This window comes from Macaca fascicularis, chromosome 14 (assembly GCF_037993035.2).
Source record: "Macaca fascicularis isolate 582-1 chromosome 14, T2T-MFA8v1.1".
In the NCBI taxonomy this organism is placed as follows: Eukaryota; Metazoa; Chordata; class Mammalia; order Primates; family Cercopithecidae; genus Macaca; species Macaca fascicularis.
The window spans coordinates 123281475-123398337 of NC_088388.1; the positions used below are offsets into that span (position 1 = coordinate 123281475).

Sequence of the window (116863 nt, forward strand, 5' to 3'; positions counted from 1 at the left end):
GAGGCCAGACGTGGTGGCTCACACCTGTAATCCCAGCACTTCGGGAGGCCAAGGCGGGCAGATCACAAGGTCAAGAGGTAGAGGCCATCCTGGCCAACATGGTGAAACCCCATCTCTACTAAAAATACAAAAATTAGCTGGGCGTGGTGGCGGGCACCTGTAGTCCCAGCTACTCGGGAGGCCAAGGCAGGAGAATTGCTTGAACCCGAGAGGCAAATGTTGCAGTGAGCCGAGATCACACCACTGTACTGCAGCCTGGTGACACAGCGAGACTCCGTCTCAAAAAAATAAATAAAACAAATATAGCTACTCGGATTGGCAATTATTTATGCCTGTGAGGCTATCAGAAGAGGTTGTACATGCAGAATACAATACTTCAGAGTGTGAAATTATTTTCATGAATGAAATATGCTTCAAAGTAAGCAGCCTCTGCTGTGTAGAGCCAAAAAATTAAAGCCTGCTGGGGAGTGATGTTATTGTAACAAAAATTTCAGGAGTCACCACACACTTTGACAAAGGACTATCAACACTGCAAGACCATCAGATTACCACAGAAAGTGTATGAACTACAACCCTAAGGGGGTCAGATATAATGGGGAAGGTATGAGAATCTGCCACTATTCTACCCCTGAAGACACACTCCTATCTCAGAAGGCTTCTGACCAAAAAGTATAGGATCTTATACAAAAATTAACTAAGATGGATTAAAGACTTAAATGTAAAACCCCAAACCATAAAAAACCTAGAAGAAAACCTAGGCAATATCATTCAGGACATAGGCCTGGGCAAAGACTTCATGACAAAAAGTGTAGCATCTTACACCACTGAAACTATATTACTAAGAAGTATGGTCCAGTTTAATAAACCAAATAACCCAATTTTGGAAGTTATCAGAAAAACTTGTTTATTAATTCCTCGAAATGATAGAAAATATGCTCACCTGGGCCCTTAACAAGCAGTCGGTAGGAAAGTATGATTACTGCAGTGCTGTTGTTCCAGTAATGAGTTTAGAGCCACTTGCTTTTAGATTGCTTGGGTAACATAGTCAATGCTATAATGTGCTACCCAGATATGCCCCCTTCTCCCCACTCTTTCAGGACTTAAAGCTGCCTGTATTCTAAGAACTGCCCTCAGCATTAAATTTGTGCCTTCCCTAGGGGCAGCCCCCATCTAATGCCTAGTCAGTGTTCTGGTACCAGGGCTGATCCCTTACCTCAAATTTAGACAGTTTTGCAGAGCCATCCCAGCTCTCACCCAAGGGATTGGCTAAACCTTTATTGCAACCTTATCGCAGTTCAACCTCATCTATCCTGTCCTGCTTCTCTTCCTTACAGGTATTGTTCCCGAATGCACTCTCTAGTAAACCACCTATGCAAAACTATGCCTAAAAAACCTGACCTATGACTGATTAAGTTGCGAATCTCTGGCATACTTGCACATTTTTAAACCCTTTGCTTCCTCTAATGTGACCTGTATAAAAATTCAATGATAGGCATACATGCTTGTCAGGGGCTAATCTATAACAGAAAAAAACATACATTTCTTCTCTAAATGAATTACAATTACCAAAGCCCCAACTAGTAATGCTATGGATTCAGTTGCGTTCCTCTCAAAATTCCTATGTTGAAGTCCTATAACCCCTAATATGATGGTATTTAGAGACAGACTTTGGGAGATAATTACGATTAAATGAGGTTAATGAGGGTGGAGTCCCTTATAAGGGTAGGCCCTTATAAGAAGAGACACCAGACAGCTTGCCTCCGACCCAGCCTCCACTCACACAGGCACCAAGGAAAGGCCATGTGAGCACACAACGAGAAGGTGGCCGACTGCAAACCAGGAAGAGAGCCCTCGCCAGAACTCAACCATGCTGGCACCCTGATCTCAGACTTCCAGTCCCAAGAACTGTGAAAAAATGAATTTCTGTTATTAAGTTACCCAGCTTATGCTATTTGTTATGGCATCCTAAAAAGACCAAGATAAGTAACAACTGAACACCTAATATGCACAAAACTTAATACCATGTCAGTGCCTGCCATCTTTTCTGAACCACTGACATAGCTCTTCCTTTCTAATGTTGCTATAACGTACATACCTGAGTGACGAAGGGAAGAGAAAATTGGAATGGATGAGCTGATGGTGAGGGCTCTGGAGTAATTATTGGATATTAAAATGGGAGAAGGGTAGCAATGATCAGCTGCCATGTTGAGCCTCATATCAGAATTTTCTAGGGGTGACCATTTCCTGATTATTTAGCATCACTTCCACTTTTCCACCTTCTCCCTTTCTACTAGTAACTAACTTTTCTTTTTGTTTCTAGAACATGCATTAACCCAGAACAAAGGTTGACCCAAACCTGGAGATAAATCTAGATTAGTTTAAGCCAATCAGCACCTTCCATCACTCAGCAGCCTGTCATTATTTCTGAACCCATAATTTAGGACCATTTAATTAGGATAGTATTTCACAACCAGGGGTGATTTCACCCCCCAGGAGAAACTTGGCAATATCTGGAGACATTTTTGGTCATCACAACTCCATGTGGAAAAGGGGAGTGCTGCTGGCATCTAATGGGTAGATGTCAGGGATGCCGCCTAAGATCCTGTAATGCTCAGGACAGATCCTGCCACAACACGTTATTATCTGGTCCAAATGCCTGGAGTACCAAGGTTTGAGACCAGCCTGGATAACATGGTGAAGGCCCAACTCTGCCAAAAATATAAAAAATTAGCCGGGCATGGTGCCACATGCCTGTGGTTCCAGGCTACTCGGGAGGCTGATTTGGGAGGATTGCCTGAGCCTGGGAGGTGGAGGTTGCAGTGAGCGGAGATTGCGCCACTGCACACCAGCCTGGGTGACAGAGTGAGACCATGTCTCAGAAATAAATAAATAAATAAAACTGTAGAGGATGAAAAAAGTACATAAATCATGGTCCTTTCCTCAAGGAAAAATAGACATTCACCAAGGAGATAAAACATATATCCACAGAAAAGTTATACCACAAAAAGCACAAACCATAAAAGAAACATCTGATAAATATGATCATATTAAAATTAAAAACTTTCATATATCAAAAAACACCATAAGCAAAGTGAATAACACAGCACAGAATGCGAGGAGATATTTGCAATTCAAAATGCATAAAATTAACAAATGATTAGTATCCAGAATATAAACTCCTACTCAGTGTAAAAGCTTTGCATGAGAACGGTAAACACTAAATGCATGATAGTGATTATCGTAGGGGAGGAACAGTAAGAGAACAGGATTGAAGAAGAAGGCCTGAAGGACGACAAGTATATATATGTTTTATTTTTTTAAAAGAAATGAGACAATGCTAAGATTTAATGAAGCTGGATGATGGGAATATGAATATCTCTTAAATTATCTTCTATTCTTGTCTATATGTTTCAAATATATTTCACCAAAAAAAATTTTTTTAAGAATTCCTACAAATCGGCAAGAAAAAAATCTCAAAAATTAAGCAAAAAACATGAGCAGCCGGGAGAAGTGTCTCATGTCTGTAATGCCAGCTCTTTTAGGAGGCTGAGGCAGAAAGATTACAAGGTCAAACGTTCAAGACCAGCCTGCGCAACATAGCAAGGCCTCATCTCTACTAAAAATAAAAACTTTTTTAAAAAATTAGCCTGACATGGTGGCACAGGCCTGTAGTCCCAGTTACTTGAGAGGCTGAGGTTGGGAGTATTACTCGAGCCCAGGAGGTCGAGGCTTCAGTAAGCCATGAGCACCACTATGCTCTAGCCTGGGCAACAGAACCACATCCTGTCTTAAAAAAAAAAAAAAAAAAAAAACATAAGCAGAAGAGAAACTCAAGTTCAATAAACATATGGCAAAATGATGCTCAGCCTCCTCCACAAAGGAAATGCAAATTAAGCAATAGTGAGATATAATTTCTCATTCATAGATTGGCAAAATTAAAACGTCTGACAATACTAAGTGGATGATGTGGAATGACTGGAACTCACTTATACTGCTCTTACAAATGTAAATGGGCACAATAGCTAATAAACACAATGATAAGCACACTTAGAGTTTAAGAGGGTCAATATATAATACCCCTTCTTCCCAACCCAAATTCTGAACCAATTGAGGGAAACTAAGGAGGAAAACAGGGATGAAAAGGAAGTGTTCAGGCCAGGCACAGTGGCTCACACCTGTATTTCCAGCACTTTGGGAGGCTGAGGTGGGAGGATGGCTTGAGGCTAGAAGTTTGAGACCAGCCTGGGCATCATAGCAAGACCCCATCTCTATAGGGAAAAAAAGCAAGGTAGTATTTAGAAACAGAATATTCAGATTGGACTATGACTTAATTTGATCAGTAGTTAATATATAGCCCAGAACAGATCATGAGACTCTCCCACATATGAATACCATTGCTGCCTGGACTTTGTGTCTCCTCATATTGGGAAGAAAGTGAAAATACCTTTGTTTGTAGGAAGGTAGAAACAATTTTGTGGCTGTATGGAAATTTAAGTGAGTTTAGTCGTGTGCATATGAATCCGAGTAGCAATAGGGGTAGACCATACCAATTACTAAGCTGTAGGTGCTCAGCTTCCAGTCCCACTTCTAGTTGGCTTTGTGATGCTGAAGTCGGGCTCTTCAAACCACATTTGTCCCCTGCCAGGTGGAATTTTTTAGGCTTGGACAGTAGGAGTCCTTAGAGGAGCCTTCAAGGCTGGAAGTGGAGAGTGGCACAATCTTCCAATGCCTGTCGGTATCACGTTGCTTCTTCCTCACTCCTGAGCAGCAATTCAGTCCAGGAACAGTGGAATCCAGTGTCCTAACACTTGCATTCGGCCTCATCATGCTCCCCCAGAAATACCAGCCCCAGCCTATCAGGTTCTTCCTCAGAGAACTGAGTTTCAGCTCCCTGAAGCTATCTCTCCAAGTTTCTGAGTTTTAGTAATTCCGGGCTTCGGGCCTAGGGGTGGTAGCTGCTTCTTGAAGTTTCTGTCTCCATAATAGCTATGTCTTCTCTCTGAGCTTTCTCAGTCACTATGTTAACAATTCTTTATACCTGACTAACCATTATTTACATTAAATTCTATCTGTTAAAATAAGTGTAGTGGTTTCTGTCTCCTGATTAGACCATGACTGATTTGGATGGAAATAAAAATGTCTGATTTATTTACTTAGAAAGATGGATTGGAGACTTCTAGATTAACACGAACGACTGAAAATATACAGCTAATTCTGCATCCTCCAAAAACTCCATTACAACAACAGCAAATGATTTTAACTAACACATGGGTAGGGCAACAAGAAATAAGACAACATCGACACGTTTTGAAAGCCGGAAACCAAATTCATTCAGCAGAACTATGAGAGCCAAATCCCAAACCCACCATGAGGAAGGCTGAGAATCAACACAATTAGCATCACAAAATTCACAAACAGCACAGGATTAGCAAGTACCAGGTACTGCCAGAACTAGAAGTAGAAGTCGGATCCCAGCACTTTGGGAGGCCAAGGCCGGTGGATTACTTGAGGTCAAGAGTTCCAGGCCAGCCTGGCCAACATGGAGAAACCCTGTCTCTGCTACAAATACAAAAAAAAATTAACCAGGTGTGGTGTTGGGCACGTGTAATCCCAGCTACTCAGGAGGTTGAGGCAGGAGAAGTGTACTTGAGCCTAGGAGGTAGAGGTTGCAGTGAGCCAAGATCATGCCACTGCATTCCATTCTGGGCAACAGAGAGAGACACTGTCTGATAAAAAAGTGGAAGTCGAGAGGGCTAAATTTCAAAAACCATGGGTAAAAGCTGTTTGAGAAGTATTTGATCCTTAGATGCCACTGGAAGCCTGCCCCTCTCTCATACTGGCAGAAATCTGCAGGTGTAGAGTCCAAAGGAAATAGAATGGTCTCTAGACTGGAGGGTACCAGGCCCCTTTGAGGACGGAAATACCATGCCGGAAGAAGAGGATTCAGCGGTCACGGGCGTTCTGGATCATTAAGTACAGAGACTTCCGATCGTCTTTCCCAAACACTCCCCAGAGCACTGGTGGAAAGATCCTAACCTTCTAGATGTGAGATTGGAAGGTCCTTCTCTGAAAACATCTGGCCTAAAGATGACTGACATTAGGAGTTCTCAACAAATGTCCAATCAAATCACTTTGAACTCCAACTTGAGACCACCCAAACCACATGATCAAGACCATGATCCAATCAGCTTTCTGGTTCCTCACTCCTGAATCACTCTGGCTTGGCCAAGGATGGTGAGATATTTGGGAAAACAAATTTAAAAAAAAAAAAATTAAATTAACTTTGTAAGACAGACTATGCAGGGAGAAGAAAATTTCAAAAAAAACATTATTGACATCATCAGAGAGGAAAGGGAGATATTACATTCAATTTTTAAAAAGAAATATTCAGAAAATGAATAAAAAGAGCTTCTAGAAATGTAAAGCTTGTTAGCAGAATTTTAAAACTCTATAAATAGAGTTTGGCAGTTCTTCAAAAAGTTAGACATGGAGTTACCATATGACCCAGCTATTCCACTTCTAGGTATATCCCAAGAGAATTGAAAACATGTATACACCAAAACTAGTGAACACATGTTCATGGTTGCATTATTCATAGTAGCCAAAAAGGAGAAACAACTCGAACATTCATCAACTGATAGATAAACAAAATGCAGTATATCTATACAATGAAATATTATTCAACTATAAAAAACAATGACATAGATATTGTTACATGCTAGAACATTGATGAACCTCAAAATATTATGCTAAGTGAAAGAAGCCAAACACAAAAGGACACATATTTTATGATTCTATTAGTATAAAATGTCCAGAATAGGTAAATATGGAGACAGAAAATAGATTAGTGATTTTCAGTGCTGAGGGTAGAGGGGAGTTGGGACTAACTGCTGATAGGTACAGGGTGATGGAAATATTTTGGGGATGATGTAATTTGTGCAATTATGCAGGTACTAATTATATTAAAAACACAATGTAGTAATTATAATAAAAACCACTGAAGCATACACTTTAAAATGGTGAGTTTTATGTTATGTGAAGCATATTTCAATTCTAAAATTTTTTAAAGTAAAACTCAGCCAGGCACAGTGGCTCATGCCTGTAATCCCAACATTTTAGGAGGCCAAGCCGGGCAGATCAACTTGAGGTCAGGAGTTCGAGACCAGCCTGGTGACTGTGGTGAAATCCTATCTGTACCAAAAGATACAAAAATTAGCTAGGTGCAGTGGCATGTGCCTGTACTCCCAGCTACTTGGGTGGCTAAGGCAGAAGAATGGCTTGAACCCAGGAGGCAGAGGTTGCAGTGAGTCGAGATTGCACCACTGCTCTCCAGGCTGGGCGATAGAGCTAGACTCTATCTCAAGGAAAAAAAAAAAAAAGAAAGAATTATATTAAAAATAATACTCAATAGAAAGATTGAAGAAAAAAAGTCAAGGAAATCTCCCAGAATAAGAGTAAAAATACAAAGAGAAAGAAGAGAAGAGAAAAAAAATAGAAATTTGGAAAGAGAGAGCAGTGAAACAAAATAGGGTAACATGGATGAAATAATTCAAGAAATATTTCCAGAACAAAAGGTATAGTCTCCAGATTGAAAGAAACTAATAATTGTCTAGAACAATGAATAAAAGCAAATCCACTGCAAGGCACATGGTAAAAATTTGTGAAAATTTGACTGGGGCAAAAACAAGGTTCTACCAGTTTCCAGATAAAGATAGACAGAGAGAGACAAAACAGTTCACACATGAAGAGTGAGAACTCCAAAGAATTTCAAACCTCTCAGTGGAGTCCACTGGAAATTCATTCAAACCCTTTTTTAAAAAAATAAAACTATTGAGATATAATTCACATATCACACAATTCACCCATTTAAAGTCTACAATCTGGCCAGGCACAGTGGCTCATGCCTATAATCCCAGCACTTTGGGAGGCCAAGGTGGGAGGATCACTCGAGGTCAGGGGTTCAAGACCACCCTGGCCAACGTGGTGAAACCCGTCTCTGCTAAAAATACAAAAATTAGCTAGACATGGTGCTTGGTGCTGGAATCGCTTGAACCCAGGAGGTGGAGGTTGCAGTGAGCCGAAATCGCGCCATTGACCTCCAGCCTAGGTGACAAGCGAAACTCTGTCTCAAAAAATAAATAAAATAAAATGTACAATCCAATGGTTTTTAGTATGTTCGCAGTTTTGCAACCATCACCAAAATCAATTTTAGAACATTTTTTAACCCCCCAAAAAGCTCCATAATTATTAGTAGTCTTTCACTGTTTCTCTCTGCCCCCATCCTCTCCCTTCAACCCCTCAGGCCCTGGCAATCACTTGTGTACTTTCTCTCTCTGTATATTTGCCTATTCTGCACATTTTTTAATTGACAGATAAAATTGTATGCATTTGTCATGTACCATATGATGTTCTGAAGTATATATCCATTGTGGAACAGTTAAATCGAATGCATTGCCTCACATGGTTATCATTTTTGTGATAAGAACACTTAGATTTGCTCTCTTTGCATTTTTTTTCTTTTGATTTTATTTTGTATTTGAGATGGAGTCTTGCTCTGTCACCCTGGCTGGAGTACAGTGGTGTGATCTTGGCTCACTGCAACCTCTGCCTCCCAGGCTTAAGTGATCTTCCCACCTCAGCCTCCCAAGTAGCTGGGATTACAGGTGCACACCACCATGCCTGGCTAATATCTTTTGTATTTTTAGTAGTAGTGGGGTTTTGCCGTGTTGCCCAGGCTGGTCTTGAACTCCTGGACTTAAGTGATCCACTCGCCTCAGCCTCCCAGAGTGCTGGGATTACAGTCATGAGCCACTGCGCCTGGCCACATTTTTCAAGCATACAATATATCATCATTAACTATAGTCATTGTGCTATACAACAGATCTCTCGAACCTATTTATCCTAACTGTAATTATGCAGTTATACATCTCTTAATGACAGGGATACATACTGAGAACTCTGCGTTTAGACAATGTTATCATTGTGCAAACATCATAGAGTGTACTTACACAAACCTTAGATGATACAGGCCACTACACACCTAAGCTATATGGTATAGTCTATCGCTCCTGTTACAAACCTGTACAGCATGTTATTGAACTGAATACTGTAGGCAATTGTGACACAGTGGCTAGTATTTGTGTATCTAAACATACCTAAACATAGAAAAGGTACAGTAAAAATACAATATAAAAGACTGCAAATGATATACCCATATAGGGCACTCACCATGAATGGAGCTTGCAGGACTGGAAGTTGCTCTGGGTGAGTCAGTGAGTGACTGGTGAGTGAATGTGAAGGCCTAGGACATTACCATATACTGTTGTAGACTTTATCAACACTGTAAACACTGTACACTTAGGCTACACTAAATTTGTAAAAAATAATAATAATAAGTGTGCTACAAGGTTAGAATGGCTACAACATCACTAGATTACAGAAATTTCTTCAACTAACTCCATCATAATCTTATGGGACCACCATTGTATATGCCATCTGTCATTGACTGAAATGTCATTATGTGACATTATGTGACACATTATGTGACATATCCTTTGACCAACACCTCCCTATCCCCCATCAACTACTCAAGCCTTTGGTAATCACCATTCTACTTTCTACTTCTATGAGATTGACTGTTTTAGATTCCACATATGAGTGAAATCATTCAGTGTTCATCTTTCTGTACCTGGCTTATTTCACTTAACATAATGTCCTCCAGGTTCATCCATGTCCATATGAATGACAAGATTCCACCTTTTTTATGGCCCAGTAGTATTCCATTGTGTATATGTACCACATTTTCTCTTTTTCTTTTTTTTTCTTTTTTTTTTTTGAGACGGATTCTCACTCTGTCACCCAGGCTGGAGTGTAGTGGCACAATCTCAGCTCAGTGCAAGCTCTGCCTCCTTGGTTCATTCCATTCTTCTGCCTCAGCCTCCCGAGTAGCTGGGACTACAGGCGCCCGCCACCATGCCCAGCTAATTTTTTTGTATTTTTAGTAGAGAGAGGGTTTCACCGTGTTAGCCAGGATGGTATCGATCTCCTGACCTCGTGATCCGCCCGTCTCGGCTTCTCAAAGTGCTGGAATTACAGGTGTGAGCCACCGCGCCCGGCCCCATATTTTCTTTATCCATTCATCTGTTGATGGACACTTAGATTGATTCCATATCTTGGTTATTGTGAGTAATGCTGCAATAAACATGGGAGTGCAGATAGCTCTTCAACATACTGGTTTTATTTCCTTTAGAGACATACACAGTAGTGGGATTGTCTTCAGACTTCTCAAGGAAATTATTTCAAACTAGAATTCTATGTCACCAAACTGTCCTACAAGTATGAGGGTAAAACAAAGATATTTTCGGACATGCAATGGCTTAGATATTTTCTATTTTCCCTTCCAGACCTATTCTTCATTGTGTTTATGCACTAGGAGGATTTTTAAAATTACCTGCATAAATGAGCTGCCTGGCCTTCTAGATTGGACAATGGCAGGCACCAGGAGATCAGAGGGTAGGAGGAGAACGAGGTGATGCTATTCATTCCCCTTGCCTTCCTCCCTAGTTCTCATGGATTACCTGCATTCCTCAACCAAAAGCCACAGCTCTTATCATATGATCCTCTCCTCCAGCTACTCTCCAGGTTCTAGTAACTGCTTCCTCCCCTTGATCCTTCGGCCCGCCATCAACATCTCTGAGGTTCTATTCCATCTCTTATTGTTTTTTAATTACTCCAGAGCATCAGTTACCTATTACAACATTAATGTTACATAACCACTACCCCAAAGTCCAGTGTCTTTTAAAAGAAAGACTATTTTTTTTCTCATACGTCTACAGGTCAGCTAGAGCGGGGCTCAGTTAGGCTGGGCTCAGTTGAGCATCTTTACATCATGCTTTGCTAGCTAGAGCAGCTATGCTTCCCACTGTAGATCTATGGGGTGATTGGAGCAACTCTGTTCCCCATGTATCTCATCTTCATTAGACCAGCAAACATGTTTCTTGTGGTGGTGGCAGAGGCACACAAGAACAAACAAAAAAATGTGATGCCTATGAAGGCCTAAGCTTGGAACTGGCATGCTGTCATTCCCACTCACATGTCATTGGCTAAAACAAATCACATGGCCAAGCCCAATGACACAAGGCAGAGAAGCATGGTCCACCCATCAAGAGTGCATGAAAGGATACAGATACAGATAGGAATGAAGAATTGAAGTCAGTTTTTTTAATCTGCCACCCTGCCTTCATCTTTATAAATATTACCTTTATTAAATCCATGCCAATTACCCCCATTTTAGTGTACCTCGGCACCTAGAGCTTAGCCACATTTGAGTGTGGCTTAGTGGTTGCCGCATGTTGCCTTCTGGGCTCCAGAGAAATATAAGAATACGTGCCACGAAGGGCCCAAGAAAACAGACCCCCACAGTAGGATTCTGATATTCTGTTGCTTTTATACTTAAGAAGCACAAAACTAACCTCCTCACCAGGAGAACAGTGGATACTGGTAATCCATGGCATTCAGTGGCATAACAGTGACTAGACTTACCATTGTCGGTGGCAGGGAATAAATTCAAGGAGGATGGCAATAGAAATAAAGTGACTATGGTACTTAGTCACCATGGTGACAATAGTGATTATGAAGACTGTGGAGTCAACTGACTGTCTCTGATGGCTCTAAAGAGTAAACAGGGGGAAAAAAACATATTAAAAGCCTTGGATACCCAACTGAAAACATGATGGGAAATCAGAAAGTCTCTACAGTAGCTCTAATGGAGTCCTTCTCCTGTAGTCAATGGACTGACATGGAAGAAGACCACATCTAGAAAATGATGTTAATAGTTGCAGAGATGAAAAACCAATTAAATACTCAAATCCTCCAGTTTCAATTTCTTACAATAAGCAAAGGATACTAATGGGAGAGAGATGGGACCCTGAGAGATGCAATATAGACATTTGTGCAGACATGGATGAGACTAAGAATCTGAATGCTAAAATCCCTCTGAAGTTCTCTGAGGAGGTTTATACCTTGCAACCCCAATTCCATTGAATAAAATTCTTTCAATGACTATTCCTCAGGCAGTTCCCTTACAAAAAAAAAAAAAAAAAAAATTGACTTCCCTCAAGACCCACCTCCACTGCCCTTCATTGCTTCCAGATCCACAAGGAAAGTAAAACGCCGGCACAGTGCAGATTGCAAAGTATAGAAGCTAGGCCTCAAGGAGATAGACTTTAGGCCAAAAGAGTTGTAGAACTTCATTAATTTTTATCAGCAGGAGTCTGGAGAACATTTAAGTGGATTGTAAGGTTGTGAGGCCAAGAAGATTGTAACTTAAGACTTGATTAAGCGGAATTTATTGAAATGGGTGCACAATTAGGAATCAGTATTTAATGTCATGGTTTGAGCACTTGGGAAGTGGCATTAATAGTCGGCTGGATTGGTCAATCTCAACAGCAAGCCACAGTCAGTAAAGTTGAAATGCCAGAACTTCCTTGGCATCCTATAGACAGAGGAAGAAGTCTAAATGTGAACAGGCATGAGAAAGCTAAAATGGATCTATTATATGCAGCCTGATTAACCCCTCCCTAGCCATATCCCCCCAGGAGGACTCAGAGGACACTCCCTTCTTTAAGGCAGTAACAAAGGAATTAAACTGACTAATCCTAAAACCTGAAATCCTACCTTGTTTCACTAATCAGAATGTGCTTATGGAAGCCAGGTCAAAGAAGGAGTTTTGGTCTAAGTCCAGTGGGATCATGGATTCATTTTGTGGCTCCCAGCCTCAGGAGGTATATTTAAAATAGATACATTTAGTAATTAAAAGACCCTCACATCTGAGCGGCAGTGAGATCGCGCCAGTGCACCCCAGCCTGGGTGACAGAGTGAGACTCTGTCTCAAAAAAAAAAAAACCCAAAAGACTGCCAAGACCCTCATATCTATTTCCTAGCTCACAGAGTGAGGTATTCTATGGCCATAAGGGAGCAGCCAGTAGCAAGTAGAAGACTCTAGAATTGCCCTACCCAACCTACTCCCCCGTGCCAAACTAGTAACCCAAAGTAAACCCACCACCCCAGAGGAACTGGAACTGCAGAGTTAGTACCACCCAGTAAAGGCTTGACAGAGGCAGAGGTGGGATTCTAACCACATCTCCACTTAACTTCCTTCCTGGCTCTAAGAAAAGCCAGATGGTTTCGGAGAATGACTTTGGATTATTACACACTTAATTAGCAGTGCCACAATGCAGCCCTTGGAAGCCGGTAAGCAGATATTAATCTAACAAATTCCTCCCCCCAACCCATTCCTACCACCAAAGGAAATCAGAAGCAATCTCTTACCTCAGGCTATGGCAGTGCTCCTGCACTTTGTCATCATATAGCCTGGAGAATCTTGATTGTCTTAATATTTTGTAGAACATCACACTAGTCCATTACGTTGGTAACATGATAGAATGTTCAAAGGCTTGCCACTTCAGTGAAGTTCATAAGGGTCTACAGGTCTAGTTCATATCAAGATATACTTTTTAAAGTAAAAAACAGCCGGGGACAATGGCTCATGCCTGTAATCCCAGCACTTTGGGAGGCCAAGGTGGGCAGATCACTTGAGGTCAGGAGTTTGAGACCAGCCTGGCCAACACGGCGAAATCCTGTCTTTACTAAAAATGCAAAAATTAGCCAGGCATGGTGGTCAGCGCCTGTAATTCCAGGCACTCGGGAGGCTGAGGCAAGAGAATCGCTTGAACCTGGGAGGCAGAGGTTGAGTGAGTCGAGATCACGCCACTGCACTCCAGCCTGGGAGACAGAGCGAGACTCTGTCTCAAAAAAATAGTAATAATAAATAAATAAATAAATAAATATAAAAATAAAAAACAACAGGTTGCATCTACCTACCAAAAAAAGAGGCATAGTGCTTGGCAAGCCTCTTTGGATTCTAGAATCAACATACACCACCTACGAATGTATTCCTTCTACCCATTTATCGGGAAACTCATGATGAGGTAATAAGACTGTCTGTTTTGAGTGGGATCCAAAACAAAAAAAGACTTTGCAACAGGTCCAGGCAAGCTATCCTTTCACTTTGAGTCACACAGGATAACACTGACCAAGTGGAAAGTGAATGTGGCAGGTAGTGCATTCTCTAGAAGGATTATCTTGCACAGCAATGTTCAAGGAAAGCTTCTTTGGAATAGTAAAGCTGTTCGGTCATATGCTGGAAAGGAAGAGTGAGTCGGGTCCAGTCAGGCAAAACAGCTAATCACCTGGCATATTTCCATGTAGCCTTGTTTCAAAAATCCCAGGCTCAGGAAGTATTCCTAAATGAGAGAGTTCATATTAAACTCAGAGTTTCCCACCAGGATTAGAACCCACTTCTACTCAAGTTCTCCTCCGTGGGACCATCAGGAAGGAATGGAAACCACACCACTTATGCCATTGCCTGCATTCTCTCCGAGAGGGAAATCGTATCAGAAGTGAGCGTCTGCCAGTCACAGTCCTGTGATGACTGAGTAGCCTGGGCGAAGAGCATAGTAAATATTTGGCAAAGTTAGCAGCCTTCAGAGCGGGAATGGAGAAGGGAGTGAGTGACTTAGAGGGCAACGTGCAGGCCCCTGCAGCCGGAGCAGGATTTTTGCTCCTGTTCCTGAGTGAAAGGGAACAGGCTGCTATACCCCTGGCCGGAGGGGCCTTCCAGCACCTCCCTGGGGAGCGGCTGCGCTTGAGGCTACGGGAACCAAGGATGGGCACGGCGGGGGCGGGAGTGGCCGCAGCAGTGAGTCCGCGGTCAGGTTGCGGTGAGGGAGGGTGGGAGCGGCGCCCACACGTGTGCGGTGCCCTTTGTGTGGGGAGCTACTCTGGGACCGAGATGAAGCAGGGGGAGTCTTAGGCATCTTAATGAGTTGTTGCTCCCTAACCACACGCTTGTCAGCGGCGGTTTTATTGTTGTGGCTTAGCGCCTGGCAGCGCCGCCTCCCCGCGCTGGGCTCCCGGATGGCGGCTGCGGTTCCCAGTAACTCTCCCGCCTGCCCCTGCGCACCGCGCGTCCCAGCGCCTCGTCCCGGGCAGGCCTCCCGTTTCGTCTCCCCTTCTCCTCCCTGTCTCAGGGAGCCTGAAGCCAGGGAGCGGGCAGGCGAGATGCTAAGGTACTCATTGTGTTAATGAAAACGGCAAACACACATCCTTTCCATCTGGCAGCACAAAAGGATAGGCTGCTGGGGATGCAATGACCCACTACAGGAGACAGTAAAATATTTGTCAGGTTTAGCAAGAAAATTAGTATCCCCAATGACTAGCATCTCGCTAATGAGATGCATACAAATTGCTTTTCCCGGTGGCAAGAAGAAGAACCTGTGGCATAAAACCCAAAGCCCAGGAATCTCTGCCACTGAGACTGCCATCGTCCATGCTTGGAGACTCAGGGAGGTGAAGCCAGCGGGGATGTTCCGATTGTCAGTGCCGTGCACCCCATTACACACTGGGGTTGTGTGTGGGGGAGTGTCCATCTGGACTCTGTGCCCCCAGCACTCTTGAGAGTCTGGATGATCCCAGACCCACGTGACAAGACGGCCAACGGCTCCAGGCACCGTGGCGCACCGGTCGCTTTCCCCAGTCCATCTGCACAGCCTCCCAGGTCTCCTGTAGCAAGTGGTATTAGCCCACTTATGGTCAGATATTTCCGCAATTTCCTACATTATTTCCCCTCATGAAATTTGTATATAGCAAAAGCTGAGTTTGCTTTAGGCAGAGCATATGCTTCCTATTTATTGGAATAAGTTTTCCAGTTCCTTAGCATTCTGTTCACTGATATTCCGTATGTTAAAAATATCTCTGCTTTTTCCCCTGATACTCAGTAGTAGGCAGCCACAGTTTTCCTCTATAGTTTTTCTGGGTAGAAACCAGAACATGCTCTCCACAGCCTGGGGGAGTATTCTATACCTTTGCAGAGGATGACCTGATTTCCCACCCATAAAGAGAAATACGATTTTCTTACTCTCCACCAGTTTCACGGATAATGCTATCAGGCAGCCTGATTCCAGGGAGGACCCTTATTTTAGAAAGAAAAAAGCTTAGACCTAACACTTTGTCTCTCACTAAGGGAGTCTGGAATTCTGATTCCTCTTGCAGGTCTATAATGTGCTCTATGTAGGAAGCAAAAAGAAGAGGATCTGAATCCTTTGGTGAGTCTGGGACTCCAGGAGATTGCAAATAAGCTCTGCAGGAGCACTCTTCCCAGGAGGAGGGGTCTGTGGCCCCCTGGGGACCTCGCATGCTGAGCCCACAGCTCTGATGCCTCGAGATTTCCCAGAGGTCCACTTGGAGGCCATCGTCCCTGCTGAGCCCCCCAGAGACACAGGGAGCTTCGATCTCAGCAATGGGACATTGATTTTTACAACTCCAGCAACAAGAGAACAGTGAGTAAGCCAACACTACCCACATTTGAGAAACAGAATTTCGAGTTAAAATGGCAGAATCAATATTCAAATTCATAGCTCTCTGTGTGTGTGTGTGTGTGCACTTGTGTGTGTGTGTGTGTGTGTGTGTGTGTGTGTGTGTGTGTGTGTCAGAGAAAGAGAGAGAGAAGGAGGAAGGAGAGAGACAGGGGAAAGGAGATTTTATGACTAAGACGGAAGAACAAACAATTCCTTGGAGGGAGGAGATCTCAGTTGAATATGCCCCTCGTCTGTGCTGCCGGAAGGGTGGAATAGAGGATCGCGTGGCCAAGGCCAAGGGTGATGATGATACACTTTACTGACTCCATCAACCAGAGGTCTCCTGGGAAGAACTCACCCCCAACCCCACATCCTCAAAACCCATGTATAGGGATTTGTGCAGTCTGTTGTCTGACCCAGGGAGTTGTCCAGGGGCTGGGCTGCAATGGGTCATGGCTTGGTAGAGTCACTAGCATAGCAGGTACCACCCTGGGCCCCCAGATCTGTCTTCCTAGGCCTGACCTCAAAGAGGTTCTATAAGTAGATTGAACTTATGTTTCAAATATTATGAACCTCATTATGTTTCAAATATTCTTCTGTAAGCTGATTGTCTATAATTTAGAGTGCTTTTCTCATATATACAACATTCAACAAATGTTTGTGGATTGTCTACTCTATCAGGTGCTGGGAATATAATGGCGAAAAACAGACGTCACATTCCCAGATCCACCCATAAAAACTTATTTAATCAATAATAAAGGAAAACTATTCTTTGTGTGTGGGAGCATTGCATTCTGAGCTCCATCTTGGAATACCTGGAAAATAGCATTCCCTGCCTTGGCAATAGAAATTGAAACTCCCACCTGGTCCCTGAGCAACTGCAACCACAAGTAAGAAGTATAGAAACCAATATTTGTTGAGTGCGTACTGTATGTCTGGCTGTGCTAGCATTTTACACGCATCTATGAGATAGACATAATTGCTCTTGTTTTATAGCTAAAGAGTCCAATACTCAGAAGCTAAGCAAGTTCCCCAAGGTCACACAGTTACTAAACTAGAATTTGAGTCAAGGCTGCAGATATCAAAGCCCATGTTCTTTCTTCTAATCATCAACTGCCTTATTTGGGGCTTTGGCCAGAAAGGATGAGGCAGTATGGGAAGGCACTGAGGTCACTCAGAGTACTCTGGCCATGGGGCGCCATGCAGCCATAGGGAAGTGAAGCATGCAGATGTATGTATAGATCATTCACAGGCCCATGGTTCTGAGTGCACCTGTTTCCCTGACGTGGCTTCTTGCTGTTATTCACCTTGCTAGCTACCCTGGAATCCTTAGGAGTGACCAGGCATTCAAGTCACCGAGACTCAGCTGGAACTCAGAACCCTCTTCTTCCACTGTGTTTTCTAGGGGGAGATACTGTAGGAATCTTGCAGGAGGAATCGAGTGTGAGTAATAAAAGAGCTGCTTATGTAATAGGAAACCACACTGTCTAGGGCACACGGACTTCTCTGGGATCCAGGGAGCCAGAATTCCAAGGTTCTCTTCCAAGTTCACCCACACTTGGGGCTGTCTTTTGAGCAAGTCACCTCACCTTCTCCAGTTTCGCTGTGCAGCCTTGACACAGTGATGTTCTTTTTCACCCTTTTCCATGATGAGACCCCCAAAAAATGACTGTGCATAGCGACCACTGGAGCTGCATGGCACTCTGAGCAACATCCGTTGGTTTCTACCCCCAGCCAGTGCCCCTCTCACCTCCAGGTGCTCACTTTTCTACGGCATCCCTCTGGGGACATGACCCCCATTTATCTCTCAAATGTCTTCAGCCTTCTTTGATATGCTAAGACGATTTCTCCCTGCAACCCCCCAAGGGGCCCAGTGAGGTTATCATGGCTTCTAACTGTCTAGCTGTGAACAGAGGAGAGACCTTGGCAGCTTCTACTTAAAATAAAATGTCTCAGCCTGTATGCCTGTTTCCATTTCCACCCCTTCCACTAATGATGTCTGTGTTCTGAGAATGTCACTTACCTCTCTGGACCACAGTTTTTTCCTTTGTAACAAAAGGGGACTGAACCAGATGTCTCTAGGAATCTTGTAGTTTCCTGATTTTGAACCCCGTACATCCTTTCATTTCATCATCTTAAAAATGACAAGGCTCAACAGGTTTACTGAAATGGACACATGGAAATGTGTACACAAATCCAGGCCCTTCCCAACCATGCACCTAGTTAGACCCCTAGTGTCGGTTCTCTGAGACGCAGCATTCCAGCCACTGCAGTCAGGAGGTGTCTTCAACTAGGGCTCTGTTCTCTCCCCAACCCTTGCACCTTCTCCCTGGCACACAGTCCTCTGTCCCAGTCCACCCCAGTGAGGGTTTCCTCTGCACAGCAGGTGGCTGCCCACCAGCCAGTCCCTCTTGGAAGCTGGAAGGGCCAAGCTGTACGAGAAGACATTTTCCTTACCCCAGCCACCCGTATCCCAGCCTCAGGACAGTTTTGCTCTGCTCCACACGCCCTGCGTGGGTTGGCTCCTGTTGCTAGGAGAACCTGACCATTTGCATTTCCTGCTGTTTTTATTTTAGATTAGCAGCCGCACTGCTGCAGGAACACAGGGTATTTTAAGAAAGACAAAAAAGGGAAGGGTGAGGGGAGAGCCTAGCATGGGCCCTCCTTCCCACAGGCCCCCAAAACACTCAGACCAAGGTGACAACCATCCCAGACCCTGTCCCCACCCAGGCCTCTTGCCTCCTCTTCCCTGAATGGCCCCGTCGCCCAGTCCTGACACTTTCACAAACACCTTCAATCCGTACAGGAACAAATGGCCCAGTCTTCTTACACAAAAAGCAGACGAAGGTCAAGTCTTCAAATCGACCTAACACACACACAGCACCAGCTTCCCCATGTTTTAAAAAAACCCAACAAATAGAAATACTCCCAGATTCCCATGTGGATTATCCAACCCCAAAACACCTGATCTCCAGAGATGACTCCTGCTTTTTCCTTTGTCCTTGCCCTTTCTCTGCCCTAAAGATAGGGATGTGACTTTTCCTTCAAAGCCTTAGCACAAATCAGCATCGCCTTCCCAGAACCCCTCAGTTCTGTGAATCTCTCCCTCCCCTGTTCTAAAGATCCCTGCACCTTATCATGGTTACCATTTTATCAGATCCGTAATCTACAGGTCTATCTCCCCCACTAGACTGCGAACTCCTAGAAGCCAGTGTCTTCATCATTTTTTTTCATCATTTTTTTCATCATTTTTTTTTTAAACAAAGTCTCACTCTGTTGCCCAGGCTGGAGTGGAGTGGTGTGATCATAGCTTACTGCAGTCTCGACCTTCTGGGCTCAAGCGATCCTCCTGCCTCAGCCTCCCGAGTAGCTGAGACTACAGGCATGTGCCGTGATGCTCATTTAATTTTTAATTTTTTGTGTAGAGATGGAGTCTCGTTATGTTGCCCAGGCTGCTCTCGAACTCCAGGACTCAAGCGATCCTCCCACTTCAGTCTCCCAAAGTGCTGGGATTACAGGCATGAGCCACCATGCCTGACTGTCTTTGTCATTTTTAATGTTAATCCCCTTCTTATCTCCAGTGCATTTTGCTCACAGCAGATGTTCAATAACACTTTGTAAAGTTTGTTCATCCCCATCAAACACTTTGCAAGTCATATGCCATAGATGGTCCAAAACATTTTCTACCATGAAGGAACTCTTAGCGCTGTGGAGGACAGCAAGTCGATAGTTTTAAACGATGTGACAGGTGTGGTTGTGAAGATCACAGAACACGTACAGAGGATTACAGAATCACAAGAAGGTTCCTGGGGCAGGGGTGGGGGATAGAGAGAATGGTCAAGAAAAATCAGGAATAGCTTCATGGACCTGACTCTTAGAGAGGGATTAAGAGTCCACCAATGGGTAACCACTCCAATCAGATGGAACAGCTTGTGCAAAGGCTCAAAGATCTAAGAGAAATGGACTGAGGAAAATATGCCATCCAAGTCCCAAACAAGCGGAATCTCAGACTGGCCCAGCTCACCCCTCCCACACCCACACCCCAGAGCCTTCCTCACTTCATCTTTCCTTAAGAAGTGAGAATGTCTTCCCTCTCCTCAGCCACCTGTTCCAGGCTGTAGGGAGCAAAGTATTGCCAGGAAGAAGATAATTACCGGAGACCAAACAAAACTGTTCCCACGCATACGCTGCAAAGCCCCCCACAAGGCCATGGTCCTCAATGGAACAAGCATCTCCTTTTTAGCCTCCTTTCTAATAACCAAGCCCTGGTCGGAGAATAACCCTGCCAGCCTCACTCAGGAGGACCAGTTTCTGAGGACCAATTGTGAGCTTAGGAATCCGTACCAAGGTAGGCCTTTGCATGGTAGGCTTTTTCCTCCAGTCAGCTTTGTCTGGGCAGTGGGTACAGAGACCCTTGAGAGATGGTAGCATCTCCTCCCCCAAATCCGAGGTTCTTGACCTTTTGTGAGACAGACACTGCAGCAGAAATTCCTAGTTGTCTACCATTCTCTCCTTTTCTTTCCTACAAACACAAACACTGCTCTTACATGTAGATGCCCCATGTCAGCAAAACTGTCATATTTTCCCAGCCTCTCTTGCAGGTAGGTATGGACAGTAAGATGGAAATGGATTTCTAAGAAAGCTCTTTAAAAGAGGGACAGAAAACTGGAGTGGAACTTTTTGGTCTTTCCTGCCCACCAACTTTTTCCTGCTTCCTGCCTAGAATCTAGGTGTTCAGCTGAGACTCCAGCAGCCATCTCAAACCATAAGCTGACCTCAAAGATGGCACCACATGCTGAGGATGACACTGTGGATCACATACCAGCCCTGCTGGAAACTCTGTCTCCAAAAAAACTGGTGATGTGCACAGGAACAGTTTTGCAAACAGCACCCAGGTGTGATGAGCCCCAAAACCAATGCACAGACCCAAGATTAAGGACTCAGTCTTAGGGAAGTGGGGAGACCCAGCTTTACCTCAACTTCTTAGGTGACTATCGTTAAAGTGGGAAGAGCTTAGGATTGTGCCGTGATGGTGTCCTCTGTGACTGGATATGTCCTGTCTTCCCTCTGGAATCCCAGCACAAACACCTTTCTTGCCTTATCAGTCTTAATAGTTCTGACGCAGGGCTGCTGCCGCTGCCGCCCATCTCTCCCTGCTGCCTCTCCTCCCCTCTCCCCAGCTATTCCCCCTGCGCTGCCAATCCCACTCCAAAGTCACTTTCTACAGGGGAGGAAATTAGCATTTGTGTTGGGACAGAAAGTGACACTGCTCAGCTCTCACTGTCATTCTGCTCTTAATTAATATTTAACCTCAGAGAGATTGTGTAGCAGACGGAAGTGGCTGATGGGAGAACAAAGCCGTGGCTGGCTCTCCTTCTCAACACTGCCTCCCCTACTTGCAGCTCCTCCCCCTGCACCTTCAGGCCCTGAAGGACCCAGAGGCCCAGGGGGAATAGAGGGGAGTGGAAGGGGACACCCCTGGGGACCCTTGACTGTACTGTATGAATTTTCTCCTTCGGACCTCTTGACTAGAGAGCCCTTCTGCTGCAAAATGAGAGCAGCCAGTGCCCGGAACCTGATTCCCAGTGCCCAGAGCGAGACCTGGGCCTGGCCTGCCAGGAAGGATGAAGAGACAGGCGAGGGGGAAAGAAAAGCAATGCAAATGTGCCCCTCAACAGATTATATTTAATGCACTATTTTTAGTTGCCTTCAATCCCTCGGGGCTGTCAGGGCGGTTGCAGCCCCACTCCCCCGGGAGAGGAAATGACAGGCATTATTACCCAGCCCAGGAACACTGGTGCAGTGCGTGGTGGGTGGGGGAGGTGCTGCCTTGCCAGCTCCAAAATTTGGGAACTTAACTTCCAACGGGAAATCGAGGACACAGAGAAAGATGCAGCCTCAGGACCTCCTCCTCCCTTCCCAGCCAGTCAGCCAGATCACCCCACATGCACGTCCACTGGGCTCAGACCAGGCGTGTGGGAGTCTCCTCAGTCCCCAAGTTGTCTCAAAAACTAGGTTATACAACATCCTTCACTGCCAAGTTCTTCCTTCTCTCTAATCTTAGCCCTGCCTTCGGTCTAAGCCCATTTCCCCTTGCTCTGCAAGCAGAGGCAAAGGAGGACAGCTGGCCATCATCCCCCAGCAAGAGAGCCCTTCTTTGTCTTGGAAATGATTCAGTTTCCTCTCGGTCTTCTCTTCTCCAACCTGAGTCATTCCCGTCCCATGAACCTTTCCACACATCATGTTTTTTTAGTTCATCTTGTTGTCACTCCTCTAACCTTGCTCTGAATATATCCCCAGTTCCTCCTTGCAACCCCAAACAGACACTGGACTTTGGCCAGGAAGCTCCTGAGCATCAATTTGAGTGGAAGAACTTATTATGTATCATCTGAAAGAGGTTTTCTAATTATCTTGATTGTCTTGCCTCTCCATAAGACCAAACACTTTGTACAGACTGCGTCCTCTACGTTGCGAACTTCCCTCACCCTCACCCAGTCAAGTGCAAGGCTGATAAGAAGTGGCACATAACTTTCCATGGTGTTTAGGTTTAAATGAGATGAATATGTAAAATTTGTTGGCCAAGTACCTATAATTTACTTTGTCAATTATGCAATGGCATCTAAGTGGTAGTTTTTTTACTACTGTGGTGCATACCAGATCTTTGGAGAATGCTTGTTTTCTTAACCATAGCATTGTAAATTACATAAATCATAGCATTATATTATATTCATTCATTCATTAAATATTTATTGAGCTCCTACCATGTGTCAGCCACTATGCTAGATTCTGGGATGTCAAAATGAAAGGCCAGGCTGGGCGCGGTGGCTCATGCCTATAATCCCAGCACTTTGGGAGGCCGAGGCAGGTGGATCACCTGAGGTCAGGAGTTCAAGACCAATATAGCCTACATAGTGAAACCCTGTCTCTACTGACAATACAAAAAATTAGCCAGGCATGGTGGCAGGTGCCTGTAGTCCCAGCTACTTAGGAGGCTGAGGCAGGAAAATTGCTTGAACTGGGAGGCGGAGGTTGCGGTGAGCCGAGATCGCGCTGTTGCACTCCAGCCAGGGCAACAGAGCAAGACTCCATCTCAAAAAAAAAAAAAAGGAAGGCCAAATCCTGGTTCTACAGGCAGTCACAGCCTGATGAGGAAGGTAAGACAGAAATGACAAGGCAGTGTAATAACTGCCAATAAGGCACCCACTTAGCAAGAGGGCATATAGGGAAAGGGGGAGCTGATCACAGCTCTTTACTCTGCAATGATTGCGCCTTGCTAGGCGTCAACATGGCCATGTTTTTGACTGCCAGGGTCCCTTCATAGGGCTGGCTCAACCCTCCCCCAGTCTGTGTGGTCCTGGAGTGTTTGTCAGTAACATAAGCAAATGCCCAAGAGAGGTTGCTTAGAGCCCTTTCACAAAATTTTATATACAGATACATAGAGAGAGACGGTTCCTTTTTCTCTTGAGAGTTTGGGGATTATAATAACCTTCCTTTCTCCACCACCATAAAAGGCCAGTCTGAGGGTAAATCTAACACAGAGAGACCCTGAGGGAGGCACTGCTGAAAAATGGAAAGGGAGCCAGAAACCTGACGGCATTGTTCTAAGCCCCTGGTCTAGCCATGTCAGCCCAGTTCAGTGGCTTCATAACATCCCCAGTTTTGTTTGAGCCAGTTATTCCAAAAGAAAGCAGAACCCTGGGAGAGCCCTCAGTGCCAAAATGACCTTTCGCAGAGGGGAGCAGAGCGGGAGAATGTTGCTTAATATGCAAATTTAGTCTTCTGTCTTAATGACTTCATCACTCTAAGTAAGATACACAGATTGAGGAGAAATTCATCCAGGCAGGAGAGGTGGCCAAATAGTGGGGACAGCTTTGGAGTCAAACAGACTTGAATAGAAGCCCAGCTTTACTGCCTACCAGCTGTATGGCCTTGTTCAAGTTACTTAACCTTTCTTTTCCCCGTATATATATTTTTTTTACCTATAAAACATGGGGAATGGTATTTCTTCACCATTGGCATTTGCTTGGATTATTGTGGGCATGACACAACATAAAGTATTGAGATGCGTGTGCATTCTTTAGTCATCCAGTCCAAAACACCCTTTTCTTTTGTGGAACTGCTCTTCCCCCACTCTTACCAAATGGTTCTGCAGGGCCCTGCCAGTTACAGAATCCAGTTGGCCACACGGGTGCCACAGGCTGGGTCAATTATAATACTTCCCTCACCTAGCCACAAGGGTTGGTGCTAGGATAGGCATAAGGCTCAAATCTGGTTTATCAGTGATCTCCTCTGGGAATTTTACAATTATTATTAATGAGGTTGGAATTGAAGAATTCTATTTCTTCCTTGGTCCCAAGGCTATAATGGCTTAAGTTCAGAGCTGCCTGCAGCCACCGTTCCAGCATTATGGAAATGTCAGCATTATGCAGAAGGAAGCAGAAACAAGAAACACAAAGGGAGGAAGAGAGTCTTAATAAGATTTTACATTCCTGGAACTCCACCTCTGCCCTTTCAGTGAGTCAGTGCTTATGTTAATGTAAGTTGAGTTTCTATCCTTTTCCACCCAAAGAGTCTTGATCAATACAGTATGTAATGCACTTAGTATAAAGCAGATGGCACATAATAAATGCTCATAATAAAGATTTGGCACAGAAAGTGCTTCCCGGAAAATGGTTTAAGACCTTCTAAATTTGTAGAATCTTTGCTTTAGTTTAAGATAAATTATTTTTATTTTTCTATTTTTAGAGGCAGGGTCTCACTCTGTTGCCCAGGCTAGAGTGCAGTGGTGTGATCCTAGCTCACCGCAGCCTTGAACTTTTGGGCTTAAGCCATCCTCCTGCCGCAGCCTTCTGAGTAGCTGGGATTACAGGCGTGTGCCACCATGCCCAGCTAACTTTTTTGTTTTTTGTAAAGACAGGGTCTCACTGTGTTGCCCAGGCTGATCTGGAACTCCTGGGCTGAAGCGATTCTTCCACCTTGCCCTCCCAAAGTGCTGGGATTACAAGTGTGAGCCACAGTGCCCAGCCTAAGATAAATTTTTAAGCCCTTGTACACATGTATATATACATTGGTTGACAATAATAAAAATGTATAATAAAAAGAAGTGCCCTACCAGTGTCCCCGAGGTTTCTGCTTGTCAGTATATGCCATTTCCATCTAATAATTAAAAGTAAGTAATACTCATTTTAAGGGAGACAAGAACTTTCAGGGAGTCCTTGTCCTAAGGGTATCTAATTAATCTTTCAGAATATCCGAATAACTAGATTGGCAACTGTTACAGACTACCGAGTGCTGTCTGCAGGAATGGTGGAGGACGGGAGCCACCCACTGAAGGAGCTCCAGAGGCTGCACAAATGAGGGACTCTAGATGAACATTCACTCTGCCTTTAATTGATATTCTCCCAGTGCTAACCTTGGAGGGTTTTGTTTTTATTGAAAGACATGAGAAGTTTCCTCATTGGGTTGTCTGACGCGGTTGATTCTAATTCCCTTGACAATGTTCGTGGGTTAATGACTACTGTCTACCAGGCCAAACCAGTGGCCAGCTGGGTGGAATGAGGACCAGCCATTCACTGCCATTCATAAGGGAGTAAGGGCCTACCATCTATCACTTTTTTAAAACCAATATACGCCGGGTGCAATGGCTCAAGCCTGTAATCCCAGCACTTTGGGAGGCTGAGGCGGGCGGATCACGAGGTCAGGAGATCGAGACCATCCTGGCTATCACCGTGAAACTACATCTCTACTAAAAATACAAAAAAATTAGCTGGGTGTGGTGGTGGGCATCTGTAGTGCCAGCTACTCAGAAGGCCGAGGCAGGAGAATGGCGTGAACCCGGGAGGCAGAGCTTGCAGTAAGCCACCATCGTGCCACTGCACTCCCGCCTGGGTGACAGAGCGAAACTCCAACTAAAAAAAAAAAACCAATATACATCGGCCATTTGGCTAAGAGATAAAATGCCTAAACCCATCCAGTCCTCATCTATCTCTGGGTCCTCATCTTTGTCTTAAAGGAATTTCCTTAGTTACTAGTAATTCAAATTATAGCAAGCCCATACTCCAGACACGGGACAACTGGGAGAGGTTGACATGATAGAAATAATGAGACAGACCGGGGGACAAAGGCCTGAGTGTGACTACGGGAACAACAAACAGTCACTTGGAATCCTGCAATGGTTCTTTCAGCTAAGCAAAGCCAAGCTAGAAAAACCCATTAGGAAATCAAGGTTGCACAAGATTGCATAAATTTATGTCTGAATTATAAGGTATCCCAACTTAGACATTTCAGGGTCTGTTATCAAAGAATCCTTGGAAACAACTTCCACATGCTGTCCCTATCTTGTCAAAAAGATAGGTGCATTGATCTGATGCATTCGAACATCTCTTGTATTATTGTGGCATATTAGGGAGTCATTCACATAAATCTGTGTTTTGTTTCTTTGAGATAGTGTCGCTTTCTCTCCCAGGCTGGAGTGCAGCGGCACAGTCTCAGCTCGCTGCAAACTTTGCCTCCTGGGTTCAAGCGATTCTCCTGCCTCAGCCTCCTGAGTAGCTGGGATTACAAGCACCTGCCACCACAACTGGCTAATTTTTCTATTTTTAGTAGAGACAAGGGTTTCACCATGCTGGCCAGACTGGTCTTGAACTCCTGACCTCAAGTGATTTGCCTGCCTCAGCCTCCCAAGTGCTGGGATTACAGGGGTGAGCCACCGAGTCCAGCCTCATTCATATAAATGTTACAGAAAGACTGAATGTTAGTGGCTTAAGTCTATAGGATTATGAGGGGTTTTTTCCTCATGATTTTATCATATTGACATTTTGCTTCATGGTCATAAGACAGCTGATACAGCTCCAGACTTCAGCTCTGTATTGAGGGAATAAGAAACAGAGACTGGCAATACCATGTGCCCTCTCCTGTCTGGGAAGTAGGAGCTTTTTCAGATTTCTCAGCAAAAATCAGCTTGTATATCACTGGCTATATCCGTGTCTCGTGATTAGCCCTAAACAGGCTTAGACTATGGCCCATTGTCACGTCTGGATCCATAACCACCCCAACAAAACTGCAGTTGTGTTATCAAGCAAGAACAGGGAGTGCATGGATATTGACTAGGTAAGCAACAGTGTCTGCCATGATGGTTTCACTAAGGTCTGTACAATCCCACTTATTATCCAAAGTGCAGGACCTTGTTGTCATGATCTGATATGTGTTTAGCAAATAGTAAAGTAGCATAGCTCCACCATCCTGTGGAGTGGAGTGGAACAGAAAGTGTTTTCTCTTCTTCAGGCTGGGCGCAGTGGCTCACACCTGTAATCCCAGCACTTTAAGAGGCTGAGGCAGGTGGATCACTTGAGGTCAGGAGTTCAAGACCAGCCTGCAACATGGCGAAACGCCATCTCTACTAAAAATATAAAAATGAGCCAGAAGTGGTGGCAAGTGTCTATAGTCCCAGCTATTCAGGAGTCTGAGGCAGGAGAATCGCTTGAAGCTGGGAGGCAGAGGTTGCAGTGAGCTGAGATCTCGCCACTGTACTCCAGCCTGAGTGACAGAGTGAGACTTCCGATTAAAAGAAAAAAAAGAAAGTATTGTCTCTCCTTTAAGGATCAAGCTTTATATTCTTCCTCTTTTGAAGAACATCTACTAGATAGGATTGTGTGCAGTACAAACCTTTGACTCTTTCTGCTAGGTATATATGAACGCTGAACATCTATGGAAGAGTTATCCTAAGACCCCAGGGTCAAAAGGAAGTGTAGTTTTTACTTTCATTTCCTTCTCTCTAAACATGCCTTTTCTCTAAGCAGAGAGAACATTTCCACTAACAACCCAATCCAAAAACAGCTCACGTTCCAGCTCTCCCCTCAGTCACCCCACTCCAACACACAATCCCATGAAGACAAAGCAAAAATAACACAAATACAGCAACCCAAATAACTCAGTACCTATCTTATTAAACTTAAATGTCCCACCCAAACTACAGAATAACAAAAACTTGTAGTTAATAATCCTTTACCTTTCAGTGCTTCAGTCTGACCAAAAAGAAGAAAAAAAGTCAAAACAATCATCACTTTCCAGGATTAGAGCCAGGGCTTATCTGGGTAAAAAAACTCTCATTTTTACATAAAGAAAGACATTTGTTCATATGACCAATTCCTGTGTCATGATCCAAGTCCGGGGCATGTGAAGTATCATTCACTTTGGGAATACCCTTGAAGAAGCTTTGGCTTGCACATGGCCTGCCACCAAGGCCTTGCAAAGGCTGACTTCTAATATCTACTCATCTGTATCTTGGCCATAGTGGATGACAGTCCACTGGAACAATCCTGTCAATGTCTTCTTTCTTCTGAAGTCCAAAACTTCAGAACATGCCAACACTTACTATGAGAAGCTCATATGAAAACTCAGTGAAGATGATTATTGGTAACACCATCTTCACCCAGATGACTGACTTGGATTGGTTTAGAGAAGATGATAGGTGTTAGGCCCTTAATTCCTTATAAACAGCAGTGAAAATGTGGTCTTCGTCTACTCAACAGGCTGTTGCTTTGACCTGGTAGGCAGAAGTCATTAGCCTATGAGCTTATTTAAGCAATTGGAATCTGCTATGTCAGACCACCCAATGAAAGAAATGTCTCATCTTTTTAAATAAAAATAAAACCCTCCAAGAATAGCACTGGAAACAAATCTCCACATGCAACAGGACACTAAGGCCACAAAGGCTGAAAGTTGCTTCCTCTTGTGATGCCTCCATAAGGACTGCTGCCACCAAGCTGACTGTCCACCCTGGCCTCTCTGGCCCAAGGCCAAGTATATAACTCTTCTTTGAATGTCCCCTAGCACAGCTAAGACAAAGTAGAATTGCTTAACCAAGTTAAAGAAAGGAAATAATAAAATGGAACTAGACAGAGAGTGACATTAAACTAGACACATTGGAACAGACGTGGCTCCTTCCTGGCTTTCAGGCCCGGTCTTGTTCTGTCTCCCAAATGCTCCCCAAAAGAGGCCACCTCAGCATCAACTTTCTCTCTGTCTCCGCTCCTCAAAATGGAAGCCTCAACACCAAATCTCAGAGAGATGAAGAGCTGCCTCCCTATTTAAAGCCTCACTGTGAGTTCTTGCTGAAGACACACCTGGACCTCTAAGAGAATCACGGCCTGCTACAAAGAATGTCATGCCTGACCACAGCAATATACTTTTCTTTACTGCTTGCTTTCTCTGACATATATTCATTCATTCTCCTGCTTATTCATTCAATTATTCAAAAACTGTTTATTGAGTATCCACTATGTTCTGGATATTGTGCTAAGGCTACAGTGGTAAAGACAACATCTCTAATCTCTTTCCTTATTTTTTTTTTCTATGTTTTTGTATTTTTCTTTTCTTTTTTTTTTTTTTTTTGACAGAGTCTTTCTCTATCAGGCTGGAGTGCAGTGGCACAATCAGCCTTGACTTCCCAGGCTTAGGTGACCCTCCACCTCAGCCACCCAAGTAGCTGAGACTACAGGCATGCACCACCATGCCTGGCTAATTTTTGCATTTTTTTTAGAGATGGGGTTTCACCATGTTGCCCAGGTTGGTCTCAAACTCCTGGGCTCAATTGATCTGCCTGCCTCAGCCTCCCAAAGTGCTGGGATTACAGGCATGAGCCACCACGCCCAGCCTTCATTTTATATTTTTCAAGCTTTATTGAGGTATAATTGACAAATAAAAATTGTATATATTCAAAATGTACAGTGGGATGATTTAAAATATGTATACATTGTGAAATGATTACCACATGAAATTAGTTAACACATCCATCACTACACAGAGGTGCCATTTTTGGTGTACGTGTGTGTGTTGAGCACACTTAAGATCTACTCTCCTAGCAAATTTCGAGTAAACAATATAGTATTATTAACTGTAGCTGTCATATTGTACACTGGAGCCTCAGAATCTAATCTGTTTCCCTGCAGAGCTTATATAAGGCTAATTAACAGATGCTTTAAAAATAAGTATGGAAGTGTCCTTATTTTTCAGAGAGACGTGCTTAGATATATATCAATGAAATGATAATGGGGGAATCGGAAGGCATATGAATTAAAGAAGTTTGATGATAAGTTGAGAATTATTGAATGTGGATGATGCGTACAGGGGAGTTCATTACTTTATTTACTTTTGCCTACGTTTAAGCTTTTCTAACATAAAAAAAGTGTTTTAAGTGTTAATATGAAGCAATAAATACTAGATGTCAAATTAATGACATAGCCATAGCCAGTGGATCCAGATTAGAACCATCAGTCCAAGCTGTCAGACCAGAGAGCATCAGCATGGAAAAGTGTAAGCCTGGCATGCTGACCACATACACGCAGGCAAGAGACACTCATTCTGGATGATTTTATGAGGGTATCCCTGTCCTGGATAAGAGTGCCCCCTTCCTTCTACCTAGAGGTAGACAATGATGGGGAGAATGGCCTGACTCTCACTTGGTCCAGCAGGCATGCATTGCTGGTTAAACCAGGAACTTCTTGTATTTGACTATCCAGCAGAACCACAAAAGGAGCAAACGTCCTTAAATGGACTAGGAAATAAGGTAAAAACTACATGTCATGTAAGTCTTTTTGCAGAAATCAATTAAAACAGGCCTTTGTCTGGACCAACACTGAAATGCTTATTATTAGCTTTGTTCTAGAATTTGTTATTCAAATGGTTGGTGCCTTGTTATTAAAAAGTTGTGCTGGTCTAATGCTTGCAGGCAAGATGTGCAGGCCCAGCAGGGACACACATTGCTTAGCCATCAGGAGCTTTCACACATTAGGAGAGGTGGGGAAGCAAGCTGAGGAAAGGGAGGTGGAAAGATAAGAACAAGTAGGTATTTGGAGCAAAATAGGAATAAGGAGCTAACACATCCAGGGCTTTGAACTACATCTGAGGCCTAGAAAAAATAGGATGAAGGCAGAGGAGCCAGACACCTGGCACTTCTATAGAAGCAAGGGGCAGGTGTGCATTAGAGCTCTGAGGAAGAGCAGGGCTATGGTACTGTAGATGAATTCAGAGCACTGAGCTTTGGACATAAAACCCTGGGTGAGAGGAAAGAGACTGGGACTGCTGTCCTCAGGGCCCTTCTGGGCTGGGGTGGCATGCACTTACAGGGACACTAAGTGTGGTGCATGGCTCACATTTGCTCCTGCCTCAAATGCTCTTCTGCCCACTACTGGCCCTCTTCACTTATCTAAATCGTATTTTTGTGTAAGCCAAAAATAAAATTCTAAGGCTCCCCCATCCATCTGAACAAGCCCCTCCTTTCAACCAAGGGCATTCCAAAGTTAACCTGACTAGTTCAGGCCATGATGGGAAGGCAGTGGGTCTGACATGCTTCATTATACCCTCCTCTCTTTTGGAATTCAGGAAAAGCCGACCAGCATTAACATCAACACAGACCTTAAGTCTGATAAGAAACATTTACCATCTATTCTCTCTGCAGCCTGCTACCTGGAGGCTTTGTTTGCATGACAAAACTCTGCTTATCAATGTAAGCCAGACATTTCCTTTCTATTGATTCCAAGTCTTTAGGTAATAACTCTTTCAACTGATTGCCAATCAGAAAAATTTTAAATCTACCTATAACCCAGAAGCCACCACCCTCCACCATAGCTTCAAGTTGTCCCATCTTTCCAGATCAAACCAATGTACATCTTACAAGTATTGATTGATGTATTATGTTCCTAAAAAGTATAAAAGCAAGCTGTACCCCTTGTACAAGCTTGTAAAGCAAGCTTATACCCAACTACCTCGGGCACACGTCATCTGTACCTCTTGAGGATATGTCAACAGGTGCTTCCTTAACTTGGCAAAATGTGAACCCTCCAAATTGACTGATAACTGTCTCAGATACTTTTAGATTCACACTTGCTTCAAACCATCATCCAGGGAGCCTTCCTTGACCTTTCAAATTCTCAGTCATTTCTCCCACACCTCAACTCCCATAACAGGTACTGCCAGCTTAATTCCTTTGGTATCTATCATTCATTACTTTATTTTATACACACATATGCACACATATATGTACTTTTTCCATCAGATTACAACATCCAAGAGAAAAGAGATTACGTCTGATTTGCTTAGCATATGCTAGGAGCACTGTAGAGGAGAAGCACAGAATTGGAAGTCAGAGCTCCTGGGTTTTAGTCCTAGTTCTGCATTTCAACAGAGATCTAATGCTGGACAAATAGCAAGTCACTTAACCTCTCCCAGCCTCAGTTTCCTCCTCAGAAAAAGTTTAGAAATAACAGTACCTCCTAGACTAGGCATGGTGGCTCACTCCTGTAATCCCAGCACTTTGGGAGGCTGAGGCAGGCAGATCACTTGAGGCCAAGAGTTCGAGACCAACCTGGCAAACATGACAAAACCCCCTCTCTACCAAAAGTACAAAAAATTAGCCAGGTGTTGTGGTGGGCGCCTGTAATCCCAGCAACTCAGGAGGCTGAGGCAGGAGAATCCCTTGAACCTGGGAGGTGGAGGTTGCTTAAGATTGTGCCACTGCACTCCAACCTGGGTGACGGCGTGTGACTGTCTCAAAAAAAAAAAAAAAGAAGAAAGAGAAAGAAAAGAGAAAGAAAGAAAGAAAGAAAGAAAGAAAGAAAGAAAGAAAGAAAGAGAAAGAAAGAAAGAGAAAGGAAGGAAGGAAGGAAGGAAGGAAGGAAGGAAGGAAGGAAGGAAGGAAGGAAGGAAGACTAATACCTCCTCACACTGTTCTCAAGAACACCACTTTAAATAATAGATGTGGTAGCACTTTGTAAAGTGCTATTCAGATTTAGCCTAGAACTCACTCTGGAATAGTGGTTCTTTCCCCATCTTAGCAAATATATTATATCAAGCCTTCCATATTGCCTCCCTAGCAGCACCCTGAACATAGCAGAAGTTCAATAAATATTTACTCCTCTTGATAATGCCGGTAACAATCACGATGCTGACAATGACTGAACGAAATGACTACTGGTGAAAATGACTTAATGGTCACCTAATGTCCAGCAAACCTGATTTCTACCTTTGAATGGACCCCTTAAACCACGTATTTTCTCCCCCTCTCCTTTCTGACATGTGGGGTGAGGGTGGGAAGAGGCCTCCAGCTTGGCAGAGGCCCCTTTAAAAATGTACCCGGGCTCCTCCTCTGCCAACCAGGTTGCTAAAAATACTACAACAGCAAAAGCTGAAATATTTGCAGAGAAAACTGAATTTCCTGCTACCTCCACCCCCTCCACTCAAATGGGTAAAATCCTGACCTAAGAAGCCCCCAGATCAGCTCCACCAAAGGCACAGGCCTCTTACTTTCTAGCCCCCTTCTGATTATGAGTCCCTCCATGGGCTTGAGCCGGGATGTGATGTTCAGAAGGTGCCCACTCCGAGGAGGGGAAGCCACAAGTTATTGGCAAATAGATTGTCACATGCCTTGGCTTTTTCTCCCTGCTTACTAGGACCAACCCTCTCCAAATCCCCTTCCATCTGTCCCAAGAAGAATCTGTATTGGACCACAGGAGCTTCCCACTAATCCATCTTTTATCCTCTCTTTTGTCTATCCCTCACCTACCCCTCTCACCTCCGTGCTTCCTGCTGGTTCCATCCCACGGCACCCAACAACATGCCCCAGCTGCCTCTCTAACCTGACCCTTCCCCTCCAGAGCTCATCTCCTTTCCAGGCCAGCCGTTCTCCTTCAGTAGCTATGGGGGCTGCACACAGTAGATGAGCAGCTTTAAAATTCAAAAAATCAAGAACAACTACGAGTCTAAGCCCATCTGGCCAGTAAGTCATACTCCAAATGTTGACCAGTGGCACCCAGGCCCTAGGCCAGGCAGGTTACCATGGGGAGTATAACTTGGCATCATTCTGCCAAAGACCAGAGCCTGCAGAGGCAGACCCAGCCATCCCTTACTGCATCTGTCCTTTCTCCTAGCTCATCTATTTGAGTATCACAGGCTGAGTCCTACCAGTCTACCTTGCTGGCAAACCCCAGCCACCTAGAGGCTCAGAAGAGGGACTTTTCACTAGGGCTAGTGGATGCCCCGGCCCCACAGCGGTTAAGGGGCCCACGCTGAGCATGTCTTTGGATGTCAGTGGGTGACAGCCCGTGCAGGGTGTGTGTCTCTGGGTGTGTGGGCAGTGTGTGTGTCTGCATCTCTGGGTCTGTGTGTGTAATTTCTATGAGGCCATATGTGTTGCTGCTCCTGCCACTGGTATTTGAGTTTGTGAGTGTCTGTCTTCTCATCTCAGGCTCTGCCTTCCTCTCTGTCTTTTCTTCACCTCAGAGCCTTCCCATCCCCCAGGGCCAGCACTGTGGCCAGTTCTGCGTAGGCGCCCTGAGTGGGCTGTTGCTGAAATGGTTGCTTTGCGGATGGAACTGACAGTTGCCGTATCTGTCCTCCTATGGGCCCTCCAGTGTTCAGAGACACCCTCACCCCACACAAAGGTGTCCTTCAGGAAGAGGGAAGGGCTGTGTTGCCTGTGTGGGAGTTGGTGGGGGGGGGAGTGTTGTAAAGATACCCCCCCTTCAGTTCTGACCAGCAGGAAGAAGGGCCCAGAGGCAGTGCAGTCTGCAGAGGGATGTTGCCTAGCAACTTGGGAGACTTTACTGCAAACTCACCAAATCCCGAATTCCTCAGCTCTAATTTGGGAAGAGAAAAGCACAGAGTCTAGGCCTGGTATCCACTCTGTCCCCTAATTTCCCCCTTTCCTCTCCTCTCTGGATTCTGGAGTTGAAGTCCAGCAGGAATTGGCGCAACCTAAGGTCACAGATGTGCCCATCATTTAGGAAAGGGCCTGAGTTCCCAGGACATCTGGCCATTTGGTGGAGGTGGGGAGATGGAGGATATGCCAGAGACAGATTGGGGAACAGATTTTTCATTACAAAAGTGGGTGGGTCCCAAACATGCTGGGGGAGACACCCCTACACCCCAAGCCCTGGAATCCCGGCCAGCATCCAGCTCAGCCTGGGCCCGCAAGCTGGCTAAACTTATCCCCACCCTGAATGGACACAGGCATTTCCCTCCCACTCATTTTTCCCTTGGCAAGCAGAGCCTCGGGCCCAAACATCTAGGTGGGAAGGAAGCATGTCACTGCCATGTGGTTCCTGGTCATGGCCAGGGGCTGGGGATGTACAGTAGACCTGTCTCAGGATCTGCTGTCCCACCCGAAGCCACAGGGCATTTCCCACCTTTGCTCCCAGCAGCAGCCATCCTTTCCTCCTTCCCTTCTCTGGGACCTTAGCTGCGAAAGACTTTCTAGTTTTCTCAGAGAAGGCCTACCCTACCCACATAACAAGCCACACTGCCAGCTCTTCTACCCTGCCGAGTTGGGGGAGGCTGACGACCACAACAGTGGCAGGCTGTCCCTCCCAGATGCTCTTTCCATAGCTCCCCTTCCCAGCCTCTCACGAAGCCCACATCCTGCCTCATCTTGGACCCAAGAGCCAATTACTTCGAATTCTCTATACTTGGGTTTAGGGTATTTTTCTTCTTCCCAGGAGCAAGGGCGAGTGTGGCCAGCTTTTGTCTTATTCTGAGGCAGTAGCTTAAAAGGTTAGGCCGAGTCTGGTATGAAAGGGAGGAGGATACTTCTTCCAAGTCAGTGCCCATATATAAATGCATCAAAAATAGATGTTGTGCATATATGATTTTGTTTGTTTGCTGCAGCTCATATAGACAGATCAATAATAGATATGTCGTGCTGACAGCTTGAGTTGGGTGACCGTGTGCGTGCGTGAGCGCGCGGGCGCCCACAACAGGGTGTTCACATTTACCTGAAACTGAAGGGCTGCGTAGTTATTTTTGCAGGTTGTGTCTGCAGTGTCTGTATGTTGGAAGGCGGCCTGGGAAAATCATATGTGGACATGTGGGGCTTGTGAGCTTTTGCGTGGACGCATGCCCATGGCCAGGTTGTACCAACAGGTTTCTCCGTCTGTAGCAGGAGTGATGATGAGACCTTTTTACCGCACGTCTTAGGGAGCCTTTCTTTGCGGACTGAGGGGGAGTGAAGTTAGAGGGAGCCATATTTGGGACTCCTGCTAGGTTGTGGAAGTGTGGAGGGGTGGGTGAGGGGTGCGTGGTTTTCTATAAGCGGGAGGGGGTGCTGTGCCCAGATGTGGGTGTTTGTGCTAGGGGTGTCGGGGTCCTCCTTCTGCCTACTCCGGCGTACATCTGCCTGGCAGTCTGCCGCCTAGCAAGCCAGGGGATTGCGCCCGGGAGGATGGAGTGTGTAGGAGGCTTGGATACAAGCGTGTAGGCGGAGGGGCTGGGGCAGGAGCGGGAGCGCGGCGGAGACAGCCGCGAGAGGGCGTGGTCCTCCCTCCACTTCTCCCCGCCCACCCTGCCAGAGGCTGCTCCTGATTGGCTTCCCGGCCGCGGGGCTCAGGTTACATTCGCGAGCGGAGCCGAGCGCGGGAGACCGGACCCGAGAGCTGAGCTGCAGGTTCGGCGCGGGTCGGCTGGCTGCCGACTGCCCCAGAGCCCCCACCCGGCACCACACAGACCCCACCCCCGCCCTGCGCCAGCCTTGGTCCCCGCCGAGGACCCCCGACACCAGCATGGACTGCTGCACCGTAAGTTAGAGGGCCCGGGGGAGGGGCACTTGGCGGGGTCTGCTGCGAGAGACGCCTGAGAAAGCCCTGAAGGGCGAGTGAGGAATGGAAGTGGATGCAGAAGACCTAGGAGCAAAAAGAAAAGGGGTCCTTGCCGAGACGTGGGTGGTGGATGGTGGAAGGCGCCCGCCCGACTTGGAAGCCGTAGGAAAAATGCTCCTCAACTCGCGGGGGCGTCTGAGCGCCCATCCGCCAGGCAGCCTGGGCTGGACTGGGAGCTCGGCAGGGCTCTGCAACAGGGGAACTGCAGGTTAGGTGACAGGAGGAACTTCCTCCCCAGTGGGACGCTGGAAACCATCGCCTGGAGACACTGCGGCGACTCATTTGGCCCCCAATCCGTTCCCCATCCTCTGCCGCCGCCGTCGGTGGGCGGACAGGCTGATTCTCACGACCCTCCAACGATCGCCTAAGCTCCCTGTGCAGCGCGGGCTGGTCCATATTGGTTAGCTCGGTAGTGATGCTGGCTGCAAAGAGCCTAGTCAGGGTGGTTCTAGGGAGGGGTTGTCCCGGCCCCCAAGGCCTTCTCGCTCGGAAGGGGCTGGGTGAAGTGACCGCGAGAGAGCCCTGCTGGCGAGGGAAGGAAGTGTCTGCAATTTGTCAGCGCCCACGCGGAAACCGGGGTACTGCGAGTGCCCAGCGCCCGAGAGGGTTGCTGTTAAGGTGACTAGGTATGAAAGCGCCTGGCACAGGCCCTGGCTCCTGCCTCACTGGAAGAGTACAGTGGTCATACGTATATGAAATGTATTTGTTTGCGTATTTGTTTTTTGCCTCTGCACTCGGAGAAAGACTATTCCAAAGTCCTTGTATTTTCAGTCATCCAGTCAACCAGCTAATGATACACGAGGTTACTGACTTTGCCACCTTATGGCACAGTAAAGGAAAAAAAGTGAGCTTTGGAAGGAAAGGATAGCCCAGTACTATAATAGGTGAGACTTTCCCATGTCTGGGTACAAAGAGGCAGAGAAAACTTAGGGGCAAGTGGTGGTTGCTGCGATTTTAACTCCTATTAGTTTCAATAATAGTCGCCAGTTTGTGAATGCCTGCCCTGTAGTCAGCACTTTATATTTAATCATCGCAACAACCCTGTGAGGTAGGTATTATTTCACAGACATGCCGACTGAGGTTTAGAAAGTTAGATTTTTCCAAGGAAGCATGACTCCTAAGCGTGGAGGCAGGATTCAAACGTAGTCCTGTGTTCTTCGAAGAGCTGTGCTTTAACCTCGCCTCTAAATATTTACTGAGTATAAAAGTAATCTGCTCATAATAGAAAATGTAAAAACTAGAGAAAAGTATGAAAAAGAAACATGTCAGTCACTTACAGTCCCACCCCCTGAAGAACACCCCGATAACATATCTCCTTCCAGCCTTTTCCCTCTGCTTGTTATTCTACAGGAAGCAATTTTTTGGTTGTGAAGGGAGAAAGGGGCTCCTCATGGAGGTTCCTGGGCTCCACTGAGGAAGAGCCCCTCCTCCAGCAGTGTTGTCTAAAGTAGAGAAGATAAATGGATGGTGGGTTCTGGGAAATGAGCTGGGGGGAGGGGAGAGGTGAGGATGAGAGGGGAGTGTTGCTGGGAAAGGGGAAGTGGGAGACATGGTCATTGGAAAGAGGTGAGTAAACAAAGAATCCAGGAGGCCAGGGAAGGAACGGAATTGGTCTCCTCTGTGTCTGCAGTAGTAATTAGAGTAGGATGTGGGGGTCCCTTCCTGGAACTATTGCTCTTGAGTGCCCAGGGAACCATACTGAAGGATTAGTAGACATGGTTCGAGTCAGTATCCCTTAAACAAGGAAAGGCTACCCACCCAAAAGGTAAAGAAGAAGCAGATACACAATTATCTCCATGGCCGAGGGCCTGGGGCACCTCCTCCAGTGCACCCTGTGCAAAGGAGCCTTCCCAAGTCATGCCCTGTCCTAGAGATCTGCAGGGCTTAGGGCTGAGCAAGAGAGAGCACCAATATCAGACTGTGCAGGAGGACAGGAAGAAGAAAGGGTGATGGATGGAGGGTTGGGGAAGGGCAGGGCTGTGGGGGGGGCATTTTCTTCCCCTTTCTGTGGAGGGCGGGACTCAGTGCTGGGAGGGAGCTGCGATGTGTAGGAAGAACAGCATACCTCTTGGGGGCTAGAGGCAGGTCCCTCTTCCTCTTGGATTCTGGAGCTCTCCTCACTGACTGCATCACCTGGTGTTTGGGAAGAATCTAGTCCTGTCTTATTCTCATTTCTCCTTGGTACAGAGGCTCAAATAGAAATGAGGAAGAAGAAAACAGATCTGCCTATTTTTTTTTAAGAGACAGAGGAATGGTTTTTTATTCCTGTTGATTCAACTATTGCAGTTGCTGATTTACATAGCCATATATATATGACTTTCCCTGCATTCACTGCGCATGAAAAAGCACATGAAAGAAACATTTTTTTTTTGATCCTACTCATTTCTTTTGCTTAGTCTAGTTGGCTTGGCCCTGCTGAATTCATAGAAATAATTACCTGCCCTGAGGCAATGGCTAACAGCAGAGGCTACTGAATCCATCCCTTCACTATTTGTCAACTGAGTGACCTTAGGTAAGTTACAAAATGTCTCAGAGGCTGTTTCCTGACTTCTCAAAATGGGGATTAAATGAGGTAATATGTGCAAAGCACTTAGTACAGGGCCTGACATATAACAAGCAGCAAGCAGGGGAAATCCTTAAAGCTATTTGGATTTGGGAGCTGAAGGAGACTTTTTTCATTAGTTGTGGCTGAAGAAAATGAGACTCTCAGAAATGAAGCGATGTGCCCAGTTGGGACTAGAAGCCTTGGCTCCTGCTTTGCTGACCAGGGCCCCTTCCACCTCCTTCTCCCTCCCAGAAGTCCCTAGTTTCTATGGAACTCTCAGGCACACACCAACAACCGTAGCTTCGGAAGGCACTAGCCAGACACCATGACCAGTGAACCTCTTCCCAGGTCCTTTTAATCCCCTTCCACTTCCACCTGTGGACTGGCAACCTGGCAGCTGTGTCCTGACAATTCAGCTGAAGGAGAGGGAGCTGGTTCTGGGGAGGAACATGGCGTGTCGGGGGTGGCTTTGCCTGCTATTCCAGGTTTCCATTCTGGATCCAGCTGGGGCGGGTGGTGACAGCAGGTCGGGTCTAGCGTGGTTGGAGGCAGATATCCCTTCTTCCACTCAACCTTCCCACTCCTCCACAGCTGCGAGGCCAAGGAGGAGAGGTAGGTCAGGAATTCTTTTTTATGGTTGTCACCCTCTTTTGAGAAGAAGCCTTACTGTTCCCTGAGGATATCCCAAGAAAGACTTGAGCTCTAAGAATAAAACATTCCAAAGGAGTCTTTTCTGAGCACTCTAGACCTGTGTTGGGCCCCTCCACAACCATACCTGCCTTTTTGTAACTTTTGTTTTCTTTGGCTCTTCTACCAAAATGTAACTCCTTTTACCTGTGTTTAAATCGACTGTGGGCATCTTGAGCACAAATGGAAGAATGTGAAGCCGAGGAAATGAGGCTAACCTTGGGAAACATGGTGAGGGGAGCCATTTTTAAGCCGGGGCTTGGGCATCTGGAGTTTAAGGCTTGTGCCCCTGGGGCAGAATCTGGCTAGGACAGTGATCACTGAAGCCTTGCTCATATCCTGTCCACTTCTATGAACTGGATGGATGATGGCAGGGAGAGCGAATGTGCAGAACTGAATTACCATTATTATGTGAAACCTTGGTCATCTCATGTCCTAGAAGAAAAAGATAGTCAAAGCAGTGGAAGACTTCATGAAAAAAAAAAAAAGAAAAAAAGAAGGAGGCAAATTCCTAGAAGCCAGAGAGCCAGATCAAAGGAGAAATGTCCTTCTAACTTCATAGTAACCATCCCCATCCTGACCCACGCTAATACTGCAAGTAATGTTAAGCAACAAAGGGGCTCAGAGGCTGAATTCCTCTCCATTCCATAGCCTTTTTTCTGCAATCTATACCATCAATCCCCCATCCCCTTCTACTTTCAACCAGGGCAGGCTATCAGAGAAACAGAAACCTAGTTTGAAGCATAGAGGTGGGCCTAATTATTAGTAGGTTGAACCATATGAAATTGTTATTATATGACCACTTTTGGCCTGCAAAAACAACTATTTCACATTAACTTAATGTTATTTTTAAGACAATCATAAGAGCTACCATTTATTGAGCAGCTAGGTTGTGCAAGAGACTTTATGCATATCATGCTGTTTATTCTTCCCCACAACCCATAGAGGTAGATAATATTATCCTGATATTTTAGAGGAAGGTGCTGAGATAGGAAAAGATGAGATAACTTGCCGAAGGCCACACACCTATAGCAAATGGTAGACCTTGGTTGGTTGACTGGGCTGCATTTGCTTGTCCTAAAAAGTAGGGGTAAAAATATATTCTGGACTCTGAAATACAAAGGTTTGAATCTTGGGTCCACTGGTAACTGTCTTTATGACCCAGGTAGGTTTTTAAACAGTCTAATCATTAGTTTTATTAGGGGTAATCATAAAAGGGTACGTAATAGCTTTATTTTGAGGGACTAAATAAAATAATGCCTGTAAAACACTGTTATTGCACCTGGAACAAGATAAGTGCTTAAGTGGTAGTTATCACCATAATTCCTTTCTTCGTCATAAGCACACCCTGGGGAGGGCTTCTTGCTCCTGCTGGTCTTTTCCTTTCCTTTCCTTTCCTTTTCTTTATTTTTTTTTCCTTGGAGTGAAGACTTTTCTCTATCACTTCATCCAAATCATCGCCTATCTCCTGTGTCTGAGTTCATCCTTGGGCAGTGGAAAATGAAGAGTCAATGGGAAAACAATCTCTGGGCCTCTAGTCTTAGGTCGGGGGAGGCTGACTCACTGACTAGTATCCCCAACTTCTCCCCAATTCCAGCTGTGAGATTCCTGCATTTCTACTGGGGAGAGGGCTGGCGGACTGAGGCTTCTCCACCCTCTCCATGGAAAACCCTGGACTCAGACTGGGTCCTTCTGAGCTGGAGTTACCCTCTGAGAGCAGGGGGACAGGCGGCCACTCCAGGAGTGCCTGCCGCTGTTTTCCTTGCTGCTCCAAACCAGCCTCCAATCAGCTCTGCAGACCCCTAACTCGGTGCTGGTGATGGGCCTGGCTCTTCCACACCCAGTCCTGCCTGCACTTCTCTTTCCTGAATTGAGACATGACTGTCCACCTGGCCCTGAACCTTCTTCGCCTGTCGCTGCCCATGCCCCAGTGCGTGTCCCTGCCATAGCCCTGCTCCAGGCTCGACACCCCGCACCTCCCACCCCCGTATCGCTATAGTCCCAGTCCCTCAGGGCTCTTCCTACCCCACTCCCGCGGATCAAGACACAGTGACCCCACAAGAACCCTCCTGCTCCGCCCCCAGGAGAACGCCTGCTCCAAGCCGGACGACGACATTCTAGACATCCCGCTGGACGACCCCGGCGCCAACGCGGCCGCCGCCAAAATCCAGGCGAGTTTTCGGGGCCACATGGCTCGGAAGAAGATAAAGAGCGGAGAGCGCGGCCGGAAGGGCCCGGGCCCTGGGGGGCCTGGCGGAGCTGGGGTGGCCCGGGGAGGCGCGGGCGGCGGCCCCAGCGGAGACTAGGCCAGGTGAGGCGGGCGGCGCGCCGGCAGGCTGACAGCTGCCCTTCCCAGCCCTCCCCAGAAGGAGCAGGGGGAGAATAAGGGCGGGCTGGGGGTGCAGGGGGCGTGGTGGGAGCCAAGGGTTGGGGGATAGAAATCCGAGATGGGAGGTGGGTGGGTGGTTAGAGGCTGAGGGTTGGCCGGATTCCAGGAGCTCACCTGTTTCTCCCTCTGTATCCTCCTTTCTGCCCCGCCCTGGACCGAAGAAGAACTGAGCATTTTCAAAGGTAATGAACACGGCCCCTAGGCGGCGGGGTGGGACGCCTGAGTAGGAGAAAAGGATGGAATCCCTAGCCCTTTCCTCTGCCCGTCCTCACCCCTCCCAGCCGGGGAAAATGCACCCTGCCCCTGCAGGTTTTCTGATACATCCAGACCCCCGAGGCTGCGACGGGGACATACATATGCAAAGCCATCCCATTTGGCTGCACAAGCCCGGCCGGGGGGCAGAAATACATCGCGGCTCGCACACGTACCTGCCGCGGGGCGCATTTCAGCGCTTTGACTCGGGGTGGGGGGTTCTGGGTGACTGAGGCCCCCTGGCACTCCCCGCCCAAAGAATCCTGGTACTGAAAGGGGGAAAGGAGGGGGAAGAAGAAGTGGCGGGAGAGGGCAGGTTCTCAGACCTTTTCTGTCCTCAGTTCCCGAGGAGAGATGGATGCCGCGTTCCCTTCGCAGCGACGAGACTTCCCTGCCGTGTTTGTGACCCCCTCCTGCCCAGCAACCTGCCAGCTACGGGAGCCCCCTGCGTCCCAGAGACTCCCTCACCCAGGCAGGCTCCGTCGCGGAGTCGCTGAGTCCGTGCCCTTTTAGTTAGTTCTGCAGTCTAGTATGGTCCCCATTTGCCCTTCCACTCCACCCCACCCTAAACCATGCGTTCCCAAATCTTCCTTCTTTTGCTTCTCGCCCACCTCTCCCCACACCCAGCATGCAGCTCTGCCTCCGCAGCCTCAGTGCGCTTTCCTGCGCGCACTGCGGAGGGCGCCCTAAGCGTCACCCAAGTACACTCACTTAAAGAAAAAACAAGTTATTTTGTTCTGTGCGCAGCTAAAAGGGGCGCCCTACATCTCCGTGCCACTCCCGCCCCAGCCTAGCCTCAGGACTTTGGATCTGGGGTGAGATGAAGGGAAAGTGTTTTTATGGTTTCGGACGCCCCTTGCTCTGACCGGAAGAGAAGTCCCTATCCCACACCTGCCTGTCACGTTCCCTCCCCTTTCCCCAGCGCACTGTTGAGGGCAGCCTCTCCAGCTCTCTTGTTTATGCAAACGCCGAGCGCCTGGGAGGCTCGGTAGGAGGAGTCTTCCACGGCCCCGCCCCGCCCCCGTCGGCCCCGCCCTTCCCCCCTCCCCCCGCCGGGCTCCTGGGGCTGTGGCCGAAAGGTTTTTAATCTCCGTGTGTGCATGTGACTGTGCTGGGTTGGAATGTGAACAATAAAGAGGAATGTCCAAGTGTTCAGAGGGTGCCGGGGGAGGGAGTTTGGGTGCACAAGGCCTCCGCTTGGAACTTGAACAAGTCTCCTTGGGCCAAACCAAAAATCGGGAGCTGGTGGGTTGAAGTGGAGAGGCACCTAGGTTGAAACCTACCCCTTTGACCCAACCAAACTTCCTGCCTACCTTTTCTCGGACTTCAAGCCCATTCCTTCTCTTACTGTTAATACTCTTGCCGCCTGGAGGAATTCGCCATACCAGCAGAAAGAAGGAGACAGTATGGTACCCATAGACTTTAATTATTGATATTCCCCCTCACCGCCCTCCCAGGGATTGGGAGAAGTCACACAATCATAGGGAGCTTGGACTTGGTGGTTGTCACGGTGCTGGCAGACGAGGGTCTTTCCAGGAACCCCTTGCTAGAATCAGCCCTCATAGAAGTGTGCTCAGAGATCCCAGGAGCCATGGCATCCTCCCTGATGGGTATAGGCAAGTTCTTAGTGAACAGTAGAAGCCTCCTGCAGAGGACGGCCATCCTCTAACCTGGGGACTTTTAAATTTCACTGTGCTTGAGAATAATCTGCGGAACTTTGGTCAAAATGAAGTTTCTGGGCCTCATCACTCCCTAACACACAACTCTAGGAAGGCTAGGAGTGGCCTGAATCTGAATGTATAACTAGTTCCCGGTGATTTCTGTCCGGGTAATCTGAGGACTCCACCTGGAGAAATATTGCTCTGATCTCTATCCTAGACCCTGACTGGCAACTAAAGTGGATGACAGAGGCAGCTTCTCCTCCCCTTTCCTGATTTCCTCCACAGAAGAACTGAACTCAGCTGACTGCTCAGGACAAATCCAGCTCCCGGCATCTACAAGCCACTAATACTCCCAGGTGGTTCAGAACAGAAAAGTAAACTTTGTTAAATATGAGGAGGGGCAGGGCAGTCCTGCAAACTGAGCTTCCCTGCCACAGCTTTTACCAGCCACTCCACCCTGTACTGCTTGCCTGCACCCTCAAATACACAGGTTATACTGCTGCCACCAGCAAATCCCAGGGCTGAACAATACCTCCTACCCCTAAACACACTGAATGATGTTGGAGTTTGAGGACTGCAGGCACCTGCTTTTAACCCAAGCCCCTTCCTCCCTCCTTGCACCATCCCCCAGCCCTCCTGCTCACCGAAGGTCACTACCCCCATATGTCTCCTTGGGCTTCTTCCCCCTCTCTTTGTGGAACCTGATCAGACAGAACGCAGCAACTGACAGCAACAGCACGACCAGGAGCACCCCAATCAGAGCTCCGGCCACTCGGCCTTCGGAGGGTTCTAAGGAGATACAGGACCTTCAGAGTTGCAGGCTTTCCTCGGCCCACCAGCCGACAGCTTCCCCAACACAAGGCTGCTGGCCTGGCCTCCACCCAGCATCCCTACCGGTCACAGAGAGGGTCAGCTCACAGGATGCACTGCCCATCTGGTTGGTGGCCACACAGCGGTAGGTGCCCGAGGAGGTCAGGGAGAGGTTGGTGAGAATGAGCTGGCCAGACACCTCATCTAGAGGATGAAGAGGAAGTGTTCTGCGGCCCATTCAACTCAGTGAGCACCTCTATGAGGACAGCACATTTCATGTCATCCTTACAACAATCCTGTCAGGGAGGAACTAATTTTTTTTTATTGGTGGGGAAACCAGTTCAGAAAAAGGAAGTAGTGTATCTGAGGAGACCCAGAGAGGAATTCCAAAGCTGCTACAACTTACCTGTTCTTTCCACCCTACATAGCTGCCTTTTTGGGAGGAGGAGGACTGTACACTCATGAAGGATTCAGAAACTGGCCATGGAGTCAGGGTGGGGTGCTTACTAGCTGATGTCAGGTTCCTGGTTTGGGGTAAAAGGCTTGATTGCTAGAAACTGCATCCTGTAGGGTGGCTCTAAGTGGACACAAATGCTTTTTTAAACTGTTTACCTTTGCCTGAGAAGGCAAAGCACATACCAGGAGGTGATCTGGGGGTGGCTCATTCATTTCTGGATTGATAAAGGAGTTTGCTGGGGCTGGAGAGAACAACTGAATCCAGGAAGAGGAAGCTGAGAAACTAAGGCTCCTCCAAAGATACTGGTTAAAAGATTCAAGACAGTCTGTGCTACTCTGCCTCAGTTTCCTCTCTAGGAAGTTTGGAAGTGATCCATGACCCTTAGGAAACCTAAAAGAAATCTCCCCAAGGCAGATGGGTGGGCATCAAGAGAATGCTCCCTGCCCTCTACTTTCTTCCAGGATATCAGTAACATATTCAGCTTGAGAAATACTCCCAGGATCACCCAGCCACACACTGTGCAGGAAGACAGGCAGGAGGGAATAATACAGGAAGCCAAGGAAGAGGCAGATTTGCCCAGGTCTCCAGTCCCCTCTTCCTGATGCCCTGGGCCCTTACCTTGAACCATGCTGCCAGGAGAAGGTGTAGGAAAAGATCCAAGACGCACCCAGTTGTACACTGGCTTAGGGGCCCCCTCGGAAGAGCTGCATCTCAGTGCAGTAGAGCCTCCCACAGAGGTTTGTCCACTCTGACTGCATAAGGGATTACTGGGGGGAACTGCAAAAACCAGAAAGTTCCTCAGCAATCTTCCAACCCCACTCCCAACTTCATTAGGTGCTACATTCTCTACTTCAATACCCCTATCAAACAGTGGTCCTCTTGTGTCCACACACCACTGCATCCCCAGGAACTGAGAGATTTCCACTATTGGAAATTCTGATTGTTAGAGAAAACTCTTCCTCATGTTGAGCCAAAATGTGTGTTAACATAATATCCACCCATTGGTTTCAGTTCCTGCCCTTTGGGCCCACAAAGAGAAATTAAAATCTCTCCTCCACATGACAGCCCTTCAGATAGTTGAATCCAGCAGTCATACACCCATCCTAGGCCTTCTCTTTTCCATCTAAACACTGCCAGCCTCTTTGATAGTTTTTGTGGTTGCTCATCTCTGAACAGGCTCTAGTTTGGGTTGATACAGAAGCTCTGAGCACAAAGTTGCTGCTCAGTAATATCGGCCCTTGTTCCTTTGATGGCCACTCCCCTTCTCTGCCACTGACCTTGGGAGGGACAGAATCCAACTCCCAATGAGAGGCTCCCCCATGATGGAGCTTCTGGGAGCAGACTCAGATCCCCACATATGGGAAGGGCTTTCTCTCCCACCCTCTGTTATTAGGCTCTGATGGAGGAGATGCTCTCAGTGGAGGGTGGAGTTGGAGTATGACCATCTGGATTAGAAGACTTGAAGAGAGAGTATTTTCGCTTGGGGCCCCCAGTGCAGTTGTGTGCTGGGGTCAAAAGTCAGAAACTGGAGATTTAGCAGGACCAGTGCAAACCCCCCCAAGTATGTGAAAGAGTATGTGGCTCGTGGATCCCCAGCCTGCCTTACCCAGCACAGTAAGGTTGATTAGCCCCAACCCATTGGTGTAGAAATCTGGTGGGTTGTTGACTTGGCAGAGGTAGGTTCCTGTATCTGATGGGTGGACGTCAGTCAGTTTCAGTGTGGCCACCCCCACTGTGGGGGGGTTCTGAAGCAGGCTGACCCGCTTTGACTTAGAACCAGTTGGATATAGTTGGCCATTGGTGAAGTACAGGATCTGGGGAGAGGCAGAAGACACACATATGTGCCTTTTTCTGCCGAGCATCAACTCTACAGTCCTTCCTCATCAAAGTGGGTATAAGAGGCCCCTGACTTACATCAGCCAGGGAGCTGACACCCTGTAGCTGGAACCTCAAAGGTCTCTCTGTTCCCAAACACCACCCCCTTTTAGGTGCTAAATGAACCTGATCCATTGGTCTCTCTCTTTCTCTCTCTATCTCTCCCCCCCCCCCATCTCTCTAAGAGAGAGACAGAAGAGGCAGCATATTATCTTGGTATCAGTCACAACACCTTAGTGTCAATGGATACACTAAGGCAGGGGAGTTGGAAAAAGGATCTATGGGAGAGGAAAGGAAGATATAGGGTCAGGCAGACTGCAGCTCTGAAAAGATCTTGGGAGAGCCCACTTACCTTTTCATCGAAGCATACTGATCCCCAAACGCCCCCTCCCTACCCCATGCCCTCTTCCTGGGCTCCTGTCCCTCCAGGCCAACCCAGCTTCATGCAGTTGCTCATAGCTCACTGGATGGGACTCAGAGATGGGCTTCCCAGGCTGCACAAAGCTCCACTCCAGGGCGAAGCTGTCTCCCACCGACGTGCTGTAGGTGCAGGTCAGCTCGGCTGTCTTCCCCAGGGGCGTGCTCAGCGGCTCCGTTGGTACCTTCACCTCCACGGCCAGCCCTGGGGCTGGGGACCAGAGGGAGGTAGGAACCCAAATTCCAGTGATCTGGAGGGTCGGGCCCACCCCCGGGCATCTACATTGGAAGCTGGGGGCTCCCTCCGCAGAGCACAACGCTCTCCCCTCAATCCAACCCCTCCCTTCCCAAAACCTGAGGTTTCCGGGAGGGGCCAGGTCTTTGTGGGTAAAGGAGCCGGAACCGGGCCAGGTAAGACTGTGTGTGTGTTTAGCAGAGAAAGGAAAACACTAACCCTGCGGTGGGGTGGTTCAGGCCTGTGCGGGCGGAGAGGCCGAACTCGCCCGCCGGCCTGGGGGCCTCTCTCCTCCCCACTCCGGGCCTTCGACACCCCCTCCCCGGCCTCACCCCAGGCGCCTTAGGGCCCCTGAGGCCCACGGCAGCCTCATCTGGCCTGGCGGGGACAGAGTGGGTCCCAAGGAGCCCGGGAAGCCAGGCCTATGCCCCCCAGTTCTCGCCGTGGTCCCGCCTGGCGCCTCCTCACCACTCAGGCACAGCAAGCCTAGCAGGGCCCCGCAGAGAAAGGGCCCCGGGAGCTCGGCCATGGCCGCGTCCATCTGTCCTGTCCTGCTCCTGCCAGGTGGGCGATCAAGGTCGGTCTGGGTGTCGGGGAGGGAAGGGAGCACCCAAGGGTAGCCGCCCGGGCTGGGCAGGAGCGAGACTGGTATCTCAGAGCAAACAGGGGAGAGGCCGGCACCGCAGGTTAAAAAAAAAAAAAAAAAAAAAAAAAAGTGGGCCTCCCTCCTCTCCTCCAGCCCCAATTCTGCAGTCTCTCTATCCCTGCTCCCTCCTTCCTTCCTCTTCTCCCCAAAGTCTGAAGCTGTCAGGCCTTGGGAAAAGGGCTGGGCCTTCTGCAGAGAGGGGCTCAGCACTGGAGCTCCGGGAGGAAAGCTGACTTTAGAAGGTGTCCTGCTACCCCAGAGCTGGCAAGTGGGGTCCCCACCTCGGAGCCTCACTATCAGTGTGAGCCCCAGGCCGCAGACCCTTTCTGTCCACACCGCTTTTCATTTCACCACTTACTGAGGTAGGAGTCTGGGTGGAAATGAGCACCTCTCCATTTCCACAGCCACTCCATTTTAGGGGCAGAGAAACTGAGACCTAAAAGAGACCCTACCCTTGGTAGGAAAAAACATGGCAGAATTTGGACACAGACCTGCACCCCATACTATGCCCAGCGCTCCCTCAGTAACAACAGAGATCTCTTCCAGATGGACAAGAAGTGTTTTTGTTAAGAATTCCGTGGTGTGGGAGAGGAGCCCTCCTGAGCTTCCTCTCCCCTGTCCCTGAAGAGGATGCAGATGAGGTACACGCACCCCGTAGCTGGGAGCACTCAAGCTCCAGCAGAAAGCTACCAGCTCCATCCCTCTGCTGTTCAGAGTAGCTCAGAGTCTCCTCTTCTCCACGTGACAAACAAGGACCCTTCTAAACACTAGAAGAGCTGCTCTGAGCCTGTGGGGAGAAGCCCTCCTGGGTACACAGCTTGGGAAGGGGTCCACTTTGCGTGCTCCTGAAGCTTAATTTCTAGAATTCTTAGTTTGAAAAGGCAACTTGTTTCTTATCCCATACATACATTATGTGTCTTTATTGAAATTTGCAAATGAAAACAACACATATTTCATGTTAGTTTAAAAAATACATTCCCTATCCTCTGCCCCAGTAAAACCTAACCAAGCCAGCCTGACAGGTTATATCAATACAGGGAGCTGGAGTGGGAGCAAAGGGTGGTGTTAGATAGGGGTGGGGTACAGATCAACGGGGCCTGGGAGACTCAGTAACTGGAAGTCTCTGCCACTCACTCTTGGTGAGGAGTTAATTTCAGCAGCTGGCTTCACAGGGAGGAGTCGGGGTGGGTGGAGGTTCCTCCCAATTCCAGATCCACTTCCTCTTCTTCTATCTCCTGGACACTTAGGTGTTACTGAGACAGTTTTCCCACAGTAAAGAGAGGTGGGGGCAGAGTACTAAGGGTCTGGAGTGTGATTACTCTCCCATGACTCAGGCCTCTGTGCTAGAGGTGACCCCTATAGGAAAGAGAGACCCCAAATCCTTTAGCCAATGAGTGGCGGGGTCATCACACCAGAGAGCCAGCTTGACTCTGGGCGGGCACCATCACAGGCACAGCACCCATGCGGCTCAAGCCAGAGGAAGAAACTCCACCAGGGATGAGAGATATTGGTTGAGGGTTGGCCCCGTCTGTTGTGGGCAGTCTTGGTGAGGGCAGGGCCTGGCTGGAGAGACTGGGCGTGGGGGTCAATGCACCAGGCCTGGGAGGGCCGTGGGGTGGCCGGAGGGCTCGTGCGGAGGTGACAGAGGAAAGGGTCCCATTCTTGGAGATTGTGTCTGAGCTCTTGGGCCAGGGCAGGGTCCGGGGAGCAATGGCATCCTCCCTAGTCATCAAAGAAATAACAAGAGGTCAGAAGTGGGAGGGGGAAGGGGGAGAGCGTTTCTACATGCTTGGTCTTATATGCCACCTCTCCCTGTACACTTCAATACTCCTTTCCCTCTCCCTTAAAATCTGCCCATAGGAATGATGTTTCAGCCACTGACCCCATTCCAATAGATGAGAGGGGCCTGAATTCCCAGACTCTGTGAGGAGAGCAGGGAGAGCCCCCACTGCAGCAGAGACCAGGGACACTTACTTGATATCATTGGCTGGCTCCTCCAGGGCCTTGCCCCGGCGGTGGTACAAAAGGACCAGCCCAGCCAGCAACCCCAGTCCAACCAGGGTACCCACAACAGCTCCAGCAACCACCGCAGCTCCAGGCCCTGGAAAAGGCATCGTGTTAGAGGGGGACACCCAGCTGAGGGGTTCCCACCCCCTCCAATCCCACTGCCCCTACCCCTTCTGCCACCATACACATTCCCTCTTTTTCCCTGTCAAGGAGAGGGGTGGCTGTTGAGCAGGAAATGACTGGTCACTGACCAACCATTTGTACAAACATTTGATCAGGGCAAGCTCCATGCCCTGTTACAATGAGAGGCCTCAGGAGACAGGCCTCCTCCCCACTTGCAACCCCTCCCCCACCATTGACCACTCTTCTTAACCACACTTACCCCTCACTGACCTGTGCTCACTTCCAGGGTCACATTACACTGGGCAGTGCCCACCTCATTGTGGGCCTTGCAGACATAGACTCCAGCCATGGAAGAGGAAAGGTTCGTGAGACTTAAAGACCCACGGATGACATCTGTGGACACAATTTAGCCATCAGTCCAGAGACCCTCTTTCCCATTAAAAAAAAAAAAAAAAATATATATATATATATATATATATATATATATATATATTTTCCCTCCTCTGGAATGTCCCCTTTGACCCTCTGGGAGTCATGGCTTGTCTATTCCCTGACTGGGGGAGAGGTGTGACAGCTGGGCTTGGCTCCTAGCTGCAGACTGGCTAGCGCAATAACCTCCATTCCCACTCCTCAGTCAGAGCCCCCAGTGGATATCCGACAGGAGGCCGCAGAGAAAGTGATGCAAAGAGCAACCAAAACACCATTTTACTTTTATTTCGGCAAGACAGCGTGATGAGAGAGAGAGAACACTGGGGTAGGAACTGGTAAACATGGGTTCCAGAACAGGCCGTGTGACTGACTTTAAGCAAGGTAGTTGATATCTGAGGGTCTCCATCTCTTCATCTGTAAAATGGGGACAATATGACCTACCTAATGGTGTTGAAAGGACAATATGAACTAATCATTATAACAGTGAATGTTTATTGGCTGCTTACCCTGTGCCAAAGACTACTCTAGATTCTTTATGTGTATGCACTTACCACAATTTCCCAACAAACTTGTGAGGTAATAAAGATTATTTTTAAAAAAGAAAAAGCTACTGTTATAAAAATGGTCATGTGAAAAGTAGAAACAGAGGCAAAATGAAAATCCATATTTCCACAACCTAGATCCAACAGTTGCTAACTTTTTGCCATATTTATTTGATTTCTTTCTTTTACTTAGACACTTTAAAGTAAACACTTCAGCATAAATCTCCAAAAAAAAAGTACGCTGTCCCATATAACCACAATAGCATTGCCATGCCTAGGAAATTAATAAAATAACTATCTAAAATCATCGAATACTTCATATTAAAAATCTTTCAGTTATCCCTAAAATACTTTTTTATAACTGGTGTGTTCAAGTCACAATAATGAGTTCAAGCTGATGCGTGTAAAATCCGCATTTTACAAATTTGGGAATGAAGGCACTGAGTCACACTGCTAGTCACTAGAAGAGCTGGAATTTGAACACAGAGACTCCAGCTATAGAGCCCCTTTCTTGACAGTATACACAGTGAACGCACCTAACACAATACCTGCCCTGGCAGGGCATTTTTCTCTGCCCCCATCCTCCCCACACCCTCCTCCTCCTCCCCCGTGCTTGTCAGCATTGGCTCCCCTTTTCACCCCAGTCCCTGTGGTACCTCCCATCTTTCCCCTTCCCCAGCCACAGTCTCCAGAAGCCACTGTTTCCAGAAGTGTCCTCACCTAACACTGGTGCAAAGAAAGTCTGGAAGGATGGAAGCTGCCGATCCCACTGGTATTGGACAGCGGGCTTACTCCTTGGAGACTGGCAACTCAGGGTCACGTTGGCCCCCACACGGGGCACACCCTGGAGACGGCAGGATGGAGGAGCTGGAGGGACTGGGCAGGGGGAGACAGATTAAAACCACAACCAGGAGACCCACAGATCCTCTCCCTCTGCCCTGCACCCTTCTGTCACTTCATTTGTCCCTCCTCCAACTCTCACCCTTTAGGAGAGAGACTCACCAGACCTCCCAGTGTGGGTGGGGAGGGGTCCGGAAGTCTGTGCTTCTCACTCACCCAGCACATTGAGTTCTAAGGTTTTGATGCTATGGCCACTAGCTTGGCCGTTTTTGTCTTGCACATTCACGGAACAGCTGTAGGGGCCAGAGTCTTTCTCCTGGAGACCCTCCAGTCGCAGGGACAGGTTCCGGGAGGGCATGGAGTAGACCAAGGATACTCCAGGTTTGCTTGTTGTGACCCCATTGATGTAGGACAACACCTGGTGTGGGGCACAATACATCCCTACCATTACTACGTGTGTATACTGTGCCTACAGGCTCAGCCAATCTCCCTCCCCCAACTGGCATTCTCCACATGCCCCTCACATGCACCCATTCTTCTAACCTGAACCAGCTCCCCATTCACCTTTTGTCCCTAGCCCCTCTCACTGCCCCGGGTCCTCTTCACCAGAACAGTTCTTGGTTCCCGTACATTGTCTCATCTCCCAATTGCGGTGTTTAGAAAGGTGACATAATAGTGGGAGGAGGGACAATGTAAATAGGAGGTATGTATGCATGCAACTCAGACTGCTGGGGTGGATCCAGGTTTGTAAGACCTGAAACTTACACAATGGGGGGAGACATCTTCGAGAAAAAAAATATGAAAAATATATTTTAAAAGTATCAAATGAGGCTGGGCACATTGGCTCATGCCTGTGAGCACTTTGGGAGGCCGAGGCAGGTGGATTGCTTGAGTCCAAGAGTTCAAGACCAACCTGGGCAATATGGTGAAACAGTCTCTATAAAAAATAAAAAAATTAGCCTAGCATGGTGACGTGTGCTTGTAGTCCCAGTCCCTCAGGGGGCTGAGGTGGAAGGATTATTTGAGCAGGAGCGGTAGAGGCTATAGTGAGCCAAGACTGCACCATTGCACTCCAACCTGGGCAACAGAATGAGACCCCTGTCTCAAAAAAAATCCAAATGACTTCCTTGAACACAGTTTTCAGGGGTTCTGAACATTGTTTCGTTCTCTTCTGGGTAAACCTTTATTTGGATGTAAACCTGGTGTCAAGACAGATGGGCGGGAGACTGTGAGAGGAGATGGTCTCTTGGTTCTTGAGGTGGTATAAAGGGGGGCAAGGTGACAGATGAGAATCATTTGGAAAGAGAAGTGGCCTGTGACTCGACAGTATTCAAAGCAGAGAATGTGAAAGCAGAAATATGCTCTTTTTTTTTTTTTCAGACAGAATCTCACTCTGTCGCCCAGGCTGAAGTGCAGTGGCTGGATTTTGGTTCACTGCACCCTCTGCCTGTGGATTCAAGTGATTCTCCTGCCTCAGCCTCCCAAGTAGCTGGGATTACAGGCAGGTGCCACCATGTCCGAAAAATTTTTGTATTTTTAGCAGAGACGGGGGTTTCACCATGTTGGCCAGGCTGCTCTGGAACTCTTGGCCTCAAGTGATGTGCTCACCTCGGCCTCCCAAAGTGCTGGGATTACAGGTGTGAGCCACCGCGCCAGGCCAGAAATATGCTTTTACAAGTCGTGTGTGTTACCTCCCCTAAGCGTTTCCCAGTCCTCCACTTCCATTTTTTCCCTCCTCCTCTCCACCCCCATAACCAAGTAAAATGCCTCTCCACTTTTACAGTATTTTGTGTGCTGGATTTTTAGGGAAAGTCGGCAAAAGATAATTGCTTGGGAAGTCTCCCATATCAGAACAAAAACTGAACCGGTGAAGACTTCTGCTCTTCCCTGAAACTCCTTCCCCGGCCCCCATTCCCCGGCCCCCATTCCCTCTCTACCCCTCCCACCCCTACCAGCTCTTTGCTTACAACCCCCGCTGGGCGCAACTTGCCGCTGGCTGAGAGGCGTTCCTCCCTCACCTGATCCTCCTTTTCTTTATCTTTGAAGAACCACATCACAAAGGGCACCTCCCCTGGCTGGGCTGAAGACACCTCCGCGTGCAAGGTGTACCACGCTGGAAGCACCACTTCCCCTCCCTCCACCGCCTGCAACTGGTTGGCGGGCAAGTGCAGCTGCAGCTCGGCCCGCGAGGGGGGCGCTGGAGACAAGAGCGAGGCGTGAGTGCCCAGGACCCGCTCCCAGCTCCGCACGCGGACCCTGCCCGACGCGGCTCCACGAGAGAGTGAGGAAAGTCGCTCTAACAGGAAAGAGGAACCTTGTGGGGTCCGGCCCCTGGAGGCCTCAAGGGGTGCCCAGGGACCACTGGTTCAGTGTCCTGCTTCCCATTTCATCACGACTTCACCGCCAGCCTCTGCGGTTGTAGCGGGGATGGGGACACATTTCTATGCATTTATTCGTATCCAGAGGCGTAGATTTCTGAGCATCAAAGAAAGGGGGCAGATTTCCAGCGAGGAGGGGCAGATATCAGGAGAAAGGGCAGATCGACTGTTTCTGTTGTACCTTCCACGTAGCCCACTTGCTTCCCTAGTTTTCCTGAGCGAGAGCCAAGGGAGAGTAGCGATGCTGCTCAGGGCCGCCAGGGTCCCTCACTCCTGAGTTCCCGACGGGCGGAGGGGTTTGGGAGGCCGCCTGGTTACCTGTTAACCCTGCGGCTCCTTCTGAACTTGCCAGGAGCTGGAGAGAGCAGAACGGCCCAGCGCCCAAGCCTGACCCGGTGAATGCGATGCTCCTCGCCCTCCCGCGCAATCCCAGAGGCGGGCTTCCCTTGGAAAACGGAGAGCTGAAACCCGGAAATCTCCTCGGAGCCCTTCTGCGGTCGGGCGATCTGGGCAGAGAACTCTCGGGTGGCAAGGAATTAAGGGCAGCGCGAACGACGGTCTCCGGACAAGTATAAAGCCTCCCCTGAGTGTGTCCGGCACTCGGGGTGGACCGGGGTGTTGGTCTCGAGGAGGGGGCTATTGTTTGCACCATGGCGTCCTGAAATACTCATCCTTTGCCCTTTGGGGAGGCAACAGAGCAGTCAACTGGTAAGCCCTTTGGGGAATAACCCTGGGCTTGCACACGGCCAGGCCTGAGGATGCTGGCTGCTCTAGTCCCGGGCCCTACTCCCTCCAGGCCTCGGCCCTCTGCCTCGGAGCAGAAGACGCCACCTCTGCGTGGCTAGCAGGCGGCCAAGGCCGCGGGAAGAGGCCGCGGGAAGAGGCCGCAGCCAGGCCCCGCTCTCCACCCTCACCCTCGGAGAGCCAGGCTGAAGGCCTCTAAGGCCTGGGAGCCGATCCGGCCAGGATGCAAGCCACCCCCACCGCTTCCCGGCTGCGCCGTACAGAACCCCCACCTCTGTTACTTGGCCTTCGCAGCATCCCCCTTCTCATTTCCTGGAGGATCTCTGTGGTCTGGGCAGGAAATTTGTACCCAGTGATAAGGCAGAAGACAATGAAGGGGGGGCCACTAGACCGGAGGCTCTACGGGAGGAAACAGTCCCCGCCTCAAGGAGCTGGACGTCCCCTGGGGACCCAGCCCGCTGCCATTCCGCCGAGGCCGGGCACGCCTGGAGCCTGCAGGTGCCGCCGGCTCTTCCCCAGCCTTCCTACAACGCGCACCGAGCGGCCGGAAGCGGTTTCCGCCAGGAAACTGCCTGAGGCCCAAAAGGGGCGCGCGCTTCCTTCACCTTGTGGACCACCAGCGACCTCCCCAGGTCCCACATTTATAATTCCACTTGCCAGAAGGTAGAGGAGAGTGAAGAGAGATAGTAAACGGACACACTGGGGTCTGGGCACGTGCTTCTTGCCCTGCGCCCTGTCAGAAACTAGGAACAGAAGAGGGCCTGAGGCTTTTCTGCTCTCTGTCCTGGGTGTCTGCTGGCTCGGAAGTCACCCAACTGGTCCCTTTTCTTCGGTCCCAGGGTCCACGGAGCCACTGGGAGAGAAAAGGAGGCTGGTTGGGTCTGAGAGGACACTGGGACAGCCCAAGAAGGGGACCCTTTCGGCCCACAGCCCTCTCCGAGGCCAGCGTGAGGGAGCCGGCAGGGCCCTAAGGAGAGCGAAATGGGCCCGCTCCCCAGGGCAACTATTTTTAGTCTCTGTCTTTCTCTGAGAAACTCCCCCCGCGGGCTTCTCACGCCCCAGGGGCAGCGGCGCTGAGCCGCGGAGGAGCGTGCTGAGGCGGAGAGCCTCCTCGGGAGCCCAGAGGAGCGGAGCCGGGCGCCTGCCCGTTGCCCCGCGGTCACCAGTGCCATTTAACCCTCGAGTGGCTGGCGGGAACTGGGCAACCCCCAGGGGAGCCGATAGGAACTTTTGAGTCCAGGTCTTCAGTATGACGAACGGAGGCCCAAAGCTGGGGTAGGACAGAGGGTTGCAGATGAGCAGCAGGTGAAGCCTGGGACACTCAGGCAGCCAACTTGAACTGTCCTCCCTCGCTTCAGAGATTCCTCCAGCCCCCACCCCCCACAAGGAAGGGGGATAGAGTTGGGGTGGAATGCAGAAGGAACAGAGCTGAAGTTGAAGTTGGGAAGGCCGGGATGAGATGTTTGAGGGATCCTGGAGCAGGCCCACCAAGCCCGGAGGGACAGAAGACTACTGCGGGCTTTGGTGTGGCCTGGGGGGCTGTACTTGAGACCCACTTTATCCAAGGACTGTAATATTGCATGCCCCAACAACTGTGGAGCACAGAACAGGCTAAAGGGGACACTGGTGATTCTCATCTCAGTCCTCATCATTGTGGCTGAATTTCACTCTACAGCTTTCCAGGCCTTACTTGTCCTGACATCCTGCAACCTGAGAAATGAGTTAAAGTCAATATAGCTGAACCCACCCTTCACTCCCATTCGAGATCCTTGAAGGGGGATGGCAAGAAAGCTGAGGGATAGCAAGTGAAACAGCTTCAAAGGGCCTAGTCCCGCCGGGTCCTTCTCTCCCAGGTGGAGTTCTGAGCCACCCCAGCTTCAGCTGAAGCCAGCGCCCCTGGAGGCCTCCAACGCTTCCCAAACCCTTGCTCCAAGGAGGTTCCCTTCCTGACCTTTGGCCACCCTCCTCTCAATTTCCCCTCATCCCTTTGGCTCTGGGAACCAATAGGGGTGGTGGGCCTGGAGGAGGGGGGGGTCACAATTCTGTTTCTCTGTGCGTTTGAACCCCTCCCCCATTTCCTGTGTCCCAAATGACCTCACGGTCGTCCTTTTGGGGCACCTCCCTTGATTCTCAGGGCAGGAAGCAGGAGGGAGCAAGAGAGAGGATCTGCGCTGGGGAATTGACACAAAGTGCGTGTGTCAAGCCTGGGGACCAGAGGTATTTCCCCGGGGGATCTTCCTCATCAGCTTGTATGTGGGGTCGGGGATGAGAGGGGGCTAGAGTTAAGTCCTTAAGCTCTTTAGCCAGTGTCTCATCTAGCGGCTCAGCTCATCCGGCTCTGCTGGGTGGGGGGTGGGGAGTGGACAGGGTGAGCAACGGTTCCGATAATTCACCCCAGAGGTATCCAGGTCTTTCGAGAGATGCCGTTACCTCCCCCAGCCATCCGCCCCCACACCCAAACTGGGAGCTGTACCCGCCAAAGTGAGAAGTCAGCGCCAGCCAGCGATGCCCTGGAGTGGGATTAGGAGGTCAGGGGAGGAGGGCGAGTCGTGGGACCCAGTTCCGCAGCAGTGGCCAAAGTTCTCCCTCAGGGTCGAACTCACCCCATCCCGCATCCCAAGTCCCCTCCAGGTCCGGGTTTCACTCACCGAGGGCACTCAGCCCCAGGAACAGAAACCGCAGCAAGTTGGTCACCAGGGGCCCCGGGAGGGAATTCATGGTCCTCCCTGGCCCGGACCGAGTCAGAGGCGCCAGCTGCGGGACGCACGGACCCGCAGGTGCCGAGGCTGCGCAGCGGCCGGAGCGTGCGCGGGAGCCGGGTCGCCGACACCCAGGGCGGCTCCAGCCCAAGTCTGCGCGCCTGTGTGCTGGTGGCGGGGTGGGGACCGACGGCGACAGCGGGGCGGGGCATTCGAGGGGGCGGAGAGGTCGCTGTCCTCCCGGGCGGGGCGCGCGGGGTCCGCCGCCCGGGGGCGCCCCCAGCGCGCGGACGGCGGGATCCTGCAGCCTCTTCCAGGTCTGAACGCAGGGAGGGGTGAGGTAAGCTGTGATGCCCCACGAGCCAGCCAGGGAGTGGAGGGGGAAGAGGAGGCTCCAGAACTATCCTGAGCCATAACCTCCCCTTCCGCCGGGGTGGGATAGGAAGGGTGACCAGGAAGGGTGGGAAATTTGGGGACTATCCGAAGTCGGAACCACCCGTAACCCCTGACATGTAAACGCTCCTGGGCTCTGGCTCCAACAACCCGCTCCAAGCTTGGGGGTGCCGCATCCCCGGCCCAATCAGGGCGGCCTTCCTGAAGGAGGAAGAGGGGAGCAGCATTTTCCAGTTGCAGGCAGAGGCCGGAGCGCCAGCCGCGCGGACTCCTTTGTACCGCGGGAATCTGTGGCTTTCCTGGAGGCGGGGGCTGAGCGGCCACCGGAGCGCTGCAGCGAGGGCGACGGCGGAGGCCGCGCGGGAGCCCAGGGCGCGCGGGGAATCTTCACCTGCGGGCAGGAAAAAGCGTTCCGCGAGTTCCGCAGACCCCAACCCAGGCTGGAGGATTACCCCGGCCTGTGCCTCATATTCCGAGCAGGGAAGGTTGGCACAAAATAGTCCCAGGAGCTGAGCGGGAAACTGAGGCAATGTGCATGCTGCTCCCAGCTTAGCCCCTGAAATGAGCGGCGTACAGGCCTGATGTTGACTGGGGAGGAGGGGCGGCTGCGAGAAGGAAGACAGGACAGTCCCTCCGTTTCTTCTTTATACCCCGAATCTTCAGTGCCTCCCATTCCCGCAGTGAAAGGCTCAGGCGCGCGCTGATCCTTTAATTCCCGAGACTAGATCTTGTTCGTTGTGAATTGAATTTAACGCCCCCCTCCCCGCGCCATTCGGTCAAAAGGCACCTCTGCGCCCTCTGGCGGCCGCTGCTCCCTTACAGAAAGGCACGCACCTGTTCTTGCTTTTCTGTCCAACAGCCAAAAAAAAAAAAAAGAAAAAAGAAAAAAGAAAAAGAAAAAGAAAAAGATGCTTCAAACATCCCAGCACAGCTCAACCACCCAGCAAAGGTCAGTGAGGGCAGAAAGCATAACAACGATTTCCTGGCGCTGCCCGCGGCTGTCTGGGAAGAAAAGCAGCCAGGCCTGCGGGATTCCATTTACTGTACATAGTTCTGTTGTTTTAACAGAGTGTAGTCCCTGGGCCCACACCTCACACAAGGTCTTTTTCTATACAGTGCCCCATTCGCCCTCTCAGCTGCTTCTTCCTAGTGTGATCTGCCTGGCTCCTCTTCAAATACCTGCCTTGCAGTGACTTTGAGAAATGCCTATGCAAACACAAAATTGCTCATGCAAACCCTGGAATCTAGTACTTGGCAGCTCAGTGGAGGCAAAGACAACAGGAAGAGATACCTGCCAGTCTCACACTCTTGTGTAGGGAGCTACAAACTTGGACTTGGCCAAGCAGATTGTGTGGTGGGGTTGGGGGCTGTTGTTTGGTTTTCCTATTCCATCACACTCAAATTTTTCTTGGCTTTAGTCTGCATTGCAAACCATCTCTTGTAAACACCCCTCCTTTGTTTCCAGACAAGTCACCCCAAATAAGTAACTCCTTCCAAGAGAGGAAGTACAAAGTCTTTTGGTTCTAACCTAGAAACACCAAGTATCTAATCACACAGGCTGTGCTTATCCTGATCAAGTGCTACATAAGGTGTAGCCTCAACATTCATTCCCTGTAGCTAACTTTTCCTTCAGAATCCAACCCCAAATTACATCTGACATGGGAAGTAAAGCTGCAACCAATGATTTGTAGTCAGTGAATGTCTCCATGCGACACAGGGGCAGTCTTTTCAAGATTCTTTGACCCTAGAGAATTGTCCTCACTATCTCCTGTCTCCTATTTCAGCAATTTCTTTCCTCTGACCCTGACGCAGTCAAGTAGTAGAAGTTAGCAGAGTAGCTCCATTACTTTGTGAAAGTTTTGGCCAAGATTCATTTTAGGGTGGACTGCTCTCCACCCTGGTGTAAATGACACAGATGATCTATGTGTGACCTGGGAACTGCTTACATAAACATGTGTGCAAGAGCTAAGTTCACAGTTTCATCTGTTAGAGACTTGCAGGTCATTAGTGTTTCTTCCAATCACATCTCATCTTAGATTTCAAAAGTAATTCCTAATATTTACCTTTACATTTGAATATACTTTCTCTGTCCCCCTTGAATCAGTTATAAAGCTTCATTAAGGTCTAAATAGTACATTTTTTATTTTTGGCAATGCTCATAGTTATCTGACATCCTGCTATCTTCTTTTCTAGACTGTTCTGGCCAAAGAGACTGGAGATCCAGTATCAGCAAGGTACTTTCTTGGTAAACCTCCATTTCCCAATGCTCATCTTTGTCCTCTACCCCCCACCCATCCCAAAGCAAATGGTGAAAACATCTATTGGATCCAGCCTTTGCTATCTTCTCCATGCCGCTCGTAGTGGGTCTAGCAATGTCCCATTCTCGGTAATGTTCAGTAGGTCTAAAACATCCTTGCGAAATGTTCCCCAAGTGTTCTGCCCCAGCTAAGCAACTAACAACAATGGGAAGACGCAGAAAAAAAAAATGCATAGAGCATAATGTTAGTTTTGGGGCTGGTCAGTGGCAACATTTTAGAGATGCCATGAAGTATTCCTGGTAATAATGCTTGTTCCTACAGCATTTAGCACTGAATACTATGAGATTATGGCTAAAAGATGGTCAAGACTGCCTCAGCCTTTAGGATCAGAATTCTAAGTTCCAAAGAAGAGCAAACTCAGGAGGATTTCCTCAGGCCTCTGCCTATAGATGCTGCCTGGGGAGAACAGGTGCCACACTCAAAACATTCTCAAGATATTTATATTCTCCCTGAACTAGTACCCAACTCCATAACCCCAGACTCAAATATTTAACAGAAATAAAAGCCATCTCATTGATTATAAGCTCTCTAGTTATTACAAAGATAAGCATCAATCAACCAACAGGCATCAGAATGAGAAAATCACTGATCTGAGAACATTCCGGCTGCAGGAAAAGAACACTTTTTGTTAATATGCAACTGTATCTTCAGTAGTATAGAAAAACGAGAAGAATGAGAGTTCTTACCTGGATTTGCAGCCCACTTTAAGCAGAGTACCTGAGAGATGCTGGGAAATCATAAAGATAAATAACCAATCCAACAAGTTCCTGCCATGAGACCAAAGTGATCCTTGACTACTCTGTTAGTAAGCGATTCTCAGCCCAGAGTACTAACCTGTAAGTGGAGTGGTGATTGGCCCATTAGAAATATCTGAAAGATCTAAATGTGACAGCTACCTTCCTAATGGACTTATACCTGTCAATTCCCTCTCCTAAAAAAATACTTTTGGGCTGGCCCCACTGGCTCATACCTGTAATCCCAGCACTTTGGGAAGCCAAGGTGGGAGGATTGCTTGAGGACAAAAGTTTGAGACTAGCTCGGTGGAAACATAGCACAATCCCTGTCTCTACCAAAAAAAGAAAAAAAAAAGTGAAAACATTGCAGGTGTGGTGGCACTCGAGAATGTAGTCTCAGCTGCTCAGGAAGCTTTGAGGCAGGAGGATTACCTGAGCCCCGGAGTTTGAGGCTGCAGTGAGCTATGATTGCACTCCTGCACTCCACCCTAGGTGACAGCAAGACCTTGGGTGACAGAGCAAGACCCTATCTAAAAAAAAAAAAAAGATGTTTCTACTGGATCTTCCTTCCTTTTGAGAGACAGCAAGATTATATCAATTTTCCAGTTGTACTCCTTGAGAGCTGCCCCTGAGTACGCAGTGTAAAAGATGATGAATGAGTCTTTTACAAATTCGTGTACTTAGGGTCAAAAGGATTATCCCAGTCATTTTTAAAAGAATTACAAAATGAGATGTCCAGTGACCTTTGGTACTCTGACAATGACATTGGTCAGTGAGGTATAGAGAATGAAAGGATGTGAAGATACCCTGCCCTGTTTGTTCTCTTCATTCTTAGCAGTAAAGTCAGAGCACAGCCCCCACTGCCAGTGCGGCCACACTCTGCTACAAAAAGCTCAACTACTACGCCAAGGGGCCAGGAATTACTTTAATTTTTTTTTTTTTAAAAAGGTTTAAATGGCAACACAACTGTAAAGTTGGTACATCACAGAAACAAAGGTCTTTGCAGGCAACACTGATTGGAAATAGCAAAACACTTGGTTGGTGAAAAAAATGAAACTAAATTATATACAATAGTAGCTAAGGGTGATATTGAAAAACAGTCTTTTTAACTGTGAATCAAGATTTAACTTGCCATTATCTATTGCTTATTTATTCAGGGTTGTAAATATTACTTATATAGAGACACAGAGATGTGTAAAAATGAAACATTGTGAAAAAAATACAATTTTTCAATTTCATATGAAACTCAAAGTATAAGTTTTGTCCAATATGGAATGTACCTACATTTGTTTATATTAGGGCTCTAAAATCCATTTAAAAATTGTTTTTCTGTTTTTAAAAAAGAAATAGCTGACCCACCATGCAAGTTCGCTATATATCTTGCTTGCTCAAAATGAGCATTTTCAGGTGAGGTCTGTTTTTTCTGGCCCAAGTCTACTATGATTCCTTAGAAGTCGTACTGGCCCAACTGAAGAAAGGGTTTCCATGAAGAGTCTGATGGTGGCATCTGGATGAGGGGTGGTCCAGGTAATGGGAAGAGAGTAGAGAAGAAGGAGCTAAGAGCCCAAATCCTTATGAAGGATGACATTCAGTTGTTAAATTTTAAGGGGTATCCAATGGCTTTTTCCAGGCACTCAACTAAAGAGCCTGCAGAAAGAAAATCCCTCTCTACTTCTACAAATTTGATGTAGATGGATTTGGGAGAAACTCCGGGATCCACAATACAGTTCTGAGACAAAAACCCATTAATACCAACCCAATCTTTGCTGAAGGTTTTGGTATTTGCTTGGAAATGTAAAAATAAGCACTGCTGCAGAGTCCTGACCTCAGCAATTCCGAGGTAGCAATAGGTAATTCGGGTGGGTTCTATTTCCACCTGTAATGAGGTTTGTGCTGAAAGGGTTTCCAGGTCAACCCGGCCCTCTTTTCCTGGGTCCAGGGAACGCTGCTCCATGTGTGGTGAGAGGGGCCTCTCAATACATTCTTCATAGCCAATGGCATAAAGGCCTGGGCTTTTAGGAATACCCCCAGGCAATAAATATTGAACAACATTCCCACCAGTTGGTTTGGAGTGGGCAATGGGTATCCAGTCAATTTCCATGTGCAGCTCCAAGCACCTAGCTTCGCTAATAGTGATCTCTAAAAATTTGTAGTAAACATTTTTCCAGTTCATTTTCTGCACTCGGGTCATAATGATCCGTCCTTCAGGCTTCTCAGAGTTGAAGTACTCCCGAAGTCGCTTGCCAAGGGGCACCTGGGAGCTGATCTCAGCATAATGGTAACGGATATCCTCTTTCCAACGGGTGTTATAACCAATTCCAAAAATGGCCAGTTTATTAGAAAGATGGAGCCTTGAAAAGTCTGTCCAGCTCTGAAAAAGTTCCCATTTCAACTGTACCGATTCCAAAATCTGCACAATATTCTGCATGATGTCTCTCTTCCTGGAAAGAGAAATAAAAGTCAAATTCCCTAAGTATCTAGAACAGCAGTGTCAGATAGAACTGTCTGTGATGATGGAAATGTTCTGTATCTGCTCTTCAATGTGGTGGCCACTAGAACATAAAATGTGGCTGAGGTATTACATTTTTAATCATATTTAGTTTAAAATTACATTTAAATAGCCACATGTGACTAGTAGCTACTGTACTGGGCAGTATAAGTCTAGATAATCAACCTATTAAAATGAAAGAAACACACCCCTAGCAAGTTTCTAAGAATTAATGATAAACTGCTTTCCGTGACTTCTATAGCCTCACTGTATAATCAGAATCCATACCTTAGACTCTAGGATTTCAGAAATCTATGGATCATAACATTTTAAAGTGGCTATTATGGCCTTTGGACCTAACTACTTACCAAAATAAGGTGAAAAATGCTGTATTTAGAAAAGAAAAGTATCTGGCATCACTTAAAATAATTAACAGCTTAATTTCTAACCTGGAAATTCAGAAAGTCCAATAATGGACTTTGTGTGTGCTGTGGGAAAATATACAACTGATTATGACTAATGACCTTTTGAAAATGACATTTTCTATTTGTCTGAAATTCATTACTAATCCCCAAATTAAAAGAAGTCAGGTTAGCACAGAATTAAGATCTGGGAATTCAGACGGAAAAGGCTCACATTAGGCTTAGATTTCAAGAGAGTAACATTCAAGATAATAAATTGAGACTGTGCTAGAAAACCCTTTATAAAGAGAAGCAAAAGAATTATTTCAATTTTGACTAGTATACTTAACAGAATAAGACAAAAATGCTGGATTTTTTTTTTTTTAATTTCACAGGCTGCTTAAATCATGTAACTTGTATATATATGAAGCTATATAAAGTTTGTTTCTCAAGTACAGCAAAACTTTGATACTCGAAGATTGGTTTGTTAAATATTAACTTGGAAAGGAACTATTACCCTCCACATCAATTACAGGTTTAACCTACAAAAACACTCAACCACCACACTTACATACAATCACACACAGGCAAGAGAGGGGTGTGTGTGCTAACAGGTTCTTGAAAAAAGGCTCTGGAAGGAGCTCGATCCTTGAGACTTTTCCTGTTACATTCTCATACCTTCTAGGGGAGGAGCTTTAGGAACATTCTGGGGAGGCTTCACATGGCCATTCTCAGTCTGTCCTCTCGCTCTCCTTGACTTCCTTTGCAAGATGGCAAAGAATTAATATTTTGTTATCAGCTGCTTCTTGGAGCTAAGACTGCCCTGAATTTACCGTCTATCCTTTAGTTTGTCTTGAAAGCTTTCAAGTATGGGAGTGGTTATCTAGATGAAATCACTACATTCTCAGGGAATTATTCCCCTTCTCAGAGGAGACAAAAGCACTTGGTCACTTTTATGATGTCTGGTTGTGGTGCTTATGAGGCTAAGACATAGATCATATTTCTGCATAAGTCGACGCTTTAAAGGAAAATTCTCTTTCATAGCTACCATCTTTCCCTGCCCTCCTTTGAAATGTTTTATTGATCTTACAGAGGACTATGCTAAGGAGTTGGGATGGAGAGCAGAGATTTTTGTCTATTATGCTCAGTGAAGTATCCCAATGCCTGACATATAATAGGCACTTGAGAAACGTGTTGAATAAATGAGCAGACTAGGAGATTAGCTAGGTTCAGCTAATCCCACCTATACCTAAGGAGAAAAAGCAATCCCATGCCCAAATCATGTTATTTTATTCAGCATTCTCATGGCACTAATGCTATAGTCAGACCCTGCAAAGAACCGTTTTAAAGAAACTCTTGGCCTACCCAGACCTTGTTCAGAATCTCTCACCCCGAGAGCTAAAACCTGGAGGAGAGGTAGCTAGGCTCGATACTTCTGCAAAGCCTGTCAGTTTCCTGCCCTGCTGATCTGAGCCTGAAGCTGATTTGGACTCAAGATTCACACCAGCATTTCAAAGCTCTGGAGCACAATGAGAACTAGACTCATTAACTGTTATTTAAACATTTATAATTGTTATTTAAACTTTTAAATTACTCATTGTTATTTAAACAATTCCTGAGAACTGTCTGTTAGATTTCCTGGTTTTTCACGTTCCAATCACCAGAAAAGTTTAAGAGGTTTGAGGCTGGTGAAGTGAAATCCATAAAATCTGAGTTCATTCCTAGTTATATCAACTGGGCCTCCCGTGAAGGTCCTGAATGATTATAAGGAAGAGATAGGACATTGTAGTGAAAAACCAGTGACTTTTTTTGGAGAGTAAGGGTTTGAAAGTATAGATTTTGTTATAACTTTTTTTTGTTTTTTGGAGATAGGATCTTGCTCTGTCACCCAGGCTGGAATGCATGACTCACCGGAGCCCGGACCTCCCAGACTCAAGTAATTCTCCCGCCTCAGCCTTCTGAGTAGCTGGGACTACAGGCATATGCCACTATACCCAGCTAATTTTAAAATTTTTTGTAGAGATGGGGGTCTATCTATGTTGCCCAGGCTGGTTTTGAATTCCTGGGCTCAAGCAATCCTCCTGTCTTGGCTGCCCAGGATGCTGGGATTACAGGCATGAGCCACCACTCTTTGCCTTGTAATAACTCACTTTTTTTTCGAGACAGAGTCTCACTCTGTTATCCAGGCTGGAGTGCAGTGGCACCATCTCGGCTCACTGCAAACTTTGCCTCTTGGGTTCAAGCGATTCTTGTGCCTCACCCTCACCAGTAGCTGGGATTATAGGTGTGTGCCACCACGCTCAGCTAATTTTTTTTTGAGACAGAATCTGGCACCTCCATGTCCCAGGTTCAAGCAATTCTCTTGACTCAGCCTCCCAAGTAGCTGGGATTACAGGCAACTGCTACCACGCCTGGCTAATTTTTTGTATTTTAGAGACAGGGTTTCACTATGTTGGCCAGGCTGGTCTTGAACTCCTGACCTCATGATCCGCCTGCACCAGCCTCCCAAAGTGCTGCAATTACCGGCATGAGCCACCGCACCAGGCCTAATTTTTGTATTTTTACTAGAGACAGGGTTTCACCATGTTGGCTAGCTGGTCTCAAACTCCTGACCTCAAGTGATCCACCCACCTCAGCCTCCCAAAGTGCGGCGATTAAAGGCGGGCGCGTGAGCCATCATGCCTAACTTATTTTTTTTACAACAACAATCAGTTTCCCTTCCTTTGGTACACTTTGATGTCACACTCCTAAGAGACAACTACTTCCCAATAAGAAATGGCCTTAAACTTACTGATGTGGGCGATTAGTTTCTTTTTTGAGAAATGAAATAATGGCTACCATTTGGGGGAAATACTCCTCATCCCTGAACTCTCACCCTCTTCTCAGACATGGAATCAGATGACAACGGGAATTCTTTGATTCCAAAGAGAGACTCTGAAAAAGAAACGAGCATTTACAAAGGGGAGGTGATAGTGGTGGCTTGCTGAATAAAAACAACTAATGTGGCCGGAAACTGGCTCACGCCTATAATCCCAACACTTTGGGAGGCCGAGGCAGGTGGATTACTTGAGGTCAGGAGCTCGAGATCAACCTGGCCAACATGGCAAAACCCCATCTCTACTAAAAATACGAAAATTAGTCGGGCATGGTGACGCGCCTGTAGTCCCAGCTACTCAGGCTGGAATTACAGGTGCTCGCAGTGAGCTGAGATTGCACCACTGTGCTCCAGCCTGGATGATGGAGTAAGACTGTCTCAAACAAACAAACAAACAAAAAACAACTAGTGCTTTCTTGTTGTGCTGCCTGTCACCTATCACAGCCCTTTTTGCCTCTTCTCTGCCATCTCTCTGACATCAAGATCACATGTGTGGGATGAAGCACCCAAGAATGAGTGGGTGCTAACAATACTCCAAGGTTAACAGGTGAAAAAAATGAAAGGTGTTCCTTACTTTCCCTATAAATTTTCTGTCAGTATATTCCCCTCAGTAATTGTATTTAATCAGGGACTCACTTAAAGCTATTAAAAAGAACCACAAATATAATGTCACTGGTAATTCCAAGAACTACGATGTCCTTGCACAAAAGATAATGCTAAACTCGGGGAAGATCAAGTTGTGTGGACCAGGGAGGACCCTGTCCCTGGACTTTCTTAGACTTTCCTCTAGCAACTGCTTTCTTCTCCAAATGTATAATAGGCCATCTAAGAGCTTTCTTTTTGATTCCCAAAATACTTCAGGTGTCCCTCTGGTCTGCCTCTCATTTCACCTAACCTCAGATAAACTCAGGTTCCTGTGACTCATCTTTGTGCCTTAATTAAACATCCAGATGTCCACATCCACACACAGTCAAACACCATAAACACGCCTGCTTTCCTGTAACACATTTATTTCTTCTTCTATACAAAATTATCAACATTTTAGCTAATCACTGGAAGAGTTAAGCTAAGACGTGAAAGAATGTATAGACATCTGGCTGGGTGCGGTGGGTGGCTCACGCATGTAATCCCAGCACTTTGGGAGGCTGAGGCGGGCGGATCACCAGGTCAGGAGATTGAAACCATCCTGGCTAACACGTTGAAACCCCGTCTCTACTAAATATACAAAAAATTAGCTGGGCGTGTTGGTGGGCATCCACCAACTACATAGCTGCGTAGTCCCAGCTACGCTGGAGGCTGAGGCAGGAGAATGGCGTGAACCCTGGAGGTGGAGCTTGCAGTGAGCAGAGATTGCACCACCGCGCTCCAGCCTGGGTAACCGAGCGAGACAAAAAAAAAAAAAAAAAAAAAAAAGAAGAATGTATAGACATCACAGTTCTTGGAATTACCAGTGATGCTATGTTTGCGATGCTTTCTAATAGCTTTAAGTGAGTCCCTGATTAAATCTAAAGAATGAATAGACATGCCTCCTTGGTGAATGGCCGGAACTTTCGTAACATGTCTAAATATTTTCTGATCTTCCCAATGGTCATTAAACTTAGGCAGACACACTTTCTGGAAAGGTGAAGCATCTACTTACTGTGCTTCTTCAGAAGACTCTTGTTTTATTTTTAATGTTCTCTTTGTGACAGGTATTTCATCTGAAAAGCAAATATTTTGAAACAAGTTATGTTTTCCTAAGTGGTGGCATGCATGTATGTAGATAAGTAGCTATGTTTACTGATCATCCCATACTTTCCAAAACCAGGCTTTTATTCTAGTGTCAAACACTGTCCAATATCAGATTTATAAATATAGCTCTTATATAATGAGATGCATACATTCATATGCAAGATCAGAAACCAGCTCGACAAGTATAAAATTCTTCAAGGTCACCAGTGGATTTCCAGCTAGGAGCTTAAAGCTTAATTTCACTGCAGACATGATTTTAAAAGGATAAGAATAAAAATAATTCTGTTCTATTTAGATTTTCTATGTAGGTTTTATAAAGCAATTATTCCCCCAATATCAGGATCAACACATTCTGCATATTGCTTTTTTTCCCAAAGGTTTGAGTGACTTAACTCTCTACGGCAAAACCAGTGTTATGGAATGCCAAAGTAATTTAGAACTTATTACTCCTTTGAAATTAATCGGTAGTGATCGCTTACCATCTACCCCTTTTATTCTTCTAATCGTTAAGTCCATCTCTTATACGCTGTTAGTCTTATAGTTTTATAATATTTTTAAAACAACATTGCTAAGAAACATATTAGCATTTAGTCCTTTTTCTTTGGAATTAACATTTTTCTATCATCAAGAATTTGGTAAAAAAACAGAGCCCATGGACTTTTATCTAAAGCTCAGGGAGCATGTTTATACTGCCAATCCGACCTATACTTCCTTGGGGGTTGCCTGAGCACCAAGGGCTGGGAGCAAGAACATATCCTTCTAAGTGAGCACTCATTACACAACCTGCTCTTAATGTATAATGGCTGATTGATCAGTACTTCCAAATTATGCAATCAAATTATGAAAATAAAAATTGGAGCATGTAATGAGCAAAGAAACAGAAAAACCCCACAACTACATATACACTCTTAGGCCTTACAAATTTACATTTCATGACCAGGAATTTTATTTTCCATTTTTAATGCCTATGACTGTATAAATCATTCCAGCTACTGCTGGAATGGGATCCCTTAAGAAGTGTGAAGGAATATGATCACACAGTTCAAATATCAGCTCTACTGAAGATAAATGGAGGCTTCCCCTCAATTTTTGTTCAGGCTCAAGTCTGGGAGAAGACCTTTTCCAAATCATAAACAGAAAAGAAAAATATATTTGGGATAAAGGAAGGAATTCCTAAGAACTACATCTACAGCAGTTGGGCCAAGAGTCATTATCTTAGCAGTCATCTTAGAACTAGAAGGTACAGGATACTTAGAATTGCATAGGATGTTACCTGTCACGGAGGGTACTTGTATAGCTGAGAATTAGAAATTCTTCTGTGTCTTTGGGAATCTTGCTGGTAAATAACTTGCCAAATGAACAACATCAAGCACCAGTTGGCAGTTTAAGGCTAAACCAAGGATGCCTATATTGCCCCAAATAGACTGGGACGTGCAAATTCATAAAAGACACATAAGGCAGAGATGCCCTTTATGCCTCGTGCTGGCCACTATAAGGAACAGTACCGAAGATATTTACAGATGAGAAGTACGGGTGCACATACATAAAGGTATATAAATACACACAAATGTAAGTATCATATATGTTGGCTTTCTTACCCAATTCCTGATCTGTTGGATAGCCATGGAGATCCTGACTGTGGTTTCCCCAGTCCTCCTGTGAATAGTCCTCCATAGTGCTGCCATCTGACTCCAGCTCCTGGTACAAGCCACTACTGTTAATAAGTACAGGCTGGCAGGGCTGAGCATCCCATCCTCCCTGACCAAACACCTGTTCCAACTGTTCAAATGTGTAACTGCTCTTTCTTTTCCCAACACCATGTTCTTTCACCCGACTGTAACACCTGCGAAGGGTCTAAGACACAAAGTCTTTTGTTATTCCTTTAAAGCTGTACTTCCTCTTCCAGGTACGGACCACAGATATTAATTACTATTAGACAGACACAGACAGACAAACATAGACACATTGTTACAGGAATGCTAGATTTCAAATTCATTATTATATTAGAAAAAAAATACTAATTTAGCATTTACTCAAACATGTTATAATTAAAACAATTATTTTGCAATTAATTATCCATTAAACAACAAGAAACATTACAACATTATTGCATGTACCCCATACACATATTTTTATACCCCCACCCCCATTTAAAAAGAATAAGGGGGGGGAAAAAAAACAAGAAATACCAGCCAGCCAATAGGATGCACACCTGCCACAGAAGAGAGAGAGTTGCTATTGTGCCCAGAATTTGGAAAAAGTGAGGGAAGGGAGGACAGAAAGAAGAATTTCCCAAAGCAAAGAATACCTGACTTACTCTTGATTAAGAAGGAATGAATACGGGGTAAAAATAATTGCCTAAACAAATTAGCTAGTGAAACGTATTACTTACATAGTTGTATTCCTTACTAACTCAGTCTTTGTGGAAGCCGCTAAAATTTGAAACAGAGGTCAAATCAATAATGCTACAAATTCCAGGTCTCAAACATCAATGATCAAGAAACAGTACACTAAGACCTACGTCTAAAACTAGACAATCTACTAGTCTATTCTACCAACTCAAGCTGCCAGATAAACAAACCAACAAATGAAGCCAGTGATTTCTTTTTGGGGGGAAGGACAGGGCAGAGGGGTGTAATTTCACTTCCTTTTCTGCCATGTGACACACAGCAAATAAATATCATTATGCAAGTCCACAGATAAAACCTGAATAATTTTATTCTCTTGTATAACCCTTCCATTTTTACCATGGTCTTTATTTCTAACACATATTTCTGATTATTAGCCCAGTTTCTTGAGTTTAATGGTACATCTAATGCTATCTTATATGACATTTCAAAAGATAAACCAAGGGCTTAATCCCAGCTTCCAAATTTAGTTAAGTTGCAACCAGTCTCTATCCCATCTCTGCCTCCCTTTGTTCCTTCTAATCTCCCTTCTCATTTACTGAGTTTCACTAAGAATTTTCTTGAAATAAGATCTCTTTTCCCTGGTGGCTACCAAATACTTTCTAACTCAACTGTTCAAAAGTAGTTCACCTCAGACTTAATTTATAGGCACTGCCAGACTAAATTTCTCCTAAACGTGAGATTGCAATCGATAAGCCAATATGTTAATTATTTTCACCAAACTAAAACAACTCTTAGTAATCTCTATAGAGCCTCCAAGGAAGTTCAGTCTCTTTATTTATTTATTTTTTGAGACGGCATCTCGCTCTTGTTGCCCAGGCTGGAGTGCAATGGCGCCATCTCGGCTCACCGCAACCTCCACCTTCTGGGTTCAAGCGATTCTCCTGCCTCAGCCTCCCGAGTAGCTGGGATTACAGGCATGAGCCACAATGCCCAGCTAATTTTGTATTTTTAGTAGAGACGGGGTTTCTCCATATTGGTCAGGCTGGTCTCGAACTCCTGACCTCAGGTGATCCACCCGCCTTGGCCTCCCAAAGGGCTGGGATTACAGGCATGAGCCACCACACCTGGCCAGGAAGTTCAGTATCTTTAATTCACAGTTGACAATCTATAAGATACTCTGTCAGATACTTTAAAAATTTGTCCCTTGAAGCCAGAAATCTAGATGGGTAAAAGGAATAATAAAAGCACAACATGTGTGATGATCTTCGTCACACAAAAACAGAGCAACAATTGAGAGTCTCCCACCCTAAAGCCAGCCGGCCTACCCTCTGCACAAGCACCTGCCTCATTCTCCCTTTCTTGAGATCTCTTCCAGAGCCTCAAATGATGCCTTAGAGAACTGAGGTTTCCAACAATACACTCTTTATTAAAGTGTTTCTTCTTCCTCTTTGTAAAAGACAGTCACAATCACATAAGACAAAACTTTCTAGAACAATATAGGCAAATACGTGTCATGGGCAAACCTTCCAATGGAAGGAGACAAATGCCTGCAGCAGAGCTCACTTGACTTTCTGCACACTCCCCCTTTCCCAGCGCCCTCTGCCCTCCTTGCAGGGATTGGAATTTGAATTCCAAACATCCCTTGCCAATTTATTTTTATCTCACAATGTCTAGTTTCTGCCTCCAAGAACACCCCAACCACTCTTTTCAACTCCTCCAAGGACCGTAAATGGAGAGTCCCAACCATGTCCCTTTCACCCTTCCAAGGCCATAAATGGAGAAGGAAACCATGCCACTGCTCACTACTTACTGACTGCCTGGAGAAAAGCATTCAGCACACACAACAGCCCAGTTGGCTCTGTTGCTGAGGGTTATTTCAGAAGTCAGGGAATAAAACTAACATTCCTTTGAAGAAAGGTGCCACACTTATCAGGAAGTGACACGAGCATAAGCAAAGCCACCAATCTCTGGCAACAGACATGGGAGGAAACCACAGAAAAGACTTACTCTCTTTGGAACCACCAAATTGAGCTTGGCTTATGTAATTGTGAATAAGGAAACTAGCAGTATCTAATGGTTACAGATATGGAAGAAAAGTCAGGTGATACATTTTACAATTTATCAAAAGACACTAACAGACCTTGCTACCTCTTACTTTGTAGTGTACTTTTGTAATACACTTAAATAGTGCAATATGCTGGTATGTAAAATATCTATCAGGGGCCTGAAGGAAAGATGTTTGGTAACTTTTAAAACTATGATAGGAATTTGATGTATTGAAATCATGTTAAAAAAGATTTCCCAGCTGATTTTAACACTCTCAAGATATAAATGCACTTAGGAGGTAACTTCTGGGTTCAGTAAAGACCACAGATCCAAGGAGAGGCTATTTAAATCAACTAAGAAAAAAAAGAGTAAGAACTTAAACTTCGGCTTGACTGGTACTATAAGAAGCACCAGGATTTAGTTAAACTTGAGGGAGTTTAGAGATGGATAAAAAGGAACTGTGGAGACCTTCCAATTATCACCCTAATAAAGCAAAAAAGGTTACACTTTCCATACTCTAAATTAGCTAAAGCATGTAATTAAGACTGTGTGTGTCAACAGTCCTACATAAGCCAACTTAAAAACCTATTCTAGAGCTGAGATTACAATAATGCTCAGAAAAACGAAGCCTCAATTCCCATTTCAGACAGCTCTCAAATCCAACAAGAACCTCAGTTTGTCTTTCTTGGGAGAACCATGTCCTATTCAACACAAAAACCTTGCTTCCCTTCCTTCTTCCTTTATTTTACTCATCCTAGAAATTTGTAGTAACTTAAGCTTAATCGTTTCTAAAAATTAAGGTCTGGGGTGGGGGCAGAAATGTGCTTAAAATTATTAAAAACGATTCTATTCACAATTAGAGATTGTAATTTTCCTTACTGTCGGAAATCTCCCCGGTAAACTGACATGATGCTGTTGTCTCCCCCTGGAGGAAGAGTTGTGAGAGAATACTGTATCCTGAATGAAGCTGTAGGGATAGAGGTCAGGAGGAGTCAGGAAAACCTGGACTGAAGAACCAAAGCATAGGTAACAACTTGATAGGTGGTCAACCCAGGAGTTCATGGTATTTGATTTGGAAGCAATGGCAAGAGAATGCTTACTGAATTCACCGTGCCAAGTGCTTCATGACTACAAAGGGAAAAGAACCAGAGAAAAGACTTGAAAGATGTCCCATTACCAAAGCAGGGAGAAAAATAAGATGGCTGACAACTGACAATTTATAGGACAGAGTGAAAGTTTTGCCAAAGTTTAAGATTAGAGTAAAAGGAAATGAGAGAATAAAAAGATGACATTCATTGTGGATGAATGTATGGGGAGTCTATGGGGGAGGGGGAAGGTAAACAAAGGCAGGAGTTTTAGATTGGCAGGATTGGGGGTTTAACGGCAGCAATGCAGAGAAAGACCCAGGGTTACAGTACACGTAACATTAAATACAGTGCACAATGCAGCTATCTTGCCAAAGTAAGTAAATCCAGTATTGGGTTGGATAAGCAGAGGAATCACATGTAAGCTATGAAGGTGGCTCTTCCTCTCTATTCAGCACCGGTGAGGCCACAGCTGGAGCACAGCGTTCAGTTCTGGGCATCGAACCAGCTACAAGAGAGGGAAATTGTAGAGTTCAGAAAAGGGCAAATAAAATATTGAAAGGCTTGGAAAATAAGATCTATAAGCAGGGACAGTGGTTTCATCAAAGCCCTTCCTGACATTATCTAAGCTCCTTTTGAGGTGAGATTAAGGTTTATTTTGCTTCAGTGTCCTCCAATCCTTTGACTTTCAGGAAATGGGAAGAATTAAATTCTTCCCTGGTAGGGCAAAGTAGAAAACAAACTAAATAAATCATAAAGGCATATGCCAACCAATTCCAGTATTGGCTTAATAATTTTCTCAAAGTTTGCCCCATTTCATACAATCATAAAATATTCACCAGGACAAAACCACTGTTCTAGCTAACTGACCATACATGGAATGGAGCAATATAATGTGGAGGAACAGAAATAAGGCATAACAGCTATATAAATGTATTGTTTAGAAAACATTGGCTTGATCAGTCTAAGATGTCAGATGAAAAATAAAGTCAATCTGCAGGGAGGACAGCTTAGTTATAATAGCAGGAAACAATGTTACAAGAAAAAACAAGCAGTGAAACAGATTTTCAAATGTAGTTGTCAAGCTGGCCACACTAGAAATGGATTACATAGTTATCTTAATCCACTGCCAAGTACACATGATAAATTTCAGATTCCTTTTACCCAAATGATTAAAGAGCACGCTTATTCACAAACAAGGCCTTAAAAATCACATATCATGCTCCACAAGAGATGAGGACATTTACGCTGGGAGTGAATTTCCAGTGACTGATATTCTTATAAAATTGTTAAAAATGATACCTCAGACTAAAGCAGATTTGTATTTTGAAGCAACAAAGGTCTTTGAGAAAAAGATCTTATTCCTTTAACATTACTGCTATTGTAACTGTTAAAACTAGTTGCTCTTAGTTAATTGAGGCAACAAAACAAAACAACACCATTTAATATCTTTAAGAAAAACATTAATTTCTTCAGCTATATTTTGTTACTGTGAGCATAAAAGTAGGAAAGAAAATTTCTTACGTAGCATACATAAATAAAAAAAACATTTCTGCACACAGTAAGAAAGATGTTAAGAATCTAGCATAAATTTCTATATACATCTTTTAACACAGAGCTGTAACTAATGATTAGGAAAGTACCTAAGGCAAAATCCATCTGGGGCCAGCAGAACTTTTGCTACCTTTTTTCTTAGGTTTTCTGTTCATTGATATCTGACAAACTGACTTGCCAATCCCCTAAATCCTTTAAAACCAACCAAACAAAAAAGCCTAAACAAAGTAAAACCAAAAAGAAAAACGTAGCAAACTTGTTTCAGACTTACTGCTGCAGAGCAAGTTTTGGCAAATACAAAATGTTTTTATTTTTCAAAATGTCTTTATTCTATCTTTTGCTTTTCCTTTCCAGGGCAGAAGTTCTTAACCTTTTTGAGTCATGGATCCGCTCCTCAGAAACATGCACACATACACAACCTGCCACATACAATTTCAAGGGGGTACGTGGACTCACTAAAGAGCCATACAAGAACCTCTTGTTAAAAAACTCTGCTCCACATTACGTAGTTCTTTCCTCCATAAAATAGAACACATATTAGTTTGAAACCCTAAAATAAGGTAAACTTGTATCTTAAGGTTTTATAGGAGATTCTAAAGATTGGAACAACTATTTTAAGTACAATTGTCAGTTCACTCACTCTCCTGTTCATTTAGATGAAGCAGCACTAATATTTCCTTTAAGAGGTAAATTAGCCAAATTCCCATTTCTTGAAAGAAATAATTTCTATCAGTAAAAGCATACAAAGGCTGGGTACGGTGGCTCATGCCTGTAATCCCAGCACTTTGGGAGGCCAAGGCGGGCGGATCGCCTGAGGTCAGGAGTTTGAGACCAGCCTGGCCAATATGGTATAACCCCCGTCTCTACTAAAAAGACAAAAATCAGCCGGGCTTGGTGTTGGGCACCTGTAGTCCCAGCTACTTGGGAAGCTGAGGCAGGAGAATCACTTGAACCTGGGAGGTGGAGGTTGCAGTGAGCCAAGGTCGCACCACCGCACTCCAGCCTGGGTGCCAAGAGAGAGACTCTGTCTCAAAAAAAAAAAAAAAAAAGAAAAAAAAAGTAAAAGCATACAAGGATATTACTTTACTCTTCTAAAAAAAATACAGCACTTCTTTCTACCTGCTGGGCAAGAAATCTTTTTTTCTGAAGTGATAATTAAGCAATATTAAATGATTCATTAGTTATGCTGATTATCTGTTCCAACTGCATCACACAGTACTTGATCATTCATTATCTGATTATCAATATAGATGCCAGATAAACTACCTCAAGTAACAACTTAAAACAGAAAAACACACATCCAGAAACAAGTACAGTAAAGTAAGTCTTGACTATGTTCCTCAGTAGTCTCTACGGTGAAGCTCTCACATTTTCCTGCTTTAACACGCCTAATGTCTAAAGGGTCTCACAGGAATAGGCAATGTCTACAATAATTCAGTCGTCAACCAAGGGGATCACAGTCTAATGTATGACTATTAAAACTGTTCCTATTGTGATCATCAATGTCAATTTTTTTTTTTTTTTTGAGACAGAGTCTCGCTCTGTCACCTAGGCTGGAGTGCAGTGGTACAATCTGGGCTCACAGCAACCTCCGTCTCCTGGGTTCAAATGATTCTCCTGCCTCAGCCTCCCGAGTAGCTGGGATTACAGGCACCCACCACCACGCTTGGCTAATTTTTATATTTTTAGTAGAGATGAGGTTTCACTATATTGGCCAGGTTGGTCTCAAACTCCTGACCTCAAGTGATCCACCTGTCTTGGCCTCCCAAAGTGCTGGGATTACAGGCGTGAGCCATTGCACCCGACCAATGTATTCTTAATAACTGAATGGTCCTCAAACTTTGTCCTTAACTCATTTGACTTCCCTGCAGCATTTGATACTCTCCATCACCTATTGATATCACTGTCTTTGGCAAATGTCTCTTTATAACACTTCTTTTAATACACTGATCCACTGAAGGTGGGTGGAATTGCCTAAGGTTCTAATTACAAACCACGCTCCATCTTCTAAACATTACGGAGCCGGACTCAGTGGCTCATGCCTATAATTCCAGCACTCTGGGAGGCCAAGGCTGGAGGATGCTTCAAGGCCAGGAGTCAAGACCAGCCTGGTCAATATAGCAAGACTTTGTCTCTACTTAAAAAAAAAAAAATTAGTCTGGGTGTGGTGGTGTGCACCTGCAGTCTCAGCTACTGAGGAGGCTGAGGCAGGAAGATCCCTTGGGCTTAGCATGTAGAGACTGCACTGAGCCATGATCACGCCATTGCACTCCAGCTTGGGCAACAGAGTGAGACCCCTCTCTCTAAAAAAAATAAAAAATAAAAAATAAATACAAGTTCTGAATGGAAAAGAACCTTAGAGATCTTCTAGTTTATCTTCCTCACTTAACAAATGAGGAGCCAAGGCCCAAAGATAAATAAGTATTCCTTTAAGAGGAGTTTGGCATATGAAAATTATCAAACGCCACTTAAGAAACTTTAATGTTTCCTAAGAAGTTATTTCACTAGATTGTAAGCTCCATGAGGTAAGGATGTTGTCCACCTTGGTTGTCTCTATTCCCCAAGCCTGGAACAGTGCCTATTACATGAGGCTTATTCAAAGTATGTATTTATTCAATACATAAATTAACCTAATTTTAAAGTAGTAAATCACTAGCAAGAGGATAAACATTTTCTTAGCAAAGAACTTCAGAAAATTCATTGCTTAACTAAAACAAATTATAAAATCAATGAATCTTGATGCGCAGGGCTCCTGAAACCTTTTGAAAATAGCTGGGCAAGGTTTTTTAAAAAATATCTATCATTCTTGTTGTTACAGCTTTCTTTGGGCCGGCAGGCCACATGCCAAAGGGAGCTCTGCAGCCCTGTCTAAATTTTTTCTTATGCCTTACAAAGTAAACAAGCAAGTGAAATATTCAAGAATATAAGATAGTTCTGTCAAAGACAGGAAGGGGGAAAGACTCGATTGTTTCCTGATTTTAATAGGGTCAAACAGAATGACCGCCACAAACAGATCTTACCTCTCTGGAGCCTCAGTCTTTGTGGGGAACTGTCCAGGATTGAATCCTATCGGCTTGCACTTCATTCTGAATCTGGCTATCAACGACTCACTCACTTTGTGTTTATAACTGGTCAGTACTGCCTCCATGAGAAGAGATTCTTGCCTGGAATATATATTAATAACTCAGGGCCAGGTGCAGTGGCTCAAGCCTATAATCCCAGCACTTTGGGAGGTCAAGGCAGGCAGATCACTTGAGGCCAGGAGTTCCAGACCAGCCTGGTCAACAGGAGAAACCCTGTCTCTACTAAAAATACAAAAATTAGCTGAGTGTGGTGATGCAAACCTGTAGTCCCAGCTACTCGGGAGGCTGAGGCATGAGAATTGCTTGAACCCAGGAGGGAGAGGTTGCAGTGAGCTAAGACTGTGCCACTGCACTCCAGCCTGAGTGACAAGAGTGAGACTCTGTCTCAAAAAATAAAAATAAAAATAAAAAATAAAAGAAAGTAAAAACAACATTTTAAAAAAATATAAAATTCAGGAAATTTTGATTGTCAATGAATATCAAGTTCTAAGTTTTCTAGATTCCTTCATGCTAGCAGCTGAGGGTCATGCCCATTCAGATTACTAAGAAAAAAACCCTGAAGAAGGACAATACTAATTGTTAAAAACAAACATCTTCCATGACTCAAGGAACTCAATTCATGTAACCATAAAGCTTCTGACCCTGTGCTATGTGTGCTTCTCACGGACACTCATACAATGATCTCAGATGAAAGTCACACCTAGCATGCATGTTCATGTATAAGGGCTTCTTTAGGGTACAAGAATCCTTCAAGACACGGAATTCTCAAGTGCTTTTCTATTTAGAACAATACAGGTCAAAAAAGTAGGGTATACTGAACTATTTCAGTATATAAGCAGCAACAGGTAGCTACAGTCACCAAAGATAGCAGATAACACTATTTGTCTAGAACTTCCTCCTCACCTGAAAGGGGGAAAAAAAAAATCAATTGTTGGCAAAGAACTGACTGGGATTAGAGGTTATTTTCATTTGACCTCCTACATCACCTCTGAAGTTGCTATGTCAGCACCTCTTTGAATCTTTTTCTAAGTTCACACCTTGGGGGACTACATCAAAGAGGTATTCAGATACACTAAAAATGATACTTTTATTAGCATGTGATATCTAAAACACATTCAAGAAAATTATCTAAAATATTTCTGGCATAGCCGGGGAGAACCAGCCTTTGTTAAAGTACTCCCAAACAACCTCCACTACGAACTAATTATTCCATGGACAACCATGTCTAAAAATTAAACCCCCCCCGCCACCTCAAAAATCCACACACAGCTTTACCATTACAACATCGTATTGCTTCCCAAATACGAAGGTGTTTCCATTCATGAGACCAATGTTTAAAAGGGAGACTGTGCAGAGCAGGCTTCCCCTGAAGCATTGGCCACTTTATTCCTTTCATCTGTTGACCATGTGATTCTCTCAGTTCTGTTGTTATTTTCTTACTAAAAACTACCATCTATAGTGTAAAGATAACCTATAATAGAGATGTTTCCGTTAGTAAATTTTACACATTTGGTTATGAGAAAAAGAATCCTGACAGGCAGATAAAATTATACAAAAACTAAGGTTATCTGAAATCTTCCCTCAAGACCTCTGGGTACAAACATTAAATCCAGATTAATTTACTTGTGAAAATGTAAACATTCAAAAAATATATATATTTTTGCATTTACACAGTGTAAACTACAGGTCATCAATGTACGAAAAGAACACATCTTCATATCCTGACACATATCCTTTCTAAGAAAAATCTGAAAATAAGCATGTTTTATTATAAGCAACTATCCTGGGTGACCTGAACTTATTTAGGAAGTTGTTAGAAATAAATTCAGGCAATCATAACTATTTTTATAGCTCATTTGGTAGAATTTTTATATTCTATTCTTAGCTTTATGAAGATTGCTAAGAGAAACAGCCACATGAAAAAATATCTCTGTACCTTCTACAAAAACCAAACATTTTCCTTACGTAGCTCAACGTGCCATGTAATGAAGGTAAATCATAGCTGCCATTTCCTGAGTGCCAACTGTGTGCTGAGATTTGGGCTAAGCAATTTACATCATCATTCCCACTTAACAATAATGTTAACAGAGAGTGTCCCAGGAAACAGAGTCTGAGGAGACTGTGCAGGTTTGCTGGGGAAGGCTCTTGGGAACCACGCATGTGAGAGACTGAGAAGCAGGGCTGGGCACAGAAAGAAGTTAAAGTAGACAGAGCTGCAACAGCAGCCTCTGCTAATCCTAAAATGAGGTATGGAACTCAGCTTATCCTTCAGAGTTATACCGAACTGAGGCAAGGAGGCTGGACCTTTGTATTTCAGCACTGACCAGTTATTGGATTCAGGCTGCCACCGGAGAGTGGGGGCCTCATCTTGGGTGAGACAGTTCCCTTGGGCAGAGTGAAATTCTGAAGAAATCAACCAGAAGCCACTAGCAGCCAGCATTCCAGATAGCTAGGGGGGGGACTAGCATCTCATTCCTGGAAGAGGGATCTGGGTATCACATTACATATATATTAAGAGATATATGGTGCACCCCTATTTTACAGACAAGAAAATAAGACAGAGAAAGGTTAAGAGCTTATCCGAAGTCACTTTCAGTGTCCTTAATGCAAGTTCATCTTTGGTTTCAAAACTAAGACCTGGTATACTTCTCTTCAGAAGACACTGAAAATTATGGCAAGGCACTGTATTTACTTTTTGCCACAGTTGCCAGGAAGCTCATAGATCATTTTAATATTTAGTTTAAGCAAACATATTTACCTAGGTTACTGCTATTTGCCCTGCATCCTGATTTCTTTTCTTCTTTTCTTTCTTCTTTTTTTTAATATGGGGTCTGTGTTGCCCAGGCTGGAGTGCAGTGACTATTTGCAGGGGCAATCATTATGCACAACAGCCTCAAACTCCTGGGCTCAAGTGATCCTCCTGCCTCAGTCTCCTGAGTAGGTGGGACTATAGGCGTGTACCACCACAGCAAACTGGCATTCTCTGTTTTCTTATTTCTTCATTCTACTTTTAGCTTTCTCAATATGCTGATACGTTTTGTTTGGTATATCATATATGAAAAAGCAGTCCATCTCATCCCCATCATCTATCTCTAGGAAGTACACAAACCATTTACACATTAGGTAAACAATGGCAGGCATAAGGTAGTGGACATTCCATAGCCTCCTTTGATAAGCCACATCCTTACCTGCTTTTACTGTCAAAAAGTAATTCTACATTGTGTTTCTGCTCGTATAATTCAAACTTACTTCTTTTTGGAGGAGTTGGTCATCCAATAAATGCCATCATTTATCTGAGATCTTGAACGAATGACTGAATGAATCTTCTACAATTAAGTCTTACTTACTAGGTTTCAATACTTATTTTAAATTCTTCCTTAGGACTTCCAAATCTCATTGTGTTTCTGATCTTAGGAAACCATAAATTATCTCCAAGAATTTAAAAAATTATTTTCATTTCAATGACAAGAAATATCAGCATAATGCTGTCCATCTAGGTGTTACTATATGATTTTGGTACTGTATTTATGACTGTTGATAATCACATTGTTGCCAAAAACATGACTTCAATTGTCAAAATTTAATAAACATGGGCTGATTCAGAAGGAGGTGATATAAGCAAGTGGTTAAGAAGAGCATGGGTTCCAGAGAAACACTGCTTAGTCTAGTGTCACTGCCTGCAAGCTTTGTGACAAATTAATCTCTCTGTGCCTTAATTTCTTCATCTATATGGTGGGGCTGGTAACACTACCTCCATCATAGATTTGCTGTATTAAATGAGAAAACACAGCATTTAAGAGTGTCTGCTTAATTGCTTGCACTCAGTAAATATTTGCATTATTATTATAATTATTACAAAAATGATACAGTCACACCATATGGAGACCAAGGGGCCTTATGAATTGAGGTTAGTTCAAGTAAAGTAGTGCAGCAAAGTGTGGTATCACGAGGCGCAACATGGGTAGGAGTAACACGTAGGAGTAATATACTCAAAAGAACCCTTAACCTAACAATCAGTGTCAGAGCCATGTCGAGAAAAGCAAGCTTCAGCTAAACCACATCATCTAAAGCATCATTAAACGAATGCCAGCTTGAGGTTTTTTTTGTTTCGGAGACGGAGTCTTGCTGTTGCCCAGGCTGGATGGAGTGCAGTGGCGCAATCTCGGCTAACTGCAACCTCCCCTTCCTGGGTTCAAGCTATTGTTCTACCTCAGCCTCCCAAGTAGCTGGGACTATAGGCGTGCACCACCAAGCCCTGCTAATTTTTGTATTTTTAGTAGATACGGGGTTTCACCATACTGACCAGGCTGGTCTCAAATACTTTTTTGATTTTTCATTTTATTCAAAGTATTTCACACAACTGTTTATATTAACATGTGAACTCTATAGGTAAAAGCAGTTTATATCTAGGAGTACCTATGTAAATAAACATCTTTTTGCCCATACATTATTTGAGTTTCACAAACATCTGGCTATACTGCTATAGTTTCTTTGACTTTTTTCTCAGTTCTTCTTTTATAGATAAAAGCCAATTAGTGCTGGGGGCAGTGGCTCTCAGCACTTTCAGAGGCCAAGGTGGGCAGACTGCCTGAGCCCAGGAGTTAAGAGACTAGCCCGGGCAACATGGTAAAAACCCATCTCTACAAGAAAATACAATTATCTGGGCTTGGTGCCGCATGCCTGTAGGCCCAGCTACCAGGAGGCTGAGGTGCAAGGATCACGTGAGCCTGGGGAGGTTGAGGCTGCAGTAAACCATGATGGTGCCGCTGCACTCTAGCCTGGGCAACAGAACAAGACCCTGTCTCAAAAAAAAAAAAAAAAAAAAGAAAAAACAAAGCCAATTAATTAATCATTTTGAAAGATTTATAATCTTGGCAAGAATATGGTGACTAACACATTGACATATAAACCAATGGGGAAAAAGGAATCCTAATTACCCATACAGAGTGAGGATGAGGCCTCACTCACTGGGCAACCTGTTTACAAGAAGCAGAAGGCAGGCAAAATTCAGCATGAATAGAAATATGCATAACCCACAAATGCTCTTGGAGGTAAACAAAATAAAAAGCATGTAGATCTTTCATTCCTTTTTTGGTGCATAGAAATTTACTGGAATTAAAATCAGACTTACCACTACTGTTTCTTGGAAAATAACAAAAGGTTTCATGGATATATGGTTACACTGCAGTGAAGAAGTTAGCATTTTTTTCCTGATTTTTCCTTTTAATTTTATAGTGTGCTTATATTACTTATATAAGGAAAAAAGTAATTATTTGTACTGTTCTAAAATTGGCACAACTCTGATTGCTCAAGGCCCAACTATTAGCCATGTTTTCTAAACTGTACAACAGAGAAGGGATCTCTCCTGGTTTTGCTTAAGACTGACTCTTTAGGGCTCCACATAATGCCTGGCACAATAGCAGATGCTCATGAACTGATGGTTGAATGAGTAACAATGTAGCACTTTGCTGCTTGGTGGTACAAACCTCAATGACAACTGGATATACACAAGACAAAGGAATGATATCAAATCATGTAAATCATTCTTAATAAAACAATAGCAAATGAACTTCTTTCATAAGCATGATGAGAGGTATAGAGCTCAACTTCAAGGATTTATCAAGGAATATCATATTTGAGGGTCTTTTTCCCTAACTGTGTTAATTGCTTAATTACATATTTTAAATATCACATTATTTTCTACCAAAATGTAAGCTCTTTGAAGGCAGGGTTTTTTGTGTCAGTTTTGTTCATCAAGGTATTCCCAGAGCCCAAATCAATGCCTAACATGTAAATGGGGTGCAATACATTTTTGTTGAATGAATGAATGGAAAATTCCTTAAGATGGTATACAGGTAGTAGAGATACCAAGTATTAGGTTGAAGTGCTTTTTGACCTATCCTATTCTCTCTAAATTATAAACCAGCTATTTCCCTTTAGAGAAAAATATTTGCAAATTAAAAAAATAATAAAAGCAGTTTTGGGTACATATGAACTTTTATTCTGGTTTTATTAATATCAATTACAAACATAATTGGTTTATTAGAATCAAGTAATCTGAAGATAGTAGAGAGACAGTAGTGTAAATTTCAAAAGCTATTACAACAAAGTAGTCTTACATAGGCTGAGAAAATGCAACTAGAAAGCATATCTAAGTAAACAACTTCTACTATTGTTATTTATATTGAATGAAGTAATATTTGATAGCCCAAAATATATAATTTATGAATACAGCCAAGAACACACACATAAAATAAAATGATGGCTGTTATTTCTAAAATACCTGAGAATAAACACAGGTTTGTATTTTACTAGAGTAACAACACATCCTACTAAGTGAAAAGGTAACACTCACTTGATTAGTGCCAAGAAAAAAAAAAAAAAGAAGTATTTCCATTGGCTTTCAAGGACTTTTCCCAACTAAAAATAGTTGAGAATTATACAGATTTAAACACATGCCTTTTTCCACAGCAGACATCTTTCAATTATTTAGAACAATCGGAGGGGAGGGGAACTCTGCATTGATTATGAACTCCAGATAATTTGTAACATATGCATAGAAGGCACAGATCCACTAAGCATTCATTTTCAACACTGAATGAAGCTTCCGCAATGGTAAATATTAATAGCACACAGAACACAGTGGAGGAACCCCACATCAGAAACAGAATTAAATAATATCTGGTCATAACTGCAATCCTAACAGTTAATTGTTTTAAAAAGTTCTTTAGAGTACTGGTCTGTGGTTTTTGAAACTCAAAACTTTTTCTTCCTATTTTATTTCATTTGTTTTAACATTACACAGACACAATTTTCCACAGAAAAAAACTGCTGGTTCTATATTAACGTAACACTAGGAGCACAAATCCAGGTATCTATCTACATGACACTTAACATTTGAAATACTGGATCTGAATTTTACTTCTTACTCTCCGGTAATATTGTGAAAAAGTGGGGGGGAAAGCAGGATCATCACTTCTGAAGACTGGGAAGCAGAACTGAAGTCTGTAGAGACTATATGCTAGAGGCCATACGGACAGGACTGTCTTCATTCGGTATTGTAGTTGGTTTTCCTTGGGTTCTTAGAAATCAAGCCTAAAAACTTCAGCTATGAAATATTGTTATGGTCTTTGATGACCGCAGCCAAGAATCCTCTCTGTAAGTTGGTAGAGAAGTAGATACTGAGCTGTCTCACAGGTTAGGATCTAACAAATTCTGGAAATTAAAATTCCCAGATTCTTCGAACAGGTCCTTGGTTTTGATGTATATGAAATTTATTCTTGTGTCTCCATCATCATTACCACTGCTTTATTTCACTTTCCATCTAGCTTGCTGCAAGAAGCCTCTAAACGACCTTTGTGCTTCCAGTCTTACCCTTTTGATTCTCCACATTACAGTCAGTGACTGTTTTAAAATTTAAGACTAACCATGTCATTGCCTGGCTTAAAATCCTTTGATGATTAGAATAAAGTCCAAGCACTTTAGCACATCACCTGACCTCTTATTTAAGTCTCCAGTCTCATTTCTTACTACTTCCCATTCCCCCGCTTCAAACCTTTATCTCAAACCCTAGGCTCAAACTACATCTATCTAAAACTACATAATATAATTTCACCAGAATATCTAGGACAGGAGCCGTTGCAAATCAATGTTTCTGGAGTTTCAATATCTTAAGTCTAAAAGAACACAACGAATGAAAAAATAAATATTGATCTCACTGTATTATCTTCTAGTCCTCTTTTAACTGTAGCTTATGGCCCATTAGTGGGTTGCACAATTAATTTTAGCAAGTTGTGACCACCTTGGTCAAAAGGATGGCGGCTCCCATCCTTCCAGACTTTCTTTGCACCAGCATTTGGTGAGGGCGTTTTTGGAGACAGCCAAGGCTGTGGCTGGGGAAAGGGAAAAGATGGGAGGTACCACAGGGACTGGGGTGAAAAGGGGAGCCAATGCTGACAAGCACTGGGGAGGAGGAGGAGGATGTGGGGAGGATGGGGGCAGAGAAAGATGCCCTGCCAGGGCAGGTATTGTGTTAGGTGCATTCACATGTGTATACTGTTATGAAACAGGCTCTACAGCTGGAGTGTCTGCCTTCAACTAGAACAGAACATATCAGAGTACATTACATGTAGTTAAGTATAGTGCCATTATGTGGATTAAGTTAACATTTACAAAGCACTTAGAATAGTGCATGGCACACAGAAAATACTATGTAAGTGTTGGTTATAATCACTGTTTTGTGAAATTTGTTTCAGTTATACATACATGTTATGCGACTACCAGGTCCCAGGATAAAATACATTTCTTCTTCCTGCGAATTGTGGTCAAAAAAAGATGCACTGCTTTGGGTTTACTTTCTAGCATACAAATTAAGAAATGAGATATATAATGGATATTTACTCAACTGCAATTCAACGCCATGAAAAAGTTGTTACTCATCACAACATATAAATGACCTGGAATTGGTATGTTCACTACAATGTCATCCCAAAACTACTGGCTCCACCATTCTACGTGGTTATGACACCATCAAGGCATCATTTATGACTCCTACATCACTCTTTCACCACGTGCCATGCAATACTGGTAAATTATTCTTCAATTGAAAAGCATGACTTTTTAAACAGCTGAAAAAGATTTTTGAAAGTATATGACTGTTTGGAGACTTCCAGTTTTACATTCTTTGGTAAGTATATCTCACTATATTTGCAGTTTGCACTATTCTAGGTTATGCTGCCTCTGAGCTTTTACACCAACTATTCATCTACCTTTGAGTCCACCTTCATCTTCAGGATCCACCTTTTGAAAGCCTAGGATGTGTGTGCTCCTATAGCACCATGAGCATAACATTAACATGACACACAAGACCTTGCTCACAATATTGTAATTTATTCTTTAGTAATCTGACTCCTTTATTAGAAGACGGACATCTTGAAGGTGATGGTATACTACCGTAATTCTCGGACCTACTGCAGTAGGCACTCAAATATCTGTTGATGAATAATGAAAAAAATAAAGAACTTATTTCAGACCTTAGCATTTAAAGAAACCTTGTGATGAATCCGTCAGTTGAATCTGATGACAGGGAATGAGCAAAATATCTAAATCCCGCCACCCCCAACCCCCTGCCAGATACCTGAACTTTAGCCAAGAGTTAAGCCCCACACTTTCCCCTGTAACCTTCTCCTGTTTTCCTCTGGCTTTCTAATGGCAAGGGAATTCAGGAGCCCAGCACCGCTGCATCAGCCAAGAAAGATATCAAAAAGATACTGAGTTCTAAAGCAGCTGTATTTAACTGGGGTAGCCTCCTTTAATAACTGATGGAGGCAATTTGAAACCTTAGGGATTCCTGTCATTCCCCCTCTTATTTATATTGTTTATCAATCCTGGCCCCTGAATTTAGAATAACCAAAACAATATAGGCTAGTGATATTGTTTCTTTTAAATGTAACTTGAGTATTTCCTTAACACCAAAATTTTCAAGAGACAGTTGATAAAACTCACAAATAATGATTTAATGTGTATTTTTCAGATTCAGTTTGCTATTCAGTACATTTTATCGCCAATTCTCATCATAGTCATCTCACACCAGACTTAACATTTTCTATGTCCTGCTAACTTCCTATAGATTTCCAAACACATGATGAAAAAATTTTAATGTCAGCTTAAAAATCTTCCAGAGGATACACGGATTTCAAAGTCTTTTGGGAGTACACAAGCAAAAAGTTTGAATACTCATTATTCAAAAGCTGTTCTGGCCAAAAGAACAGTCACTAGCCACAGGTGGCTATTTAAATGTAAATTAGATAAAATTAAAATTCAATTTTGCAGTCACACGCTAGCCACATTTCAAGTCCTCAGTAGCCACCTGTGGCTAGTAATGCCGTACTGGACAGTGCAAATTCAGAACACTTCCACCGTCACAGTCAATTCTACTGGACAGGGCTCACCTAGGGAACCTAAAATACGCACTGTTTGCCCCAGTGAGTTGAAGTTATAAGACTTTTACTGCTGGCACCTCCTGGAATGGCAGGCCATTTCTCTTGACTTTTATCAAGGTTCCTCCTACACAGGGGTAAAGTGACAGAAAGGTCAAGAAGGAACCTTGAGCTCCCCCTAGAGGTTTGAGTAGGTGGCCACAAGAATCCTTTTACAAAGATGAATTTAATACTGTGAATAACAACTTTTTACCTGACACTGTTCAATATGGTAGCCACTAGTCACATTATGCCTATTTATAATTTAAAATTGAATTAATTAAATATAATTTAAGATTATGTTTCTCAGGCACAATGCCTCACATTTTAAGGGCTGAACAGCCACCTGTGACCAGTGGCTATCATACTGAACTGAGGTAGACAGAGAATATTTCCATCACTACAAAATTTTATGGAACAGTACTGTTCGTACTACATGCTTTCTAAATTATTTTTTCCTTTAACATATCCTCTTAATGAAGTAACCAGAATATTTAACTCCACCCTTCACTGTATTTCCAAAAATGCCAGAAAATAAACCCAGAATCCTACTCATTCACAGTTTTAACATGTGCTTGTTAGCTCCTTTCCTTCTAAAACTGAAAGTTTAAGTATAAGCATATGACTGGTAGTCAGCGATGGTCTATTCTTTGAGGATACACATCAAGCCTCTGTCAAATTCATAAGCAGATAAGCAAACTGGAAGGCACGAGAGTTCAGATAACATTGGGAGGGTAACAACAGAGACTAAATATATCAAAAATAACGGAAAATAAATCTAAATCTTTCTTACGAACTATTTGAGTAGCTTATCATATTTCTTAGAAATCTTTCAATGAGAAGGTAGAAGAAATGTCTTGTCTGCAAACACCAAAAAGAAGTCCTCAGAGATGGGCAGAGTCATTAAAATGCTTATCAGGGACAATGGTAGCTTTTTGCTCCAAGTTAGTTATCTTTGCCCTGTTGGTTCTTACAAATAAATAATTGCAAGGCTTCAGAGCTAAAATGAAAGACCAAATACATTATATGGTGATTTTCCTGTTAAAGTACAAAATTTGCTCCAAAGATGATGACAATTACTGATGAATAAATCTAAGCAATGTCCCTAGAAAATTTATCATTTTGTTTTCTGAGCAGAAGGCTCTTTTATCTTTTATTTATTATTTATGTATTTTGAGACAGGGTCTCACTCTGTCACCCAGGCTGAAGTTCAGTGGCGCAATCTTGGCTCTGCAACCTCCACCTCCCAAGCTCAAGTGATCTTCCCACTTCAGCCTCCTCAGGAGTTATAACTACAAGTGTGTGCCACCACGCCCGGCTAATTTTTTGTATTTTTGGTAGAGACAGGTTTCACCATGTTGTCCACGCTGGTCTCCAACTCCTGAGCTCACATGATCTGCCCACCTCAGCCTCCCAAAGTACTGGGATTACAGGCATGAACCACCATGCCCGACCTCTTTTACCATTTTAAAATTTGTCTGATGAGCGACCAGCACTGATTCAGAAAAGGCAAATTTTTTAGGTCACATACAATCACCCTGCATTTCATCTTGAGGCACAGCTAGAAGTACACATCTGTTTCAAAGACATAAAGCCAACATTCAAGAGGCAAATTTTTGGAGAACACCCAAAAATATGGGACTTGAGAATGAGTTTTGCAGTGCATCAGATTAACCGACTGAAGTGTGAATGTAGCATCTGGCTCAGAGTGAATGCTTTCATGAATTCCAAGTCTAGATAGGTCTTTCAACTACTACAGTATGGCCAGCGATGAGATTGCCCCCTCCTTTGAAGTCATTACGCTTATAGTCTGCTTTAGGCAAATAACACTAAATCAAGTACCGCCTTGCATTCCATCCCTTGTGTTGTCTTGTCCAGCGTTTTGACTCATTGATGTATGTATACAAGCTTCAACTGGATTTTATGCTCTTGGGCTACAGGAATTGTGTATCATACTTCTTTTCTTTATTTATTTTTATTTTTAAAGCTACAGTTCTTTTATTCATCCTAACACCTAGCAGACAGCCCTCCACATAGTAAGTACTTAAGTATTTGGTGACTGGAGATATGAAGAAAAGGCCTATAGTAAAAGAGAAAAATCATGCAATCACTAGACAAAAAACTACCTAGATTTGTGTATCTGACTTCAAAATTGGGCTGGAATTGTTAGCAGACAAATTTTCTGCTGCAAACAAACAAAAATGCAATAAAACTTCAAGATAAACAATCTATGTAGTAAGGCAGTGTCAAATACATCCGTTTTACCCAAACGACAGAGCAAATACCAATAAGATGACAGACATCAAAATCAAACTTTGCAGCAATAAACAAATGTTTATATCTGACTGTAAATTAAAATCTTGTGTGCTTAGAAATATGTTCATTCAGACAGTATTAAAAAGTAGGATGTTAGTCTCAAAATCCAAGAGTTAAATTACTAATTCAATTTCACTATTTATAATTTTAGTACTTTTACTGTATAGATAAGAGGACCAGGGCACAGTTCAGAGAAGGTAAGTGACATGCTTTAAGGTGATTCAGGAAGGTGGTCAGAAAAGGGTGCAATAAGACTCAGCTTCCTGATCCTTTATATAGTGTGAGGAAGGCTGCTAATCAGAAATTATCTGACTAAAGGAAGGTTTGCATGGAAAAATTAAAGTTGCTATATATCTCTTCCTTTTAAAGTTAGGAGAAATTATTTACTGGGTTTCACAGTTGAATTCTTTTTTTTTAAGAGACCAGGTCTCACTATGTTGCCCAAGCTGGAGAACAGTGGTTATTTACAGGTACTACGATCTGGCACACTGCAGCCTCAAATTCATAAGCTCAAGCGATCCTCCCACCTCACCCTCTAAAGTAGCTGGGACAACAGGGAAGCGCTACTGTACCCAGCTCATAACTGAATTTTTGACAGGAATTTCAAATATATTAGACCACAAATGTAATTGATTCACACATATTCCTTCTCTGTGAGCCTCTGACATTGAGTTCACCTGTACTTCAGTCTGCATAAGAAGTTCCTCCTTTTCCTTTTCCTTATCTTACTACTTTGTTTCTATTTTGTAAAATCTAAAGCAAAAAGTATTACTAAGTTTCCTTTTGTAGTACTCATCAACACAACAAAGTGAAAGATTTTTGAACTACTTGTTTTAAATCTGCATTTCTGAAACTGGGATCTAATGACTTGTTTTCAGAGGTGTGAGATTCTCTGAGATTTTAAGGTAGTATTATTTTCACGAGCATAATCTTGAGTTACTTGAACATCCACTTCATAATTGTGTAGGAATATGATTTCAGTGACCACATTTGCTTCTGTGCTGAAAATTACATTCACACGAAATCTCCTCAAATGCAGTATTCTTCAGACTGGGTTCCAGAGTCTGTTTTTGCGTTAAACAGCAGTATTATTGAATAATACTGCTGCAGATTTTTATATTTTCCAAAATTCTCTTTCTAGACTTCATTTGGTGAATTAATTAAATAAGGCCGGGTGTGGTGGCTATCGCCTATAATCCCAGCACTTTGGGAGGCCAAGGCAGGAGGATCACTTGATCCTAGCAGTTTGAGACCAGTCTAGGCAACACAGTGAGATCCTGTTTCTAAAAAAATAAAAATACACAATTCAAAAATTAGCTGGGCGTGGTAGTAAACGCCTATAGTCCTAGCTACTCAGGAAGCTGAGGCGGGAAGATCACTTAGGTCCAGGAGTTCAAGGCTGCAGTGAGCTATGATCACACTACTGCACTCCAGCTTAGGCAACACAGCAAAGCCCTGTCTCCATTAAAAATAAACTTAAAACAAATTCAAAAAATGTAGTGTCTACTATATGCTAGTACAGCAGTGAATAAGAGAGACCAGAACCTGTCCTTAGCTTATCAATCTGGCAGGAAAACTCAACGAATGAAAACTTACTAATGAAAAAGTCTGGGTTGATTGAAATCACATAAAGAGTAGAGCACTTTAAAACACAAAACAGTTATCTGCCCTCCTTGTTAAGAGCTACAATGGATCAGAGAACCCATACTCATCAGCACATTCTCAAAATATCCTAAGAGCTTGAGGTCAACTTGGTTTTACCTGTCTGGACACAGGTAAGTCGATCCTCTTTTAAAAATTATTCAAAATTATTCAAGTAAGATAAATCTCTTTTTCTTGCTTTAAGTTATCCTTCTCATAACTGGACAATGAAACAACCCAATTAGATATTCCCTGGTTGAGAAACAATTTTATGGAGAGATTTATATTCAGTGACGTTTTCACAACACACTTTTTCTGTGTGATTGGGAAGTTTCTACAGACAGAAATTAATTGAGCTAAAACAGTTTAAAATGCCTAAAGTGCACTTCTAACTCAAGAAAAGGTCATGGATACACGCTAACCAAGACAGTACAAAAACTCTCCCCAAAATTAAACCTTGGCTGGGCACAGTGGCTCACGCCTGTAATCCTAGTGCTTTGGGAGACTGAGGCAGGACAGCTTGAGACCATGGAACTAAAACCAGCCTGAGCAACGTAGAAGACCCTGCCTCTAAAAAAAAAAAAAAAAAAAAAAATTTCTTTTAAGGAGCCAGGTGTGGTGAGGCATGCCTGTCCTTGCTACTGGGGAGGATTGTTCGAGCCCAGGAGTTCTTCAGGTTAGGCAAGAAAGGGAGAGTTTGAGCCCAGGAGGACTTAGATCCTGTCTCTAAATATACATAAATAAATGTTAAGATTTAACCTTAATGACTTTGAATAGAACAAATGAGATTCAGAGAAGAGTAGCCTTGTCCTGTTAGCTACTACTTTAATGTCCTTGTCAAAAAAAAGAGAGAACTTAAGTCCCAAAGATACATGTTATCAAATACACTAATTTGAATTAGTAATGGAGTAATTAATGCGTGGCAAATTGCTTGAACAATAGAAGGTTTTAAATATCTTAGTTTCTGGACCAAGTTTTCTAAGCAACAACATCCCTAAAGGAATACTACTGGAGCCAAGACCTGGAGAACTTTGGTGCAATTTCCCTCCTTTAGCTTACTCTAACTCATGATTGCGCCTATTAGACTTTATTCTTGTTCTTTAGTGTGATCATTCTTATTTATGATTGTTCTTGGTGGCTTTTATCCCCCCTCAAGAAGTTCCCAGAAAAAGTGCCAGCTGTATCAGAAAAGAAGTGCACAGATAATAGGACTAAGTAGTATAAGCAGTTCAGTAAAACCTGGGAGAATCCTACCACAATCTTTTTAGCAGCCACTACAATGAGGAAATGAGCTTAACTAAAATACAACTCCTTATCTGCCAATAATACAAATATGAACGCCTAGTCAGTAGTAGTAGCAAAATCTTAACCTGGCTAAGATTTCTAGCCCAAATTAAGCCTCTGCATTTAAACATGCAGGTACACAAGGATGGCCAGATGCACACTGAGAGTTCTACTTGTCACCACATCCGGCACAGTAACTGAAGCAGGGAAAAACTGGCTTTCCTGAAGGAGCTTCCTAAGAAACCGCAGGGCCTCAAGCCAATCTTAACTCTGGAGGCATCGACAATCCAAATTCCAGACCAACTCTTGGCCAAGCTAACTTTGATGGTGTCCACTAACTCCACGGTAACAATACACAATCTGGCTACAATCAAGCCTTTCCAATTCTCCAAAGCATCTCTAGTCTTACTCGTCCTTCGTAGCTCAAGATAGAAGCAAAGCGACTGACACAAAGGCCAGTCGTCCCAAGGCGCTTTTTCTATGGCTCCGCTACGGCCACTTATTAAATATTCCTACACTGGGGGCTCAATGCCCCCACTTCTGCCCTTCCTCAATCCCGCCCCGGCCGGTAAGCCTCTGCCTGGGAGCCCCTCCGTCTGAAACAAAGCGAGGGGCCCCGGCGGTGGGGGCAAGAGGCGCCCGCGGCACGGGGACTGCCGCACGGCGCACAATGAGAAACTACCAACTTCAGAGCGCAGGAACATCCTCAATTGGCAAGAAAGAGGGGCGGCGGCAGGCACGCCCAACTTCAAACTCAGGAAACCTACGGGCTGGCGGCCATCTGGAAAAAGCCCCCTTCCCAGGGAGAGAAGAAAAAGGCGGAGGAGATGCGAATCGCCCACCGGGCCCCGGAGGGGAGCCCTGCCCTCAGACCGGCCCCTGCCCCCGAGGCCCGCTTCCCCGCCTTCTCTCTGCCTCTGGTTCGCTGCCCCAGGCCGGGCGGCCGGTTACCTTGATGCGCTCCCGGCACTGGGACGGGGTCCGCTCGTAGCCCAGCTCGGCCAGGGCCCGGGACACGCGCTCGTACATGGCTGGCCCGGGGGCCTTGCTGCCGAACACCGTGCCGGCTCCCTCCAGCTGCTGGTACCGCGCCTCCACCAGCCGCTCGTTGCCCCACACTGCGATGAGCGCGTTCGTCTCGGCCGGCGTCCACGACATGCCCCGGCAAGCGGCGGCGGCGGCTGCCGCAGCCCCGCCACCGCCGCCACCAGGGGAGAAGGAGACCGAGGACGAGGCGGCGCTGCGGCCCCCCAGCCCCAGCCCGAGACCCCCGGACGCCGCTGCCCCCGAGCCCGCCGCACTGCCCGGCCCGAGCGGGGAGGCACCCCGAGGCGTGGAAGGGTCGGACAGCGATGGATTTCCGTCGCTCAGGCCACCAGGAGAAGCCGGGGAGAGCACCTCCATCTTCGGGATTTTTAGCGGCGAGTTGGCGGGCAGCTCCGAGCCACAGGGCGCAGCCATCTTCCAAGCGGCCGCCGCTGCACCGCCCGGAAGTGACGCGCCCGCGCATCCGGCCACCGCGGTCTCCGGGGCTGCCCTCGGGCCTGGCTCGCCCGCGGGCGGATGGCTCCGGGTCCCTGCTGCCGAGGATGTGGCTGCCGGAGTGAGGTCGTCTACCCCCCTGGGCCTTTCTCCGCGAGCCCTCCCACGCCGCCCGCTCCTCTCCCGGGGCGAATGGCGGGGACGAGGCGCGCCGAAGCCCCGAGCTGAAGAGAAGGGTGGGGGCATGAGGGCGCTGGAGTGAGGAACAGATTGGAGCCTTCCCACTTCCTCTCCAATCTCAGCCCCCGGGAGGAGGGGTGAGGCCCGCGAGGGGGCCCGGAGTTAAGGAGGAATTGACCGCTTCTCTCTTTCCTGTCTCCCCCGCCTCTGCCCGTCTTCCCTCTAAGCCGGCCTCTAGGTGCAGAGGCTGACGTCCAGGATGGGGACCACGGAAGCTTCTGGAGGGTATATCCGGGAAGGCACCAAGGCTGAAGGGAGAGCGGTTCTGGGGAGGGCTTTAAAAAGCAGATGTGGACCAGGGTAGAGTTCGTACGCTGTAGCTTTTCAAGAACCCCAATCTCATTAATTAAAGAACAGCAACTGTTTAATTCCAGTTATAAACTACAGTTTTCCAGTTAGTCTGGGTAGGTGTGACCGTTTGTAGAATAGTTAGATTACATTAGTCTTTATTGTGTTGGTACAGTTGTCTATAGCTTGAGCATGTAAAAACTCCTGAGCCCAGCAGAAAAGTTACTTTCCAATACCATTCTCCATTCTCCCTCGTTTGGAAGTTGCATCGTTTTCCCGGTTTTTCATACTCAAGGAACACTGTCAATTATGACAGCTCAGTGACCTCTGGGAATGAATTAGTGTATTAGTCAGTCCTGAACGTTCCTTAAAGTACTGAAACTTAACAGTAGCACGGCACATCCAGTACACAGCTGTACCGTATTTCCATATTTTTCAAAGCTGAAAATCTTAATTGTATATCCTGGATCATTAACTTAAAAACTTCAGCAGTTTTTTCTTTCAAAGCAGACATAACTGAGGATGCTGACCAATGAATGCGAATAAACTATGCAATATTTTTAAAAATAACAAATGTATGGTTTTTTTTAAGCTGAGGTCAGCTACGTTTTGGGGGGGTTATGTGCTTTTTTAAATTATTGTTTTATTTCAATCGATTTTTGGGGATAACAAGTGGTGTTTGGTTACATGAATAAGGTTTTTGGTGGTGATTTCTGAGATTTTGGTGCACCTGAGCAATGTACACTGTACCCAATGTGTAGTCTTTTGTCCCTCACTACCCCCCCTTACCCCTGAGCCCCCGAGTCCCCAAAGTCCAATGTATCATTGAGACCAGCTAAATTTTTTAACTCTGAGACTCACTGGAGAGAATGACTACCATTGGGTGTTACTAAAAAGCCAAAGGATTAAGCAATAGGGATAAAGTAGAGGAGGAGATAATTGTCTTCGTAAGTCATGTGAAAATGCGACCATAGTTTTATAAGCTAACAGAAGAAGCCTAAGGAAGTTCCTGAATGTATGATATCCTCTTCCCTTTTTTCCAAAGAAATATGCAATCTAGCACCTCAGTTAATATGGACTCTAAAGTCAGATTGCCTGGCTTCAAATTCCAGTTCTGTGACCTTAGCAAAGTTACTTAACCAAGCTCTCAGTACCTTGTTTTCTTCATCTATAAAATGAGGATTACGTCACAGCATTGTAGAGAGAACTGAGTTAATATAGGTAAAGTCCTTAGAACGGTGCCTGGTTCACAGTAGACATTGTGTGAGGACTGTAATAGAATCTGAAACATCTATCAAAATTAACTCTCATTCAGCCCAGTGATAAAATTTTTAATGTCATAAGGTATTTGCTGTGTATGAAAGGGAGAGTTGTGCCTAAATCATATACTAAATCAGAGATTCCAAAGAGTTGTATGTGTGTATGTGAGACAGGGTCTCACTCTGTCACCCAGGCTGGAGTGCAGTAGTGTGATCTCAGCTCACTGCAACCTCTGCTCCCAGGCTCAAGCGATCCTCCCACCTCAGCCTTCCAAGTGGCTGGGACCACAGGTATGTGCCACCACTCCTGGCTAATTTGTGTATTTTTTGTGGAGACGGGCTTTCACCATGTTGCCCGGGCTGGTCTCGAACTCCTGGACTCAAGTGATACCCCATCTTAGCCTCCCAAAGTGCTGGGATTACAGGCATGAGCCACTGCACCCAGCCCTCCAAAGAGTTTTTAAATTACCACTTTAACCTTATCTCATTGTCCCACAAGTCTGGGAAAAAAACCAAAAACAAACAAAAAAAAACCCTCCTCCTATTATCATGGGATCCTTGGGATGTCGTTTTGCCAGCCAGAAATCTCTGTGGCTGGTGGTGCCTTTGCCCAAGTTTTGCTTGGGCCCACTGGGCTCCTTCTGCCCACTCAGCCTGGCAGGCTGCACTCAGCTCATGCTACCAGCCCGGATCCCATGCCTGCCAAGGGTAAGCCAGGCACAGACAGCAAGGGGTGCATGAGTGAGCGAGTGTGGGGTCTGGCCACTGCACATAGCACATCAGCTAGGACAGGTTGGGCAGCTCCAGGAGCCAGCATGGGCACTGGCTCCCTGTGAGGCCGCAGCTGGACCAGGCATACCGCAAGCAGCTTCCACTGCTGGTACCAGGGAATGTGGTGGCTCCCAGAAGCTTGGAGACACCAGGAACTGCAGAGTCCCAAAGAGGGTGTCACAGCCCTGGCTTGGGGAGTTCCTAGGTCTGGGCTTCCCAAAGAGCCACGGCTCTTCTCTCCTCTCTTCTCTCCTTGTCATCCACAACATGGCAAATGAGATGTGTATTTCAGCCCTATTTATGTTACAGCTCTTTCACTTCCACCGTTCAGCAGGTCCCAAATTGTTGTCCCTCATCCAGGAAGAATGAGGTATGCAGACAATTGGAGGATGAGCAAGGCAAAGAGGTGCTTTATTGAGTGACAGTACAGCTCTCAGAAGACCCAAAGTGGATGACTCCTTTCTGCAGGCAGGTTGTCCCAATGAGTGCAGCTCTCAGTGGAGAGGAGAACTGGAGTGGGTAGATCCTATCTGCAAGCAGGTCATCCTGTTGTCTGCCTGAGTCTGGCTGAGTCCTTGGTGTTTATGGGCTTCAGAGGGGAGAAAGTGCATGCTGATTGATCCATTGGTGGCCATAGGTGGGCCCAGAAAAAGTGTGGTAACTTCTCACTCTGGTCCACAGAACTGGCAGCCCAGCCCCCAGGCTTCAGGTTGTCCCTGGTTTGAAGGTGGGGGCTTCATCGAGACCTACCCCTTTCTACCCAGGAGACTACCTCCTGCCACTGTCAACCTGCTGTCCGCAGCACCCATGGCACCCAGGCTGTTTGTGTTAAGGGGTGTCTGCAGGCCCACACTGAGCTGCCCTCAGCCTCCCTCCCATGCTTGTCAGTGTCCAAAGTCCAAAGGGGGCTGAGGCAGTAGGGGGCTGGCATGTCAGCACTGCCCTAAGCGCAAGCACACCTGGCCAGGTCGCAACAGCACCTGGGCTCGGCCTCAACTTTGCTCCAAAATCCAAGTGGGCATGGGGAGTGGGGAGAGGCCAGGCAGTGGGATCAGGCACTTCGGAGCCTGCAGGGGCAGGAGCTTCCGAGGTCTCTGAGAGTACAGGGATGCCCAGGTCTGCAGCTGTGGCTGGGTGGCTGCAGCTGTGCTGGGGGGGCGGGGCTCCTGCCCTGCCATCTTGGAAGGGGGCAGGGCTCCCGCCTGTTCTCTGCTCCAGCTGGTTCTCTGGAGCACACAGCCTGGCTGCAGCTGGTGTCTTTGCAGCAGACACTCCAGACAGGACATTGCTGTCATCACTATTGCCTAGTTTTGGATGATTCTCAAATCAACCCTGAATCATATGGGAAGACTTCCTAAATAGAATGGCTTGGTTGAGAAGTCTCCCTTCCCACAAACTTCTGTTTCTAATCATTATTTCTGTATTACCCCTTCCCCACCTCATTCCCATACCCATCAGTCTATGTAATGATAAAAAGTTGTAACAAAAATGAAATTCCCAGCCACATCCTAAAGTTAAAACTAAGCGAATACTGTAAAAGTTATTAGTATTTATTGCATACTATATAGGCACTGCCAAATAGCCACGATCATGTATTTGTCATATTGGCTTACCATGGCTGATGCTGGATTTTGGGGGATGTGTGAGGTGCCTGCTCAAGACTTCATAGCCCAGTCAATTTATGGAATGCCTACTGTGTTTGAAGTAGTGTGGTACGCCTTTAATTGTGGATCTAAATGATATAAGTAAATAAAAATCATTTGAGAAGTAATGTATGAAATGTCTTGAAAATAATATAATGTGCAAAAGAGAATAAAACAATACATACTCATCTTCAACCTGTAAACTGTCAACTACTCCCTTTAATTATATCATCCTTCATTCATTTCCTGCACAATCTGTGTCAAGTGTTGGTTTTTCCAGCTTTTCTATGTCTTCCCTGAGGTAGTTGGACAGAAGTCCTCCATCTAATACCTACTCACACAACCTAGCACCTCACATTCATGTTTTCTGTTTCAAAAGCTTTGTTAATTCTGTTGCGTGCTCTAGCCTTATGTTTTATGAGTCAGTGTATTTGTTTTGTTATTCGCTTCACATTCCACATCAAGTCCTATTACTTCTATCTCTGAAATATTTCCTAAATCTGACCACTTCTCAACCCTAGTCCAAGCCTCCACCCTGTCTTTACTCAACAACTGGACTTCCTGCCTATACACTTGCCTGCCTACACAGTAGTCACAGTGAACTTGGTTTTTAAAAACTTTTTTTTGGGTGAAATATGCATATAGAGCAGTACATAAAACATATATGTACAATTATATGAATTATTATAAAGCAAATACCACATAAGCACCATCCAGATCAAGAAACAGAATATTTCCAAAACTCTAGAGGTCTTGCCCCACTCACCCCTTCCCAATATTACCCTCATCTCCCTTATAAAGATAACCACACTCCTGACTTGTCTTTCTTTATAGCTTCATTATTTTATAATGCATTGCTAAATACTAAAGTTTTCCCTGGTCTTGAACTTTTTATAAATGAAATTATGTATTATGTATTGTGTCTGCTTAATTGAATATTACTTTAAAAAATTAAGGTTCAGGCCAGTCACGGTGACTCACGCCTGTAATCCCAGCACTTTGGAAGGCGGAGACAGGCAGATTACCTGAGGTCAGGAGTTCGAGACCAGCCTGGCCAACATGGTGAAACCCCATCCCTACTAAAAATACCAAAATTAGCCAGGTATGGTGGTGGGCACCTGTAATCCCAGCTACTCGGGAGGCTAAGGCAGGAGAACTGCTTGAACCTGAGGGCAGAGGTTGCAGTGAGCAGAGATCGTGCCATTGCATTCCAGCCTGGGTGACAAGAGCAAAACTCCATCTCAAAAAAAAAAAAATTATGTATGTGTATGAGGCTGTAGGTTGTTCATTTTTTTTTCTATAAAATGCTCTTTTGTGGATATGTCATTTTTTTTTTTCTTTTGAGACAGTGTCTCATTCTGTCACCCAGGTTGGAGTGTAGTGGCACAGTCACGACTCACTGCAGCCTCAACCTCCCTGGCCTCAAGTGATCTTCCCAGCTCAGCCTCCCAAGTAGCTGGGACTACGGGTGTGCACCACCACACCTGGCTAATTTTTAACATTTTTGTAAGGCAGGATCTTACTATGTTGCCTAGGCTGCTCTTGAACTCCTGGGCTCAAGTAATCCTCCCACCTCCACTTCCCAAAGTACTGGGATTATAGGTGTGAGCCACTATGTCCAGCCAGATATACCACATTTTATTTATCCATTCTACTGTTGAACTTTTGGGTTGTCTCAAATTTGGGATATTATGAATAATGCTGCTATGAACATTCTTGTACACATCTCCCAGGTCATATGTCCAAGTATTTCTACAACTCTCTTCCTCTTTCCCTCCTTCCCTCCTTTCCTCCCTCCCTCCCTCCCTCACTCACTTCTTTCCTTCCTTCCATGTGAATACAAAATTATTCCAACTCCATTTATTGGAAAGACAATCCTTTCCTTCCCTTTTTTGTAATGTCATCTTTGACATAAACCAAGTGGCTGGGCCATGCGCAGTGGCTCACGCCTGTAATCCCAGCACTTTGGGAGGCCGAGGCAAGCGGATCACCTGAGGTCGGGAGTTCAAGACCAGCCTGACCAACATGGAGAAACCCCATCACCACTAAAAAAACAAAAAATTAGCTGGGCGTAGTGGCACATGCCTGTAATCCCAGTTACTCAGGAGGCTGAGCCAGGAGAATTGCTTGAACCTCGGAGGCGGAGGTTGCAGTAAACCGGGATAGCACCATTATACTCCAGCCTGGGCAATAAGAGTGAAACTCCATCTCAAAACAAACGAACAAAAAAAACCAAGAACAAAAACAAAAAAATAAAACAAGTATCTCTATATGCAGGGGTGTGTTTCTGGGCTCTTTCTTCTATTACATCGGTCTATTTGTCTATCCATTTTTCTGTTTTTGTTGCTTGTGATAATATCATACTGCTTTAATTACTGTGAGTTTATAATAAGTCTTATGTCAAGTACAGCAAGTGCTTCCTTCTCACCCTCTTGCTTTTCCTCCTCCTCCTCCAAGAGTAGCTTGCTATTCTTAATCCTTTGCATTCTCATATACATTTTAGAATTAGTTTGTCAAGTTCTACAGAAAAAACTGTGGTTATTTTGAATGGTATTGCCTTGAATCTATGGACCAATTTGAGAACTGACATTTGTACAATAATCACCCTTAAAGTCCTTGGAAATGGTATAAACCTTCATTTATTTAGTCTGTAGTCTCTCAATAAAGTTACATAATTTACTTCATAAAGGTCTTACACATTTTTGTTCAGTTTATTCCTAGGTAGTTGAGTTTTTTAAAATGTTTTTATAAGTGGTATCATTTTAAAATTTTCTTTTCTTTCTTTTTTTTTCCTTTCGAGACAGGGTCTTGCCCTGTCACCCAGGCTGGAGTGCAGTGGTGTGAACTTGGCTCACTTCAGCCTCAACCTCCAGGGGCTCAAGCAAACCTCCTGCCTCAACCTCCCAAGTAGCTGGGTCTACAGGCATGCACCAATACATCTGACTAATTTCTAATTGTTTTTGCTGGTATATAAAAATGCTAATTGATTATCTTATCTTGTATCTAGTAATCCTGATGGAGCAGTTGATTAAAATTGTATATCATTGCACGTCATTCTCTTTTTAAAAATCCAAGCCTAGTGGGACCCTGTCTCTACAAAAAGTTTTTTTTTTTTTTTTTTTTTTAATTAGCTGGGCATGGTGGTGCACATCTGTACTTGCAGCTACTCGGGAGGCTGAGGTGGGAGGATTGCTTGGGCCTGGGAGGTTGCAGCTGCAGTGAGCCATGATCGATTCACTATACTCCAGCTTGGGTGACAGAGCAAGACCCTGTTTCAAAAAAAAAAAAAAAAAATCCACCAATGGCTTTCCCTTGGAATGATATAATCCCAACTCTTTGCCATGACTGTGGTGGCTTTAAAACATGTCTGCACACTGTTTGACATTCTCCCAAGAAGAAATTAATTGAGTCTATATTTCCTCCCCTTGAATGTGGGTGGGTCTTGGTGACTGCCTTGATAAACCGAATGCGATACAGGTGACACGGTGACTTTCAAGGCTAGATTTGAAAATACCCTGCAGCTTCTGGCAGTTTCTCTTGAGATACTTGCTGGAAAAGATTTCATCCACCATGTAAGAAGTTAGGCTATCCTATGTGTACGTGGAGAGACCACAAAGAGAACAAAGAAGATAGCCAATGAGCCAGAAATATTCCAGCCTCCAGTTGTTTTTCTACCTACTCCAGGCTCCAGACTTGTGAATGAAGAAGTGTTGAGATGACCCCAGCCCCAGCCACCACCTGAAGACAACCATATCAGAGATCCTAAGAGCTGCCTAGCGGACAGCAAGCACCCCCTAGATTTACGAGCAAAATGAATTATTGTTGTATGTTCTAACCCATTAAATTCTGGGGTATTTGTATGTAGCAATGGATATTTGGAACAACAATCTGTAAGGCCCTTTTTACTCTGAGCTTAACTTACTGTGCAAACTTCATCTACCACCTCAACTATGCTCCAGCCACCCTGACCTCATCTGCCCCATCAAGCGAGCCAGACTTATTTCTGTTTTGGAGCATTTGGAGCTGTCATATCTCCTTATCTTAGAACACTCTTATCTTAGCTCTTCCAGTGACAATTCCCTTCTTGTAATTCATCTCCTCAAATGTCACCTCCCCAGAGAGGCCTGTTACCATTTCGTCAACAGCACTTATTTTCAGAAAACATTCATTTATGCATATTAATTTTTTTCATGTATTTATTGTCTGCATTTTCTTTCTAGAATGTAAGCTGTTTGAAGCCGAGGACTTTGTCCGTTTTGTTCACTTCCAATAGATCCAGCACTTAGAAGAATGCCAGGCAGGCTTTCCCCACCAACCAAGATGGAATGACAGGGAAAAGACATACCCTTCTATCTTCAATAATTGGAAACCCAGACAAAGTTTATGAAACCCTGGTTTTCAAGACATAGGACATCAGACAACCAAGGACAGTAGACACTGAGTTGGGAAACAAACAAGGTGAGTACTGCAATAGCCCAATATTACTAGTTAGAAAGAGTTTCCCGACCATGGCAGAGGGAGGAGGATCCTGGGAGGTTCTGTGGTGTCCCTGAGTTGAGGAGACAAAGTCGAAATTCCAGAGTGGCCAAGGCAGCTGGAGTTTGTAGAGCAGAGTACCAGAGAGAAAATAAATGCACAGAGAGAACCTCAGAGATCTGCAAAAGATCTCAGCTCTTCAGCTGTGCACGTATCAGTACATGCATGTGACAAAGCACCCTAAGGCCAGGGGAAGAATCACCTGAAAGTGTGAAGGGAAGAATACGTGGAGCACGTACAAACCAGGAATAATTTCTGTTCTCACCAAATTGGAAGACCCCATAGATAAGGGGCATTAGGCAGAGCAGGGGTCCCCAACCTCCAGGGGCACTGACCAGTACTGTCCATGGCCTGTTAGGAACTGGGCCACACAGCAAGCGGTGAGCGGCAGGCTAGCCAGCAAACCTTCATCTATATTTTTATCTTCCATCACTTGCATTACTCCCCATCACTTGCGTTACCACCTGATCTCCATCTCCTCTCAGGTCAGCAGCAGCATTAGATTCTCATAGGAGCACGAACCCTACTGTGAACTGCACGTGCAGGGGATCTAGGTTGTATGCTTTTTATGAGAATCTAATGCCTGATGATCTGAGGTGGAGCTGAGGCAGCATTGCTAGGAGGTAGGTATTTTGTTGCTGGGGAGTGACCGCAAATACAGATTAACATTAGCAGAGAGGGTTGACTGCACAGAGACCAAAATAAAACAGTTGCCTGCAGACTCATATCAAAACCCTATCAGTGAGTGGCAAGTGACAATTAAGCTGCATCTGGTGGCAGACTTATAGAGGCAAGTGAGTTGATGTATTTCAATTGCACAGCTGTATCTGGTGGCAAGTTTTAAGTCAGAATCCGACACTTAATTTAGTTTGTGCATGGCCTGCCCATTATTTTGTTTACCACTTCTGTCCATGTCTCTTCCTGCACTGCACACTTGTCTCAGTCACAGTTTTGGTGAGCCACAAGCTAACCCTAGCTAAAATGAGTAAAAGCAAACATCACTGGAGAGCTTCTTTGAAAAGTCAGAGAGACCCAGTGATGAGCAGAAGACTCTAAGACTGCCAGCAAGAAAAGCTGCACTTAAAAGAAAATACCAGGCTAGGTGTGGTTGCTCACACCTGTAATCCCAGCACTTTGGAAGGCTAAGGCAGGTGGATCACTTGAGGCCAGGAGTTTGAGACCAGCCTAGCCAACATGGTGAAACCCATGTTTCCAAAAAAAAAAAAAAAAGAATTAGCCAGGCATGGTGGTGCGTGCCTGTAATCTCAGCTACTCAGGAGGCTGAGGCAGTAGAATCTCTTGAACCCAGGAGGCAGAGGTCGTAGTGAGCCGAGACTGTGCCACTGCACTCCAGCCTGGGTGACAGACCGAGACTGTGTCTCAAAAAAAAAAAAAAAAAAAAAAAAAGGAAATGCCAGAAGTTCTACTTAAATTATGGGTTAATTGCAACAGGTGATTCACATTCTTTAAGCCCACTTTGTATGTTATGTGATCACCCGCTTATTCAAGGAAGCGTGAAAACTTCAAAACTGCTTCACCACCTGGAGACCAAGCACCCTGCATTAAAAGACAAGTCTTTGGCGTTTTTCTAAAGAAAAAACATGAACACGGAGAACAGAAGTAATTATTGAAGGCCACCACTTCATTAAGTGTGTCTGTACTGAGAGCATCGTTCTTAGTGGCTAACCACGTTATTAAAGCTAAGAAGCCCTTTAGTATTGGTGAAGAGTTGATCCTGCCTGCTGCTAAGGACATTTGTCATGAACTTTTAGGAGAGGCTGTTGTTCAAAAGATGGTACATGTTCCTCTTTCAGCTAACACCATAACTAGAAGAATGGATGAAACAGCAGAGAATATTGAGGCACAAGTGTTAGAGAGGATTAATGAGTCTCCGTGCTACACAATCCTCAAAAGGGTTTTGTCTCAGAAATAGACTCATATATATATGATCAATTATTTTCAACAATGGTACAAAGGCAAGTCAGTGCAGAAAAATAATCTCTTCAACAAATGGTGCAGGAACAATTGGATATACATAAAATGAACTCGGATCCATGGTTTGCACCATATGCAATAATTGACTCAAAATAAGTATAGGTCCTAGATCTAAATGTAAAAACCTAAAACTCTAAAATGTATCAGAAAAAAATGGGGTAAAATCTTTGTCGTCTTGGATTAGGCAAAGATATTTTCTTGTGTTTGTGGGTAAAGAAACCTTTAATGAGAGTTCAAGGTGTAAGAGGAGGACTTTGTAGAGAGCCAGCGCTTAGCCCCAGCCTCCTCATATGTACATGGCTCTGTAGAGGTTCTCCAGACAGTGCTGCTGCTGCTGTTTTGAGCCTTATCTCCTCTGTGCTCCTCACAAGTGTCGTTATTAGCGGACAGCTCCTGGCAGCACAAGGGACAGAGATCTGTCTTGCTTAGCCAGGGCAAATTGCAGTTAGAATGGAAAAGTTAATGGCAAGGCATCCCAACGACAGTCGCCTCCTCCTCAAGCACATGGGGCACTTGTGTGTGTCTCTCAGACTGAGAGCTCCTGATGACTGTCCTGGGGAGGTTCCCAACCACACTGCCTTGGCAGCTGGTGGAGGCAGGTGGTGATTCCTATCTACTACCATCCCCAAGTCTTCAAAATCCATCCTATTGAAAAGTGATCTTGTGAGCTCCAGCAGCATGTGGGTCAGGGTCTCCCGCTTGGGGTTCAACAGCTTGCAGTCTTGTTCATTGAAATAGGCTGTCATGGCTGCTCAGCTCTGTGACATAGCTCTTGGACCAGCAAAGATATTAGGTCTGACACCAAAAGCACAATCCATAGAAGAAAAAGGATGGATACATTGGACTTCATTAAAATTAAGAATGTTTTCTCCTTGAAAAACAGTGTTAAGAGAATAAAAAGACAAGCCACAAACTTGGAAAAAAGTAACTGTAAATTACATACCTGATAAAGTGCTTGTACCCAAAATATGCACAGGAATCTCAAAACTCAATCATAAGAAAACAATCCAATTTAAGAAATCATTTTAACATGCATTTTACAAAAGAAAATATACAGATAGCAAATAAGCCCACAAAAAGATATTGAATATTATTGACCATTGGGAAAATGCAAATTAAAACAAAATAAGATACACTACACACCTATTAGAATGTCTAATATTAAGAAGACTAACCCATATGAACTGATGAGGATTTGGAGCAACTGGAACTCTCACACCCTGCTGGTAGATAAATGCACAACCACTTTGGAACACAGTTTGGCAGTTTTTAAAAAAGTTAAACATACATCTGCCTTATGCCCCAGCCAGACAATTTTTAGACATTTCTCAAGGGAAATGAAAGCATATGTTCATTCAAAGATACACATACATATTCATTGCAGCTTTATTTGTAATAGCCAAAAACTGGAAACAGCCCAAATGTCCAGCAACAAAAGAATGGATAAACAAATTGTGTTATGTTTACTACCTAGCAGTTGAAAGAAATAAACCACTGACACACACAAGCTGGATTAAAAAAGAAGAGGAAATGAATTGTTGATACATGTAATAAAGATTACTCTCAAAATAATTATGCTAAGTCAAAGAAGTCAGACCCTGCTCCCTGAGAGTATGTACTTCATGATTCAATTTATATACAGTTCTATAAAATGCAAATTAATATATGATAACGAAAAGTGATTGCCTGGAAATGGTGAGAGGACAGAGGAGCCAGAATTAGCTAGGATTACAAAGATGCACAAGGAAACTTTTGAGGATGGTGGATATCTTGAATGTGGTGATAGTTTTACAGTTGTATGCCTACGTTAGAAGTTATCAAATTGTATACTTTAAGTATGTATGTACACTTTGTTGTATATTAATTATGCCTTAATAAAGTTATTATAAAAAGTAGTTCCAGGCAATAGTAGGCACTCAGTAACCATTTGTAAACCGGTCGTTGACTTTCTTGGACTGTGACTTGTTAGCAGTTAGGGATTGATTATTCCGTACATGTTTATGTAATACCTGGCAAAATACCATGCTGGAGTAAGTGCTCAATAAATGCTATTTTAAGAATGTTGTCAGCCAAGCATGGTGGCTCATGCCTGTAATCCCAGCACTTTGGGAGGCTGAGGTGGGTGGATCCCCTGAGGTCAGGAGTTCGAGACGAGCCTGGCCAACATGGTGAAATCCTGTCTCTACTAAAAATATAAAAAATTAGCTGGGCATGGTGGTGCATGCTGTAATCCCAGCTACTTGGGAGGCTGAGGCAAGAGAATCACTTGAACCCAGGAGGCGGAGGTCGCAGTGAGCTGAGATAGCACAACTGTATTCCAGCCTGGTAAACAAGAGCAAAACTCCATCTCAAAAAAAAAAAAAAAAAGTTATTGTCTGTTACATATCCATCAAATTCATGTCATTTAAGTGACACTAGAGATAATATATTTTTTTCTGACAAAATGTTTGACTTCATTAGCAATTTAAAAATACAAATTAAAATAATGAAATACTGTTTTTAATCTTTCAGTTTGCAAATAATTTTAAATGATGGAATAAGCATGTTATTTTATATTTGGAAGAGCAAAAGAAGTCATTTCCATTTCTAAAGCATGTTATGGCCAGGCACGGTGACTCATGCCTGTAATCCCAGCACTTTGGGAGGCAGAGGTGGGTGGATCACTTGAGGTCAGGAGTTCGAAACCAGCCTGGCCAACATGGTGAAACCCCATCTCTACTAAAAATACCAAAAAATTAGCCGGGCATGGTGGCGTGCACCTGTAATCCCAGCTACTTGGGAGGGTGAGACATGAGAATCACTTGAACCTGAGGGGACAGAGATTGTAGTGAGCCTTTGATGCCACCACTGTAGTCCAGCCTGGGTAACAGAGCAAGACTCCATCTCAATAAGTAAATAGAGCATGTTATCATACCTACTTGACAAGAGATTGGGAAAATAGCTGCTCTCCCTTACTCTACTAATAAGACGTAAACTGGGAGAAATTTTCTGTTGGACAATTTTAATAAATATCAAAAGCTTCAACAACATAAAAACCCTTTGATCCAACTGTACCACTTCTAGAAATGTATGCTAAGAAGACAAGACTGCACACAAAGATTTTAGTCACAAGACTGTTCATCACGTTACTGTTGATAATATCAAAAATTAGAATTGACCTACAAAGCCAGCAGTAAGAGACTGGTTAATAAACACTGCTATATTCATTCCATGAAATATTATTCTGACATAAAAAATGGTTTAGTAAATGAACTAACGTAGTTCAAAATAACAGGTTTGTTTAAGCCAGTTGTAGTCTGTAGTCTCAGCTATTCGGGAGACCAGCCTGGGCAACATAGTGAGACCATGTGTCTAAATAATAATAATAATAATAATAATAATAGACTTGTTAAAAGAATGAAAAGACAAGCCACAGACTGGGAGAAAATATATGCAAAATACAAATCTGATAAAAGACTTGCATGCAAAATATACAACGAACTCTTAAAACTCAACAGTAAGCATTACAAACAATTCAATTTCCTAATATAAGCAAAAGATCTATACAAAGATGATAAACAGATGAAAAATATGAACATGGAAGGATGTCATTAGGGACTGGTATACTGAAACAACAATGAATTATCACTATACACCTATTAAAATGAGTAAAATGCAAAACATTTTACTCATTTTGCATATGATAACACTCAACACTGACAAAACCCAATGCTTTACATTTTACTCATTTTGCACTGACAACACCCAATGCTGGTGAGGATGTGGAGCAACAGGAACTCTCATTCATGGCTGGTAGAAATGCAAAATGTACAGTCACAAAGCTAAACATGGTCTTGCCATGTGATCCAGCAATAGTGCTTATGTCCACACAAAAACCTGTACATGAATTTTCAAAACAACTTTATTCATAGTTACCAAAACCACAAAGGAAGGAAGATGCCCCTTAAAGAGTGGATAAACAAACTGTGGTATACTCACACAATGGAATAGTATTTGATAAAAAGAAATGAGCTAACAAGCCATGAGAAAACATGAGAGAAACTTACATACATATTCCTAAGTGAGAGAAGCCAGTCTGAAAGACTATGTTTCCTACTAGATGACATTCTGGAAGAGGTAAAACTATAAGGACAGTAAAAAGACCAGTGGTTACCATGGGGGAGGAGGAGAGGAATTAATGGATGGAGCACAGGGGACTTTTAGGGCAGTAAAACTCTTTTGTATGATACCGTAATGGTGGATATGAAACATACATTTGTTAAATCCCATAGCATAGAACTATACAACCCAAAAAGTGAACCCTAATGTAAATGATGGACCTTAGTTAATACTAATTTATCAATATTGGTTCATCAATTGTAACAAAGGTACTACGCACTAAAGCAAGATGTTAATAATAGGGGAAACTGTGTGGGGTGCCGGGCAGGGCGTGTCGGGGGGGACCCTCCGTACTGCTGCTCAATTTTTCTATAAACTCAAAACTGCTCCAAGAAATAAAGCTTATTAAAATGTTTTTTTTTTAAATAGGCCTACATTTGTTAATTCGAAAAAGGGCTGAAATAAATATGCAACGGGTTTAGTATTGGCTAGGCTGAATGCTGGTTTTTGTGTTGTTATTTATCTTTGTTTTCTTACATAGAAAGAAGTGATGGTCTTGTGATTTTTAAGAAAGGAAAATTGGTTGTTTAAAAAAGAAGTATTGGAAGAAATCACACAGTAGTGTTTCCTCCCTTCCATGGCTGCAGCCCACCCTGGGCCACTGTAATACTGAAGGTAGTCTGTGTCACATTTGTTGCCCAATGGGGACATAATGCCTACCTCACAGGAAAGAGTGAGGCATAAATAAGCTAATTCATGAAGGGTATTTTGCATGGAGCCCAGTACTACTAAACACAATAAAAGATCACTGATGCTATTTCCTCTTATCTGCATGGAAGGGCTCCCATCCCCAAACCCACTCCTATCCAACATGACAGCCTTGTCACACTATCTGACTTGGAACCACCAGTACTAATCTCATCATGCCCTTTTACCTGCTGAAGAGACTCACTATGAGAAGCCCAGGAATCTGATGACATTCTAAATGTTCGAGACTCTGCAAATTCTCTTTTCTGATTCTGTTACTCACCCATTCCAAAATCCTCTGGTATTCAGGATTGATGGTAGAAAAAAAAAAATCCCTATGTCCTCAATCTCTTATCTGACCATTCTTTACACTTTCTGGCTCTTACTCAAACTTGGCTGTCTCATTTCCTCCTCAGCTCTTGTAAGTGAGGGCTATTACTTCTCAGCTCACTGGTCCTTCTTCTCTTTGTAGTATCCTTTTGGCAAAACCACAATCTTGTTTAAATCCAACTGTCTGCCTATGTCATGCCTGCACCATATAACTGCTTATGGCTAGAAAAAAACCACAAAACTATGCCGAGTGGTCTTCCTTTCAATTAAATGTGACCACAGATTTCAAGTGAGCTCTTAATGTGGCTCAGCAACCATTTCGTTTCTTGTATTAATTCATTCTCTCACTCTCCTATAGAACTATGTTATGCCTTTGGCCACCTCAAACTTCGAAAATCTTTCTCCAATCTTTATTCTTAGCTCATCGTCTTCCTTCCTGTTTCACTGAAAAAGAAATGGAAAGGATTAGAATTGAAGCTCCCAACACATTTACTTACCTGCATGGTGTACCTCTAGTTAGTACTAGTTAGTAGTCTGTACTTTTAGCTAAGATCAATTCCTCTGCTTAAGCACTAAATGCTATCACCTCTACCGACAAGGACATTGTTCCAGAAATTTTCTCTTCTAACTCCTTCAGCAGCAATGTTTTCCCCTTGCATTGGATCATTCTTTTCAGTATATCATGCTTTCATTATTTTTGTCTCATTAAAAAAATCTCAAAACCTACCCTCTTCCTCCAGTTACTGTCCAATTTCTCTCCCTTTAAAAAAAGATATAGCACGGCTGGGCACGGTGGCTCACACCTGTAATCCCAGGACTTTGGGAGGCTGAGGCTGGCCGATCACTTGAGGTCAGGAGTTGGAGACCAGCCTGGCCAACATGGCAAAACCTCATCTCTACTAAAAATACAAAAATGAGCCAGGTGTGGTGGTGCTCGCCTGTAATCCTAGCTACTTGGGAGGCTGAGACAGGACAATTGCTTGAACCCGGGAAGCAGAGGTTGCAGTGAGCTGAGATCGTGCTGCTGCACTCCAGCCTGGGCGATAGAGCAAGACTCCATCTAAAGAAAAAAAAAAAAAGATACAGTGACTTTATTGAGATATAGTTCACATACCATATAATTTGCCAATTTAAAGTGTACATTTTGATGATTTTTAGTGCCTTCACAGAGTTATACAACCATCATCACAATCAACTTTAGAACATATTCATCATCATGCAAAAAAAATGCCATACCCATTAGCAACCACTCCCCATTTCCTCCAAACCACCCCGGCCTTAAGCAACAACTAATACATTTGCTCTCCCTATAGATTTGCCAATCTTGAACATTTGATATGAATGGAATCATATAATATGTTGGTTATTGTGACTGGCTTCTTTTATTTAGCATAATGTTTTCAAGGATCATTCATATTGTAGCATAAATTAGTAATTCATCCTTTTGTATTGCCAATGAATACTCCATTGTATGGATAAACACATTTTATCTGTTCATTAGTTGATGGCCATTTGGGTTGTTTCTTCTTTTTGGCTATTATGAATAATATTGCTATGAATATTCATGTAGAAGAAAAATTTCTGAGACAGGGTCTCTCTCTGTTGCCCATGCTGGAGTTCAGTGGCATGATCATAGTTCACTGCAACCAACAAACTTCTAGGCTCAAGCTATCCTCCCAACTCATTCTCCTGAGTAGCCAAGACTACAGGAACATGTCACCACACCTGGCTAATTTTTAAATTTTTTTTGTAGAAACGCGTCTCATTAAGTTGTCCAGGCTGGTCTCAAACTCCTGACCTCAAGAGATTCTCCCACCCCATCCTCCCTGAGTTGCTGGAATTACAAGTGTGAGCCACCATGCCTGGCTGTCTTTCACTTTCTTGATAACATCACTTGAAGCATAACAAGTTTTAAATTTTGATGAAGTTCAAGTCACCTAATTATTTAATTTGTAATTTGTGCTTTTGCTGTCAAATCTTAGAAGTCTATGACTAACCCAAAGTCACAAAGACTTACTCCTATATTTTCTTTGAAGACTTTTAGAATTTTAGCTCTTACATTTAGGTTTATAATTCATTTTGGGTTAATATTTGTGTATGGTATGAGGGAGAGATCCAACTTTCTGTTTTGTGCATTTGGATATCCAGTTGATCCATCACTGTTCATGAAAAAGACCATTCTTACTCAATTGAATTGACACCCTTGTCAAATATCAATTGATTGTAAATGTGAGGATTTACTTCTAGACTCTCATCTGGTCCATCAATGTACATCTATCCCTATGCCAATACTACACTATCTTCATTACTATAGCTTTATAGTAAGTTTTCAAATTATGAAGAATGAGTTATCCAACTTTGCTCTTTTTCAAGACTTTTGGCTATTCTGGGTGCCTTGTATTTCCATAGAAATTTTAGCATCAGCTTATTAATTTGTCAAAAAAAAAAAAAAAGCTAGCTAGGATTTTGATGGGATTGCATTGAATCTGTAGATCAATTTGTAGATGGGGAGTACTGAAATCTGCTATGGTTTGAATATGTGTGTTTTCCTAAAATTCATATGCTAGAACCTAAGATCCAGTGTGATTATATCAAGAGGTGGATGGCCGGGCATGGTGGCTCATGCCTGTAATCAAAGCACTTTGGGAGGCCAAGGCAGGTGAATCACCTGAGGTCAAGAGTTCCAGACCAGGCTGGCCAACATAGTGAAACCTCGTCTCTACTAGTAATACAAAAATAATTAGTTAGGCGTGGTGGTGGGCTCCTGTAACCCCAGTGACCTGGGAGGCTGAGGCTGGAGAATACCTTGAACCCAGGAGGTGTAGGTTGCAGTGAGTTGAGATTGTGCCACTGTACTCCAGCCTGGGCAACAAGAGCAAAACTCCGTCTGAAAAAAAAGAAAAGAAAAAAAAGGCCGGGTGCGGTGACTCACGCCTGTAATCCCAGCACTTTGGGAGGCCGAGGTGGGAGGATTGCCTGAGCTCATGAGTTTGAGACCAGCCTGGGCAACATGGTGAAATCCCGTCTCTACTAAAACACAAAAAATTGGCTGGGCACGGTGGCTCACGCCTGTAATCCCAGCACTTTGGGAGGCCAGGGAGGGTGGATCACAAGGTCAAGAGACTGAGACCATCATGGCCAACATGGTGAAACCCTTTCTCTACTAAAAATACAAAAATTAGCTAGGCATTATGGTGTGCACCTGTAGTCCCATCTACTCAGGAGGCTAAGGCAGGAGAATCACTTCAACTCAGGAGGCAGAGGTTGCAGTGAGCCGAGATCACGCCACTGCACTCCAGCCTGGTGACAGAGTGAGACTCTATCTCAAAAAATAAATAAATAAAATAAAATAAAATACAAAAAATTAGTCAAGTGTGGCAGCATACACCTGTAGTCCCAGCTGCTCTGGAGGCTGAGGCAGCAGAATTGCTCGAATCTGGGAGGTGGAGGTTGCAGTGAGCCGAGACCACACCACTGCATTCCAGTCTGGGCAACAGAGTGAGACTCCATCTCTAACAAACAAACAAACAAATGAACGAACAAACAAACAAACAAAAAAAGAGGTGGATGTGGAGTCCTGATAAGTAAGCAACAATGAGGAAGGGTCCCCAGGTTGGGGAGAATAATTGCTCTGAGAAACGGCTAACCACAAACAACCCACTGGTACAACATCCTGTTCCCAAATATCTTGCTCCACATATAGCCCTAGCAGCATGAGCTTATCGGCGCACCTTATCCACATGTAGTCCCCTCCAGCATGACCCTTTAAAACTTCCCTCCAGACTCTGCCTCTTGGCAGAGAGCCCCTTCTCTGCTGTGCTGCCCATTGCACTCTTGCAATGTATCTTCATGCTTTCTCTAATAAATCTGCCTTCCTTTACTCACAACTGTCTTGGTAAATTCTTTTATCACCTTGGATTCCAGCCCCAGCCAGTCACAACCCATGATATTTTGGTGGCCCATATAGGGAACTCTCCCCTTCTCCCCCTTCAACCCCAACCTCTTGGCAAACAGGGTCTGGGCCTGGAGACGACTGACAGTCCTAGCTGGGGCCACTGCCTGGCAGAGCAGAAGGTCCTGGTGGAAAGACGTCTGACCGCTGCCCAGTTGGATGAGAGTTTAGAGTTTTCTTTTCAGTCTTCGAGCTGACAATCTCTAGTATCCCTCCGGCAAGTGGTGGCAACTGGCCAGGGCGACTCCCTGGTGTAGCCTGAAGCCCAAGGGGTGAACAGGTTTGGCAGCTTGCCTGAAAGCGAGGAAGGCTCTCTCCTATCCTGTCTGGTCAAAAGTTCCCTATCCCTATGCGGGGCATGATTGGTGGTGGCAGCTTGACCAGGATGAATCCACACATGTTTTGGGGAACTCAGACCCCCTCTTTCTCACCCTAAATTCTTCCATGAA

At 44.8% G+C, this 116863-nt stretch overlaps 4 protein-coding genes and 1 long non-coding RNA gene across 16 annotated transcripts; 2 read left to right on the plus strand and 3 right to left on the minus strand.

The window, feature by feature from the left end:
* The first annotated feature begins 36821 nt into the window (after positions 1–36821).
* Positions 36822–44088, plus strand: NRGN (neurogranin). 2 transcript variants are annotated; one of them, XM_005580030.4, is made up of 4 exons: positions 36822–36979; positions 42377–42603; positions 42843–42863; positions 43275–44088. In XM_005580030.4, exons 1-2 carry the CDS (start codon positions 36965–36967, stop codon positions 42596–42598), a joined length of 237 nt encoding a protein of 78 aa, XP_005580087.1. In that variant the 5' UTR covers positions 36822–36964; the 3' UTR covers positions 42599–42603; positions 42843–42863; positions 43275–44088. The 2 variants fall into 2 exon arrangements, with proteins under 2 accessions (XP_005580087.1, XP_005580086.1); XM_005580029.4 differs by having other exon boundaries at positions 42846–42863.
* Positions 44089–44340: 252 nt separating this feature from the next.
* On the minus strand, positions 44341–48973 carry VSIG2 (V-set and immunoglobulin domain containing 2). Its single transcript, XM_005580032.4, has 7 exons — positions 48857–48973; positions 48201–48358; positions 47468–47675; positions 46480–46638; positions 45489–45608; positions 45239–45383; positions 44341–44536 (listed from the first exon to the last, which is right to left on the minus strand). Exons 1-7 carry the CDS (start codon positions 48927–48929, stop codon positions 44404–44406), a joined length of 996 nt encoding a protein of 331 aa, XP_005580089.1. The 5' UTR covers positions 48930–48973; the 3' UTR covers positions 44341–44403.
* Positions 48974–49923: 950 nt separating this feature from the next.
* On the minus strand, positions 49924–58951 carry ESAM (endothelial cell adhesion molecule). Of its 3 annotated transcripts, none has more exons than XR_012423846.1 (7): positions 58746–58951; positions 54994–55172; positions 53192–53393; positions 52856–53011; positions 51424–51557; positions 51009–51135; positions 49924–50756 (listed from the first exon to the last, which is right to left on the minus strand). XR_012423846.1 is itself a non-coding variant. In XM_045370828.3 (7 exons), the coding sequence occupies exons 1-7, from the start codon at positions 58813–58815 to the stop codon at positions 50441–50443; spliced, it is 1173 nt and encodes a 390-aa protein (XP_045226763.2). In that variant the 5' UTR covers positions 58816–58951; the 3' UTR covers positions 49924–50440. The 3 variants fall into 3 exon arrangements, 2 of the variants coding, with proteins under 2 accessions (XP_045226763.2, XP_073871620.1); XM_045370828.3 differs by having other exon boundaries at positions 51435–51557; XM_074015519.1 differs by lacking the exons at positions 49924–50756; positions 51009–51135; positions 51424–51557 and adding an exon at positions 51657–52007.
* A 1045-nt stretch (positions 58952–59996) lies between these two features.
* LOC102121800 (uncharacterized) lies at positions 59997–95345 on the plus strand. The gene is made up of 3 exons (XR_012423848.1): positions 59997–60138; positions 61383–61423; positions 95209–95345. It is a non-coding gene; the product is annotated as an uncharacterized lncRNA (long non-coding RNA).
* MSANTD2 (Myb/SANT DNA binding domain containing 2) lies at positions 63152–96558 on the minus strand. Of its 9 annotated transcripts, none has more exons than XR_012423845.1 (5): positions 96025–96558; positions 75637–75726; positions 71335–71434; positions 69645–69705; positions 63152–64682 (listed from the first exon to the last, which is right to left on the minus strand). XR_012423845.1 is itself a non-coding variant. In XM_065529166.2 (5 exons), the coding sequence occupies exons 3-5, from the start codon at positions 71408–71410 to the stop codon at positions 63830–63832; spliced, it is 990 nt and encodes a 329-aa protein (XP_065385238.1). In that variant the 5' UTR covers positions 71411–71434; positions 72129–72168; positions 75013–75055; the 3' UTR covers positions 63152–63829. The 9 variants fall into 9 exon arrangements, 6 of the variants coding, with proteins under 6 accessions (XP_065385238.1, XP_005580091.2, XP_005580090.2 ...); XR_012423843.1 differs by having other exon boundaries at positions 71335–71590; positions 75591–75726; XM_065529166.2 differs by lacking the exons at positions 75637–75726; positions 96025–96558 and adding exons at positions 72129–72168; positions 75013–75055.
* Between the last annotated feature and the right edge of the window lie 20305 nt (positions 96559–116863).

Coding starts and splice junctions, on each gene's coding strand:
- ESAM (XM_045370828.3), bottom strand. CDS start 58,815: ATGAATTCCCTCCCGGGGCCCCTGGTGACCAACTTGCTGCGGTTTCTG. Junction 55,173..58,745: donor CCTGGGGCTGAGTGCCCTCG/GTGAGTGAAACC, acceptor TCTTGTCTCCAG/CGCCCCCCTCGCGGGCCGAG. Junction 50,757..51,008: donor GAGCCAGCCAATGATATCAA/GTAAGTGTCCCT, acceptor TTTGATGACTAG/GGAGGATGCCATTGCTCCCC.
- MSANTD2 (XM_005580033.5), bottom strand. CDS start 96,534: ATGGCTGCGCCCTGTGGCTCGGAGCTGCCCGCCAACTCGCCGCTAAAA. Junction 71,591..96,024: donor AGTGCCGGGAGCGCATCAAG/GTAACCGGCCGC, acceptor TTTGTGTCTTAG/ACCCTTCGCAGGTGTTACAG. Junction 69,706..71,334: donor TCCAACAGATCAGGAATTGG/GTAAGAAAGCCA, acceptor TTTGCTTTTCAG/ATGAAATACCTGTCACAAAG.
- VSIG2 (XM_005580032.4), bottom strand. CDS start 48,929: ATGGACGCGGCCATGGCCGAGCTCCCGGGGCCCTTTCTCTGCGGGGCC. Junction 48,359..48,856: donor AGGCTTGCTGTGCCTGAGTG/GTGAGGAGGCGC, acceptor CCCCAGCCCCAG/GGCTGGCCGTGGAGGTGAAG. Junction 44,537..45,238: donor TATGGGGGTAGTGACCTTCG/GTGAGCAGGAGG, acceptor TATACCCATCAG/GGAGGATGCCATGGCTCCTG.